This window comes from Arachis stenosperma, chromosome 3, assembly GCF_014773155.1.
Source record: "Arachis stenosperma cultivar V10309 chromosome 3, arast.V10309.gnm1.PFL2, whole genome shotgun sequence".
NCBI classification, from domain to species: Eukaryota; Viridiplantae; Streptophyta; class Magnoliopsida; order Fabales; family Fabaceae; genus Arachis; species Arachis stenosperma.
The window spans coordinates 162226261-162367512 of NC_080379.1; the positions used below are offsets into that span (position 1 = coordinate 162226261).

General features: G+C 32.8%; 16 protein-coding genes and 2 non-coding genes across 26 annotated transcripts in view; 5 read left to right on the top strand and 13 right to left on the bottom strand.

Moving 5' to 3' along the window:
- Positions 1–13031: 13031 nt before the first annotated feature.
- On the bottom strand, positions 13032–15634 carry LOC130968031 (protein PLASTID REDOX INSENSITIVE 2, chloroplastic-like). 2 transcript variants are annotated; one of them, XM_057893111.1, is made up of 4 exons: positions 15296–15634; positions 15095–15199; positions 13475–13685; positions 13032–13376 (listed from the first exon to the last, which is right to left on the bottom strand). In XM_057893111.1, exons 1-3 carry the CDS (start codon positions 15548–15550, stop codon positions 13491–13493), a joined length of 555 nt encoding a protein of 184 aa, XP_057749094.1. In that variant the 5' UTR covers positions 15551–15634; the 3' UTR covers positions 13032–13376; positions 13475–13490. The 2 variants fall into 2 exon arrangements, with proteins under 2 accessions (XP_057749094.1, XP_057749093.1); XM_057893110.1 differs by having other exon boundaries at positions 13032–13685.
- Positions 13166–13239, top strand: TRNAN-GUU (transfer RNA asparagine (anticodon GUU)). Its single transcript has one exon. It is a non-coding gene; the product is annotated as a tRNA-Asn (tRNA).
- Positions 15635–17956: 2322 nt separating the features above from the next.
- Positions 17957–20245, bottom strand: LOC130967988 (uncharacterized protein At4g14342). Of its 2 annotated transcripts, XM_057893061.1 has the most exons (4): positions 20067–20245; positions 19731–19816; positions 19525–19648; positions 17957–18510 (listed from the first exon to the last, which is right to left on the bottom strand). In XM_057893061.1, exons 1-4 carry the CDS (start codon positions 20070–20072, stop codon positions 18463–18465), a joined length of 264 nt encoding a protein of 87 aa, XP_057749044.1. In that variant the 5' UTR covers positions 20073–20245; the 3' UTR covers positions 17957–18462. The 2 variants fall into 2 exon arrangements, with proteins under 2 accessions (XP_057749044.1, XP_057749045.1); XM_057893062.1 differs by lacking the exon at positions 20067–20245 and having other exon boundaries at positions 19731–19822.
- Positions 20246–20791: 546 nt separating this feature from the next.
- Positions 20792–25955, bottom strand: LOC130970173 (probable inactive purple acid phosphatase 1). The gene is made up of 13 exons (XM_057896166.1): positions 25747–25955; positions 25491–25667; positions 25224–25315; positions 25048–25117; positions 24815–24937; positions 24288–24380; positions 23945–24074; positions 23633–23714; positions 22963–23095; positions 22443–22648; positions 22229–22354; positions 21506–21815; positions 20792–21301 (listed from the first exon to the last, which is right to left on the bottom strand). The coding sequence occupies exons 2-13, from the start codon at positions 25665–25667 to the stop codon at positions 20996–20998; spliced, it is 1848 nt and encodes a 615-aa protein (XP_057752149.1). The 5' UTR covers positions 25747–25955; the 3' UTR covers positions 20792–20995.
- A 1717-nt stretch (positions 25956–27672) lies between these two features.
- LOC130970810 (LEAF RUST 10 DISEASE-RESISTANCE LOCUS RECEPTOR-LIKE PROTEIN KINASE-like 1.5) lies at positions 27673–29196 on the bottom strand. The gene is made up of 3 exons (XM_057897005.1): positions 28383–29196; positions 28131–28187; positions 27673–27848 (listed from the first exon to the last, which is right to left on the bottom strand). Exons 1-3 carry the CDS (start codon positions 29185–29187, stop codon positions 27805–27807), a joined length of 906 nt encoding a protein of 301 aa, XP_057752988.1. The 5' UTR covers positions 29188–29196; the 3' UTR covers positions 27673–27804.
- A 2811-nt stretch (positions 29197–32007) lies between these two features.
- LOC130970839 (DEAD-box ATP-dependent RNA helicase 22) lies at positions 32008–36952 on the top strand. 2 transcript variants are annotated; one of them, XM_057897036.1, is made up of 8 exons: positions 32008–32379; positions 33004–33294; positions 33635–33748; positions 33848–34308; positions 34645–34972; positions 35791–35943; positions 36183–36234; positions 36380–36952. In XM_057897036.1, exons 1-8 carry the CDS (start codon positions 32074–32076, stop codon positions 36430–36432), a joined length of 1758 nt encoding a protein of 585 aa, XP_057753019.1. In that variant the 5' UTR covers positions 32008–32073; the 3' UTR covers positions 36433–36952. The 2 variants fall into 2 exon arrangements, with proteins under 2 accessions (XP_057753019.1, XP_057753020.1); XM_057897037.1 differs by having other exon boundaries at positions 32009–32379; positions 33848–34281; positions 36380–36950.
- Positions 36953–37054: 102 nt separating this feature from the next.
- TRNAR-ACG (transfer RNA arginine (anticodon ACG)) lies at positions 37055–37127 on the bottom strand. The gene has a single exon. It is a non-coding gene; the product is annotated as a tRNA-Arg (tRNA).
- A 1551-nt stretch (positions 37128–38678) lies between these two features.
- On the bottom strand, positions 38679–39752 carry LOC130970745 (gibberellin-regulated protein 2-like). The gene is made up of 4 exons (XM_057896919.1): positions 39560–39752; positions 39371–39431; positions 39207–39242; positions 38679–39046 (listed from the first exon to the last, which is right to left on the bottom strand). The coding sequence occupies exons 1-4, from the start codon at positions 39635–39637 to the stop codon at positions 38862–38864; spliced, it is 360 nt and encodes a 119-aa protein (XP_057752902.1). The 5' UTR covers positions 39638–39752; the 3' UTR covers positions 38679–38861.
- A 2904-nt stretch (positions 39753–42656) lies between these two features.
- Positions 42657–45450, bottom strand: LOC130969256 (IAA-amino acid hydrolase ILR1-like 4). Its single transcript, XM_057894904.1, has 5 exons — positions 44985–45450; positions 44227–44352; positions 43860–44156; positions 43391–43519; positions 42657–43323 (listed from the first exon to the last, which is right to left on the bottom strand). The coding sequence occupies exons 1-5, from the start codon at positions 45378–45380 to the stop codon at positions 42946–42948; spliced, it is 1326 nt and encodes a 441-aa protein (XP_057750887.1). The 5' UTR covers positions 45381–45450; the 3' UTR covers positions 42657–42945.
- A 12210-nt stretch (positions 45451–57660) lies between these two features.
- On the bottom strand, positions 57661–58821 carry LOC130970134 (zinc finger protein 5-like). Its single transcript, XM_057896130.1, has one exon. The coding sequence runs from the start codon at positions 58630–58632 to the stop codon at positions 57964–57966; it is 669 nt and encodes a 222-aa protein (XP_057752113.1). The 5' UTR covers positions 58633–58821; the 3' UTR covers positions 57661–57963.
- Positions 58822–60696: 1875 nt separating this feature from the next.
- On the bottom strand, positions 60697–66835 carry LOC130965236 (uncharacterized). The gene is made up of 7 exons (XM_057889972.1): positions 66274–66835; positions 65758–65903; positions 65417–65454; positions 64756–65321; positions 63596–63685; positions 63065–63127; positions 60697–62713 (listed from the first exon to the last, which is right to left on the bottom strand). Exons 1-7 carry the CDS (start codon positions 66325–66327, stop codon positions 62657–62659), a joined length of 1014 nt encoding a protein of 337 aa, XP_057745955.1. The 5' UTR covers positions 66328–66835; the 3' UTR covers positions 60697–62656.
- Positions 66836–67431: 596 nt separating this feature from the next.
- Positions 67432–72330, bottom strand: LOC130965313 (uncharacterized). Of its 2 annotated transcripts, XM_057890073.1 has the most exons (8): positions 71761–72330; positions 71399–71484; positions 71139–71275; positions 70682–71047; positions 70350–70592; positions 68786–68878; positions 68044–68244; positions 67432–67944 (listed from the first exon to the last, which is right to left on the bottom strand). In XM_057890073.1, the coding sequence occupies exons 1-8, from the start codon at positions 71871–71873 to the stop codon at positions 67732–67734; spliced, it is 1452 nt and encodes a 483-aa protein (XP_057746056.1). In that variant the 5' UTR covers positions 71874–72330; the 3' UTR covers positions 67432–67731. The 2 variants fall into 2 exon arrangements, with proteins under 2 accessions (XP_057746056.1, XP_057746055.1); XM_057890072.1 differs by lacking the exon at positions 71399–71484 and having other exon boundaries at positions 67438–67944; positions 71139–71279.
- A 23569-nt stretch (positions 72331–95899) lies between these two features.
- Positions 95900–97277, top strand: LOC130969143 (two-component response regulator ARR5). Its single transcript, XM_057894747.1, has 5 exons — positions 95900–96154; positions 96241–96326; positions 96435–96515; positions 96616–96686; positions 96785–97277. Exons 1-5 carry the CDS (start codon positions 96022–96024, stop codon positions 97041–97043), a joined length of 630 nt encoding a protein of 209 aa, XP_057750730.1. The 5' UTR covers positions 95900–96021; the 3' UTR covers positions 97044–97277.
- Positions 97278–102905: 5628 nt separating this feature from the next.
- LOC130969640 (uncharacterized) lies at positions 102906–105161 on the top strand. Of its 3 annotated transcripts, none has more exons than XM_057895469.1 (8): positions 102906–103090; positions 103198–103372; positions 103502–103549; positions 103630–103676; positions 104399–104462; positions 104548–104591; positions 104788–104845; positions 104939–105161. In XM_057895469.1, exons 2-8 carry the CDS (start codon positions 103298–103300, stop codon positions 104987–104989), a joined length of 387 nt encoding a protein of 128 aa, XP_057751452.1. In that variant the 5' UTR covers positions 102906–103090; positions 103198–103297; the 3' UTR covers positions 104990–105161. The 3 variants fall into 3 exon arrangements, with proteins under 3 accessions (XP_057751452.1, XP_057751451.1, XP_057751450.1); XM_057895468.1 differs by having other exon boundaries at positions 102937–103090; positions 103187–103372; XM_057895467.1 differs by having other exon boundaries at positions 102950–103090; positions 103170–103372.
- Positions 105162–110210: 5049 nt separating this feature from the next.
- On the top strand, positions 110211–112883 carry LOC130969363 (formin-like protein 4). Its single transcript, XM_057895040.1, has 2 exons — positions 110211–111307; positions 111389–112883. Exons 1-2 carry the CDS (start codon positions 110376–110378, stop codon positions 112548–112550), a joined length of 2094 nt encoding a protein of 697 aa, XP_057751023.1. The 5' UTR covers positions 110211–110375; the 3' UTR covers positions 112551–112883.
- Positions 112884–113316: 433 nt separating this feature from the next.
- LOC130969419 (protein WVD2-like 7) lies at positions 113317–118676 on the bottom strand. Of its 2 annotated transcripts, XM_057895126.1 has the most exons (11): positions 118524–118615; positions 118225–118279; positions 118042–118138; positions 117772–117824; positions 116887–117555; positions 116275–116802; positions 116107–116171; positions 115323–115419; positions 115139–115210; positions 114784–114870; positions 113317–113880 (listed from the first exon to the last, which is right to left on the bottom strand). In XM_057895126.1, the coding sequence occupies exons 5-11, from the start codon at positions 117553–117555 to the stop codon at positions 113851–113853; spliced, it is 1548 nt and encodes a 515-aa protein (XP_057751109.1). In that variant the 5' UTR covers positions 117772–117824; positions 118042–118138; positions 118225–118279; positions 118524–118615; the 3' UTR covers positions 113317–113850. The 2 variants fall into 2 exon arrangements, with proteins under 2 accessions (XP_057751109.1, XP_057751110.1); XM_057895127.1 differs by lacking the exon at positions 118225–118279 and having other exon boundaries at positions 118524–118676.
- Positions 118677–132228: 13552 nt separating this feature from the next.
- Positions 132229–136566, bottom strand: LOC130969079 (pyruvate dehydrogenase E1 component subunit alpha, mitochondrial-like). Its single transcript, XM_057894658.1, has 8 exons — positions 135655–136566; positions 135474–135553; positions 134602–134679; positions 133836–133931; positions 133646–133717; positions 133015–133068; positions 132816–132881; positions 132229–132640 (listed from the first exon to the last, which is right to left on the bottom strand). Exons 1-8 carry the CDS (start codon positions 136343–136345, stop codon positions 132596–132598), a joined length of 1182 nt encoding a protein of 393 aa, XP_057750641.1. The 5' UTR covers positions 136346–136566; the 3' UTR covers positions 132229–132595.
- A 2887-nt stretch (positions 136567–139453) lies between these two features.
- LOC130967762 (paired amphipathic helix protein Sin3-like 4) overlaps positions 139454–141252 on the bottom strand; it is a 9313-nt gene continuing 7514 nt past the window's right edge. For both annotated transcript variants that reach the window (XM_057892765.1, XM_057892764.1), the window contains exons 21-26: positions 141044–141182; positions 140806–140958; positions 140518–140681; positions 140323–140428; positions 140035–140214; positions 139454–139935 (exon numbers count right to left, since the gene is read on the bottom strand). In XM_057892765.1, coding sequence (XP_057748748.1) covers positions 140059–140214; positions 140323–140428; positions 140518–140681; positions 140806–140958; positions 141044–141182 — 718 coding nt within the window. In that variant the 3' untranslated portion in view covers positions 139454–139935; positions 140035–140058. The remainder of the gene's footprint in view (positions 139936–140034; positions 140215–140322; positions 140429–140517; positions 140682–140805; positions 140959–141043; positions 141183–141252) is intronic.

The window sequence follows — 141252 nt, forward strand, 5'->3', positions numbered from 1 at the left end:
CTATCCGACATTCTAAGTTCCTAGAGAAGCCAATCATTCATAAACTTCAAAGGAAAAAGTGAGATGCCAAAACTGTTCAGAAGCAAAAAGCTACAAGTCCCGCTCATGTAATTAAATTAATATTCATTGATATTTTGGACTTTATAGTATATTCTCTTCTTTTTATCCTATTTGATTTTCAGTTGCTTGGGGACAAGCAACAATTTAAGTTTGGTGTTGTGATGAGCGGATAATTTATACGCTTTTTGGCATTGTTTTTATATAGTTTTTAGTAAGTTTAAGCTACTTTTAGGGATGTTTTCATTAGTTTTTATGTTAAATTCACATTTCTGGACTTTACTATGAGTTTGTGTGTTTTTCTGTGATTTCAGGTAAATTCTGACTGAAATTGAGGGATTTGAGCAAAACTCTGAAAAAGGCTGACAAAAGGACTGCTGATGCTGTTGGATTCTGACCTCCCTGCACTCGAAATGGATTTTCTGGAGCTACAGAACTCCAAATGGCGCGCTCTCAACGGCGTTGGAAAGTAGACATCCAGGGCTTTCCAGCAATATATAATAGTCCATGCTTTATTCGAAGAATGACGACGTAACTTGGCGTTAAACGCCAAGTTCATGCTGCTGTCTGGAGTAAAACGCCAGAAAAACGTCATGATTCGGAGTTAAACGCCCAAAACACGTCATAACCTGAAGTTTGACGCCAAGAAATGCCTCTACACGTGGATTGATCAAGCTCAGCCCAAGCACACACCAAGTGGGCCCCGAAAGTGGATTTATGCATCAATTACTTACTCATGTAAACCCTAGTAGCTAGTCTAGTATATATAGGACGCTTATCTATTGTATTAGACATCTTTGGTCTCAGTTTTGTTTTATTCTTCATCTTAGGAGATCATTGATCACGTTTTAGGGGGCTGGCCATTCGGCCATGCCTGAACCCTTTGCTTATGTATTTTCAACGGTGGAGTTTCTGCACACCATAGATTAAGGGTGTGGAGCTCTGCTGTACCTCAAAGATTAATGAAGTTCTATTTTCTTTTATTCAAATCTCTCTTATTCTTATTCCAAGATATTCATTCGTACCCAAGAACATGATGAATGTGATGAGTTAGATAACCCTCATTATCATTCTCACTTATGAACGCGCGTGATTGACAACCACTTTCGTTCTACATGCAAAGAAGCTTGAATGTGTATCTCTTAGATTCCCCAACAGAATCTTCGTGGTATAAGCTAGATGGATGGCGGCATTTATGAGGATCCGGAAAGTCCAACCTTGTCTGTGGTGTTCCGAGTAGGATCCTGGGAATCCGGAAAGTCTACCTTGTCTGTGGTGTCCGAGTAGGATTCCGGTAATGAATGACTGTGACGTGCTTCAAACCTGTAACCTGCTGGGCGTAGTGACAACGCAAAAGAATCAATGGATTCTATTCCAGTAGGGGAGGGAACCAACCGGTGATTGGCCGTACTGTGACAGAGTGCGTGAGCATTAGCTTTCACTGCGAGGATGGGATGTAGCCATCAGCCATGGGTGATGCCTCCAGACTGGTTAGCTGTGCGAGTGACAGCCGCATAGGATATTTCCCCGAGAGGATGAAAGTAGCCACAGTTGATGGTGAACCCCTATACAAAGCTTGCCATGGAAAGGATTAAGAAGGATTGAGCAGAAGGAATAGGAGAGCAGGCGTCCGAGAGCTCTACAGCACCTCCATTCCGCTTATCTGAAATTCCTACCAATGAATCTACATAAGTATTTCTATCCCTTTTATTATTCCCTTTTATTTACAATCCAATAATCACAATTACCCTTTAATCTCCCTAACTGAGATTTGCAAGGTGACCATAGCTTGCTTCATACCAACAATCTCTGTGGATTCGACCCTTACTCACGTAAGGTATTACTTGGACGACCCAGTACACTTGCTGGTTAGTTGAACGGAGTTGTGAATTTAACTAAGAGACACAATAGTTTTTGTGTACATACCAAAGAGCCAATATTATTGATCACAATTTCGTCCACCACCTAGGGTGTACAGAGATGAGTAAATGACATAAAAATCTACTTCCGGACCCACTTGGTGTGTGCTTGGGCTGAGCAATGAAGCATTTTCGTGTAGAGACTCTTCTTGGAGTTAAACGCCAGCTTTTATGCCAGTTTGGGCGTTTAACTCCCATTTGGGTGCCAGTTCCAGCGTTTAACGCTGGGATTCCTGAGGGTGACTTTGAACGCCGGTTTGGGCCATCAAATCTTGGGCAAAGTATGGACTATCATATATTGCTGGAAAGCCCAGGATGTCTACTTTCCAACGCCGTTGAGAGCGCGCCAATTGGGCTTCTGTAGCTCCAGAAAATTCACTTCGAGTGCAGGGAGGTCAGAATCCAACAGCATCTGCAGTCCTTTTTAGTCTCTGAATCAGATTTTTGCTCAGGTCCCTCAATTTCAGCCAGAAAATTCCTGAAATTACAGAAAAACACACAAACTCATAGTAAAGTCCAGAAAAGTGAATTTTAGCTAAAAACTAATAAAAATATACTAAGAACTCAACTAAAACTACTAAAAACATACTAAAAATAATGCCAAAAAGGGTACAAATTATCCGCTCATCACAACACCAAACTTAAATTGTTGCTTGTCCCCAAGCAACTGAAAATCAAATAAGATAAAAAGAAGAGAATATACTATAGACTCCAAATTATCAATGAAACTTAGCTCCAAATTAGATAAGCGGGACTAGTAGCTTTTTGCCTCCAAACAGTTTTGGCATCTCACTTTATCCTTTGAAATTCAGAATGATTGGCTTCTTTAGGAACTCAGAATCCAGATAGTGTTATTGATTCTCCTAGTTAAGTATGATGACACTTGAACACAGCTACTTATTGAGTCTTGGCCGTGGCCCAAAGCACTCTGCCTTCCAGTATTACCACCGGATACATACATGCCACAGACACATAATTGGGTGAACCTTTTCAGATTGTGACTTAGCTTTGCTAGAGTCCCCAATTAGAGGTGTCCAGGGTTCTTAAGCACACTCTTTTTGCCTTGGATCACAACTTTATTTCCTTCTTTTTCTTTCTTTTTCTTTTTCTCCTTTTTTTTTCGTTTTTCTCCTTCTTTTTTTTTTGTATTCACTGCTTTTTCTTGCTTCAAGAATCATTTTTATGATTTTTCAGATCCTCAGTAACATGTCTCCTTTTTCATCATTCTTTCAAGAGCCAACAATTTTAACATTCATGAACAACAAATTCAAAAGACATATGCACTGTTTAAGCATACATTCAGAAAACAAAAAGTATTGTCACCACATCAAACTAATTAAGCTAGTTTTAAAGATGAATTCGAAATCCTGTACTTCTTGTTCTTTTGTGATAAAAACAGTTTTCATTTAAGAAAGGTGATGGATTCATAGGACATTCATAACTTTAAGGCATAGACACTAAGACACTAATGATCATAAGACACAATCATGGATAAATATAAAGCATAATTTTCGAAAAACATAAAAATAAAGAACAAGGAGATTAAAGAACGGGTCCACCTTAGTAATGGCGGCTTGTTCTTCCTCTTGAAGATCTTATGGAGTGCTTGAGCTCCTCAATGTATCTTCCTTGTCTTTGTTGCTCATCTCTCATGATTCTTTGATCTTCTCTAATTTCATGGAGGAGGATGGAATGTTCTTGGTGCTCCACCCTTAGTTGTCCCATGTTGGAACTCAATTCTCCTAGGGAGGTGTTGATTTGCTCCCAATAGTCTTGTGGAGGAAAGTGCATCCCTTGAGGCATCTCAGGGATCTCATGATGAGAGGGGTCTCTTGTTTGCTCCATCCTTTTCTTAGTGATGGGCTTGAGGTCATGCCTTCTCAGTTGAACCGGCTTCCCTCTTGAGTTTCTCTTCCATTGGGCGCCCTCTTTACAAATGTCTGTGAGGATTTGGTCCAACCTTTGATCAAAGTTGACCCTTCTAGTGTAAGGATGTTCATCTCCTTGCATCATGGGCAAATTGAACGCCAACCTCACATTCTCCGGACTAAAATCCAAGTATTTCCCCCGAACCATAGTAAGATAATTCTTTGGATTTGGGTTCACACTTTGGTCATGGTTCTTGGTGATCCATGCATTGGCATAGAACTCTTGAACCATCAAGATTCCGACTTGTTGAATGGGGTTGGTAAGGACTTTCCAACCTCTTCTTCGGATCTCATGTCGGATCTCCGGATATTCACCCTTTTTGAGTGAAAAAGGGACCTCGGGGATCACCTTCTTCAAGGCCACAACTCCATAGAAGTGGTCTTGATGCACCCTTGAGATGAATCTCTCCATCTCCCATGACTCGGAGGTGGAAGCTTTTGCCTTCCCTTTCCTCTTTCTAGAGGTTTCTCCGGCCTTGGATGCCATAAATGGTTATGGAAAAACGAAAAAGCAACGCTTTTACCACACCAAACTTAAAATGTTTGCTCGTCCTCGAGCAAAAGAAGAAAGAAAAGAGTAGAAGAAGAAGAAATGAGGAGAAAGGGAATGGCTTTGTATTCGGCCAAGGGGAGAGAGATGGTGTTTAAGGTGTGTGAAAATGAAGGAGTGAAGGAGGGTTTATATAGGAGAGAGGGAGAGGGATGTTCGGCCATTTGAGGGTGGGTTTGGGTGGGAAAGTGGTTTGAATTTGAATGGTGGGGTAGGTGGGGTTTTATGAAGGATGGATGTGAGTGGTGAAGAGAAAGAAGGGATTTGATAGGTGAGGGGTTTTTGGGGAAGAGGTGTTGAGGTGATTGGTGAAGAAGAGAGAGAGAGTGGTAGGGTATGTGGGGATCCTGTGGGGTCCACAGATCCTGAGGTGTCAAGGAAAAGTCATCCCTGCACCAAATGGCATGCAAAATCACGTTTTGTGCCTTTTCTGGCGTTAAACGCCGGGCTGGTGCCCATTCCTGGCGTTTAACGCCAGGTTCTTGCCCTTTTCTGGCGTTTAACGCCAGTCTGGTGCCCCTTTCTGGCGTTAAACACCCAGAATGGTGCCAGACTGGGCGTTAAACGCCCAACAGCTAACCTCACTGGCGTTTAAACGCCAGTAGGTGCGTCCTCCAGGGTGTGCTGTTTTTCTTCCTGTTTTTCATTCTGTTTTTGCTTTTTTCATTAATTTTGTGACTTCTTATGATCATCAACCTACAAAAGACATAAAATAACAAAAGAAAATAGTTAATTATAAAACATTGGGTTGCCTCCCAACAAGCGCTTCTTTAATGTCATTAGCTTGACAGAGGACTCTCATGGAGCCTCACAGATACTTAGAGCCATGTTGGGACCTCCCAACACCAAACTTAGAGTTTGAATGTGGGGGTTCAACACCAAACTTAGAGTTTGGTTGTGGCCTCCCAACACCAAACTTAGAGTTTGACTGTAGGGGCTCTGTTTGGCTCTGCTTTGAAAGAAGCTCTTCATGCTTCTTCTCCATGGTGATAGAGGGATATCCTTGGGCTTTAAACACCAAGGATTCTTCATTCACTTGAATGATCAACTCTCCTCTATCAACATCAATCACAGCCTTTGCTGTGGCTAGGAAGGGTCTACCAAGGATGATGGATTCATCCATGCACTTCCCAGTCTCTAGGACTATGAAATCAGTAGGTATGTAATGGTCTTCAACTTTAACCAGAACATCCTCTACAAGTCCATAGGCTTGTTTTCTTGAGTTGTCTGCCATCTCTAGTGAGATTTTTGCAGCTTGCACCTCAAAGATCCCTAGCTTCTCCATTACAGAGAGGGGCATGAGGTTTACACTTGACCCTAAGTCACACAAGGCCTTCTTGAAGGTCATGGTGCCTATAGTACAAGGTATTGAAAGCTTCCCAGGATCCTGCCTCTTTTGAGGCAGTTTCTGCTTAGACAAGTCATCCAGTTCTTTGGTGAGCAAAGGAGGTTCATTCTCCCAAGTCTCATTTCCAAATAACTTGTCATTTAGCTTCATGATTGCTCCAAGGTATTTAGCAACTTGCTCTTCAGTGACATACTCATCCTCTTCAGAGGAAGAATACTCATCAGAGCTCATGAATGGCAGAAGTAATTCCAATGGAACCTCTATGGTCTCATTTTGAGCCTCAGATTCCCATGGTTCCTCATTGGGGAACTCATTGGAGGCCAGTGGACGTCCAGTGAGGCCTTCCTCAATGGCGTTCACTGCCTCTTCTTCCTCCCAGAATTCGGCCATGTTAATGGCTTTGCACTCTCCTTTTGGATTTTCTTCAGTATTGCTTGGGAGAGTACTAGGAGGGAGTTCAGTGATTTTCTTGCTCAGCTGACCCACTTGTCCTTCCAAGTTTCTAATGGAGGACCTTGTTTCAGTCATGAAACTTTGAGTGGTTTTGATTAGATCAGAGACCACGGTTTCTAAGTCAGAGGTATTCTGCTTAGAACTCTCTGTCTGTTGCTGAGAAGATGATGGAAAAGGCTTGCTATTGCTAAACCTATTTCTTCCAACATTATTGTTGTTGAAACCTTGTTGAGGTCTCTGTTGATCCTTCCATGAGAAATTTGGGTGATTTCTCCATGAAGAATTATAGGTGTTTCCATAGGGTTCTCCTAGGTAATTCACCTCTTCCATTGAAGGGTTCTCAGGATCATAGGCTTCTTCCTCAGATGAAGCTTCCTTAGTACTGCTTGGTGCATTTTGCATTCCAGACAGGCTTTGAGAAATCAAATTGACTTGTTGAGTCAATATCTTGTTCTGAGCCAGAATGGCATTTAGAGCATCAATCTCAAGAACTCCTTTCTTCTGATTAGTCCCATTGTTCACAGGATTCCTTTCAGAAGTGTACATGAATTGGTTATTTGCAACCATTTCAATCAGCTCTTGAGCTTCTGTAGGCGTCTTCTTCAAATGAAGAGATCCTCCAGCAGAGCTATCCAAAGACATCTTGGATAGTTCAGAGAGACCATCATAGAAAATACCTATGATGCTCCATTCAGAAAGCATGTCAGATGGACATTTTCTGATCAATTGTTTGTATCTTTCCCAAGTTTCATAGAGGGATTCTCCATCCTTTTGTCTGAAGGTTTGGACTTCCACTCTAAGCTTACTCAATTTTTGAGGTGGAAAGAACTTTGCCAAGAAGGCATTGACTAGCTTTTCCCAAGAGTCCAGACTTTCTTTAGGTTGAGAGTCCAACCATGTTCTAGCTCTGTCTCTTACAGCAAAAGGGAATAGCATAAGTCTGTAGACCTCAGGGTCAACCCCATTAGTCTTGACAGTGTCACAGATTTGCAAGAATTCAGCTAAAAACTGATGGGGATCTTCCAATGGAAGTCCATGAAACTTGCAATTCTGTTGCATTAGAGAAACTAATTGAGGCTTAAGCTCAAAGTTGTTTGCTCCAATGGCAGGGATAGAGATGCTTCTCCCATAGAAGTCGGGAGTAGGTGCAGTAAAGTCACCAAGCACCTTCCTTGCATTGTTGGCATTGTTGTTTTTGGCTGCCATGTGTTCTTCTTCTTTGAAGAATTCGGTCAGGTCTTTTGAAGAGGGTTGTGCTTTGGCTTCTCTTAGCTTTCTCTTCAAGGTCCTTTCAGGTTCAGGATCAGGCTCAACAAGAATGCTTTTGTCTTTGCTCCTGCTCATAAGAAAGAGAAGGGAACAAGAAAATGTGGAATCCTCTATGTCACAGTATAGAGATTCCTTGAAGTGTCAGAGGAAAAGAAGAGTAGAAGACAGAAGTGGAAAATTCGAACTTATCAAAGGAGATGGAGTTCGAATTTTGCATTAAGGAATAGTGTTAGTCCATAAATAGAAGGATGTGAGGAGAAGGGAAGTAATTTTCGAAAATTAAGTGAAAGATTTTGAAAATATTTTTGAAAAACATTACTTAATTTTCGAAAATGACAGTGGGAGAGAAATAAAATGATTTTTGAAAAAGATTTTGAAATTAGAAATCAAAAAGATTTGATTGAAAACTATTTTGAAAAAGATGTGGTTAAGAAGATATGATTGGTTTTAAAAAAAATGTGATTGAGAAAATATGATTTGAAAACAATTTTAAAAAGATTTGATTTTAGAAATTAATAACTTGGCTATAAAGAAAAGATATGATTCAAACATTAAACATTTCTCAACAGAAAAGGCAACATACTTGAGATGTTGAATCAAATCATTAATTGATAGCAAGTATCTTTAAAAATGGAAAGAAATTGATTTTGAAAAAGATTTGATTGAAAAATTGATTAGAAAAAGATTTGATTTTGAAAAGATTCTGAAAACTTAAAAAAAATTTGAATTGAAAACAAAATCTTCCCCCTTGTGCCATCCTGGCGTTAAACGCCCAGAATGGTGCACATTCTGGCGTTTAACGCCCAAAACTATACCCTTTTGGGCGTTAAACGCCCAACCAGGCACCCTGGCTGGCGTTTAAACGCCAGTCTGTCCTTCTTCACTGGGCGTTTTGAACGCCCAGCTTTTTTTCTGTGCAATTCCTCTGCTGTATGTTCTGAATCTTCAATTCTCTGTATTATTGACTTGAAAAGACACAAATTAAAAATATTTTTGGATTTTTTTAATAATAAAGAATAATCAAAATGCAACTAAAATCAAATAACAATGCATGCAAGACACCAAACTTAGTAGTTTGTATACTACTGACACTAATGAGAATGCATATGAGACACACAAAACACTTCAAGTCAATAGAATTCAAAGATCAGAGCACGGAAATCATCAAGAACATCTTGAAGATCACTAAGACACATGAATGAATGCATGCAATTGACACCAAACTTAAGATGAGACACTAGACTCAAACAAGAAATTTTTGGGTTTTATGATTTTTTTGATTTTTTTGTGTTTTTCGAAAATTAAGTGGAAAAAGGTATCAAAATTCTTAATGAGAATTCCAGGAATCAGTGCAATGCTAGTCTAAGACTCCGGTCCAGGAATTACACATGGCTTCACAACCAGCCAAGCTTTCAAAGAAAGCTTCGGTCCAAAACACTAGACATGGCCAAAGGCCAGCCAAGCCTTAGCAGATCACTGCTCCAAAAGCAAGATTGATAAAAATCAACAAGCTCTTGTGATGATAAGTTGAAACCTCGGTCCAATGAGATTAGACATGGCTTCTCAGCCAGCCAGACTTCAACAAATCATCATGAAACTCTAGAATTCATCTTCAAGAATTTCGAAAAAAAAATACCTAATCTAAGCAACAAGATGAACCGTCAGTTGTCCAAACTGAACAATCCCCGGCAACGGCGCCAAAAACTTGGTGCTGTTGCCGGATTTTGGCACTGATGTTACCGGACAAAGAGCTTGCTCAAAACTTGAACAATCCCCGGCAACGGCGCCAAAAACTTGGTGCGCGAAATTGTGAACAATACTTTTTTACAACTCTCATAATCCCCGGTCATGAACTCCAAAAACTTGGTAGCTCAATTCCATGGCATTACACAACTTCGCACAACTAACCAGCAAGTGCACTGGGTCGTCCAAGTAATAAACCTTACGCGAGTAAGGGTCGATCCCACGGAGATTGTTAGTATGAAGCAAGCTATGGTCATCTTGTAAATCTTAGTCAGGCAGACTCAAATGGATATGGTGATGAACGAAAATAACATAAAAGATAAAGATAGAGATACTTATGTAATTCATTAGTAGGAACTTCAGATAAGCGCATGAAGATGCCTTCCCTTCCGTCTCTCTGCTTTCCTACTGTCTTCATCCAATCCTTCTTATTCCTTTCCATGGCAAGCTTGTGTAGGGTTTCACCGTTGTCAATGGCTACCTCCCATCCTCTCAGTGAAAACGATTGCAAATGCTCTGTCACAGCACGCGGAATTCAGCTGTCGGTTCTCGGTCAGGCCGGAATAGAATCCATCGATTCTTTTGCGTCTGTCACTAACGCCCCGCCTGCTAGGAGTTTGAAGCACGTCACAGTCATTCAATCATTGAATCCTACTCAGAATACCACAGACAAGGTTAGACCTTCCGGATTCTCTTGAATGCTGCCATCAGTTCTCGCCTATACCACGAAGACTCTGATCTCACGGAATGGTTGGCTCGTTTGTCAGGCGAGCACTCGGTTGTCAGGCGATCAACCATGCATCGTGCAATCAGGAATCCAAGAGATATTCACTAGAGCCTTGGTTGCTTGTAGAACAAAAGTGGTTGTCAGTCACCTTGTTCATAAGTGAGAATGATGATGAGTGTCACGGATCATCACATTCATCAAGTTGAAGAACAAGTGATATCTTAGAACAAGAACAAGCGGAATTGAATGGAAGAACAATAGTAATTGCATTAATACTCGAGGTACAGCAGAGCTCCACACCTTAATCTATGGTGTGTAGAAACTCCACCGTTGAAAATACATAAGCATAAGGTCTAGGCATGGCCGAATGGCCAGCCTCCCAATGATCTAAGATAGCATAAAACACAAAGATAGCTACCCAGGTATCTCAATACAATAGTAAAAGGTCCTACTTATAGAAAACTAGTAGCCTAGGGTGTACAGAGATGAGTAAATGACATAAAAATCCACTTCCGGACCCACTTGGTGTGTGCTTGGGCTGAGCAATGAAGCATTTTCGTGTAGAGACTCTTCTTGGAGTTAAACGCCAGCTTTTATGCCAGTTTGGGCGTTTAACTCCCATTTGGGTGCCAGTTCCAGCGTTTAACGTTGGGATTCCTGAGGGTGACTTTGAACGCCGGTTTGGGCCATCAAATCTTGGGCAAAGTATGGACTATCATATATTGCTGGAAAGCCCAGGATGTCTACTTTCCAACGCCGTTGAGAGCGCGCCAATTGGGCTTCTGTAGCTCCAAAAAATCCACTTCGAGTGCAGGGAGGTCAGAATCCAACAGCATCTGCAGTCCTTTTTAGTCTCTGAATCAGATTTTTGCTCAGGTCCCTCAATTTCAGCCAGAAAATACCTGAAATCACAAAAAAACACACAAACTCATAGTAAAGTCCAGAAAAGTGAATTTTAGCTAAAAACTAATAAAAATATACTAAGAACTCAACTAAAACTACTAAAAACATACTAAAAATAATGCCAAAAAGGGTACAAATTATCCGCTCATCACTGCGCCTGGACAAAGGTCGGAGACCCTTGGAGAAACTTCTTAGTATCCAAATATGGGGCCCTCCCCCACACTTCTCGGAGGAACCCCGCAATGGCAGCCTCTACTTCATCCAGGTCATCCAGACCATATTTCTCACAAGGGGAGGCCTCCAGCCAATATAAGGGAAAGCGAAGAGAAGAGTTATCATCCAGAAAAAAGGGGTGGTGACCCTCTACAGCTTGCACTTTGAAAAAATAATTTTTGAAGTCATGGAAGGATTCGTCAAAAAGGGTGAAAATCCTCCGACCTTGTATGGCTCGGAAGGACACCCATTGCTGTTTGTTGTTTAGCCCACTAAAGGGCTTAGTCATGTGGAAAAGAAAAAAGAAAATCCTCAAAGAAGTTGGGAAGTCCAAAGCTTGACTAATAAATTGATAAATTTTCAGAAAACCCCAAAAGTTGGGGTGAAGTTGGGTAGGGGCAACTCGACAGTGGTGCAAAACAGACATTTCAAAATCCGAAAAAGGAAGAAAGACACCCAGACGGGTGATCATACATTCATACATAAAGAAGAAATGAGAAGACGCCTCATTGGCCCTCCCAAAGCAAACCCGGTCTTCTGGACCCGGGACTACCAACTCATACTTCGGCTCGTCATCCTCAGAAACACAAATCCTGTGGTGAGTACGAAGATGAGTAATAAACTCCGTATCAACCAAAGGTTCCTCTCCTAGGACTGTGACATCAACCCATTGAGAAAGAGCCTCTACAGAAGACATTTTCTAAAAACACGACGAAAACCTACAAAGGAAAAAGGAAAAAGAATCAAAAACGAGAGTCCCTAAGGGGATACGACAGCCTACAACGTCACTTCTCCCTCTCCAAAGAAAATAAAAGCATGCAATCACAAAGCATGTCATAAAAGTAAAACGCTAACCTTTATCCGAAACCGAAGGTTGAAAGAAGCAGAGGTCTCCGAATGCAAGAATGAAGCACGAACAAAGCAAGAAGAAATTTGAAAAATTGCAGAAACGAAAAAATGAAAGAGAGGGAAAGTATTTATAAACATACTAAGGGGTATAATGGTAAAAGCGGGGCAGTCATTAATGAGAATGCACCGTTACCAAAGTCTACGCACATCCCTAACGGACACGACGCTTGATTAGACGTAACCGTCAGAACCGAAGAGACACGGAAAGTCACGTCGGTTTCAGAAAATCACGTCGGTCCTCCAACAAGTCGACTACGATCCCGAGTAAAATACTCGAACCCAAGTCCTATAAAGATCTTGGGCTCAAGTAGGGGCACTGTTCCTACCCTGGCCCAATAATAAAGGCCCAGGTCCAAATAAAAGGCCTAATCCAGAGGATTGAGCCTTACTAAACACCAACCTTCACACTTAGAAGTCGGTGTCAAACCCGACTTACTCCCAAAAAGTCGGGACAGAGAATAGTTGGCAGATAAGCACTCATTCAAATGAGTAACTGCCCCTAAAATCTCTCTAACTACTTTAATCAAGCCATATCTTAACCTCCCTAAGATAATGGGACGGTTAACACCCTAAAAATATGGCACTACTCCAACGGTGGTTATTGGCTCACCACTACAAATACACTGACACCCCTCAGGTATCTCTAAGCCCAATACTCTCTAGACCTGCTCACACCCTTGCTAACTTAGGCATCGGAGTGTCTTTGCAGGTACCACCCCCCATTCACTCACGAGCACAAGTCGGAAGGAGGCTCCAACGTGCAAACTAGCTCGGAAGCCACCATCCACGGACGATTGGGCCAACCAAAGCCATCCATCTTATTAATCTCCGGTTACCCATCGTAACAACTTTGTTAATTAAAAAAATCTAAATACATAATTAATTAATAATAACAATTTTTAATATGAATATAAAAAATATTTGATATCCGAATAATATTATTATTGTTAAATTAATAACGGATCCCAATTCTCAAGCTAAAATGGGTTTTACGAACTTTGTTTTGGGCGGGCAAAGTAATCTTGAAACACTTCTATTTCCATGGTGGCGTAGTAGTACAGTTGATCAAAGTATATCTATCTCTATGGGAATAACTCTGCCTGATCTAGAATTTAAAAAATAAAAAATATTATTTTTGCATATATAGCTGGAGTAGCTCAGTTGGTTAGAGCGTGTGGCTGTTAACCACAAGGTCGAAGGTTCAAGCCCTTCTTCTAGCGATATTTTTTTTCCTGGTCAAAAGTAATATATTTCCTAATAGATATATCAAAAGCTTCATGCCCTCTTGCATAGAATTTCCCTACAATCATTCCACAAATACTATCTGCTGTCTTGTTTTTTGAGGTCCATCTTGAGTCTGGGAGAAAAATAAAATATCAAAACTGCTTATTTAGCTCCTACAACATAAGCATCTCAAACTCAGTTGTTAGAGAACTAAGTAATTGATTAACATACATGAAGAGGTACCCTCTTAGTTGCTATCACCGCCATTCCATTCCCTCCAGTCTTTGTCAACATTACTTTGGGCCCATTTTACAGCGGCACGTGCAGCTTGTGGTCCACCCGGCAGCCCCCGTTCGCTTACGGCATCAGCCATGTCAATGAATGGAACGACCAAGAGAGTCCCCGGACCTCCATACTCAGAATGTAAGAACGTGCTAAAAATCTGTTCAACTCAATCATTCAATGTGTTATTGCATAAGTCACAGCTTTCATTTACTATATCATATATCACTAATTAACTCGAGCACAAGAATAAAAGCACTGATACACAATGAAGATCCACAAGAATGAACTACCTTAACGAATCAAACACTTATCAGATTCATGTCATGCCAATGAACATAAAGAGTGCATCAAGTTAGCATTTGCAATGTTGTGTGACAATCAAATATGAAAGGCATTCAAGTTATTATCAACACTTCCTAATTCCAAGGACAAATAACATGGAAAATGGAAACATTTGACATAAAAACGGATAAAACTTCATCTGCTCCTTCATCTGTTCCTTTTTCCTGGTAGTTAAAATATCCTCGTGTAGTCAACTTTTAGGGGCTCGATTGTCCTAAAAGTATAGCCCTCTCATCACTCATCAGTGAAGAAAAGAAAAAAACAGAAATGCCACAAAGTAAACTACTAAACATTGATTTATCTAACCAGGCATTCCAAATCACTTCTAAATTCATTAGTTCCTTACGACCTCAGTACACATGTCAACCTGAATATATACCTCTCATCACTCATCACTCACCAGTGGAAAAATAACATTCAGAAATTCCACAGACTAAATAAACATAAAAAAGACTCCAACATAAGCATTAAAAAATTGACTTCAAAATTCAACATGTTCCCTTAGACCTTACTTCACATGCAGAGGTCACAGCACTCATCAATGAATGAAGGGGGGTAAGAAGGAAGAAAAAAAGAAAAAGGAAACCAGAAATGCCACAAAGCAGGGTCACAAGTTTGGCATGCTGAAAAATCAGAGTGATATGCTATACTCAATTAAAGTGAAAACTCAGGTGCAGTCGACTTCACGTGATGTTGATAGCTGAGAGTCGCTAGATGAAAATTTAGTCAAATTAATCAAATCATCTAACGACTCTCAGTTATCAACTTCACCTGAAGTCGACTGCACCTGAGTTTCCACCATCAATTAATCATTAACCTTATGAAACAGATCATGTGAACATACCGGGGCCGACTCATACCTCATGTCTCACACCCCATATGTAGTTATTTACACAAAACAGAACCCTTAATCTTATTCCTATTCCCTAAGGCTGTTTATGGTAGCCGAGACAAGACACATACAAATTTCCGTCTCTGGATTTTTGTCCTGCCCAGCTGCCAAACACTGCCTATCTTCACCATAGTCAAGGATAGGAGAACCTTCAAAAATGGGATCTTTCACAATACTAATACTAAGCTATTGCAACATGGACCATATACACAAACAGAACTCGGCACTTAACACAAACAAAAGAGCAAAATATCCATCAATAAAAATCTTGTGAGGAACCATGTTAGCTAGAGAAAAGTAAAATGGGGGGGGCATGAAGGAGGAAAATATACCTCGGTGCATACTCCCACAACTTCTTCAACCGATTCTCCATACGTGTCTTTCTTTGAAGGCTTTGAAAGCTTCTGCAGAAGGTGATTTCTGAACTTCTCTGTCTCCTGAAACAAACACAAACCAAAACAGGTACAAAAGAAGTGAATTTACCATTAAAATAAACTGAGCGAGCCCAAAAGAGTGGAAGGGAAAAAGCTCACGGCATCTGCAAATTCTGGAATAGGGTCGGGGAATTTGTACTCAGAAAAGCGGGTGGTGAGCCTATTAGGGGATGAACGTGGTAAAGTTGCGAACTTTTCGTTTGCAGAAGGAAACGAGAAACGTTGGTTGCTTCTGGGTGTGGTGCCACTTGTGAAGAAGCATAACGAACGCAACGATGGGAACGAAGAAGAAGAAGAAAAAGAAGGAGGAGGAGGGAAGAAAGGTGCAAGACACGTAGCAGTAGTGAAAGCCATGGTCTAAATTCTAAAGAACAAAGCTTTATCTCTGGTTTCTTTTTCCTAAGCTCAAATGTCTTGAGACTCGACTCACTGTTTTTCTCACAGATTCTTTTTATCTTTGGGAAAATTAGTGTGAAGGACCGTTAAGAAATTTTAATTATCAAAAGGGATCAATCATATTAAAATTATTAAAAAAATTAAATAGATATATTTTATTAAAGAAGAATTAACAAATAAGATTTAAAAAGATAAAATTATTCTATGATTTTTTTCATCATGTTCTTTGTTTTTTAATTTCTCCTCTTTTAACATTTTCATTAGGTCAATTTTATGGTGTCTTTTGTTTGGTGTCTAACTTTTGCCTAAATTACATTTTATAGTAATTTTAAAATATTTAAAAGTTTTTAACTTTTATACTTTTAAATTTAAAATTAATTATTTTACCTATTTTAGTCGTTAGACAATACTTTTTAGGCAGTATAACAAACACTTTTTCATTATTCCGGAATTTTTTCTTTCTCTTTTTTTGGTATATTTTCGTTTTTATTAACTTCATCTTTTTGTGCACAGATATTTTTGTTATACTTAGGTAGTTTTGTTCTGTTTTTATTATTGTTGGGACTCTTCTAATAAGTTCTTTTTCGTTTCTGAATTCTCCATAAATCTATTTTTTAGGTGTATTATGTAATTTTTGCCAAAATTATTAACTTTTTTTTGTTATAGAATTTAATAGATTTTGTGCTTTATTATTTGTTTAAATTGAATGAAAATATCTATGTTTACTTATTTGTCTATGATAAATAAAAAAAAGTATCATCAAAGATCTATATATACTGCATTGTAATTTTATTTTGCTATTGTAAAAAATAAGTAATTTGCTGTTACAAATTGAAATAGACACTCAACTAGAAACCAAAGCAGAATTCAGCTAATGTTTTGAAAGGTCTCTTATGTCCTTTGTTATGTTAAGGAAATTTAAAATTTTTAATCTCATATTCTGTATTTTGTTGTGTTTTGTTTTTTTTTTTTTTTGTATTGATAATCTTTATCCAAATTAAAAAACAGTCATGAAATTTGTATAATTTTATACTTTGTCTGATATCTATAATAGATTATAATTTGATAATTTTGTTTTCAAAATTCAAAAAATAAAAAATTTTTTAACATAAGAAAATACCCAAACAATCAATTATCATATAGTATATGCTTCTATTATTAGCCTAATTATTTTATTTTGAGTTTAATAGAATCTTATTCAGCTCATATCATCAAACGAGACTTCACTCTTATCTTAATAAAATCCTATTCAACTCATCATCAAACGAGTCTTTATTCTTATCTATTAATTGTTTCATTTTCATCTTATTTATGTATCTAGAACTTAGTTGTTATACTAACAAATTAAGAAATTTTTGGATAATATTGGAGATAATAAATATTCTAAGTCAAAATTTAAGCTCAACAATTTGTAAAACATACTAACTATGAGCAAAAACATACTAACTACACAACTAACTCAGATTTAAAGAAAATTTCTTGGTCTTAAATATGAATAAATTGGTGATCATGATTAGAAGTTAACTGCCTAGTGAAAAATACTAGTAAGCATTGACAATAGATAGAGTTTTCTTTAACTTTAGTGAAATTCTAAACTTGAATTGCTGCATGTATTTTATTAATAATGTTATATTTAATTTTCTTTTCAAATTGTGTAAACTTGTACACATTGTCAAGATATGCCAATGTCAATGTCAGTGTCATACTGAAGCTTTTTAGGTAGCTGAATCTGTGCAAGATAATACCAAGCCAAAAAATGATGATATTAAAATTAAAAATTTGAACTAAGGCTTGCTCAACTTCAACCTCAACGTTACTCGAAAAAATTCAGTGCACTAACATCATCTACTTGTATAGAAGTATAAGAAATAATAATATAAAAGCATTAGAGTTGTCTATCTTTAGCTAATGCATAAATATGCAAAAAATATGTATAAAATATTTGTCATTTATTTTGCTAGCTACTCCATGATAATATGCAAAAATACAATAATTTTTAATCCAAATTGAGAATTAAAAAATTTTTATTTAAAAATAAATTGACAATTAGGTCTTTAAAAATTTCAATTTCGATTAATTAGTTTGTAAAGAAAAAAAAATACTAATTTTGTTCTCCACGATAACAAACAGTTAACGGTAATGTTTATATATACCGTTAACTATTGTAATGCGTCTATTATTAAAAAATCGTCATATAGATAATAACTTTTGAAGTAAAACTTCACCTGTTTTTGTAAAATTTGTAATAAATAAAAAAAAGTTAATAAATATTAGATGAAAACTAAAAAGATAATAAATACTTTCCTATCCAAAACTACCTTGTTTCTATGTTCATATGGCAGCAATAAAACACACACCAGTATAGATAACAAAATACATAAGAAACCCTATTTCATTTTGTACTATCTATTGGTAAAAGGACATACACGTTCACCATTTATTATTATAAATGACCTAATTAATTTTTTTTATAGAACTAATTAATCTAAAATCGAAATCTTTGGGAATCTAAACTCATATTTAAATTAAAAAAAGTGCCTATTGCACTTTGCCTTCTAGATTCTACTATTCTCCTATGTCTTATAAGTATTCCTTTTCTTTTCTCATGCCAAACGCATACACAAGCTCATACAATTTATAAAGACCATCCTTTAAGCCAAACAAAAAAAAAAAAGCTAAACTCAACCTCTCAAGAGCCAATATTAGCTTGCATTTAACTAAATCTTAAGGATCTACAAGAAAGAGGAAGATGATTCAGTAACCTCTAACAACAACCATACGTTTTCAATCAGAATAACAGTACAATGATTTATCAAAGGCTACAAACTTTGTGATTAGCCCTTTCCCCTTTGTACCCCAGACGGAAATTCTCAATCTTCTTCTCTTTCCGGAGGGAGACCACAGGGTAGAAGCATTTTCTGCACACAAAGTGAATTCATCAATAAAACGAGCAAGAACTTCTACATCTACAATATGTAGCACACATGAAAAATTCGCACACCCAGCTCTCATACTATATAGTAACAATAAGCATAAAATATGCCTAATTAAACATACACTAAAATAATAAATATGCAATTGAAATTCCAAGTGCCAACTTTCCCAAATTGCTTGGCACAGCCTTTTGGAGGCATACAGTGTGTGATTCAAGATCCTAACTTTATATATATTCTTACGATCTAACTTTTTAAGAAATGAAAACTAGATGTATTCCATCTCATCCCCCATCTAGATGTCCATTCTCACCTCACAACTCAATCATTTCAACTTCTTCTAACATCAAGTTTACGATATAGTTCTACATATCAAGAAGATTACCAAAGAGAGAAGAAACTAGTAGCTTCACAATAAACACCTATGAACTGTAGATTTGAGAAACCAATTTCCAAGTTCTAACCAATATGAAATAAAAACAAAATATAAAGCAAGTAACACAAACATATAATCCTTAGAAGTCATAACTAGAGACCTATTGTTAAACAATGGCCACGACCATGTGCAGCACAAATGGAAGAACCTAGAGTGCGAAAAGTGTCGCTTGTCGGGAGCGGGGCTAATACTCCCATGAAAAAGCAAGAATAGATAATATTTTACCAAAATAAGAATTAAGTAGTATGATATTCTTCATATCCATCAGAACAAAATGTATATAGCAGTAACAACTATAACTTCTCATCAGCCCTATTCAAAACCTGTCTGGCCACGACATATCTGACTAAAACAACACTCATGCATACATCAAGAAATAAGAACTTGATCATCAAACAGGACAATAGATTTAACAAGCCAAATTGCAGATACAGGAACACAAGCATACTATAATCTACAATCTATATATCAAAAGGAATGGCAAAATAATAATAATTGAATCTTGCAATTAATAAGGTGACTGAAATAGAAAAAATAAAAAGAAAAAGATCTCAAAGTATAACCTGCATAAAGGTGTAGCGTTCTCTTCCAATGGATTCATTTTCAGCAATAGCAAAGTATGCAAGCAAAGGGTAGTGCCCAATATATGAAGCATAGCTATCACGCTGAATATTCACCGCCCACTCACTGCACATTCGAACAATAAATAAATAAATAAATAAATACCAAAAAAAAAGAGACTTTTTCCCCCTGAACAAAGAAATCTCACAATCTGTTCAAATCGGCATGCCCAGTTCCAACATATTTAGCTTGGAGATGCTCAAGTTGGGAATTGATGTTAAACCTATCACTTGCCTGCATAAAATCCCCCAAAAATTGAAAAAGGAATCATCGAACGTAGACTTCAGAAATTAATTTCGAAATGAAATTTACAAGAACTTGATTCTAATTTATTTACATAGAGCTTGAAAATAAGGGGAGAAAAAACAAATCTTTGCATTTGTTTGAGAGCATGAACTTAAGAAGAGAACAAAAGCATCGAAAGCTGAAGAGAAAAATTAGGGTTTTGAAGAAATTAGGAAGATGTGAGATTGAAGGTTCGTACCTGCATATTCCTTCTTCAGAAATTAGGAGCTACCTGTGTGTGTGAGAGAACAGAGATAGAGAGAGAAGTTGAGTTGCACTTGCACTCAAAGCTTTGAACTTGAAACTTGAAAGCTCTGGGGAAAATTAAAAAACGCGGTGTTTTACTTTTATCTATATATTATTGTTTCAGAAATATCATATTCCTCAGTTAATATTAAAAAATATAATTAAATCTTAAATTTTAGAAACATATTTTTTATTTCTAAAAATTTTAATTTTTACAAAATATTGATGTAACATTCTCAAATTATTATGAAACAAAAGCTCCTAGTCATAGGGCAAGGTCTCGATCACGGCTCTCATATTTTTCAACTTCTTTAATTTCTTCTTAAAAAACATTATTTTCGAAATTTTACAACAATTATAATTTGAATGTTGAGATTATAAGATTAAGCTTAACGTGGGTGTCCATCAGGATCAAAATATGCATATTAAGGTGGCACAATGTTATATTTCATTATACCATAATGATATGAACTCATAAACTTGATTGAAAAAACCATGTGAATGACATGAAAATTTGTTCGACAAAAAATACTAGATGTCCATAAGAATTTATTATTTTTGGCCAGTAATTAATTATTAATATTTAAAAATATAGACTAAAATATGTTGTTAAATTACTAGACTAAATAAATTTGATCAATAGCTAAAAATTATGATAAAAAACAATAAATTCTAATAACTGTATAATATTTCTCTTTGTTAGACACTAGAACAGCAACATTAGAGATATATACCACTTATATATATGCTCTACGTTGTTTACATAATTACAGTTCATATCAAGATGGGGTAACATCAACATGAGAATTTTATTGAACACTATTGAAGTGGAAAAAAGAAAGAAAGCAAATAAACATCTTTCTTTGGATTTAGATATTTAGATCAAGATGCCAGTGTTGTAGGTGAACAACCATCAACATTACAAGCCAAGATATCTCTATAATCCCTTGATATCTTAAAAGAATCGTAAACTTGGCCATCACTGCTCTTCTTGTACTCAAACAACAGGTTTGAATGGTCAAATGCTGTGAGTTTCACAAATCCGAAGTCATGGTCTTTGAAGATGCTCCATTTCGTGTTAATGGGAGCAAACTCAGCAAGGGATGCTCCTCCTCCTCCAACTACTACATGTATTGTCCCATTCAAGTTGCCTATGTAATTGTTTTTCTCTTTGTTGGTGCAGATATTCTGAAGCAAGAGTTAAATAAAAAAAATATATCGCCTTAATTTTTGAGTGAATAGAAAGTTGAACAAATTTCATTTTAAAAGTCTTTTTGTATCTGTTTTGAGATAGAAAGTTACCAAACATGCCTCAAAGGACAAGGTGAATCCTTGCGAATCAGAACTAATTGAACAAAGTGACATTACGAATCTATGAAATTAATGGAATACCTGGTATATTGGGCATGTTCTTTCATAGTTATGGACATGGCCATAGAAGGCTATATCAACCTTATACTTTTGCCATAGAACTTGAAGGTCTTCCCTCCCCATTGGTTCTTCAAACGAGCCTTCGGCTGCATAGAACCCGGCAGAAGAATAACCAAGTACCCTATGTGCAAGAAATATCAGCCATGGCTGTTTCTGTCTGTCAACAGTGGATAGGCACTTCTCAATGAACTCATATTGCTCTGTCCCTTTTCTCCAATCAAGTTCTGTGTGAGCTATGCAAAATCTGAACATGCCGTAGTCTATGGAGTACCTGGCAAAGAAATGCAATCTTCAAGGAGCTGGCATAATTTTTTATGTCTATGAACAATTCTGATTCAGATACTTGACTTGGAGAAGGATAATTAAGTTTTATTTGACGCAATACATGGCTATGGTAATTTGATATTTTAACTAAAGTTGCTACACACCTATATCTAAAAAACAGTTAGGAGTGAATCAACAACCTACCACAATCATCCTGAGTATGATATATGAAAAAGTTGAGACAAAGTAATGATCTGGCATCCTAGAAATCGTCCTAAACATTCTCTGAAATACTAAATGAAGTAAATTGTAGATACTGTTCATGTCTTGAAATCTTAAAAGACATTAAATTCTTCATTCATTTAGTAAGTAGGAGGATCTCTAAAGAAGATTCATCATTTCTTTTTCGGATATATTTACCAGAATTTTTCACGGTTCTCAGCGGGTACATAAAACATGCTCTGAGCAAGCACACCGCATTCACCACCTGAATCCATGCTCCCATAAAACGATCCAGATCCCGGCCAGTCGCGCTCATGGTTTCCACTAAAGGAACAAAGTAGAAGAAACTAAGATCAATGAGAAGTGTAGAAGATAAAGGATGCAACCTACTCACGATAATGACAAACCTTACCTTGCCGTCATATAAGGTACAGCTGAGGCAATTGGCTCAATCTGTGCAGTAAACTGGTCCCATTGTGAAAGGTATCCATTAGCATAGCATAGATCACCAATGTGGAAGACAATATCTATGTCCTTTAAGTCTTGAATAATTTGCTTAGTAGTGTTGAGTGAGCCAGGTTGGAAATTGTTGTACTCATTGGAGCCATCAGCTTCAGCCTGCTTGTGGTGTAATCAAATTAGAAGTTTATGTAATAATAATACAAATATCAAGCAAGACTGATGATATCTTTTCTTGCTGTATTATATTGACAGTGCCAATTATTCTTACTTTCACTACTCTGACAAAATCAGCCAAAGAAGTGTAAATCATCCCTATATAATTGTTTTCTTTGGATGAAATAGTGGAGAGAGAAGTGGTACAAGAGATAATATCAATCCGAATCTTAACGCAAATATGTAATATACATTTGTTCATAACTTCATATTTTATTTTCAGAACATGGTTAGAAACTAGAATTAAAGAAAATTACCTTGCCCATATCACCAAATATGACTACACGTTGCACGGAGTTTTGGCCAGGAAAAGGCGGTGACTTAAACTGATATTGTTCACTCCAAATTATTGTACCATTAAACAATTTATGCCCAAGCTTGTATATGTACCTGCAAGTGTGGATCATTCATACTAAATTTTTGCTAATAATAATAATAATAATGCTTTAGTATAGTGCAAAAGTACTAAGTATAGAGCACAAGCAACCTGCTGCAATGGATGAATGGACAAGATCATAATAAAGATATTACAGACACACTAAAGAGAATATTTATGGAGGATAACTTGATAGACTAACATAGGCAAAGGCCAACCAAGAGAATTCTATCATTAAGTATCAAAATCATAATGGTCTTTCTGATAATTTTTGTTCACAGAAAACAGTAGAGTTATTTATACATATAGCTAAACCCACCTAGTAGGAAAATAATTTTTTGTTGTATTATGTATAGCATCAATTTTAAAGAAATACTATCATATCCAATCCCATCATGTAATCCTATTTCTCCTGTAACTTAAAACTTATTCCCATAAAAGAAACATTTGATTAGCTTGGTTTTGTTTAGTCAACAACTGAAACACTGCAAGTCAATAAGATCAATTCTCATTCAAGCAATTTCATTACGCTCATACAAGACATGACATACACTTTGTTAGGCCACAACTCCTTCAGAAAGCCGGTGTGTATGAACCCAGGGTCACGCCATCCAACAGTCCTTGCAGGTGCACCTATATGTATAGATGAAAAACAATCATTTTGCTTTAAATTTTATCAATCATTTTATGTTAACAATCATTAGTAATTTCTAAACATTCTTTTAAAATGGGAAATATTATAATACTTATTGCAGTGAACCATGTTATTGATGATGAACACAGTTTTGTCGACCAAAATACCCATTTTCTAACTCTCTAGTGTCAAAATACAGGTAAAAATCACAACCAAAAGATTTGCATACCGCACATGGTATTGCGGTCAAAAGTCAGTGTCCCGGCAGGAGATTGGATGAGTTTCCCTCCTTTTGGTCCCCATTCAACAAAAGCCTCAGCTTCATTAATCCCATATCCACTAGTCCATGTTACTGTCATCTGTGTAAAGAATGTGTTAAAACTTCAAAACATAAGTAAGCTTTTGACAATCTAAGATATTTTGAATGTCACACACATAGATTGGCCCATTTGCTGATATATTTATTCAAAAGAGACGTTTCAAGTTGCAATAAGATATTCCATAAGAATAGTATCACAAGTTGGAAAAAGAAGATGACTTTTGAGATTTAATATGAAGGAGTTTAAACTTACTTTATCCCATGTTTTCCCTTGTGCTAATCGTGGATATACTGGAGCATTTGGATTGCTGAATGATACTTTGTTCGATACTGTAACAAGCTTTGGCTGTTCCAAAAGGAAAGGAAGAAATATAAAGTTCAGAACAAGATCTTCAGGCATAGAATTTATACATACAATTGCTTGAAATAAGTAAAAGTATAGTGACAAATATAAACCGCATGAAATAAAATCAAATTAACCAAGAACTATAGAAATATAAACATGGAATACATGGAGAAAAACTACATTCTTGGCTTGTTTCTCAATAGAATTTGCAGTAGAACTCAACATGGTGTATGTAAGCTTGTTTCAAATAAGAACTAATTCAAAGATATCCAACTCTAGAGTTAACTCATAAACACTTGCAAGTTTACAATTTGAGTTTCATGATTCAAGTTTACTTAGGCTCCACAAGTTTAGGCAAACTTTCGAGTTTGATAAAATTGACTAATCTTATTAAAACAAATAAACAAAAAATATAGTAGAGTTTAGGAGAATACATTTGTCAAGCCACCTGTGAAAAGAGCAAATGAGAAATCTGATCTTTGATTAATCAACTGAAGCTTCAAGTAACCTTTTCCTGATTTCTTATAATTGGGACTGGAGAAATTTGCATACTGATACTGGAAAAATAAAAAATAAAATAAAATAAAAAAGGAAAGAAAAAAAGTTATTGTTAAACATCTTTTAAGTCTTCTTTAGGCTAAAAAATGGATAAGGTTTCTGTGCAAACCTTGATAGGTGCAGAAGAACAGAACAATGGAGGACTGGTAAATTGATTTTCTGCAGGGCAGGTAGAAGCACTGGAAATTGTGCAAGAAAAGAGAATTCCAGTTAATGTAACTAAGCTCTTGAATCATGTAAGATATGATTATGTATGTTGCTAGATACCATGATGTACAAACCTACCTGAAATTTGCCGGAGAAAATACTCCAATCCAGTCATCCATTGTTGGTTTTGGATTATAGTACTGCAGTGTAACCCATTCTGTATTTTGTCCCTAAAAAAAAAAAAAAAAAAGTAGACTTCATCAATTTCTTGCACCAAACCTTGTATTTCATCACAAGCAAGATAAAAAGGCAGATACTGACTCAGCTAGAACTTTAAGCAAACATAAGATATGCATTGAAAAAATATAATTTTCGAATAGGTTGTGGATTCAAAGGGTATTATACCTTCAAGCCAAGGACACTAGGGTTGGCTTTGACATAAGCATTTTGATCAAGCTCAGATATTATATTATGAATGGCAACTTTAGAGAGTGGTTGATGCTCATCTGACACTACTACTTGTTGAAAGGTTGCAAGAATCAGCAGACACATAAACACCATTCTAGGCTCCTCCATCATCATCTGAAAAGAGCAACTACAGTAAATATAACTGAGAATTCCAAAAGCAAGAAAGGGGAAAAAAAAAAGGATCAAACTTTACCTACTAAAATTCAAGCCTCAAATTGATAACAACACTATAGTGAGTCAACAACCAATCCTCATTTTTTCTCTTATAAGGAGCAGAATCAAGCTGGAATTTAAGTTGAATAAAATGGGTATGAGATATAGAATGCAAAAAGCAACCTTTGGAGAAGGAATGACAGCTAAGTTTTCTTATCACTTCATTCACATATAATTGAGTATAAGTCATCCTTGTGTTTTCACACAATATATACATTTTGATTTAGGAATATCTGAAAAGAAGATTCTCTTCATTTGATTTCAATATGAAAGCCAATTCTATGACTATTATTTTTCTTCATTGACTTCACTTCATGAATCAAGATATTAAAAATATTTTCTTATAGATTTCTTTTAAATAAATAATTTAAATATTTTATTTATAGATATAGGTAATTTGTAGCATATTTATCAATTTTTATTTTTTTATTTATCTCGTTTATAGTGTAAACGAATTAAAATTGTTTATATCTCATTTACACTATAAACAAGATAAAACACGATTTTATTTGACATTACCTCGTTTGCAAACGAGATATATGAAATTTGAAAAAATACACCTATTTCATTTACAATGTAAGATAATATATATAAAAAATAAAAATTAATAAATATGTTATAAATTACTTATATCTGTAAATAAAATATTTAAATTATTTATTTAAAAAAAATCCTTTTTTTTCCTACTTGATTTAATATTTAGAGAACGTTTAAGAATATTTTTACAATACTTTATATAAATCATAAATATGGTGGTTACCATCGACATTTGGCAGGCTACATTTGCTTAGATCCGAACTTTGAGCTGCAAGTCCATGATTTTTTTTTTTAAATAAAAACAAAGAATATATAGTATTTTACTTGTTCATTCTTGACCCCAATAAAAAAATCTACTTCTTGGAGTTTACATCGAAATTAAAACTTAAAATGGATACTACCTAGGAAGGTTGTTTAGTAGGAATAGACAAGTTACTAACAATTTGGCAATGGATGGATTTGAATTGTTACTAAAAACATGTCTTTTATATCTTATTTTTAGTGTCTTATTTTGTTCTATTTTTAAAATCAAAACGCAGTCTTAATAACAATGTGTGATAATCGTAGTCGAGTATATGAAGTTTAATTTAGTCTTACCCCATGAATCTAAAGAGCATGTTGCTGTTGTCACCTTAGAATGCAAATATCAAACTGCTGTAAAGTGAATCCCATATGTAATCCTACGTCAAAATCATCATTATATTTGACATTTATCAAAGGGACAGAACACTTTAGTACTATATTATTTCAATTTTTCAACACATTCAAGTTCTTAACAAGCTAGGATATTTCAAGTTTGGGGTAGGGGACACAACTCACAGCTAAGATCCAAGGTAAAAAAGAAAAGGATTTTTTTTTTCAGGCTTTCACATTATATGTTGATAATCATTTTATTATCTTTAACTTTTAGTGTGCACTAATATTTTAATATTCAAATTATTTCTTTTATCATTAATTGTGTATTTATTTGATGAATTTGGATCTTCTAAATTTTGAACTTTTATTTTAGAAAGTAAAGTGTGATCTCCCATTTTTGATGGTTTCTCTCTCATATTTATTCTTAGTCCTACCTATAAAATAAATAGTAAAAAATTACACTTTATTCTTAAAAGTAAAATTCAAAATTTAAAAGATTCAAATCCTTATTTAATTGAGCTAGCCACTATATTGAGTATATTCCATTCTTTATAACTTACTTTATCATTCTCTTATGGTATAAAAAACAAATTTTTATATTCCCTCACTATTTCCTCACTTGTTATCAATTATTTTTAATACAAAAAAATAAAAAAATAAACAAAATGAAGCACAAATTAAAATATTCTATTCAATCCAACATCTATGAATTAAAAACAGATGCTTGCTTGCCATTTCAATTTGATATAAATTACATATATTTGGCCCTATCTGTGCTTTAGAGTCAAATAAACAAAATGAAGCACTAATTAAAATGGTAAGACATGTTTCTTCTTCATTCCTTAGCCCTTTATTTGTTTTGTCACTATCTGCATTGGAGGAGTAAAAACATCCAAGACATTACAAGTCCTGCAGAAACATCATCCAGCCACACCAATTAATAACTTACTTCAGTGAACACAAGATAATTAAGAAGAGTGAATATTCCCATACATCTATACTTATATGGTGTATGCAAATTATTCCATATACATTCTGCAGACAAGTGTAAACTAACTTGAATGAGTATGAGTTACAACAAGAGAGAACAATTCTGATGTTATAGGGAAAAAAATAGAATAAAAGAGAGCTGAAGAAAGAGAAACAAAATAGTTGATACTTCATAGGAAGACAAGTAATATCAATCTTTACCTCCAATAGTCAACATGGTTTGAATTTTCAGTCCCATTGTCCCACTTAAAGCATTTCCTATTCAAATGAAATAATTAAATATCAAGCAAACAAGGATTGTAAAGAAATTGCACACATGGAGTAGTACAAATAGTGAAGAACTACTACTATTTTTTGTTAGTTTTTGATACATTAAAAAAAAATTATGTATCTAGATACATTGATTAAACATTAAAGTAACTCTCAAAACTACTTGCAATGAAGAGTACTAACCTTGTCCAAAACAATTGGTGGTGGTGTTAACACCATTGTTGCAAACACAAGAGAATGATTCATCCAAACTAGCAAACCCACAAAAGCCTCCACTTGCTTCACAATCTTTACAGGCATCACTATAATTATAAGAATCATTATAATTCAATGATACCCCAAACTTCCACTTCATGGGGTCCCCTTCATCTCCAAACTCATAAACAGAAGCATAAGAAGAGCATTGAAGCTTTGGAAGGTCCAAACTGTATCCCAACCCAATTCCAGTAGGGTAGTCATATACACAACATGTTGATATTGGTGCATTCTGTGGCAGCCCAATCCCTGTCACTCCTCTGCATGAATACATCCCTCTACAAACCCGGGAGCCGGATCCTGTGTCGCAGAAGTCTTCCCTCGAATCGAACATGGGAGAGGTGGTGGAGCAGCCAAGGAGGACAAAGATGTTCTCCTTGGCCAATGTGAATGGTGTGTCATCACCTAAGGTAAAGCTACCAGAGTTTTGCATCTCAGTGCAATTTGACATCAAAGGGTCTATGATTATAACTGTGCTGCTTGCATAGTCTATTGAGGAAACTGTGTAGGCATTATTATTGCTGCTGGTGGTTCTTGTTGATGAGTAGTATTCAAGAGTTCCAAGGTTGCATTTCATGTGCTTAGAGAATGCAGGGTGGCCACAACCATAGGCAGTGCCAAAAGGGTATCTTATTGGCATTGTGCCACATGTGGTTTGGCATGTTGGTGTTGCAGAAGAGCCCTTCTGAACCAACAATATATGAATGCTGAATAGGAGAAGAACTGATGACATTATTGAAGTGTTTTTGCAGAGTATATTTATTATGGCTTCTCTCTTCTTTGGTCATTCATATATATGATGTTAATTGAGGATATTCTTTTCCTTTTTGGTGGAATTGTTATTATTACTTTCAAACAACTATTTTCTTTTTCTTCCTAAAAAGAAGAGACCTGTTATTATTAGACAGCAAATCAGCAATATTATTAGTATAGTGCATTGTTTTTTTACTAAGGAAGTAGGATTTAGGAGTGAGCATATAGACTTTAGTTTTAGACTTTTAGGCTCAAAGAAAGAAAGAAAGAAAGGATGCTATTGATTCATGTGCATCTGTAAAATCTGTGTGTACTGCGACCCGTGTTGAATATCCACAACAAAATGCTTGGCCTACCATGTGAAAAATAAAAAATTGTTGACTTTGTATAACTCAATGGAAGGTGTTTTAGCAAAGACTAAAACTTTGTTGTAACTCCCAAATTGAAATAACATCTCAATCTCTATTATATTTGCTTTATTGATAGAACATGTCATAAAAAGTGGAGGAACCGAGGAAGTATTTTAAAATTGAGAGTATATGTACATTTTGGTCCTCAATAAATTTTGGATCGAGAGTATATACCCATTTTGGTCCTCAACAAATTTCGGACCAGACACTTTAGTTCTCAACTAAAATTAATTACTCGATTGGTCCCTAATAATTAATTCCGTCAGTCACTTAAGTCCTTGGCTCAATCAACTCTAACTGAAGATAAAATGGTCATTGACAGCTCTAACAGGAGACAAAATAATCCCTAACAACTCTAACAAGGGACAAAATGATCCCTTACCCCATTATTCGAAAACGACGTTATTCTTCCCCAATTTCTATCATATCTCGCATAACCCTAACATTTATACTCTCCTTCTTTACCTTCACAGTCTTCTTTTCCATCTTTTCCTTCCTTCTCTTTAGCTCCAATATTAAGCCATGGTGTAATTGCCACACGTGTCGCACCTACCTCAACATGTCATAGACCACACTCTTCCTAAATCTCTATGACTAGTATATCCACCTCCTCTGCACTTCACCCACTAGAAGCATCTACTTCAACGTTTTCGATAACATCACCTCTAACCCCGATAACGTCCACGACATTTTCAAGACTAAGTTCCACAACTACCCCAAGGGCACGCCTTTCTCCACTCTTCGGCAAGCAATATAGATTGTTGGATATTAGGACATCATGAGAAGATTATCCTTCGACATCATATGCAAATTCTCATTTGAAATAGATACTGAGTGCTTCATTCCTTCTTTTCCAGAGTCCAAGTTGGTAGACAGTTTCAACCTCGCATCCAAGCTATCAGTACAACGAGCAATATCGCCGTTGCCGCTCATATGAAAACTAAAGCGATTACTGAACATTGGGTCGGAGAAGAAGCTGAAGGAAGTGATTGGAGTGGTGGACAATGTGATCATGGAGATGATAGGGCAGAGGAGAAGGGAGATGGCAACAACGATGACGGCTCTTAACAAATCAGATTTGCTGTCTAGATTCATGGGATCCATCGAAGACGACAAGTGGTTGAGAGATATAGTCATTAGTTTCTTGAGTATGAATTGGTTGAGAACAAGTTGAGAATCTTTTCTCTTGTGAACATTGAAGTTGTAGAGTGTGCATTGTGTAGCTTGAAGTTACCGTGTTAGACTGTTAGTGTTATGCAAGATATGATAGAAATTGAGAGAGAACAATGTCATTTTCGAACAAAGGAGATCAGGGACTATTTTGTTCCATGTTAGAGTTGTCACCGTTAGAGTTAATGGAATAGAGGGCCTAAGGCTGCATTTGTTTACATAGACAGGACACTGAGACACAAAATCATGTTTGATAGAGGGGACATGGACCAGAGACATTGAATTAGTGTATTTTGTGTCCATCCTGACAGAAAGGACACATGCACATTAACAAGGGACACGACTTATTTTTCATTTTTTTTCTCATTATTTTTGTTAATTTTTTATAATTATATTTTTTATTATTATATTTTTCATCTCAAATTTTTTGAATGAAAAAAATGAAAATAAATTAGATTTTTATAATTTGTTCTAGTTTATCACCAAATAGAATACAAGAAGACAAAATTTTGTGTCTCTATCCATCAGTGTCGTGTCCTGTCCTATTTTCAGTGTCTTGTCCTGTCATGTTCTAAAAAAACAAACACAGCCTAAGTGACTGATGGAGTTAATTGTTAGGGACCAATCGAGTAATTAATTTTAGTTGGGGACTAAAGTGTCTGATCTAAAATTCTTTAAAGACCAAAATGATTATATACTCTAAAATTGATCATTTTTCTCTTATCAAATTTAAAATAAAATCAATTTTTTTAAGAAAATAAGTATATCAGAACAAGAATTGTGTTCAAATTCATTGATTAACTAATCTATCAAAATATTCAAAATTATAATTATTATGAACGAGACTTAATTTAGGAGCATAGATTAATTTAATTTTTAAGTGTATTGACTATTGTCAAATATATTACTGTTATATTATTTTTATGGTTAAATTAGTGAAATTAATGAGTATTAGTATGCTTATTAATTTATCTTTTTATAAATTAAATAGGTAAATATATATTTAGAGTGAAAGTTTTCATAGAGTGATCTAGATGAAGGAATACAAAAAAAATTCACTTATATAATAAATAAGAATTAAAAAAAATATAGGTGGGATAATAGTCTAATAGATGTAATTTTTAACAGAAATTATTTTCAACCGTTAGATTAAACTTCAATGCGAATCAACGGTAAGAAAGACATGACCATAATAACGAAACCATGAAGACGAGAAGCTATGCCTATGAAATTGGAAGTGCAGCGAAACAAAGCTTCCATTTTGCAGCGAGCAAGAGAGAACCACAATGATTCTAGCACGTTCCGCTTTGAATTTGATGCTCCATCTCCACAATCCTCAAACTCCCTTCCAATTCTTCAACCACCGTGCTTCCACTTTTCTTCTCCGCACCACCACCACTTCTCTCCTCAAAGCTCGCTTCTTTTCTTCAACCCCTGTAGCAGCAACAGCAGCGTCATCATCTGCGCAAAGTTCAGAGTGTAGAGACACTTTCTTTGCTGAGGATAACGTTTCGTGGAGCTCACTTGGTCTCTCTGATACCCTTTCTCGTGCTCTCTCTAACATTGGCCTCAGTAGACCCTCTCTCGTTCAGGTCCCTTTTCTAGTTTTAACACTTATCACGATGCCCCTTTTTCGAATTATGGTGCCCTATGTGATTTTCTAGGAGATTGAATGAACCATTATATATATATATATTAAAAGAAGTTTTTTTTTTTTTTTTGTTGTTCTTGTCCTTAAGGTGTTTGTGAAAATGCTAATGACATAAAACGAAATCCAAACTCAGTTGCAATGTCAATATTCTGTCTTCGGCGTGGCAGCAGAGTGAAGAGTAGTGTGTAATTGTGTAGTGCAAGAAAAGAGAGAGAGCATAAATTGAAACTCCTTCTGATATTAGTCATATTACTAATCAGTTTTATGTCTAATAATACAATATAAGGTTTGCTTTATGAAGAGTAATGAGGAAAGACACATAACAGATGCTGTCATTAGTAACAGAAAATAACAGAATGAAAAGTGAAAACCAATAATGAAACTATGCCAAATAACCTATATCTACACCTACTCTCTTCATGCTGTCTTAAACCAAACTGTGAATTAGGATGCTGCCTGTATTGCAAGCTGATAACTAGTTTTACGGCTTCAATTTAGTTTTATCTGCATTACATGCTATTGCTTATGATGTGTGCTTTGTTGATAAATAATTCTGTGGGTTCAGGCTTCTTCAATACCATCTGTGTTTTCTGGAAAGGATGTGATTATTGCAGCAGAGACCGGCAGTGGTAAAACATACAGTTATCTAGTTCCTCTATTTGATAAGCTAAGGGACACCCATGAACATTCTCAACACAATGTATCTGATCAAGAAGTTCCTCTGCGCCAAAAGAATGTTTTCCTCGTTCTTTGTCCAAATGTACAGCTTTGCGAGCAGGTAGTCAGGATGGCTAATAGTCTATGTGGAGACAATGGTGAACCAATTGTTAGCGTGGCAGCAATTTGTGGCAGACAGGTAGTGATGCATTAGCTTGTTAATTTTAAATATATTGTATTTCAGGTTGTAGTTGCTTTAGGGTTTTAGGTCAAGCTGTATTAATGACTTGAGTTTTAAATCTTCAGTTTTAATGACTTGAGTGTTGACATTGTACACAATAAGACACTATGCGTTGTCTGTGATCTATCTAGCTGATCCTACTTGGTGGAACATGGTTTGATTGTATTTCAGGTTATAAATTTATGAAGTTGGTTATATGGAATTTGTGTTCTGATACAGTACATGCTTGGTTGTTTCTATACACACGTTTTAATAGTCTGATTTATTATACGGAGAAATTTTTCTCTTTTTGATGCAGGGATGGCCAATTCGTGAGCCTGATATAATTGTGACAACACCTGCTGCCCTTCTGAATTATGTAGACACTGATAGAAGCCGCCGCATGGAATTTATGCGTGGTGTTAAATATGTGGTATCTTTCTTGTTTTATGATTTTATATACCTATTCTGTTCTAGTAAACTATGAGTTGAATTTAATTATAACTGTATGTTTTCTATTTCTAACTGGCAGGTCTTCGATGAAGCTGATATGCTTCTTTGTGGGAGCTTCCAGAATAAAGTGATCCGCCTGCTAAACTTGCTTCGCTTTGATGAAAAGCTCTTGTCCCGTGCAAAAGAATCAACAGGAGATTTACCAGAGAAACCAGAATCTTCCTTGTCAGCAGATGATGCTTTGGAAGATGAAGAGGAACATCCTCCCGAGGCCATGTCAGAAGAGGATGATGATACTCCTGAGGATATTGTTGATACTAATAATGAAGCTAAATCTGTTAAACAAAAAGACTGGAGGAGGGTCAGGAAAACTTATAAGCGCAGTAAACAGTATATTTTTGTTGCAGCTACACTTCCTGTTAATGGAAAGAAAACAGCTGGAGCAATGTTGAAACATATGTTTCCTGATGCTACGTGGGTTAGCGGAAACTATCTTCATTGTCACAATCCAAGGTGCTTCAATTTCCCCTCAAATTTCTGGTGATTACATTTTTTTTGCCCCCTCTTTGTTACTCAGCTGAAATAATGTCATGTACATCAAAGTACTCAGGATAGTAAAGTTTGTTAACTAACACCATTATAGTTAGCATTTAAGATAAGATGATCAAGTCATCACTTTTCTTCTTTGGAAAAGAAAATTTTGGCTTCACAATCAAGGCACAAAGTATTATAATGTCATGCTTTCTCTGTTGAGAATCATATGATGTATATTTAGTGATATTTTGGAATATCTAAGCTGTCATGGCCTGCTGATAAATATTGTTCCTGTTTTTGCATTTCTATTTAGATTCGTTATTGTGGCTTTTCAAATTTTAGGTTGGAGCAAAGATGGGTTGAAGTTACGGTCGAGTCGCAGGTTGATCAACTCATAAAGGCTGTGCGTCATCCCTTCAAGCCAACAGATCTGGATAATGCTGGTGGCATCCAGAGAACAATGGTGTTTGCCAACACTGTTGAGGCTGTTGAAGCTGTGGCAAAGATATTGCTCCGATGTGGGATTGAGTGTTTACGCTATCATAAGAATTGCACATTGGAGGAGCGAGCGCAGGCCTTGGTTGAATTTGAAGAGAAAGGTGGTGTTCTTGTATGTACCGATGCAGCTGCTCGTGGTGTGGATATTCCTAATGTATTACATGTTATTCAGGTGCCTTTTTCTTTTACTATAGTTTAAAGTTTCATGTTCAGTTATTTTCTAATTTGTGGATTGCCAGAAAACTATGTATGTTCTAGCCTTAGGTTTCAATTCAAAATAAGGAGAATTCGAGATCAGTTCCAGTAGGATGACCAAATGGAAGCATTGAAGTATATGCACAAAATCAATATAACGCGTATAATATTAACATGATGGAAATAAATCTTTCCATCCAAGCAACCTCACAACCTTTTTCATGAAGACAACTCGTTAGTTGCTTCATGAAACACCAATCGATATCCTTTCCTTTCATAGTCCATATTTTGAGATTAGATTATGCATGACAAACAAGGTGCAAGGAAAATTGCATTTTGAATTCATGGTTTTTATGCAATGGTTTTGTTCAATGCAAGTGGTAAGTTTGTAATGAAAAGGAGCATTTTTGTGATGGAATAGAGTGAAGTATGTCAAAGAAGTGAATAAAGGTAAGTAACCACTGTAGATGTGAACAGAGTTAATAGATCTATTTTGTGCTTGAGGCCAAACTCCTTTAGGAACCCCGAAAAATAATAGTGCTATAACAGTAATAATACAGAAGATTGAGTGAAATGGTAATTTACTTGAGCTTTTAAGACCTTGAGTGAGAAGGGACTGATACAATATGGTAATGAAGAAATCATTCAAGTCAAGCTATTAAAAAAATTTAAAAACCAATATCAAATGTTCACAAATGCTTTTATTGTCTTTTTCTGTTTTAATGTTAATTTTTCGTTGGTGTTATGATTTATTGTATGTTGGTGTTCACTGTTGCTGTTGTGCATTCATTTCAGGCAGATTTTGCTACTTCTGCCGTGGACTTTCTGCACAGGGTTGGTCGTACAGCTAGAGCTGGTCAATTCGGACTCGTTACTAGCATGTATACTGAATCCAACAAGGAGCTTGTTCGTGCCGTTCGTCGAGCTGGAGAACTTGCTCAACCTGTGGTAAATTTTGAAACCATAATCCTTGGCAAGCGCACATAGATGTGATTTATTTTTAGAAAAACATAATAATTTTCTAATGCTAAATTTGGATCTTCAATTACTTCTACAGTTAATGCTGGTCATGTATGACAATAAAAACCAATGATGGACTATAAATAATTCAGTGTATAAGTTCGAATTGCACATGACATTTGATGGATTCCAAAAATTTGCAGTAATAGCTCTCAATTTTACTGCAGGAGGCGGCATTTAGCAGGAAAAGAAGCTTCCGTAACAAACTCAAAAAGAGCGGTAAAAGTTTATTTATCTCCAGAAAGCTTTTATAGAAATGCATTTGAATCATGGATCAGCTACTATGCAAGCTTCTTAGAGAGATTCAAATTGCTAATGGGGTGTGTCTAACTTGACCAAATTGTCATTTTTGTATTTGTAGCAGGTGCTAGCAAAGTCAGAGATTCAGAAACTATTAAAGAGAGTGTCGTAGCATGATAATAATGCAAAGGCCATGTGATACTCAATATCTAAAACAGCAAGCACCAATGAAGTTCCTTTAAAGTTTAATGTGTCATATGGCTGCATGCCTCAAGAGTAAATGCCACACATGCATGCAGCACCTATTGAAGAATCCCTACCAGCTTCTTGGGAATTACAAAGTTAACCTTGAACTCCCATCCAACGAGTTTAATCAATGCAAGACTTTATTGGGATCCATATTGTGGTCAACTGGTCATTCATAATGAGGAAAGAAAAGTGTCTATTGATCAATTCTAGTTTTGTGGAATGACCAAATATTTCCGCCATTTTTGTTGTGTTTACTGTTTAGCAAGTAGTGGGAAGCAGTCTTTCATGTATTGCTATACTTTCCTTAATAATGTAAATCATGAAGCGTTTGTTTTTGTTAATCACTGATTGTAACTCATATAGTATTGTGGATACAAATAAGGTGGCAATTGAAGGAAAACACTGGTGTAAAAAGTAAAAATTATACTAGAAAGCAGCAAAAGCAGCAGAATTTTGCGGCTTTTGATTGTTTAATTAGTTTTTTCAGGTGATGCATAATCCAATTCAGAATTTCAGATTTTTGTTTAGAAAAATAGTAAAAAAAGAAGAACGACTCCACTGGGGATCGAACCCAGAATCTCTGGTTCCGTAGACCAGCGCCTTATCCATTGGGCCATGGAGTCTTATACCGTTTTGATGTTGATTTCTTGCAAAGTTTCAAATATAACCTATTTAAATTTTGCCAAAACAAGGCGTATTTTTTTCTTTCCAAAGTGAAGAGTGAAATTCTAATATGAGATCTTTATACGAGAATGAAAAGACTGTTATTTAAGTTATAAATAGATGGCAAAATAAGGCGTACTTTTTTATTATTAAATTTAACATATGTATTATTTAATATATTAAATGTTCAGTTAATCTTAATCAATGGGATAATAAAAATTAATATTTAAGGTGAAATTCGTTAAGTAGTGAAAAGAATTATATACATAAAAATTTCTCACCATAATTAATATTTTTCTCACTCAGACTGTACTATTTATTATTTTTGACATGGCTTAACTATTTTTATAAATAGTTAAGTTTCATCTATTTTTATTTAAAAAGAAATGTATATTTGCTCCTAATTAACAGTTCTTTTAAACTGATAAAATTATAATAAATAAACTAAAAAAATAGACAATCAACAATTTTATAGTTATGCTAATTCTCATGTCCACAAAGTCCTTAGAAAAAACACGCTTTATTTATGTGTAAAGTATTATTTTTTTTAACGTTTGTGATAAATTTTAAAATTGTATGTTCTTTAATATTTAAATTGTCCTATTTAAGTCATTAATATTCTAAAATCATTTAAATATTATTCTATTATTAGTAATCTACTAATAGAATTAACAGTATAATAGAATAAAATATAAATTATACATATAGAATAAAATATAAATTATACATTTTTATTTTAACATTCCAAAACCTTTTAATATTTAATTTAATTAAATTTTATTTTTAACTTTAAAATAAATTTATATTATATCTTTAATAATATTAATTTTTTATAATAAATATATATTTTATTATTTTTTAATTACATCTAAATAAATTATTTTAATAATATTATTTTTTAATTATTTTTTAATTATATTATTTTTATTCTAAAAAAATTTATTTTTAATTAAAAATAAATTTAAAAATTAATTAAATAATCATCTATCTATCATAAAAATATAAAAAAATAAAAATAAATTTTATTTTAAAATTAAAAATAACATTTAATCAAATTAAATATTAAAAAAACCTTACGTATTAAAAATAAAAAAATATATTTTATATTTTATTTTATATATACAAAAATTTTTTCTCTTTTTCAAAAATTTATCTACTATTTATTTTACAAACACAAATAAAAATTTTAAATTTAAAATATAATTTATTTTATTAAAATCATTTTTATTTTATTTAATTAAATAATTCTTTTACGAATAATATATTATTTTTATCTTTTACACTTTTGTTCTATTTAAATTTTAACGTTTTAAATTCATTTCAATCTTATCCAATTCTATCGTTAATTTATTAACGAATCACTAATAACAGAATAATATTAAAACAACTTTAAAATATTATAAATTTAAATATAACGACTAGAAAATACTTTAAAACTTACTCTATACCTTAGAAATAAAATCCATACTTCTTTATTTATTTATTAAACCATTTATACCAGCAATCCAGCACTATCATTATGCATTACAGATAGCATAACATACATAGATATGATAAAACACAGTAGATAGATAATTACAATTTATCAAATACCAAGTCCAGAGGGAAAATAGATATATATAGATATAAAAATATTATAATAAGAATAGTAAGAGAAGAGGGTTGGACAGCTTGGCATGCACACTTTGTAGATTCTAGGGGCACTTGGGTTTGTTGCCATGAGTAACCATGTCAGTGTAACACCTTCCACACACTTCTCTGTTGCCATAAGTCCCTGGTGGAACACACTTGCACCTTGAACAGCATGTTCCACATGCTCTTATGCATATCTTCTTCCTTGAGTGTGCACTGCACCTAGCCTCACACTTTGCTCCACAATCTTCATTTTCATTCATTATTCATTCACCACCAACAATAATCATAACTATTTTATTTAAATCACAATAATATTCTATATGATTCGTTTATCCGATTAATAAGTTGGTCTATATTGCTTAAATTAAACATAGCTAATATGTATAGAAGAATATATATCATACCCACAAATGGTAAAAGCTTTCTAGTAGGTCCTTTCTCTACCTGAAAAATTAAATCATTATTTATTAGAACACAGATTAACAATTAATTAAGTACTTTATTGGTTAGAAGTTAGAGCTTATTAGAACACAAATTAAATATGGGATGGATGACATGATATATAAACCTACCTCAGAGCCAGTGACATGGTTATGGATCTTGGCTTCAGGATCAGCAGCACATGACACCTGATGCATACAAATTAAAATAAATAAATAAATAAATAAATAAATGGCAACTTAAAGATTATTTATTTGGATTCCTCATCTCATCAATGTTTTAGAGTACTACTTGATTAAACTACTATACTCTTTACCTTTGCCATGCAGAAGAGCAACATCACAAGCATGATAGCAAGAAGAAATTGTAGAGAAGCTATCATTTTCTTTTCCATTATTATAGATTCTATACAACTTGAAATGTGTCTAGCAGCTAGCTACTACTAATATAGTTTTTATAGTGCTAGCTAGTTCTCAAAGTTGTAATTACAATCACACCCTTTCTTTCTTGTTATTGTGTAAAAATTTGTATTATTACTAAGAATCAACTAATGAGTGTCTTAAAAATATTAGACAACAAAAATTTAAAAAATTAATTAAATTTTAGAGATACCCTTAATTAGAAAATTGATTTATGTGGATGAGTATTATTTAAAGCAGGCAGAAAATGACAGATGGAATTATGAAGGCATTAAATAAACATGCATGTAAATTATTAGTTGCACACACACAAAGACATATGTACCTGAAAATAAAATAAATTTAATGTTATATATGTACTAATAATAATATCAATATGTATGTCCATATATAAGCTACAAAAAAGTCCTCCGCATGCTTTGAAAGGGCCAAGAATACCGATTCAGGTATTTGTATTTATTCAACTTAGAAACATTTTGTCACCAACTTAGCGGCGGAGTTTGGAATAAAATTTTGGGGGGTCAAATAGAAGATAATTGTTAAAATATTTTTGATATGGATCCCATTTAAAATAAGTTCGTCTAATATTATTTCTCTGATTTGGATGATATTGTCAAATTTGAAGTTGTTTTTTAAGACCTCATTCCAAAGAATTAAGGTCAAACTCATCAGATGCAACTCTTTGAACTTTTGAAGATTGTATCTCACTTTTTTTGTGATTCATTAAAGTAGAAGAACTATCTATAGATATTGATATTGTAAAAATTATATATTCTCCTTGAATATTAGCCTTCCTCTTAAAAAATGCATTAATTTTTTGATTTTTCATTATTATTTTATATAAAAATTTAAATATATACCCTGTAAAATATGTAAAAAAGAAGTTAAAAGGATAAATATTAAAATTTATAATATTTATTGAATTTTTTTATCAATTTATACAAATACAATAATATCAATACTTATTGAGTATTCTAATATTTTTTATCATATAAAAAATTAAATTAAATAAACAGTAAAATATAAAATAATAGTAAATTACGTAAATAAAAAAATTTAATTTTTTATATTTGAACTCAAAGGTAGAGGGAGTGTTGCTTATTGAATAGAGAGCTGCGAAATGCGAATACACTAAGTTCAGTCCAAATCCAACATATTTTGAATGTTTAAAACTAAAAACTATTGTGCAATCAAAGCAAGAGATGAAGATTAAACTTTAGCATTTTAAGTCATAGTAAAATATTTGAGCCAACTACACTATTTTTTATTTTTTAAAAAAATATTACTAATATTTTTAACAAAAATTTGAGGGGACCATGATCCTCTTGTCTTAACTAAACTCCGCCCCTACACCAATCACTTATTCTAAAAATCTATATTGATAATAAAAAAATTTAAATACTTATATTTTTAATATTTATTGAAACAAAAATTTATTTTAAATTTATTTATTTTTTACATAATTTTTTTTATTCTTTATTTTATATTATTTTTTTACTTTTAAAATTTATTAAAAATTAAACTCTAATGCTATATTATAAAATTATATATTTTAAAAATTTAAATTAATAAAAAATAATATAAATAATTATATTTCTAATATATCTCTTCGTTCACCGAACCACCGATGGGTCCATATATACCTCAAATTTAGGCATACCACGATTTATTCCATGAATGAAAATATTAAAAAATTCAACAATATTACTGTTAGGATTTAGGACCACTAACCGACCTCACATACAAACATACATACATACATACATCTATATCATCAATTTCAATATCCGACCGTACTGTAGATATCTCTTTCCTTGATTATTTCATCTGCCATGCATCCATTCTTATCATCATATCATTTCAATATCACATGTCTGCTTCTCATTAGTCATTAACATATTTTAACACAATTTTCTCAATCAAATGAGACATATATAATATCTTCATATGACGCAGGTAGCTAGAATATCGATTTTAAGAAATTTTTATGTTACGATTTAGAATAAGGTTATTTAATTTTAAAATTATTTATTAAATTAGATGATTTTGCGATTTAAATAAAAATATAATTTCATGTTTTGTATTTTTAATTTGTTTTATTAATTTTACATAAAATTCTGATTTTTACTATAACTTGACCAGATATATAAATAGAAGCACAAATATAATTAACTCGATTTCCACTACCCACCATCAAGACTTTTTATTTTTTTATTGTTTTGGCTAAGCAATCTAACACATCACATTGTCACTAACACATATATTAATTAACTAGATTATTATTAACACACATTTTTTATTATTATGAAAAAAGTAAGATCCATTTCATATAAATCACACATGCAGCATGGTCAATTCATGATAAAAAATATGTTAATTTAATGTAGGATATAAAAATAAAAAAATTATTCAAAGATTAGGAAAATTTATTTTTTTAATTATTATTTTTAGTTATTAATTTAATTTTTAGTATAATAATTTAATAATATATTTTTAAATTTTAACTCACACTTTTAAATATTAATGACTAATTAATAGTCAAAAAAATAAATTTTACTCGTCTTCTAATATTTCTCAACACACACACAGATATATATATATATACCCAACAAGTGAGAAAAAAGATTTATATGAAAGCAAATGTTTCGTTGTAAATATTGTTAATAACTAGTGTAAAAATAACAAAGACAATCAGAATTTTACTTTTGGCTATTGAATTGTGTACAACAATTTAATTCTAAAATCACCAAATTGGCCAATACAAAAAACTTTACCAGCTCATTTCTATTTTCAATGTAGAAACTGAACAAATCAATTATAATTATAAGTCAACTTCAACGTTTTAATTTTATGCCTAGACTCTTTTTGGATTAAGTAAAAGTATGCTGACAGTACACAACTTTCCCATAACTTTATGTGGTCAATATTGCTGCTTTGAGATGCTGAACTAAATCATCTTAATTTTAATCTATTATACATGGAATACATATATAATTCTTTATAACTGATACTCCTTTAAAACTTTGAAGAACAAAAAAGAAAATAATAATAACTATCACCTCTTGTCCTTAATAAATACAAAACATCTGATAGAGTAATCTGATTTTATCCATTTCTTTCATAAGCAAATTTACATGAAAGTAATCATATAATTCATTGATAAATGGACTGAATTTTACTAAAATACTATACAAATAGAAGAGCAACTGAAAAAGGTTAGCCTTAAACTCTTTCTGTTTTGAGCAAAAGTAGTCCTCCCCTGCCACTGTAAGAATGAATGGAATCAAATGTAAGAATTTGTTGAATAAGAATGGAAGGAGAGAGCAAATGCTGCATGCAATGCAGCACCAATCGGAAGCGCGTCTTCGTCGACGACATAGTAAGGACTATGAGCAGGGTGAATGGATCCAGTCTCATCATTTCTCATTCCAACCAGAACGAAAGCTCCAGGTACCTTCTCCAAGTAAAACGCGAAATCTTCACTTCCGGTGAACACCGGTGCTACTTCTGTGTTCTCCTTTCCTACAATCATGCCTGAAACTTCCCTAACCACTTCATATATTCTCTCGTCGTTTCTCGTCGGAGGGATTGTTGGATGCTCATCGCCGTTGAAAATAACCTCCGCGCTGCACCTGTGTACTTCTGCCTGCGCTATGATTACCTGAACAGGGCTAATTTTGTAAATTAACCATGCAGCAAATTCGCGAGTACAAGAATGTGGCAGTTACCTCTTCTATCCTTTTCTTTAGCCAATAGAAACTCTTTCTGCTGAATGCTCTGTAAGTGCCTCCAATGGTGGCTGAATCGGGGATTATGTCCAGGGAAGATCCTGCATTCACCATGGCCACGGAAAGCACCTGCCATAACAATAATTTTTATTAAACTACTATTCAACCTTAACCCATGACAACAATAAAGAAATCTCACAGTCCACAAATTCATCCCAACAGAATACATAAATTGAAATTCAATTACAATTTTAGTTTTTATCATCTTATTTTATCTTTCCTTTATCTTATTTTTAGTTATTCTTATCTTATTTTTATTTGTTTTTATCTTTCATAATTTATAATACAATTCAATCAATTAACAATTAATAAAATTTCTTCGTCTTTTTTTCCTATTTTTTTACAATTTTATCAATTTTTTCAAATCAAAGAAAGAATGGTTTGAATAATTGAGTGTTTGAAGATTTACCTGAGAATCTAAAGGATCTGTCTCCCTTGAAACGATGTTTTGCAAGCTAATCACTGATGTTGAAGCAGCCAAAACAGGATCGAGGCAAGCTCCGCCTTTTCCATTTATGTTAGCTTTGAAGCTTCCACAACCGGCCAAGAACTCTCCCGGCCGCGACGCCACAACTCCTAAGGGATACTCCGGCACCAGGTGCAGGCCAAAAACAGCTGCCACATCTTCCAGCACCTTTTCGGCGATAATGTCCCTTGCTCCTGTGCCTCTTTCCTCAGCTGGTTGGAATATTAGGATCACAGTGGCCTGCATATGTTTTACAAAGTCAATAACACATTTTCTAATGTTTATCGTTTTCAAGTTCTACTTTCATTACCAGCAATTTGTCCTTCATTTCTTGCAATATTTTTGCAGCTCCAAGGAGCATAGCTACATGTGCATCGTGCGCGCAAGCATGCATTTTGCCATCAACTTTGCTCTTATGCTCCCAATCAACCAGTTCCTGTTGGCAGCCACCCATTTAATATACCTTTCACTTTACCCATTTAAAACTAAACTTACCATGCTTAAACAATAAAATTAAAATCTGAGGTAAGAAATCTGAACAAAAAAGAGTAAAATGGAACATAGTATGAGAATAGTGATAGACCTTTTTTAGGTTGCACACAAAATCCCCAACTCACACTTATTTAAGTGGACTAGTGAGGTGGCCACTCCACTGATTCAAATTGGTTTGAGAATAGTGACTAATTGAATTGAAGACTTGTACAAAGCATAGAAAAGAAAGTTCAAAATTGATGTCAATGTGACCCTTTTCAGTTAATATAGCAAATTGAAATCTCTGGTAGAGCCGTGGAGATCTCAAATTGGAATTGTGGGAAGGAAAAAGAAATTTCAAAAATGGAGAACAAGTGCGCGTGACTTCAATGATTTTATCCCTACTCTTCCCCTTCTCTGAAAACAATTCTAATTAAAACTTCATGACACCAACAAATATCTTCCAAAGAATGTAGTTCTCAAATTCTAACACCTTCTACTACTGTACTCTCCTAAGTTGCATTTACATCAACAAAGGCCATAACTTGGAGTAAAAGAGAGAATTTGAAGCAATAATAATAGTTAAAAGCAGGGAACCTGAATAGGCAAAGCATCCATGTCAGCTCGGAGAGCAACAAAAGGAGGATCCCCAGAACCAATCTTTGCAACAACACCAGTGTTAGCCACAGGCCACTGGTAAGAGACACCAAGTTGATCAAGCTCATGTCTTATGAGAGCACTTGTGTTGAACTCTTCATATGCAACCTCAGGGTGTTCATGTATTTCCCTCCTTATTCTCTTCATCCACTTAAACATGCTTGCCCTGTTTGCAAGCTCTACAATCTCATCTTGCAGTGATGATGATGATGCTGATGATGAATAATAATAAGAATTAGAAGAGGTTTGGTTCGAACACAAACATTCATTGGAGAAGCATGTGGGAACAAGGAAGAAGAAGAAAAAGAAGAGCAGAACGTGTCTTGGAGAGTCCATGTGTGGCCAAGTAGAATTGTAGATATGAAAATTTGTTAAAAAACGATAGATGTATTTGTATGTATGCTATGCTTGAAAAATCATGCTTCTAATAGTAAATTGGATTTCATGAAACACCTCTTTTTTTGTACTCTTCCTATTTTCGTCAAGGATTCCAGTTTTTTTGCCTCACAATTTTCACATTCGGTTACTGTAGAAAGACAATAATTCAAAAATTATTTTATTTGATTTAATGTTCATAATTTTATAACGGAAACTCAGGTACAGTCGACTTTACGTGAAGTTGATAGTTAAGAGCCGTTAAACGAAAATTTAGTTAAATTAATTAAATCATTTAACAGCTCTCAGTTATCAACTTTACATGAAGTTGACTGCACCTGAGTTTTCACCTAATTTTGTATATAATATTTATAATTACATATTTATTGTACATCTAATAATATTATTTAATTAGTTCATCAGTATTTACTAATTAATGAATACAAATAAGATAAATAATAATTATTAAAAATATAGAATAAGATAATTTTGAGTTTTTTAAATTAATTTTCTATTATATCTCGAATATTTTTTTTTACATTAAAGTTAAATTTAAAACAATTAATGGAATTAATTAGGAACTAAGGTAGATGACCAAATGAGGCATTAACTAGTTAAAGTAGTAGTGAATAAATTGAACTGAGTAATTGGAGATATTTTAAATGTATTAAAAGTTGAAGACAAGTAATGTTTTGTGTAAAGAATAACTAACCAAATTAACCGTAAGTGTATCATTTGGAAAATTTATAATCTAAAATAGAACGTGTGTGATCAGTGTCTGACATGTGCATTTCCAACAATGAAAAATATATATTAAATTAGTGAAGTTCTTGTAGAGGGTTACATATATCGATGGCTTCTGCGATTTTATTCTAATTTTGTGGGTCTCAAATCAAATATTCAAAGGTGATTATATTCTTCCAAAAAGAAAAAAAGATTTCCTCCAAAATAAGAGATGCGAAATAAATCGAAAAGGACAGAACACCTATCAAAATGGCATCTTATTCAAACTCAATTGTTTATTATTATTATAAGGAAATGCAAATTAAGCATGCATTTCAATCACACCAAAAGCAAGTGAAACCTAAGCGCCAACCCTTTATCTTAAAGTAACTTATTATAGCATTTTCTTATTAACTACTTTTTATTTGTTAACAACAATATTAGCAACTTTCTCTGTACTGTACAAAAAAAAAGGGAACTTTCTAATACTGTAATGCATGCATGCATGCATTCCATGCCAGAAGTGTTTTTTTTTTTAAGTTAGGATTCCATGCCAGAATTTATTATTATAATAATAATAATGTAATTTACTTGCATATCTAAATATATATAAAAAATTTATAGTTTAGGATGTATGGGATAGGAAAATGATAATGTTATTCTATTTTATTAAAATCAACATTTTTCTATAAATTTATACAAGTATATGAAAAATATAATTATTAAAAATGGAAATGGAATTATTATTTTCCATTTTTATACAATATGTTATCTGGATGATATCTTCTTTGCTTCAATTAATTGACGCTGACCTCTACCTCCATATTGACATTTCATGTCACCGCTTACTCCTCTGATCAATTATTCATATTTAGTAAATGTCGGTCTCTATATCTCATTGGATTGGATGCCTTCTTTTATATATAATAATAATAATAATAATAATAATAATATGTTCTTACTTATATATAGTGACTTTTAGTCGTTTACAACTCACCTAAATTTTCGTCTTATTCTTATATAAAACTAAGAAAAGTTACTGCACTTTAATTCATTGGTATAATAAGCATGTGATGTAAATTTGAGTTATTAACATTAATATATTTGGTGCAAAGGTTTGCGAGTTTGGCGTATTTTTCTATAACCATAATGTTAAAAAAAAAAGTCAAAAATTTTTTTATTTAATATTAATTAATTAATAAATAATAAATAATTTTTTACTATTTTTATTAATTTTTTTATTATTAAATATTTCTATTTTTATAAGACTAAATAGTGTTATTTTATTGGCTTAATTTGTGTTTTTTTTTTTGTTGAACTTTAAAACTTCTTTTTAGTGGTCGATTATCTCAATTAAGTATCAAAAGCTGCATTTGGTTCTGAAAAATAATAAGACAAGACAAGATATTGATGGAGAATAAGATACAAAGAATAAAGATATAAAAATTAATGTCTTTGTATTTTATTTGATAATAAACTAAAATAAATTATGAAAATTTAATTTATTATATTTTTTCATTCAAAAAATTTAAAAATATATATAATAATAAAAAATATAATTATGAAAAATTAAGAAAATACTGAAAAAAATAATAAGTTATATTTTTTGTTAGTATTTTTATGTGCTTCTTGTTATAATAGACACAAAATATACTAATTCAATACTTTTGCACACAATATTTCTATTCATGTCGCATTTATTAAATACAATTTTGTATCTTAATTAATGTTCTTATTTCAGTGTCCCATGCCAATAAACAAACACAGTAAAAAAACACAAATTTATTAACTGTGTATCTTCAATAATCAACCTAACTAATTAGGTCATTATAAAAAAAATCAATAACAAAAAAATTTCTCCCTAATTTTTTTATAAAATATAATCTCTTATTATATATTTTTTAAGCGAAATCAAAAAATATATGAAAAAATATTAAATAATAAAAAATAATACTTTACAAAAAAATTGAGACCATCCATCTTCCCCTAACGCCGTAACTGATCCTACATTATTGTAAGGGTGCCGTCTCTAATAAATAAACAAGGTACTTTTTTTGTGTGGGTCTATCAAGCATTGTTCTTCTCCAGCCAATGGCGGAGCTTAGTTCAGACAAGGGTGGCCACGGCCCCCCAAACTTTTATTAAAAAAATTAATAATATTTTTTCAAAAAATAAAAAATAGTTTAATTAGCTCAAATATTTTATTATGACTTAAAATACCAAAGTTCAATCTTCATCTCTTACTTTTATTGTACAATAGTTTTTAGTTTTAAACATTCAAAACATATCGAATTTAGACTGAACTGAGTGTATTCACATTTCGCAACTCTCTATTCAATAAGCAACACTCCCTCTACCTTTGAGTTCAAATATAAACAATTAGATATTTTTTATTTATGTAATTTAATATTATTTTATATTTTACTGTTTATTTAATTTAATTTTTTTATATGATAAAAAATATTAGAATATTCAATAAGTATTGATATTATTATATTTGTATAAATTGATAAAAAAATTCAATAAATATTATAAATTTTAATATTTGTCCTTCTAATTTTTTTTTTACATATTTTACCGGATATATATTCAAATTTTTATATAAAATAATCATAAAAAATCAAAGAGTTGATGATGCATTTTTTAAGAGGAAGGCTAATATTTAAGAAGGAAAACATATAACTTTTACAATATCAACATCTGTAGATAGTTCTTCTACTTTAATGAATCACGAAAAAAGTAAGATACAACCTTCAAAAGTTTAAAGAGTTGTATCTGATGAGTTTGACCTTAATTCTTTGGAACAATGCCCTGAAAATGACTTCAAATTTGGCAATATTACCCAAATCAGAGAGATGAAGTTAGACAAATTTATCTTAAATGGGTCCATATAAAAAATATTTTGACAGTTATCTTCTATCTGATCCCCCCAAAATTTCGTTTCAAGCTCCGCCAAACATAGTCACACATTTTAATTTAAATAACATTCTTTCAAGTAGGTTACAAAATAAATACAGTAGTTAGGAGGTTATTCTGGTCAAACTTTTAGTCAACAATTACTTGTTATTTATAATTTTTCAATTTCGGAATCACTCGTCAATCAATGTACAGTAATATTCACGTTTCATTATTTATTTCTTCCGAGGAACCTTTTTTGCACCATTAGTTTTTTCTTTATGACGCGTAACAATTTCCATCTTTAATTTGTAATGACATTATAACTTTCAAATTTGGAATAAATCTAAAGAAAATAAGTACCTAGCCTAGCTGTAATAATCACGTGTAATTGTACAGAAAAATATAAATATCCACGTTTTAGAAAAAAAGCACAAATTTCATGCCGTTAATTAATTATGATAAGGAAGAACATATATTCACATAAACGATTCAATTACTGATGACTATATACTATGTATTAATAAAGTTAAACTTTTTTAGGGGTAGCACTTTGACTATTCCAATTAAATTCGTTGATGATAAAAAAAGAGGTGTCAATGTCATGAAATAAATGGAGTTTGCTGTATGTGTGGGTCTTTTATATGAACATGACTAAGCTTATTATTCAATGAGTGTTCCATTGGCCAAACTCTAAACCCATATGTTTATGTCTAATTATTAATAACCCAACTATACACAGCAAAAAATAAAAGAAGCACGTGCAACTTTTATTAATTATTTATATATACTATGTACCTATACTACTTATATTAGATTTGTTTAGCTGCCTAGTTTGAAATTTGACTCAAGCACACCTATTGTCCATCACAACTTCACTCGTCAAGATTATTTCAAGTAATTAAACCAACGCTGATTATTTTTGTATCAATTATTTTTTTTATATATTTTGCTAAAAATAGTTAGTCCCATCAATTATAAAAGAGTGGACTCAATGTATCACTTTACGTTTTGATAAATTGAGTTGAATAATGTACAAACTATATATTTTTTTAGAATATATTAAAAATAGTATATATATTAATATAATATTTAAGTATATTTTATATTGATTTTATATTTATTTAGTTTGATATTATATTAATTCCGTTATTATGATTATATTTTATTTTTTATAAATAAACACTCTTCATTATACATTTTATGACAATAGCATTTGATATTTATGTTAAAGATATTATTATCAATTTTAATAAGGCATCAGAGTTATGATTTTATTTTAAATTTTCAGTTTTTTTTTTTGGTTGCTTTAAACTCTTTTATGGGAGAATTTTTTGCTTTTTGTCCTAATTTTTAATTCTAACGTAAAAAGAGTCATGATAGAAGATTAGACGTCTATATAAAATGCAAATGAAAATGAAATCACAGAAATGAGTCTTGAGAACTGTAGGTCTTCCATGAATGAATTATTTTTCCACAAATTCGTATTGAGTTTTGATACTTTTTGACCAATATTGTCGTTACACGTGGCACCCTAATAAGATGGGCCGATAGGGTGATCCATATAGTGAAGATTTTTATTTGAAATAGGATTCGTGAACTGGTGCAGATAAAGCATTAGTAGTATATCTGACGATGGGTATTTTGGGGTGGGGATTCTCTCTGTGTTTAGAAAATTATCTCTTGTCTCCGCTTTATTTCTGTTATGGATTTCTATTTTGAGATAGATATCACGGATATGGATATTTATAGATATTAAATTTAAAAAAAAAATAATGGGGTAAGTACGATTTTGGTTCCTAAAGTTTAGTGTCAGAATTGAAATCGTCCCTCTTGTAATTTTGGATTTAGAATCGTTGTTAACGTTTTTTTTCGTATTAAAATCGTCCTTTTTTATTTTTTTTTGGACAAAAATTCTCTCACCACTACCAACACAGTTACCTCCTCTACCACCACCACCACCACCACCAACACCACCGCCACAACCTCCACAACACCACCACCAGCACCACGACCACCACCAACACCACCACCAACGCCGCCACCATTCCCCTCCCCCCTTTCTCCTTCCCCCTCCCCCTCCCCCTCCCCGCCTCTCCTTCCACCCACCCCCACCCCCACCCCCACCCCGACGTCCCCTCCCCCTCCCCGCCTCCCCTTCCCCCACCCCCAAACAGAAACAGAAATAAAAACAGAGAAACAGAAATTTAAGTAACAAATTAACAAATTCAAGTACAAAGCCAAATCAGAAATTCAAAGCACAAAGAAGAGATCTGGTTCGAAGAAATTCAAATCAACAGAGGAGCATGCATGAACGGCAGCGGTGAGCTCTGGTTCGAGGAGATCCGAGACAGGGAAGAAGAGAAGGACGGGAGAGGGTCGCGGTTGATCTAGACAGGAGAGAGGCAGCGGCGGGATGGCGAGACTGCGGTGGCGGGACGGTGGCTTCCCCTCCCTTCCCGTCCCCTCCCCCTTCGTATACCCTTTTTTTCCCCACCCCCGCCAACGCGTTTTTACGCGTTTTTTTTTTATTTTATAAATTTTATTATTAAAATAGGAATATGGGTAGTTTAGGAATAAAACAAAAAATTTTATTGAAAACGACGATTTTAATATGAAAAAAAATGTTAAAGACGATTTTATATCGAAAATTAGATGAGGGACGATTTCAATTCTGGCTGAAAACTTTAGGGACCAAAACCATACTTAATTCAATTAAAATATATTAAAGTAAATTTAATTTATTAAACATATTTAATATTACTAAATCCAATTCAACATTATTTAACTAAATATCTAACATATAAACTAAAATAAAACAAAATCAAAAAATTTTTTAATATAGCGACATAAGAAATCTTTGTCACGATTATAATTCAGTGATAATATTTTTTTTTCTGTAATGATATAAATTTAAATAATTAATTAGTATATATTTAGATATTATACACATTATTTTTAATTTAATTTGTTTTTAAATAAAATTAAAAAAAAGTTAAATATATATTTAAATAATTTCACTTTAACAGAATTTAACGAATTTTTATAAGAGTGGCACCTCAATTTTCGCTCCCATTTCTGTTTATTCGTAGTGACAGATCTTCTGTCCTTGTAAAAATTTAATGGATCTCCAATTTTTTTTTCTGTCGCGAGTAATTTTTACAAATACCCGCAGTTCGGATTTTTTTGTCATTCATAAGTATATCTAACTTGGTCCTAATTTGTAGTGTGTTGGCTTTTCTTATTGTTGTTATTCCTTTTCTCTACTAATCTTTTCAAATAATTGAAAGGACATAATTGGTCCAGCAATGGGCATAGACTATATACAGTATATCACTATATATAACTAATTTGGATTGGTCGAGTTGTTAACTCACTCGTCCACTTAAACAAGTGTTAGAAGTTTAAATTATGTCTTGTGCATACAGTAATCTATTGGCCAATGACAAACTCTTAAATAAAGTTTAAATTTACGACGAATTAATCCTTAACCTGTTGGGTTGGGAAATACGGTGAAAAACCTAAGAAAAAAAAACTATATATATAGAAGGATCATTCAATTGAATTTTAAAAACGTGGACAATAATGCTACAGGACCTAACGCATAAGGCCAAATATATACATACAAATCCCAAATCATTATCCTGTCAAAGATTTTTGGGCTCCACTTTATGTGCATAAATGCTTCATCTTTTGTTGTCCACCACTCCACCCTGCCATTCATTATTAGTATCATTACCTATCACATGGATTATTTGTTATTTTCTCCGATTCTCATCCAGAAAAAAATGTAATCTACACAAGTATATGAACTACCAGATTATCACAATGCAAACTTTTTTTTGAAATATTTCACCGAAATAAAATGAATAGTGTCTAAAATTATATAAATATATTAAATAGAAATAAATTATATGTATATCTATAATACTTTTACGAGTAATTCGATTTAACTCTTTATACATAAATCAAATTATGACAATCCGATTTAGCATGTTATTAGAAAATTAAAATAGACTAGCTAGTTCAATTTACTAGAGAGGTGACACGAAAATGTTTGATTCACACTAAATTGAAATAGGTGAGTTTGATTTATAGGGTTTTATAACTCTAAGGGTAAATTGAATTAGTTTGATTCGAATTACTTAGATACCTAACTTAAATTAATTTGAAATTGCTTAATTCGATTTAGTTATGAGAATATCCTATAAATACAACCAAAATATTTGTTTTTGATCAGAGTAGTATTCACAATGATTAGTGATAATAGTTTCTTAATTCTTGTACACTACAAAAAGACAATTAAAAAAAATGTGAAAGGAATAAAATTTATTGATAAGATCGAATGAGTGTCTTTATCAAACTGTCCACAAATTTTGTTCAGCTATAAAATACCATAGTATAGAAACTGGGAGTCCATGGCTTCAAACGGGTGGAAAAATTATTTTATTGGATTCTGATTTCTATTGTGCGAGATGGTGTGAAGTACGATTCTTTTGTAATAGTGAGCGATGAAAATTTGCAAGTTTTGTTTCACTATCGTCGTCAATTTTTTAAGGTGAGAACTCATGAATTGTTGGCCAAGCTTAAAGATGTATTCGCTAGTTCAGGAGGATTGCATTAAAACCTTCAATATAAAACAATGCCAGAAGCCTCTAGTTCAATGCCTGTTGTAGCCTCTACATCAGTCAATGTAATTGCACCTGAAGCCATGTTGGTGGCATCTCCATCTTTCGCAGTTGATATAAACTCTGTAAATGATAGAAAATTGGTGATAATCGTTCTTTTGGTGAGTTTGTGATTGCAATAGCTAGTTCTCCTGAGATGATATCAGCTTCAACGGGGGATGGAGAACCATATCCCATGGAAGATATATTGTAAGATGTTGATGTGGAACCCACCATGATAGATGAGGATAACAATAGTGATTTAGGGAGGAGTATTTCAGTTGGTCAGGTGGACCATCGAGTTCTGAAACTCAGTGATATTCGCCACATTTTTCGACTTTAAACCCTAAACCCATGACATAGTAGGGTTTTTTAGACATAGAATCCAAATTTGAAAGCAGAAATGCACATGATAGATCAACTCCAATTGATTTCCAAGTTAGTCAACAGTTTCAGGATAAAAAAGAAGTTGTTTTAAGTGTCAAGACTTATATCATTTGTTGTAGGGTTGAGTATAGAGTGTTGGAGTCAAATCATATCAAGTACTATAAAAAGTGTACAAAATTTGAAAAAATTTGCAGTTGATTATTCAGATCACTCTTCGCTAGTGAAAAGATATTTGGGAGGTCAAAAGGTATAATTGACCTCATACATGTCTATCCACAGAAATTTATAGTGACCACAGAAAACTTGATTATCATGTCATATGTGCATTCATCTTTTTTATAGTCAAAGCTGATGTGAGTGTGTCAATTAAGGTACTACATAATACAATAGAGACAAATTATAGTATTAGACTGAGTTATAAAAAAATTTGGTTAGCTAAGTAAAAGACACTTGTACAGATTTATGAAAATTATAAAGAGTCATACAATGAATTGCCAAGATAGTTCTAAGTGTTGCAGTTTTAGGTGTGCACTTGCGTTATAGGAGGTGTTTGTCCTTTATCTCTAAGGGCTACATCTTCCAGAATTCCAATTGCCTTAGGATTACTGAGGAAGAATTTGGGTGACAAGAATCTTTATCCATACTGATAACACCACTCCAAGAACTCCTTTTATGAGCCTGGATTCAGGATGATATCAAATTGGAGTAAATGCTGAACTTTGTTGGCCTAATGAAGGTGCCAAGACTAACTAGTATTAGAAAATCAACGATCACTGCCTCTACCATTTTTTGATATCAAGAAATCTATATTAAGTGCTACACGAAGTCGATGTTATACTCCCTTAATATGTGGTAGCACTCTATTCACCTAATACCACTCTATCACAATATAGTATATCAATGCAGTTATCGTTTTTACAATATTGTATGTCGTAGATCTAGTATATCATGATGAACTCTCTACACAACCTCGACTGCGTCAAACACCACAATTCTAAAAGTAGAAAAATGCCAAGAGATCCATGACTGAAGTAGCTACAATGGACTAGCCAATTTAACGACGTTCTTGTTGGCAACACAACACGACACATGCATCGATATATCCATAAAGTCATTCAGCCTAGCTACATAAGGCAGTCACCGAATGTAAAGACGTATCTTAGACTTGTTACCAAACAACTGAATTGATAAAGTATGTCCTCGCATATTTTCTCAAGAACTCCTCGTCTACATTTGAAGGAGGCTCACTGAATGTCTCTTGGAACCACGTGCACTTCACAGTGAACTTGTCAATGTAGTTCATAGGAAGTAGCACACCGAGCAGCTCCTCGAAGCCTGTTAGGCACTCACTCACATAGTCACCATCAATTGAAAGGTTTAACTGGTATATCACATCCTGTAACATAATAATACACTCTCTAAAAAACATATAAAACATATGTGTCTTAGACACTATCTCTCCACAAAATTGCTAACTTGTAGTTCATCCAGGCTAAACCAATGGTTGTTGAGTCTCGTAAGATGATATAATTTGACAGTCTGCAAATATGGTATGATTCGGTCGTCCAAAAGCATACCATGTTGTCTTCTCATATTGTTAATACATCAGGTCAGCTACATAACAGTAAAAAATGACTAAAATTCATAATAAACTTTTCATATTCAACACATAACTATACTAAAAATCGTATGAAGTAAATTTGAACCCTTATATAAAAAAATCAACATTAAATCGAATTAAATTGTTTCAATTTATATAGAAAAACATTTTTGGTGAATCAAATAAGAATGATTCAATTTATCCTTAAAATATATTATATTATAATTTAAAAGTGGCTCATTTGATTTACTAAGGACCTAAATTTGCCATATTTTTTTTAATAAATCGAGTTATCCTATTTTAATTTACTAGTTCTCATGCTAAATCGAATTGATGTGATTCAATTTTCCATGTAAATGTATAAATCGAGTTACACTAATTCAATTTATATAGATATATTTAGAATAAACATATAATCTATTTTTGATGAATGAGTTTTTGCATTTATAGTATTTTTATTAGGGGTGTCAAAAATTTTCAGGAGGCGGGGATCTCCGTGGAGACCGCCCCGAATGGGCCCCGATGGTGGGAAATTTTTCCCATGGGAATGGGGAGGGGAGCGAAATTCTCCCGAGACAGGCGCGGGGACCCAAGCGGAGATCCTCGCCCCATCCCCGATAATTCTCCGAATGTTTGAAATTTCTTAAATAACCTTATTTTATTTCTAGCATAGGGGTTTTTTAGTAATTTCACTAATTAAAAAATTCTAACCCTATTATTCGGTCTTCCCTACTCACTGTGTTGTTTGTTGCGCCATCTACTCTCTATTTCCAGTCCCAACTCTCTTCCATCTCCACTTTGTTCAAACTCCAAAACTCCCACAGCACCATACGATGTTCTCTCCCACAGTTCCAACTCTCTCCAGTTTTCACTTGATGTTAAATACTATATCTTATTGTTTTTTTTTAGAATGAAAATTGTATTTTAAGATTTTATTTTAGGGACTATAATTTACTATGTTGTATTTGTGGACTTATAATCTTGGATAAGATATGTTTATGTGTTTGTAATAGTATTTTCTAGTTTATTTTTTATTTTTTTGATATTTTTTACTATAATTTTTATATGAATGTTAAACATAAGAGAATGAAAAATAGAGTCCCACAAAAAATACGGAAAATGCAGAAAATGAAGATGGGGACAATTATTCTCCCACAACGAAAATCAGGACAGAAATAGAGATTAATTCTAGGGACGGGGACAGAAAGCAGGGAGGCATCCCTGCCCCGCCCCATTGACATCCCAATTTTTATATTCATTAAGGAAGGATATTGGTTCTTTGAGTAGACTCAATTAACCATGTATATGTATAGCCTCTATAAACATTGAAGAGTTCATTAGCTGGCAATTCGACTTGGACCTAATTAATCAGCATCTAAATTAACTCTCTTGTCTCTAATCAAAAGCAGAAGAAACCAATATCCGCCAACATTCTAAAAATAACAATCTTCTCCATCTCGGTAAATACTCTCTTCGACAATAAAATGCACACTTTATCCTCCTAACCTTAAATTAACCTAGGTGATTTTTCTTCCCAGTTACACAATAATTGTTAATCACTCTCTACCAAAAGTTAATAATAAAATAATAATAACTACCCCCCCCCCCCCCCCCCCCCATTTTCTTTCTAGTTTTGAGCCCAAATAATAACTTGATGACCACAAGTCTAAGTTGACCTCATGCGATGACAACAATGAGAAATGACTCAATAATCTTGTTCCTAAGCAAAACAATCATAACATTTATATAATGGATCAACTTTTTGTAAAGTGAAAAAATTAATAAAAAAAAAGTTTAATTATTCTTAAATCAAACTAATAAACTCTCACCCAATAAAAATTACAAATTTAATAATAATTATTTTTTTATATATTTATTATTTCATCCTCTCCTTATTTTAGAGGATTTTTTTTATTTACAATCTCGACAAATTACTACAAAACATGTTCCAGACTCCCAGTTACTCAGAATTGTATGCGTTATACATATATGGTCACAGATCAATAGATCATAATATTCAACAATTGGTTTCTGAATGGATCATACTAACTAAAATGAATAACTGAAATTCCTTAGCTTTTGACTAATTTTCTATTATTTCTCAAACGTTTTTTATTATACATACATATTTGGTTACCGATCAAAATATTCAATACTGGTTTTTGAATGGATCATACCAACTACAATGAATAAGTGGATATTCCTAGATTAAAAAAAAAAAAACAACAAATTAGTTTATCTACATAATATTCTTAACAAGACAAAAGTAAATCTATGTTCTCCATACAAAAGTTCTTGTATTTGACTCCAAGCTGAGGCCTAGCTGAAGATCCAAACCTTTGACATGTCCCTGATGATGATTCGAACTAGCATGGGAGAAATTGAACATACAATAATTTTCTTGTTGATCATGAGAATTAGGAACATGCCACTTTGAAACATGAATAAGACTATCATCATCTTGATCATTATTATTAAAGCTAATCTGAGATTCAGAATTATTACTAATAAAGGAAGAAGGATTATATAACCAATTATCAATAATATTATTGATATTGGAGCTTGCTTGCTGTAGAAGGTAGTGGTTGATTGTGGTCGCGTTAGTTTTTTGAAGCTGCAACTTCTTCTTCTTCATTCTCTCTTTTTTGTGTGCATTTTGGTGTCCTCCTAATGCTTGCGAATTTGCGAATTCCTTGTAACAATATTGACACTCTAATTTTTTATTATTATTATTTTTCTCATCATGATCTCCCTCTAACAATAATGAAGCTGAATTTGAAGAATTCACACTTTCATCTTCCATTACTACTTCTGAATGATCCTTTGGGTTTATTAGTTCAAACCCAAATAACTTGAGCCTCTTGTGTTTTGATGAATGCCCATTATTGTTTTCAACACCATCATCCCATGTTGAAGCATCATACACATTATTCTTTTCCATATTATCTCTCTCTTTCTCTCTTTGTTGGTGAGGGAATAATGAAGTATGTAAGAGGAGGTTGTTATTTTTGGAAGGTGAATTGCAAGGATTTGTTTTTGGATTTCTCCTCCTTTTATAATAAGCTTGTAAACAAATACTGTTGCTTCTATTTGAGAAAACAATTGAGTGATGTTTTTATTTTAATATTTGAAAGTGGGTGTTAATTGAAGACTAATAAAGTATATAATATAAAATTATATTAAAATATCAAGATAGTAAAGAAAGGCGTTGATATATAATGACTTGTGATAATATAAATGTTTAAGAAATTATTTTCTTTTTTTAATATAATGCATGCAAAGCACGCACAAGGCAAACCCAAAAGGCTACTAATAATGGAATATTTAATAATTTAAAGAATAAAAATATCATTAAAATTAATTATTATATATTTATGCATAACTATATATAATTTATTTTATTTTATTTTTAATATATATATTTTATATTTTAATGTATATTTTATTTTAATAATTAATTTTAATGATTGATTTCAACGATAACCTAATATAATTGTTTAAAGAAAAGTCAAGTAAAAAAATGCCGTCTTTCATGCAATGTTTGTAATAAAATATGTGTTATTTTGTGGCGGTTACAACTTAAACTTTTCAAATATAGAAGACTTGGTATGACACAGTACCACTTGGATTTTCTCCTTTATTAAAATATCAGATATATTCATGCCTAAGGCACGTTTATTATTGTTTATGAGGAATGCAACCAAGCATCTAGATGGAAAGGGGGCTGCTATTCTTAATATTATATAAGATAATTTATCAACCATCAACCGTAATTAATTAAAAGTTTAAAACCATACCAAGATTATTTTATCTCTGACCACCAGCCACCAATAATTTAATATTTTAATGGCTTCATATGTATTGTTCTCTACCTAAGATTGTCACATTAATTATTAGATAAATATGATCTCTTTCATAGAAACATCTTTTTGTAATACAAAATGCAGCTTCTTTGTAATTATATTATCCCTCTATGCATTATACATGTACCAAAAAGAAGGGGAAAATAAACTATTTTCTTTTTTCTTCTCTGGAAGTGGCAAAATGTAAATTCTTAGTCTTCCTTTATATTGACCATATTTTAAAAAATATTTGTTATTTATAAATATAAATTGGATAATAATATTATGTTTTTATCTAAATATCACATTTTATAAATATAACACTTCTTAAATAATATAAATATATATTAGCACTTTTTTTTTGAATCACGTGTATATACAGTACACACACTATAAGTTCAATATAACTTCAAAGAGTATTTTTCTAACACAAAAATCAAAGAATAGGTGATAAAGAGAAGTGGGAAATGATATGATGTAAGCATATATACTAATACAGGTTTTGCATAGGATATTTATTCTTTTCATATCTTCTTAAAGAACGCAATACCTCCATCTTTTATACTTATAATTAAAGCAAATTATTTAAGGTGATTAAAGTCATCAACTAACATTATACTACCAATAATCTGAATTTTGTGTTGGACGTTTGTCCTAGTTATTGGACCCCATCTTTTCTGCTTTTATGACAATTATTTCAGAAAACAATTATAAAGGTGGTTTTATTCCGCTATCTCTACTTAATATTTATATCTTTTGTTGGTGGACTTCTTCCACCAAATAAGCCTCTCATGTTGATGAAGCCCCTCTACTTTTTCTTAATTAATTAATTAATTTGAAGTTTATTCAAATATATTCTCTTTTTGTGCTATAGGGATGAAATTTTCCAAGTTGGCTTGCTGTTATGAAGCATTTTAAATTAGTGCGAATAAAATGATGCTATAAGGTAGGAGAGACTAATTGGGTGAATTGGCTGGTTTCAATTGTTTAGTAGTTAATTATTTTCATCTTACTTTATTGATAGTCAATAATTAATGGAGTGATTTTCCCACTCCTAAAATTGATGTCACTCTTCTTTTGTAAATTTTTAAAATTATTTTTCATTTTTATAATTTTATTTTTTATAAATTTTTCTATTGAAGATAATTTGAAAGTGACTTATAATAAAATGAGTGAAATGACAATCATTATTTTATATATACGTTAGTTTGAGAGCACCGGAATATGGAACCTCTACCACCAAGTCTTGTGGACAAATCCAAAATGGGTCACTGATATTTAATTAACCTAATAGAATGCCAAAACTGACTAAGAAAAAACTAAACAAAATACATTATAGTATATGTGAAAATGACGTTATATATTATATACCCAAAAAAAATGATATCTAAACAACTATTTTATTTTTTTACATAGAAAAATAAGTAGTTGATCATATTGAAATAGTTGGCAATTCATGTAAGTAACTTTCAAAAAAGGTTGTAATGGTTTTTTTTTCCCTAAAGAAAAAAGCCTTGCATAATGGTTGTCTAGCAACCATATTGGTTATCCAAGTCTTATTATATAATATAAGATCCGTAGAAAAATCATGTTCTTTCAGTGAAGGAACATATTGATTTGAAATGTCCATTTATACCAACTTATGCATGTTCAAAGGCACATGGGGATTGAAAAAAAATAATGAGGTAAGTAAGATAAGTATATTGGCATTAACAGGTTCGTAATTTAGGTGTCTACGTAACTACTAGCTACAGTTCAGGTTCAAAGTGTTTGGACCTAATATGCTATTAGATGACATCAGAAATTACTGTGAAAAGAAAGTAATGGAGCTTTTAAAATTGGCCTTGTAAATGGTAGGCAACGATTTTTACTTCCTTCCAACCCTTTGAAAATTATGATTTTACCAAAAATTACTTTGAAGAAGCAACAAGAAAACAAAATGTATCATTGTCACAATTGTTTGAGTCCCAATTAAGCTTTGGAATGAGGCTAACTTGGTTTGCAAGCCTGAAAATAATAATAATATCCAACACCTCATTTAAAAATAAATAAATAAATCAATGAAGCTTAGCAACCTTTACCTTCTCCATGACCTTTGAGGACATAATTTTTTATTAAGAATTAAATGTGGCTATGCAAATAAGATAAGTGCGAGAATTTGAGATTAAAAAAAATTGAAAAGATGTCAATTTCTTTCCTCCAATTGAAATGCAAAAGTACAGCATAAGGGAGCAAAAAATGTAAAGAAAACGCCAGAGTTTAAGGGCTCCAACACAAGACAAATTATATAAAGCACCAAGCAACTAGCACAATTATGTATGACAAATGCAGCTGAATGGAAACCACATGATGGACAACCAAAAGCTTAACCCTTTTTTAGGTGAAACATCACTTTTTCTTTGATGGATGCCATTTGATCAATAGAGTGAACTAAAGTACCAATGTTTGATCTGACTTAGCTAAGCACAAGTTTAATGTTTATCCAGGTCTCATAAAGATGAGGAATAAAGATAGAAACAGAAAGCTAGCCTTTTACTCTTTTAGTCCAATCTGAAGTATTTTTACTAAGGAAAGTTACACTTGGAATTCCTGATAAAGATTCATCAATGTGAAGAGTCCCCCAATTAGGTGGGAAATTGAGATTGTTGGTTAGTCCAAGATATTGTTCTGTAACCATAACGATTCTAAGCAAAACCCTTCAATAGAAAGCATAACCACATCTAAAAGAGATCAAATAATAGATGTGCACTAGAGAAGCGTGTAAAGGAAGGGTAGCATCAATGTCAAGGACTCGTTTAAGGAAAATTTCTACTGTGTATCCAGTATAAAATTAATTATTCAACTTGACATTTCATCCAACAATAAGCAAAAGAACAATTGTTAGGATAGGATAGATTATAGATCAACATACCTGAAAGAAGAAAAAAAAATCTAAATCTTTGGTCAATACTTGTTCTTGAGTGCAAACCTGTCACCGATACATGGGACATTCTCAACCCTCATTGGAGAAGGCATATGTATACAGTTGTACATATTCTCAAATGTATGTGTAATTGTGTATCATTATCACCGGAGAAAACTGGTGATCCAATATCCATCAGCTTCTGCATCATGCATTATAGATCATTGTTGACGTCTGACACGAGGCAACAGAGCAAGAAGAATCTTTTTTCTTGGGCCCTGCAACTCAAAGAGCATTCGTAAGACAAATAAACTTGCAGATGCACACAGAACAAGAGAATTTAAATTTCCAATATATAGTTGTTTTGGAGTAGCCTGTAACAAGCTACTATGAATTAACTTTATATCATAATAAGCAAGAACAGGTGAACAACAACAAACAATGTCATGCAGAATACATAGCTAAGAAATTTACTCACAATTCCAGTAACTGAACTCATGCCAAAGTATCGTTGATAGACATAACAGTGCTACATTAATCCATACATATTACGTGAGGTTTAATTTAAATTCCAAGCTCAATTGTAACAGGACCTGAACATGGCAATAAATGAAAAGAAAGATAATTACCATTGGAATTCCAAGCTCTTTGAGGTCATTTTCCCTCATCTGCTTCAATGCAGTCATATCAACCTGCATAAAATATCAGTGTGCAATATTAGCTCCAAGATAGAACTTAATCCAGGGTAATGCAGGGAAATACAAAGTATTCAGTCCTGTCATTAGTATATTTCGAAAGGAGGAAGTATACAAGACGGTGCTCAACTAATATACAGGAACAAACTTATGACATAATAATGTATATTACTTTTCATTGATTCCATGTCATGAAAAGTTAATATAATCAGAAGCAAAATGGGAAAGAACCATGTCAAGAGGCAAGAGACTGCATAAAAATATAAATTCTATAGCAAAGGATTAAACAGTCAAAAGATCCTCTGATATCTAGTCTTCTCCAATCATTTTTCAGGGTTACCACTTTCGCAACCATAGCATAATTCCAACATTTCATCCGACATGTTACAACTAAAAACAGAAATTTATTTTGAAAAACAAGATACCAGGATAATTCATCATGTAAATAATAAATAAATCACATACTTCCTCAGCCTTGAAGAGAATTGCATATTTTGCGAGCCCCAGTGCATTTAACAGGCCATCAACAGTTTGGTAGGATTGCTGTTCATTGCCCTATATCATAACCAGTTACAGCAATTTCAGTACAAGGTTTATAATTGTTCCATTCATAGAATTTGACACAAGCAAAAATGCATCTGCTTTTGCTTAGTACTGAAACTCCAAAAGTGCAAAAGTTCAGACAATCTTCCAACTGACAATAATTATAAAAGCTTATATAAAATTTCAGCATTCAACTTCAAGCCCAGAGACCATTCTAATTCATATGTAATATTGACCCATTTGTTTGATAGGAAAGATCACAGGAAAACATAAAAATCAAGTGTATCAATAATGCTTTCTATCAGAAGAAAAGAAAGAAAATCAATATTGACATTAACTTTTGACAGGATGCTTGCATTTCTAGCTTCATGCATAGAATAAGATCATTTATGGGTATTCAAGCTTTCAGAAGATCACAAATTGGTATAATATCAACCAAATCCTTACCCCATTAAACAAGGACCAGAAAATTTCCTGATAAACTAAGGGCTAACAACAAGGAAATCCACAATTTTAGGTCATTAAACAGTCATGGATGATAGTAGGTTCTGACACAGATTTATTACAACATACTATACTGAGACAGCTAATGAGCTCAAATTCCAATTCTATAATTCTAGCAACAGCGAGACCAGAACTTTACCCTTAAATTGAAACCAGGATTAACAGAGAGGTGCTTGTCTTTTATCCAAAAAGAGGGTACTTGTATCAAAATACACAGCAAGGTGCAGAAGTAACAGTTCCAACCCATTATATCATAAATTAGTAATTGATTTGAATCACCAAGATGTAATAATTTGCTGTGATACTGTTGTTACAAAATGTAAGGCAATAGTTAGAACATCTTTCTATATAAGGCCCCACATCACAGGCATTTCCATTTTCCAGTCAGTACTCAGAGCAACACCCAAAATGTCATCAAGTTACTAAAAAAACGAAGCATATGCAACAGCCACAAGGCACAAGAAAATCAAAAAACACAATCAAGAATTCATGATATCTAGCAGATGGTCATGACACACGCTTCCAAGCAAAATAAAGGAAACGGTGAAGTATTAAGCATAAAGGAAAATGAAATTCACCACATATGGAGTCCTTTGAGCAATGCTGCTTGATGGAGGAATTTGGCCAAGAAAAGATGCCGCAGGCTTAGCCGTTACTGAAGGCAATGTGGACATTGTGGAGCATGCCATCATAGTGGAAGGTGCAGCACTTGGAGGCCTTGTAGCCCTTGTAGACTCGAGAACATTCCTAGTTACACGTGGAACTTGCCTGACACCATCCATTGTCTGGTTTGATGGCCTCCTCTGCAACTCTTCTGCATTTCTTCGAGGTGAAATTGCATGGGATGTGCTAGGAAACCCATCAGGTGATCTTTGTCTTGAAAGATTATGATCTAATGACCAAGGAGAGTAGGAGCATCTCATGGATTCCATCTGTGTTAAATCATTAGAACTTCTAGCCAAATGTGTTTGCCTGGGCATGCTTGACTCACTTGGCTCAGGCATGAGCCGGCTGGAATTAACACCTGTTGACAGAGGGTGAGCCTTCAACAGTTTTTCACGGAGGTCTATGTTCCTTTTAGACTGTCTAGACGCACTTTTTCGCATGAGCTTTAATCGAAGATCATCTTTGCCAATTCGCCTATCTAAGTAAATTGACAACAGCATGGTTATAAATTTCAAATTAATCAATGGAGGAATATTAGAAGGAAAAGAATTCATTGCTGAGGGACTTTACTACCATGTAGCCCATTTGACATGCCTATATGGCCTCGATGTCTGCATCAAAATAATAGAATCATCAACAGAAGCAATTGCTATTTAAAATTGAACCTTATACAGACTTGGAGAAGTAGGTAGGCTAGTCTGAGTCTAACACAAATCATTAGAGTCTCGAAGTGAAAACCTATTACTTTTTTTCCTGATTTAAACTGCCTACGCATATATTATTCATGGTGAATTTACAGAACAATCAAAGAATACGGTAGTGAAGTAATACATTCTTTATTCTCCTCACTATGCGGAGTGCCCACATCCGATATCATACTAGCGCTCCTGATACCAGGCGAATAGCAAACATACCTTTTATTGCTGCTGAGTTCATTCCCATACCACGAGGAACTGTCAGCATTATTTCCGAGCCTGTCTCTTGCAGATCTCTTCGTCCCAGCAGAGGCATATGAACCTGAGAAAGAAGCATCAGTTGCTGATACATCCCTCTTCACAACCTAAATTCAAATGCAAAATAGATAGGCTCATTAGTATAAATGAAGTTATGCCGAACATAAAATAAAATGTGAAAAATAAGAGTGAGAACATGAACATTTTCTCCTCTAATAATCATAAACACAGAATTTTAAAATTAAAAATCATCGATAATATCATAGAAGGTGTGTCACTTTCGATAGAATCAAATCAAAATTAGAAGCATCGTTCAATTGAGTAAGTAGAAAGGAGCCAATTCAAAGAAAAAACAGGGGGAAAATGAAAAGATAAAGAAAGTTCAGCTAAAAGCAAAGTAGCACAAAGTACTCAAATCAGTTCATTTTACACAAATCAAAGACTTAGAAGTTGTTCCAAAGTTTTTGACACGATTACCTGACCGCTACGCCCAAGAGTAATGGTAACCCGGCCCCTGGAAGTATCAGACATAGCGAAAACCACCGAACCCTAACTTCACAAAACGAATTCAAGTGAAAAATCTTTCTCCGGTTACGAATACCCGCCAATTCGGACGCGAAGCACGAAAACAATAATGGAGCGAGCGAGAAAAGCAAGCAGATACGTCCCTGATCCCGTTGAAGTTGAAGGTTGAAAACCTTTCAAGGCTCTGTTCGGAACCGAAACGCGTGTGGAGAGAGAGAGCGAGAGAGAGAGAGAGAGAGAGAGAGAGAGAGAGAAGGAGAGAGAGGGAGAGTGGGGGAATCAGTTGTGGCGGAACTAGGTGTGTTCTGATGTTGAAACAGTAGCCGTTGGGGTTCGGAGCTGGGAGGAGGTCTGTTGTGGTGGTGGATAATAGAGACTGGAGAGTAATCGGACGGCGTTGTCGGGAAACTGAGGCCACCGCCTTGTCGACCGAACGTCGCTCGGAACGCCGTTGAAAGTGTAGCGACTAGCGGGATGCGGTTCTCGAGAGTATAGAGTTCAAAAGGTATGGCGTTTCGGGAGTAGAGAAGCCCAATTAGGACCAAACAAATGTACTTCAATGGGCCTTTTATTGCCCAAAAGACGGAGCTTTACATTCTTTTCAAGTTAGGATATTTGTTTGTCCAAAACAAGTGTGGATATTCAAAATTCATTTTGAGTATGACGTTTAGTAATAAACTTTTAAATAGAATTCAGATATGCGATAAATTAATTGATCTGTTGAATTGAGAATACCACAGATATCAAAAAAAAAAAAGCAATAAAAGGTATGTTTAGTTAAAACACTAAATCACAAAACCCTTATTCTATTGTCTAGTTAAATCTTATATTTGAATGAATATTAAATATTAAATGTGCAAATAATTATTTTAACTATCATTAGACAAAATTTAATTAGATATTAGTGTAATAGTAAAATATTTAAAGGAAAAATGCATGGAAAATTTTTCATATTATCAATACGTATTTTAAGGATTTAATTTTCTTGCAGTGCGAAAAAAAAATTATTAGGTTAAAACAAAACATATTTAGTGTAATGCTTTAGTGGGGGTTGTTTCCAGTATAAAACCATATCAGCACAATCAATACCAACTTAAAATATTTATTTACAACCTGTGAACATACCATACCTATTAATCTACAATTTTATTTATGTTCTGGTTTCAACATAACTAACATGTAATAATAATCAATATAAGATTATTAAAAGATAACATATTCTTTAATCTCATAATCGCGATCATGATCCTGAGTTCAGATTCTGAATGCAATAAAGTCAAAACTTTATAAATTTTGTTCCCCGTTCCGTGGATTAATATAGACAGTTGTAGAATGGGGAAGTATCAGATGCCATGACTTGAAAGCAAATAGGCAACTCAATATGAAGATTGATAACTGATAGAGAAATATCTAACATCGAGAAGGCCTATCATAAGTTGGAGGAAGAGAAGGACAGTTCTCATTCATGTTGGCATATGGCTCTAAGGTGTTGTAGCCCGGCAGCTCCATCCTGTATTCCCCGAGAATCTGGCAGAACGGAAGCCGGTCGTTCTCATTGTTGCACCAACTCGGCAGGCGTGTTTGGTTGTCCTCAAAAATTTTGAGCATGTATGCATCCCGAATCTGCAAATGTGACAATGAAGAATCATAAGAAAAACTGAATTATGCCGACTCATGGTGAGGGTCCATTCAAACAAGTCATTGAGACAAGGTGTGGCTTACAGTGAACTCGGTTACTTGAATGGAGCTAGAGACAGGACCGAAAATTCCAGCTGCTTTATACATTGAAAGAATGAAGGCAACACATGTTGTTGATTTTCCATCACTATATACCCATTCATCTTGCTCTGGTGTGGTCAGTAATTGATCAAAAGGTATCCCCCGCTTCTCGGTCTCTACTATAATATCATGCAAATCCAAACCCTACAAGCATACAAAAGTCAGAGGTTTCATGAACTTTCAAAGAAGTAGTAGCAGCCTACATATCGTTGAGTAAAATATGCCACCAGATATCATGTGATCTAAAAACAAAAGTACTTGCAATATTAGGTAGAATTTTATTTGCCCGTGAAGGGATGCCCAAACTTGTAAGAAATTATATTATATAATTTATAGTTTATACAAATGACATATCCTATCCGACCACTGATGTGAAGCAAAAAAAAGCCAAATACAAAAAGGGTTAAGAAACTTGAAAAGATTTCAGCAACAAAAAATGTATTTGGGTATCAAACCAATTTGAGCTTTCATGAAGATTACAATACCCTAGAAAGATTATGTATCCCATATTAAATAAAATAACATGCTAAATTAAAAAGCATGTAAATTTTCTTCTTGAATGTTTTACTATTACTAACAAGAAACAGAAACAAACTTGAAGGTCAATGCAAAACTTAAATATGAAAGTGTAGTTTCTCTTCTTGTTTTGACTGAGAATCAATTAAAAAAATTAAATAATACATACCTCAGTTCCTAGCCGCTTATTCAATGCTTCATTCCACATATTTGCAGAATAAGCTGGTTGCAATCTAGTCCACATAGACATGACAGAAATTACCTGCAAAAAGAACATGTTTACAATAAGATTATCATAGCAATAGAAGTCTAAAATAAATCTTAACAAAAAATAAATTATAAGTTTATGTGTTTTTGCTCGAGATCCACATGGATGAATGAAGGGTAGAGATTAGTTGCTTCATCAGCTGCTAGCCTCACACACTAAGGGCTTGTTTGGGTGAGATTCTAAGAAAAGATCTTTTTTCGAGTTATCTTTTTTTAAAAGATCTTATAGAGAAGTAAAAGTAATTTTATGTTTGGATATCTCATGTAAAAAAGTCTTTTTATCTATCAATTATGTTTGGGTATAACAATATAAAAGTACTTTTTTGTTTATTTATTACATGAAAAACATCTTTTTTTTAAGGAAAAAAGATCTTTTAAAAAAAGATGTAAATTACAGCTTCTCAAAAAAGATCTTTTTTTGATTTTACTAGTGCTTTTACTTTTACTACTAGAAATTTGCCAAACACGTTAAAAAATAAAAAAAGATCTTTTTTCATTGAAAAAAGATCTTTTTTTAACAAAATAATGGCGCCCAAACATGCACTAATAATGAGAAGAACAAACTTTTTCTTGTAACATGGAAAGGAAAACATGCATGTAACACTAATGAATAAATGCAACACCAACATAATTCTCGATGCAGTGTTGATACATAGTCCTTCATTCCCATTGTCATCTTTTTGGGTATCAAATAATAAGTTACTTTGCATGAGATACAATTTCAAAGAAATTTTAACTAGGGTAAAGTATATTTTTATCCTTGAAACAAAATAAAACTTAGGGGTATTTTTAAAACTTTTGACAAACTTCAAGAATTAAACATATACTTTACCCTAGTTAAAATTTCTTTGAAATTGTATCTCTTGCAAACTAACTTATTATTTGATACCAAAAGTTTTATTTCTTCCCTAGACTTAACTACTTAGTGGCGTTTGTTTCAAGGTTTAGAAATATATTTTAAGGAATTATATTCTTGGGACTATTATACCCAAGTATTAATTAAAAAAAAAAAACTTAGCTATTTAGTACTACAAATAATTGGGAATTGTTTTAAAATTCCCAATAATAAATTAAGATACATTTGTTTTATTATACATATTCATAGAATCGATTCTTAATTATTAAAATAACCCCAATATCACTAAAAGGATGAGCTTATTATTGTCATTCGCTTGACATGGGAATACCAAATACCCACCTTTTTGAATGGGAATAAAATTTTATATTTTAGATAAAATTATTCCCACGAATTAGATTTTGAAACTTCAAATAAACATGGGACTAATATGTTTCCATGGACAATTCCCAGAAATAAATTGAAACTCTTTGAAACAAACGCCTACTTAAGGTTCAACTTTACTTTTCACAATCATAGGAGCTTAATTGTTTCATAAATTTTTACCCCCAATGCCTTGTTCAATTGCATACTTATGACGTATGAATAACAAATAAGGAAAGGTTAATACCAAGTGAGCATCAAGAGGAGGAGGATAGTTTTCAGCTACAGTGTCGATCCAACTAAATATCATATTATGATAGCCGTATGGCTGGCCAGACATGCTCCGAGCATACTCCCATGCAGCAGTGGAGTTAAATTTTGCACGCATTTCTGGATGCAAGGGGAGCAGGGCAATCTGTGGATTGGAATTATCTTTGAGAGCCAATTCCCACCATTCATCCCATGGAATTACCACTATTATTTCTTCACCCTAAAACAAAGAAAGATTGTGCTAATATTAATTACAATAGAATGGAGGTAAGTTACCACCCCTTGTATGTGTACTATCTCTGTGCGTACCTTCTCATTCTCGTGCCCTGATTCACCAACCCACAATTTGCCCATTTCATCCTTCAAACAAACTGCCGTATGACCAGCAAACGAACCAGTTACCCATTTTTCCAGAGTCTCAAAACCTCCCCACCTACCACGAATTTTTGACACGGCTAAGAAGTCTCCCGAATGAACATCTGCAGGATCAATAGTTGCACGCCAAGGCTGACTACGTTCCTCAAATGTAGCTCCCATGTGTTTCTTCAGGAAATCTAAGTTTGCCTTCTGACCCCACACAGAGTTTGAGAAGAGCGGCACAACATCGATTAGAGAAAGCAGGGTTCCCAGCATCCCTGATGGCATGAGAAACACAGAAACCCCATGCTGCTTTACCTGTTCAATTCAGTAAGAATATTCCAATGTTAAAATTAGGATGCAACATGCCACAATAAGATTAAAGGAAAATAGAGCCAAAAATTACTACATATTCCAATTCGGCAGGCTCTTCCCATGAATCAAACTTCAAGGTGTGCTCTCTTGAAGAGAAGTAGTAGTCCCATGTAATCCTGTAGGGAGTTGCAAAAACATAAAGATCCATGCAGGTCCAGCTATGTGCGGCATCTGTCTACACATAGAACAAAACTACTTTTCACCAAAACTGAAAAGGAAACTTACAGGCCAAGCCATATTAGTAAACAAAAGAAAGCAGAAAGTGGAAATTTCCAATCAAACAATTCAACCTACAAGCTTGCATCCAAAAATCTACTGACATTGCCCTACCAGTTGCACCAAGCATCAGCAAATAGTAGATAAACATGCTCACAGTCACACTGAAATTGAAATAACACAAGCTATGCAGTTACAACAACAATAACAAGAACTCTTCACAAAGTGACATGATTCCAACTACTATCCAAATGTATTATATTTCAGTGAGTTAGACAAAAAATAATTAAAACATCATGGAAAATTTGACAGTCTATTAAAAAAAATTGAAAATACTAAGTTTGTCATCTTTCTAAGACAAAATTAAAAAAAAATGAATACACAAACATGGCATAATGGAAAACGATAACCGAACTGTTTTGTAGAACAAGAGAGGGAACCTTGAGATGGAGAACGCCACCACCCAAACCAGGTTGATCGAAGTCAGAAGCGGTGACCTGAAGCTTGGCGGTGTTATCATAGAAGCAAGCACCTTTCCACTGAATGCTGCCATTGGAGGGAGTGACGGAGCCCACAAAATACGGCAACAAATCGACGGCGCTGTGGAACGTGTTTAGAACTGGCCACGATATGCCACGTGGCAGAACGGGAAGCACGTCGTTCACTCTAAACGGCATCTTCAGCGCATTCCCCAAACCCAAACCACCAATCCCTAACCCTATTATCCATATCGCAAGAAAACACACAACGCGATCAAACACAAACATTGCAGCTCCGATCAATAGAGCAAGGGATATTTTGGGAATTTCGGGTTTTGTGCTGAGTAATTCAGATTTCAGAGCGGATTATTGACCAGATTCTATTATTGATTCATTGTGGATGGGGGGGTTTGGGAATTCGGAATCGGAATCGGAATTTTTGCTGGGAGTTGGTTTTGGGAACTGTTGCTGGGACACGTGGCTAGCAGGGGATGATGGGAGTCGCTGACGGTTGAAACTTGCGACCTAGTATTGTTGACTTTTTATGAAAGCCAGTATTGTCACTCACCTTTCCTTTTTTATTGCTACGGATAATGGGCCAAATTGCGATCCACGAGGCCCAAATATTGTGACCAAAATGAGGTCCAAAATTGATAGGGTACTTTCCTTCTTTCTTCCCTATCATGACTATCAAACAAAAAAAGAAACCATGAATACAAAAAAAAAAGACACTTGGACGCTCAAAAATAATTTTAATTTTTTTAAACCTAAAATTTTGATTTACTTTTTCAAATTTAAATTCTCTTTATCATTTTATTATTGTGATTTTGAAATTTTAATCATTTAAATAAAAAATTAAAAACTCTAGCATTATATATTGATGTTGACATAGTGATAAAGAAAAGAATATCGACACATCATAGGGGGAGAAAAGAGATAATGATTAACGACTAGTAATTTCTTAATTAATCAAAAATTAAGAAGCTAACAATAAGCATATTCTTGACCATGAGTTTCCTTTCCTCTCAACTAATTTTATGTCTTTTAGCGAAAAAGTGTTTGGCCCTTTTTTTTCCTCTTCAATATAAAAGAGAAAAAATAAATCGTATCTATGATAATGTCATGACATTTTTTTCTTCCTGGTCAAGAATCCTATCAGAACTTTAAACAGTACAGTGCATTACTTTAATAACACTTTTATTTTATTAAAAGGCCATTGATTGGGGTCCATTTTTATGTTCATAATCCTAAACACTAACAGTATACCATATATAATATTATAGCATATCTTTGAATTCTACCACGAGAATCCGATATCTCTTTCCATTGTTTGATTTGAAAAGATGAAGGATGCTCCCAACTTTTTGTTGTTTTCTCATCCAATTTCACATACCCATGAACATGCTTTGATTACACATGTTCGGTAAAGTGAGATCCAAAGTTCCAATGATATTGATATAGTACAACCAAATGGAAAAGATTACGCAAATCACAATCAAATTTTTGCACAAGAAGATGCCAAATCTTGGGGGAAAGCAAATAAAATACCTACTATTCGGTGGATATCCCTCTAATTAATTTTTTATATATAATATATTTATTTTAAATCGTCCACAAAATGGCACCTCTTAATTGTTATTATATAGCTTAATTGTCCTTGATTCTATTGACTATTTGAGCCTATAATTATTAATTGGATAAAATCCAGAAAGTTAGTTTAGTTGGTTGAGCATAATATTCATGCGTTACAAATATAAAAATCTATGCAAATGAGCTTAATACACGTATGTATAGCATATCTATTAGCCACTTAACTTAAACCCTAGCCAAACCACAGCCTCATGCATCCAAGCAAAGTTTTAATTCACCAAAGAAAACTAAAATATCTACAAATAATACTAGTAGTTATGATTCTTAAGTATATAATAGAAGGTGAGATTTTGGTTGACTAATTAGGAGAGTCGACTAACTAATTATAAATTAAGTTTCGATGGCTCTACCTTGACGTTATTAGTATCATATGCTTTTGGTTTTGCTTAAAGGAAAAGGTCAAACCAATTATTTTGAATATTTTAGTATAATGCTAAATAATTAATTTTTTAGTTAACATCAGCCAATTTTTTTAAAATTATTTTATTTATTTTAAAATTAAATTTTAAATTATAAACTTAAACACTCAAAATAGAATAGAAGGTGGCAGTGTTGTTGTTTGATGCACTGAGCCACTGATTAAGGTCTTGATGTCATGAATAGGCTCAAATTGTTGAAATTGCCTTTCTTGTTGGAGCATCATTGCAAAAGCTTGGTCAATTGTTGAAATAGGCTTCGTAAGCATTTAAGTAATTGTTGGGGATTCGAATTTCACTTTATGCATTGGTCAATAATAAATCCTTAAATGGAGTTTCGATCCGCAACGAATTAACGTATTACCGTGGACAACAAAAAAAAAACTTCGTCAGCATCACTTATGAGCGTACATTTAAGTATATTTCATTCAACTCTTTCTAAAATCTAACGGTGCTTAAGCCATATACACATTTACTTTTTCAATTTTGTAAAATATGTTGTGACTGTGAGTTCTTTTTGTTTGATTGAAGATAATTTATCATCTAACTCTGCAATCTTGAACAAGTCTCCTTGACAGTAGCGATTGACACTTCAAGTCTTACCATAATTTGATACAATGTTGTGTCATATCACGCTTTGTGCAATTTTTTGGAATCAATGTCAAATTAATCCAATAAATTACATATATAATTGTTGCACCTGTTCTATGCCTTATAAAGTGGATCACTGAAATCAGGTTTCGAGATCTATCCATCAACGAATTCAACTTTATATTTGGAATTTAGAGCTCTTCACATGGCCTTCTCCCAATTGTGATAGTTGTTTGAGATCAAAATCATAGAAATCAATGGGACTCATCGGATCTGTAAGAAGATTAGAGTTGTTTCTGGCTAATTGAGCTTGCATATGGTTGATCTAGCTTACCAAATTTGCCAATGTTTGCATATCAATGGTTGTGTTTAAGAGATCTTGGTTTGATCCTTCTATGTTCATTCAGTAATAAATAAATGAATCTTTAAAAGATGTAGATTCATATCTTTTTCTCTCTAACTCGTTGATTAGAGCCGCTACCTTCACTGAAATGTAGAATTTGTGAGATAACATGTTCTCATTAAATTTTGTAGTACGAATTTAAAAGGAGACAAAATGAACATAAGAAAAGAAAAGAGGAATTGTGAGAGAAACCAAAAATAGGAGGAGATGAATTTTTTTATGTTGAAACTCTTGACATTGGTACCAAAATCATTCCTGATCTAGCAAAAATTTAGAAATCTCTAAATTTGATTCAATCTTAATCAATCGTTTTTTTAGTGGTTGTTTGAATCTTTCAACCTTGCTTTTACACTCATTGCACCATATGAAATGGTGTTTCGAGCTAGTTGAAAAGCAAGGGAATGATTAAAAAATAAGGAGAGAAAAATTTGAAACATTGCTCATAGTTTCTTGATGAGTGAGAGATTTCATTTAAAAATGAGGTTGATTAAGTAACTAAAACTATAGTATAAAGTCCTTTATATACATTACAATGTGTTATAAGTTATTTTAGGGTTTATTTGTGTTGAATTTAGTGGATTTTATCAATTTATCTCACATTTATTCAATGAAATAGTATGATTTTGTAAATTTCTCTTAAATTGCACTTAAGATTAAAAACATATTTTTTAGGCCCTTAAATTGCAAAATTTAATTTCTTTTAATTCCATTCGATGTGTTTGTTAAGTGATTTTAGACTTAAAAGGCAAATATTGGATTGAAGAAATAAAGAATGGAAAAGTCTAGAGGGCCAGCAAATTTATTAAATTATGGCCAGTACGTAACCAGCAAAGAAAAGTGAACCATTAGATGAAATCTCACACCAATCTCACACCATTAAAATCATCATTGATGGCCATTTGATGGTTACAAATCACAAAAGTTAATGGCACCCTAACACTCCTCATAAAAAAAAGTATGTAAAAATGAAAAATTCATAAAAAAATAAAGTTTTGGAAATCTGCCAACTACGCGTACGCATGACCTTTCAAAAATCTAACGGTGCTTAAGCCATATACATTTAAGTATATTTCATTCAACCCTTTCAAAAATCTAACGGTGCTTAAGCCATATACACACTTACTTTTTCAATTTTGTAAAATATATTGTGACTTTGAGTTCTCCTTGTTTGATTGGAGATAATTCATCATCTAACTCTGCAATCTTGAACAAGTCTCTTTGACAATAGCGATCGACACTTCAAGTCTTACTATAATTTCATACAATGTTGTGTCATATCATGCTTTGTGCAATTTTTGGAATCAATTCAAATTAATCCAAGAAATTACATATATAATTGTTGCACATGTTCTATGCCTTATAAAGTGGATCACTGAAATCAGGTTTCGAGATCTATCCATCAACGAATTCAATCTTATATTTAGACTTTAGATTTCTTCGCATGGCCTTCTCCCAATTGTGATAGTTGTTTGAGATCAAAATCCTAGAAATCAACGGGACGCATCGGATCTGTAAGAATATTAGAGTTGTTTCTGGTTAATTGAGCTTGCATATGGTTGATCTAGCTTACCAAATTCGCCAATGTTTGCATATCAATGGTTGTGTTTAGGAGATCTTGATTTGATCCTTCCATGTTCACTCAATAACGAATCAATGAATCTTTAAAAAACATAGATTCATATCTTTTTCTCTCTAACTCGTTGATTAGAGCCACTACCTTCACTGAAATGTAGCATTTGTGAGGTGACATGCTCTAATAAGAAACTAAACTGGAGGAAGGATTTGTGTATTATTAAGTGTAATCAAGTTGTTTGAAATGATACAATATAAAAGGGTATCTATAGGTGCGAAGAGAATCGTAATAATAAAGACGTAATATTCTATAATAAATATTCAGATATACTAAATAATTCTAATTGATCCTAATTGATTCTAATTATACTCTAACACCCCCTCAAACTCAAATGACAACTTGAGTTTGAAACATATTTAAAACAACATAATAAAAAATGCATAAACTAATAGAACGCATGCAGACGAAACTGCCGGAAGAAAGCGCAGACGGAACTGCCACTGTCGGAAAAGGAAGCGCAAATGGAACTGCCGCAGGTGCAAACAGAACTGCCGGAGAGAAACGCAGATGGAACTGCCACTGTCTGAAGGAATCACAGATGAAACTGCCGCTGTATGAAGGAAGCGCAGATGAAAGAGCCGTTGTCTGAAGAAAGCGCAGATGGAACTACCACTGTTTGAAAGAAGCGCAAATGGAACGGTCGTTGTCTGAAGGAAGTGCATATGAAACTGCCGGAAAGAAGCGCAAATAAAACTGTTGGAAGGGAACACAAACGAAACTGTCGAACGGGAAAGCAGACGGAACTGCCAGACGAGAAAGCAAATGGAACTGCCGAACGGAAACGCAGACGAAACTACCGCAAGAGTGGCCGGAAAACTGCTGAAAAGATGATGAACTGCCGAAAAAAATATTGACAAAAGAGAAGGAAAAAATGGCACAGAAGAAAAATATGGTGATTTCACCAGAAGAAAAACAACATATCCTCTTCAAGGAGGATACCATGGCTCTGATACCATGTTAGAAATAAGAAACTAAACTGGAGAAAGAACTTGTGTATTATTGAGTGTAATCAAGTTGTTTGAAATAATACAATATAAAAGGATATCTATAGGTGCTAAGAGAATCGTAATAATAAAAAACGTAATATTCTATAATAAATATTCAGATATACTAAATAATTTTAATTGATCATAATTATATTCTAACACTCTTATCAAATTCTGTAGTATGAGTTTAAGAGGAGACAGAATGAAGATGAGAAAAGAAAAGAATTGTAAGAGGAATAAGAAGTAGGAGGAAATGAATTTCTTGATGTTAAAGCTTTTGACATTGATGCCAAAATCATTCCTGATCCAGCAAAAATTTAGAAATCTCTAAATTTGATTCAATCTTAATCAATCTTTTTTCTTAGTGGCTGTTTGAATCTTTCAACCTTGATTTTACACTCATTGCACCATATGAAATGGTGTTTTGAGCTAGTTGAAAAACAAGAGAATGATTAAAGAATGAGGAGAGAAAAATTTGAAACCTTGCTCATAGTTTCTTGAGTGAGAGATTTTATTTAAAAATGAGGTTGATTAAGTACCTAAAACTATAGTATAAAGTCCCTTTATATACATTACAATGTGTTATAAGTTACTGCTAACCTACACTACTTGAGCTTAACTAACTTAACACCTCAGCTAACAAACTAACTAATTATAACTTGATGGAAGTCTATATATAAAAAATGGTTAGACAGTTAGTTGGAGTCACTAAGCATCAAGTCACATATATTTTATATGAATGGTTGATTTAATGACTATTTTTTAAATAAATATGGTATGGTTGAAAATTTTTTTATTTCGAATCTTGCTAAAGTACGTTCTAAAATTTTTTTTAATGGAGTAATGTTAAGTAATTAATTTTTTTCAGTTAACATTAGCCAATTTTTTTTAAAAAAAATTTATTTATCTTAAAATTTAAATTTTAAATTATGAACTTTTAACATTAAATTTTAAATTAAAATCTAAACCCCAAAAATTAGTTCTCTCTATTTTTTTATTTTAGCTTATTTTAGTAAAAAGATTTTAATATTTTCAATATATTAAATATATAAAAAGTATAAAAATATATTATTATATTATTAAAATACAAGATGGTTAAATTATATTTCCACCTTTTTTCTTAATGTTTGGACTTCGAATTCGCATGTTTTTAACATGAAAAAGTATAGGTGAACAACGTATATAGTAAATAATACAAATAATAGAATAAAAAAGAAAAGAAAAATTAATTTTAAAATTCAAATTTTGAATTAATTAAATTAAATCATGATTTTAAATTTTTTTTATTTACATTATTACTTGTTTTTAATTTACCGGACAACCATGATTTAGAAGGTAACTTGCGCAATGACAGAAGCAACAAAATTCTGCGGCACAGACCAAAAGACTATCCCTCACCATGACAAAACTCTGGAACGCCGATGTCCCCTTTCCCCGCAGCCCGTGCAGATGTAGCGCAACCACACCCGTCCGTTTCTGTCACCTTTCCGTACTGCCTCCGTCTCTCCCATTCATGTGTATAGGAGCGTCGCCACTGCAGTTGTTTTCTTACTGTTTTCGCTCCCCTCTTCCCTGGCAGTGTTGCTATGATGTCGCGCCACCCTCTTGTGGAGTTGTTGCGGTGTCGCTGCCGACTGTTGTCGCGCGAGTGATGCCATCGCACGCATTTTCCAATGCACCACTACGGCTGTCTCGTGATGTCCCATTGCCGTCCTCTATTCGCCGACGTGGTTCTCCTCCTCCTCCTCTTCTTCTTCTCCTTTTCGGATGTGGATGTTCATTTTATTAAGTATGTGGATGTTTATTTTTATTCTAAAGTAGATGTTCATTTAATTTAGATTAGATTTAAGTAGATACAATGAAATTTGTTGAAAGTTCATTTTACTGGGTACATGGATAGTTATCAATTAAACCCTTAGCCATTAACTAACCTTTTGAAGCAGCGACCAGTGATGACACTAAGAAGCTCGGCGGTGAGCTTGGTGTTCGGTGAGGAAGAGAGTGACGCTAGTGGGGGGGACGGTTAGCGAAGCAGCAATGGCGTCCACGAGCTCGACGGCAACGATGATGTTCGGCTGGGGAGAGAACGACGCCTGTGCGAGTGCTAGTTACGGAAGCAGCGACGATCATATCCGATGAGGAGAGAGCAACGCCAGTGGGGGCTGGTTGGGGAGCAATGACGCTGATAGAGTTTCTAGAGGAGGTAGCAGCAGTGGTGAATGGTTAAAATTTAAAAAGGTAAAGTAAAAAGTTTTTTGTTACTTGATTTGGGTGATTTTTTTTATCTTCGATGGACTAAAAAATCATTCTACTGTTCACGTTATTCAAATTTTTCGTTATCTATCTAACAAAACCCTTTTAACATGGCAAAACCATATTAGGAGACAGAGACTAGCTAGGATTTGGTTTAATTATTAATTTAGTTTGTTTTGGTCCACTCTGTTTTAAGAAGGGCGCACAGCCGCACACTGCCCACCATAGTGATTTAATTTTTGTATATGAGATGAGTAAACAAGTAAGCATGTATATGACACACAATCCATCATATTATAGACTTGTAGCAACAATAATCCATATAATTAAGGATTTTCATGATCTGCTCCTATGTGGTTGGAACTTGGAATTGGAAAGCACTAGTTTGGTTTGACAATTGAATTCTTTATTATTTGGTTTAGTACTACATACAATTTTTTTTTTTAAACTATCCATTTGGGCATTTTGATCCCCCATTATCTCTCCTAGCATTTGTATATAAGGAAAATATTTATATTTTAATAGGAACTTGAAATGCATAGTATATCTTTTTTAATAAGTAATTAATTAAGTATAGGTACTATATCTTTTCACCATTATTAGTTTAATTTTATATTACATTTTTAAATTTGTCATGAGGCCAACAATAGAAAATCAACAATGATAGATGTGATGACTATACGCAAATCCAATTTCATGTGTATCAATGTTGTTATATAATAAATTAAACTATATGTACATATGCTTTAAGAGTGAACTAAAAAATTTCTTCAAAACATAATCAAACTTATATATAGTTCCCCTTTAAATATATTTTAGCCCGAATATATATACCAAGATCTTTTAAAAAAATGTAAATGTTAAGGTTTTTATATAAATAAGAAAAAAGGGTTTCTTGGTTATTATGTACATACAATTTCTTCATAAGCTATATATTACAGGTTATAACAATTTAGGAACAAAATAAACACCACTAATCATTCATAAATCATAACTGCTGCAGCGCCTAATCTAACAATTGTTGTTTTTTTTTTAATTACTATTTTTAAAGTTCCACTTTAAACAATAATCTACATTCGTGTTTCACAAACTATTATATATTATGTGTTAAATAAATATGATATCCATATATAAAGCATAGAGAACTCCACTTCTGGAAAATGATGATCATTGAGAGGTGACAAAATTACAAACACCACATGGAGTAGTGTTGGCCTATGCTGCATCGAAATAGACATAAGAGGGTGTTTGTTTCTATCAACTTGGTGATCATATAATGGATAATATAGATCATCTTTGCCGCAATATCTTTGTTTTTTAATGACAATGGCTATTTAAATTAAAAAAAAACTATGATAATAAATGCATAATAGAATTCGATATGAAAGAAGTGGGTGCAGATTGGCTTTATTTATTGGTCCACACAATTTTACCCGATATGTTCGTAACATTTAGCAAATCAAATGTTAGGAGTGGTGGTGATGCATGGTGATATAATAACTTCAATTTGACTTCGCCTAATTAAATATGACACAAACCAATTAAAACCAGTTCAATTTTTATATAGTAAAGATTTGGGTTAGATTCTTGCATGACCGCATCAAATCAGTCCTTTTACATTTTTTTTTTGGAATAACAAATACTCTTATACTTAAAAAAACGATATGATAGGATAATATTGCTTCTGAATGGCATTATTTTAAGTATTGAAGATTCCAAATCACTATTCTCTATAACAAAATCTTTCAATATACATGTATAATAGGATAAGATTGAAAATAAGGTATCAAGTATATTCTTGGAATTTCTGCTTCAGAGTAATCGTGAAAAAGTTTCTCTCTAAATTTCTTTTTTTTCTTATCAAAATCCAAAGGATTTAGATTTATTCTCGTAGCAGTAGATTGATTTTTGAAATATGTTATCTTTATACTTATTCTTATTGATTGCACTATAAAAAAAGTAGTACGGTTATTCTTTAAGAATGTAGTGAAGTACTGAAAATTACCTAAGAATATCATTGGTGATCGAGATTCACACTTCACAGAATGGCTATAGACAGAGTTATTCAAACTTCTCAAATCGGAATTTCATTTTTCGACAAACTTCCATCTTCAAACTGATGGATAGACAGAAATAGTGAATGTCTTACCTAAGTGTTACTTGAGACATTTTATAAGCGCTAATAAGAGAATTGGACAAAACTCCTTGATATTGCTCAATTCTCATATAATATGCAAATGAGTGAGTCCACATAGAAGAGTTTATTCGAGATTGTGACCGGACAACAACCGCTTACACTACACTCTCTTTCTTCCTCTTACTCAGGGAAGAGCCCTGGAGCTTATCATATGATTAAGTCATGGAAAGAATAAGCAAATGTTACTCATTCTTACCTCGACAAAGCTACAATGAAGATGAAAAAATAGGCAGATAAGAAGAAAAGGCATGCAAGCTATTAAGTGGAAGACAAGGTAATGATTAAACTTCTTCACAGCAATTCAAAGCCTTTCGCAAGGTTCATAAGGACTTAATCCGCAAATACAAATGGCCATTTAAGGTCATTGGGCGTGTTGGAGAGGTTGCTTACAAAGTACAACTCCCTCCCTCTATGAAGATCCATCAGGTCTTTCATGTGAGTATATTTAAACTATATCATGAAAAGTAAATTACAATCTGTAAAACATGAAGAAGATTGACTCTTCAACAACATCTATGCTATATGATAAACTAGATCTGCATGACTCTGATTCAGTTCTTCATTTTTGGCGGAATGCTTCTTTAAAAGAAAATACTGTCCAAGTAGATGAACTTCTTCAAGGAGCACCTCTCAGAACATACACCACAAGAACACTGGTTATCTCTCCTTGGCTTCAAACTGAAGTGATTTTCCTATTTATATGATTTCAGTTTTTCACATCATAGGCTTGCTTCACACAGTTGACTTCTTCTTCTCACAAAAATAGAGCAACAGCTACGCAGAAGAGAGAGATGGGACTGTAACAGAAATTTTAGATTTCATGCATTCATACATTCCATCTTCTCTTTCATCCTTTTTCCAATATCTTCAAGGATCTGAACCATTTATTTTTGCTTTGGCTCAAAGTTCCTTTCTTGACCGTTGATCCACAGCAGAACTCCATAACATCCATTTTCTTCATTTTACCATAAATGGGTATGAGAAGAAAGGAAGCTTCAACAAGTTACTTTGGGGTACCAATAATGGAAAGATCTTTCTGATTTGTCTAAGATCTGATTTTGCCCTAGCTTCTGATTTTTTCTTCTTTCTTCTTTGTAGCTAACCCCTTTTTTTAGGATGTCAGCCATGGCATGGCCATCTCTAATATAGCTTAGCTTGCTTTGATTAGGGTGATTAGACATTAGCTTTTTGTGATGTACCTTTCTCCTCTTTCGTTCTGATGCTGACCGAAGCAAGTAGAGAGAGGAAAGTCTTCAATCTTGGATGAGAAGCTTGATGGAGTCAACTTGGACTTGGGTTAGATATGTTTTCATTCAGCCCAACTGATTCTATTGCTTAACAACCTTGGGTTTTTAGTACTTTATAGCCCACTTTGTTTCTGATTTGATTTTTCTTCCTATTGGGCTACTGCAATATTCTTTCTTTGGCCTGCAACACTTTATTAAGCACAATTAAAAACTAATTCAGTGTTTAACCCACTAAAAATAATGTTTATTATCATTAAATTAATTTAGTTAATTTTTTAACTCAACAACCTCCCCCTTGATGACAAACATAATTCTAACATAAATCAAAAGGGATTGAATTTGAATAAGGTTAAGAAACTTCCCTTTGAATGATGTCACTTGCTTTTGTGTTGCTCCCCTAGATTTGTGCTCTTCTCTTCTTTCGTATTTACATTATTCTTATAGAGAACACAATGAAGTACAACACACAATTTTTCTTGACTAAGGGATTGTACACAAACAGCAACTAAAAAATTCAGCCTAATACTGAACATCTCATGTCAACACTTTACCAAGTATCCATTTCAAAAACTGTTCATGCTTTAACCAAAACAGAGCATCAAGACTAATAAGGGCATAATAGCAACAAATCATGTAAAGTAGCCATAGTTCACAGCAGCAACAAAATTAGCAAAATGCAGTAGCAAAATTAGCAAAATTTATATGCTACTAAATTCAATTCATGCATACAACTACTCCCCCTTTTGTCATCAAGGATGGAAGAGTTAATGTAAGGTTCAAATCTGCAACTTGAAATGAACTAAAATCCTGCAACAAAAGGTTCAGAGGCGTTCCTTTGATGATACGAGATTAACTTGATCTGCCCCCCTTTATGTATGCTTATCACTTAACCTGAGGACACAGACAATAATGCCAACACAACAATCCAATGTATATACATGCTTATCTAGAATTCTATGGTTGCACAAAAGTCTAATAATTCATACAAGCACATATTGCAAACTACGGCAGCATGTAAGCAACAATTCACCAGCACAACATAAAGTTCACATGACTTAAAGTCATCCAAGTTCAGTTCACAAACAAATCAGCCAAGTTCAGTTCACAAATAAGTCAAACAGATTTCAGTTCATAAACACAAGTCAATTAACAAACACAAGACTAATCAAAACTAATATCCAATAATCTCAGTAAGTCTTATGTCTTATCAAGCCTTATATATGTATTTTTCTCCCCTTTTGTCATTAAGGTGGAAAAAATAAAACAAAACAAAACCTGCAAAATAGTGTGTTAGAGGCATGTTAAAGCTAAATGTTGCGTTTTGAAATACTGAGAAAAATTTGGGAGAGAAATAAAGATCATATTTCAACCAGCAACACCATAGATATATAACAAAACTCACAATGTGCAAAGACCAATTCTTGGTAAAAACTCATTAGGACCAAAAAGAGAGTTTGATATCACTTGAAAGTTTTAGAAAACAAAAAGAGACCACATGTGTAATAAGATTCAAGCATGGTCCATGTCCATTTTTACACTACAAAATCCAGATCTCTCATTTCTTATTTAACAAATGTCTTTTTGACTTGCAAAATAGAATTCTCAAACTAGACATTAGCACAATTAAAATAGAAGTTGCAGTTTTTCAAAAATTGAAATGATGATAATGAGAAATGAAAAAAAAAATGTGCACAATACATGAATAGGTTTACAATTGCAGCAAGTTAAGAGTGTTGTTGGAAAAAGAAAGTTCAGAATCCTATTCCAAGAAAGTTCAGAGCCCAGAAGATAAAATTCAGAATGATGGTTCTTCTTCTGCCCAGAATTGTCTCATCCGAACCTATGAAACAAAAACTTCAACAAACACATCAGCAATCTTCAAACAATGAATCATGACTTAAAATTTCTAGACTAGTCCCAAGCATGCAAAATTTGTCCTCAGCTAGTGGTTTAGTGAAAATATCAGCTAATTGCTTCTCTTATTTAACAAATTGAATGCTAATATCTCCCTTTTGAACATGTTCTCTTATTGAGTGAAATCTCACTTCAATATGCTTAGTTCTAGAGTGAAAAACTGAATTTTTAGAAATATTAATGGAACTCATATTATCACACAATAAGAGAATATTTTCAGCATTTAATTTGTAATCAGCAAGCTGTGTTTTTAACCACATAAGCTGAGAACAACAAGAAGAAGAAGCTATATACTCAGCCTCTGCGGTGGATAAAGCCACTGTTGGCTGCTTCTTACTTGACCAAACATTCAAGGACTTTCCAAGGAAGAAACATAAGCCTGATGTGCTCCTTCTATCAACTCTATCACCGGCAAAATCTATATCATAATAACCAACTGCAGAAAAATCATCAATCTTAAGATACTAAAGACCAAAATTGGATGTGCCATGGACATATCTAATGATCCTCTTAACTGCAGAAAGATGGGACTCTTTTGGTTTAGATTGGAATCTTGAACACATTCCAACACTTTGCACAATATCGGGTCTAAAGGAAGTTGAGTACATAAGAGAACCAATCATTCCTCTATACCTAGTCTCATCTACATCTTTCTCAGTTTCTCCCTTATCTAATTTTGAGTTAGGGTGCATGGGAGTTCCCATGGGTTTGGCATTTTTCATACCAAATTTCTTAACTAGTTCCTTGGCATACTTCTCTTGATGAATGAAAATACCATTTTCAGTTTGTTTAATTTGTAGCCCAAGAAAAAATTTAAGTTCACCCATTATACTCATGTCAAATTCACTTGTCATGAATTTTCCAAATTTAGTACAAAAGGATTCGTTGATTGATCCAAAAATAATGTCATCAACATATATTTGGACTAGAATGAAAGAATCATTAGAATTTTTTATAAAGAGAGTAGTGTCTATAGTGCCTCTTTGAAAACCAATTTTCAAAAGAAAAGTGTTAAGTCTCTCATACCAAACTCTAAGAGCTTGTCTCAAACCATAGAGAGCTTTTGATAATTTGAAAATATGGTTGGAAAATTCTTTATTTTCAAAACCTGGTGGCTGCTCCACATACACTTCCTTATCTATCACACCATTTAAAAATGCACATTTCACATCTATTTGATATAATTTAAAACCACAAAAGGCAGCATAGTCTAAGAGAAGTCTTATGGCTTCCATTCGGGCAACAGGGGCAAAGGATTCATCAAAGTCTATTCCTTCTTCTTGGTCATATCCTTGTGCCACTAGCCTTGCTTTGTTTCTTACAATGCTACCATCCTTTTCTAGCTTGTTCTGAAATATCCACTTGGTGCCGGTTACTTTCTTTCCAATTGGCCTTGGAACCAATGTCCACACTTGGTTCTTCTCAAATTCAAGAAGCTCATCCTCCATTGCCTTTACCCAAGAAAGGTCATCAAAGGCTTCCTTAATATTTTGAGGCTCCATTTGAGAGAGAATGGCAATGTTTGTTCCTTCAATTGCCTTTCTAGTTGAAGACCGAGTTTTAACCCCATGAAAGACGTCCCCAATAACAAATTCCTTAGGATAATTCTTCAAGAATCTCCATTCTCGAGATCTGGTGGACTTGGAGATAGATTCAGTCACCAAGGGATTCAGAGAGCTGCCGGTTTCAGGATTTCCTTCAGATTCATGAGACAAAATGGAATTGTCTCTTGATTGATTTTCAGCAGCTGCAGCTTCTGGTTCAGCTTGTCAAGAATTTTCATTTTCATGATTTTGTGCAGTCTTATCGTCCTTTTGAGCTTGATTCTCTGCATCACAATCTTCCAAAATACTTTGAACCAAGTTAGTATCACAAAATGTAACATGTATGGACTCCTCAATAATCCTAGCATCTTGATGATAAACTCTATATGCTTTACTACTTGTGGAATATCCTACAAATAAGCACTCATACGCCTTTGGATCAAATTTTCCTAAATTATCTTTGTTATTAAGAACAAAACATTTGCATCCAAAGATGTGCATGTAATCCAAGTTTGGTGGGTAACCTTTCCAAAGTTCATAAGGAGTTTTCTTCAAAAATTTCCTTATGATAGTTCTATTCAAAATGTGGCAAGCTGTGTTAATCGCTTCAACCCAAAGGAATTTTGGAACATTGCTCCAACAAAGCATAGCTCTTGTTATTTTTTGAATACTTCTATTTCTTCTTTCCACAACACCATTTTGTTGTGGTGTTCTTGGACAAGAGAAGTTGTGAGATATTCCAAATTCCTCACAAAAGGATTAAAATAAATTATTTTCAAATTCGGTTCCATGATCACTTCTTATAGAAGAGATCTTTAAATTCTTTTCATTTTGAATTTTCTTGCAAAAGATTTCAAAGGCCGAAAAAGATTCATTTTTGTGTGCAAGAAATAAAACCCAACCAAATATAGAATAGTCATCCACAATCACTAAACCATAATATTTACCACCTAGGCTTTGAGTTCTTGTTGGACCAAATAAATCAATGTGTAGCAACTCAAGTGGCCTTTTAGTAGAGATGTCTTCCTTTGATTTAAATGAAATTTTTGTTTGTTTTCCCATTTGGCAAGCATCACAATTGATGTCTTTGTCAAACCTTATCAAAGGAAGACCTCTTACTAACATTTTCTTTACAGGTTTGTTTATTTGAAACATACTTGCATGGCCCAATCTCTTGTGCCATAGCCACTTTTCAGATTCTTTAGAATGAAAGCAAGCTACATTTTGATCATTTAGTTCATCAAAGGTAAGTCCATACACATTATTAAAACGCTTGGCAATAAAAAGCACTTCATTAGTCTTTTCATTTATAACACAGCATTCAAGTCTTTTGAAAGTCACTAAATATCCTAAATCACATAGCTGACTTATACTCAAAAGATTGTGCTTCAATCCACATACCAAAAATACATCATCAATGAAAATAGAGTGTTCATTACCTACTTTTCCAACAGCAATTATTTTACCTTTACCATCATCTCCAAAGGTTACAAAACCTCCATCATACTTGTTTAGTTTAATGAAGTAAGTTGACCTTCCAGTCATGTGCCTTGAGCATCGACTATCCAAGTACCACATATCCTTTTTGTTCTTGGATGCTAGGAAAATCTGCATTAAGAACTTCAAGTAATCTTAGGTATCCAATTAATTTGGATCTTTTGAAGTTAATCCATCTTAGTTGCCCAAGTGCATTGAAATCACACACAACATTGTAAATTTGGTTTCCTACAATTCTTTTTTCAATGAAGCATTGTGAATATGAGTGACCAAATTTTTTGTAATTAGTACAATGATTTCCAGATGCATGTTTCTAAAATTGAGATGAGCTACCATGCTGGAAATGATTAAAGGGCTGAAATTTTTTTATTTTTAGAAGAGGTGCATTTCTTTTGATAAACTAATTTTGGTTATAATTGTTCCTCTTTATATAAACATTTTCACTAGCTTTTTTGAAAACTTTTGGACTCTTCGAATATGAAGTTTTGTTGTAAAAAAGTGGTTTCTTGAAAGCAACCTCATTTTTCGAATTGAACCTCAAACCTGGTCTATTTGAAGTAGGTTCAGTTCTTGGTGAAAGCTTAGTTTCACTTGTGTAAACTTCATCAAATTTCTACTCAAATGTGGAAACATGTCCAATACCAGATTTGTTGAATGTGGATTTAGTATTTGATGAAGAAGCCACAAATTTCATAGAGAAATCATTAAAAACTGCACTTTCCTTGGTTATATAACCTAAACCAGATTTTTCAAACAATGGTCTTTGACTTGCAAGTAATTTGTCCAAGTTACCAGAACTTTAAGCAAATTTTGCTAAGTCACCATTCAGCCTTTTAATCATATCATTTAATCTTTTATTTTCAGCAATTAACTCTTGAGAAGGATCCACAATGTGCTTTCCTTTTAATTTTTTAAGTTTAAATTTTAGAAATCTATTTTCTTCAATAATGTCCAAAGCACATTCAGTTTCCTTCACTTTTTCTTTTAAAAAATCATTTTCAGCTTTTAACACATCTTTTTCAGATCTGCACTCATTGTACTTATCTAACAGTTTTGAGGTGTTTAAAGTGAGATCATCAATAATGGCATGTAAATCATCTATAGACAAGTCATAGTAATTTACCTCATCAAGATTATTGTTTCCAGCCATGAAGCAATCTTTATCTTCACCTTCAGAATCTTCTTCTTCATTAGAGTCGTTCTCAAGATCCTCCCAAGCTGCCATGAGCACTCTTTTCCTTTCTTTCTTTACTTTGTCATCCTTCTTGAACTTTGGACAGTTTAGCTTGAAATGTCCAGCCTCCTTGCAATGATGACACATCACCTTGCTCAAGTCCATCTTGTGTTCCTTTGAGCTTGAACCCTTGTACTTGACCTTGTTCTTCATCATCCTTCTAAATCTCCCAACAAAAAATATAAGCTCATCATCTGAAATACCATCACTAGACTCACTTTCTTTTGGTTCTATTTTTAACTTGAGGTCTATTCCTTTTTCTTTGAGTCTGGGTTTGAGTGTGTGGTTTCATAGGCAAGGAGTTTTCCTCTTAGTTCATCATAGGTTATAGGGCTTAGGTTATTGCTCTCGACTAGGACAGTGGCAGTGGTTTTCCATTCTTTTGTGAGGCTTCTAAGGAGTTTTCTCACTAGGGTTTTTTATGAGTAGTTTGTACCCATAGCATCAAGGTTGTTGATTATGATTGAGAATCTCTCAAACACTTCATCAATGCTTTCTCCATCCTTCATATTAAACATCTCGTACTCTTTTCGCAGTATATCAATCCTCGTTTCTTTGACCTGTTTAGTGCCTTCATGTGTAATCTGGAGTTTTTTCCAGATTTCTTTGGCTGTCTTGCATCTAGACACCTTTCGGTACTCTTCAAAGTTGATAGCACAGTGAAGAAGGTTGATTGCTTTAGCATTCAGCTCCATCTTCTTCTTATCGTCTTCATTCCATTCAGCTTCTTCTTTTGGAGTCACCACTCCATCAGCACTTATTTTTGTTAGGATCTTGAGACCGCTCACAACAATCTTCCATATGTTGTAGTCAATGGATTGGATGAAGATCCTCATCCTCTCTTTCCAGTAGGCATAGTTCTTTCCATTGAAGAAAAGAGGCTGGTTGTTTGACTGGCCTTCAGTGAGGGTGTAGAAAACTGTGGTTGTGCCCAAGTTGTTCGCCATTGGATCTTTGCTCCAAGCTGTTAAGATTGATTCTTGAGACCTTAGCTCTGATACTAATTGAAGGTTGTAGAAGGCTTAGAGAAGGGAGGGTTGAATCTATGGCCTTCTTCTATGTTACTGAACTTAACCCTTTAAAACAAACTTTCAATCTAAAACTGTTTGAACTCAGCAGCAGAAACTTTATGAGACAATTAATTTTTGTCTCATGAATATCAGAAAATAGGACAGAGCAAGGAAGAGAAAAGCTAACATCATCATGTATCCTGGTTCGGTTGCCTTGTGCTATGCAACCTACGTCCAGTCTCCACCACAACAGTGGTGGAATTTCTACTATATTTAAAGTATTACATACACCAATTTCATAGGATTGACACAATCCTTTCACACTCAAGTTCTAACCTAACTTAACATTGGTTATGCTAATACCTAACTCTTCACTCTTAGTGCTAACCCAACTAAGAAAGGGATACCTCACAGGTACTAGATACAAGACACAGACTTACCTAAAGAAATCTAAAATAACTCTAGGCTTTTCTCTCAAGTGTTTCACTCAACCTCTTTTCACTCATTGGCTTTTACTTGAGCTCTCTCAATATGCCTTTTCACTCAAAAAATTACAGAAAGATAAATATTGAAAAGTAAATTACAATCTGTAAAACATGAAGGAGATTGACTCTTCAACAGCCTCTATGCTATATGATAAACCAGATCTGCATGTCTTTGATTCAGCTCTTCATTTTTGGCAGAATACTTCTTTGAAAAAAAGCACTATCCAAGTAGATGAATTTCTTCAGGGAGCACCTTTCAGAACATACACCACAAGAACACTGGTTATCTCTCTTTGGCTTCAAACTGAAGTGATTTTCCTATTTGTATGATTTCAATTTTTCACAACACAGGCTTGCTTCACACAGTTGACTTCTTCTTCTCACAAAAACAGAGCAACACTACGCAGAAGAGAGAGATGGGACTGTAGCAGAAATTTCAGATTTCATGCATTCACACCTTCCATCTTCTCTTTCATCCTTTTTCCAATATCTTCAAGTATCTGAACCATTTATTTTTGCTTTGCCTCAAAAATTTTTTCTTGACCGTTGATCCACAGCAGAACTCCATAACATCTATTTTTTTTATTTTACCAGAAATGGGTATGAGGGAAAAGGAAGCTTCAGCAAGTTACTTTGGGGTACTAATAATGGAAAGATCTTTTTGATTTGTCTAAGATCTAATTTTGCCCTAGCTTCTGATTTTTTCTTCTTTCTTCTTTGTAGCTAACCCCCTTTTTTTTAGGATGTGAGTCATGGCATGGCCATCTCTGACATAGCTTAGCTTGCTTTGATTAGGGTGATTAGACATTAGCTTTTTGTGATTTACCTTTCTCTCTCTTTCTTTTCTGATGAAAGAACAAGAAGAGCAAAGCTCTCTCTTTCTCTTTCGGTCTGATGCTGATCGAAGCAAGTAGAGAGAAGAAAATCTTCAATCTTGGATGAGAAGCTTGATGGAGTCAACTTGGACTTGGGTTAGATATGTTTTCATTCAGCCCAACTAATTTTATTGCTTAACAACCTTGGGCTTTTAGTGCTTTATAGCCCACTTTGTTTTTGATTTGATTTTTCTTCCTATTAGGCTGCTGCAATATTCTTTCTTTGTCCTGCAATACTTTATTAAGCACAATTAAAAATTAATTGAGTGTTTAACCCACTAAAAATAATATTTGTCATCATCAAATTAATTTAGTTAAATTTTTAACTCAACAAATCTTATTAATTAATTTTATAATAAAATTAATATTTATATACTAAAATATAAATAACATATAAAAATTAGCAAAATATATTTTTAATTAAAACTAACAAAATATAAATTTTAAAGAGTACTAAGAATAATAAAAAAAATTAATATTTACCTTAGTAGTGATTGAAGTAATAAAAAAAATTTTATGATATTTTTTATATAGTATATTTTTAATACTTTGAGTACTTTTTTTAATATGTTATTATTATTATTATTATTATTATTATTATTATTATTATTTATAATTAATTTTTTATTTAATTTACTTTATCTAATAGGATCAATAAATCATATTATAAAAAGATAATAAAAATAATATAAAAAGATTCACAATTATAAAAGTGTATAATGTCAAACAAATAAATAATAAATAATAAAAATAATAAATAATAGAAAAAAATAGTTCATGTAAATAAAATTTTTATAAATAATACAATAATATGCATAAAGGATAAAATTAGTAAAAGATAAATAAAAATTGAGTATTAATAGTTAAAAGTCCGTTAGTAAAACGTAGAAGTTTAAAATTATTCCTTCTTGTAAACGTCATTTTGAATACAAAATCATTTCTACGTTCATGAATAAATAATTTGCCAAACTAAAAATTAAAATTTTTAAAAAATTTAAATGCATTTTTTCTCTTCCAACATGTTTGTTAAATACATTGTTTGTCTTGACTCAAAAGATTAAGAAAGTTTGAATGTTAACACAATAGCGTTAGAATACGTCAAAGATCATGACAATGGCGTAAATTTAAAAACTAATATTGTGACTAATTATATAATTGGACAAAACAAGCACAATGCCAAATCTTTCTTTGAAAAATAAATAATAATACATTTTAAAATCCCCATGAAATCTTGTCACATATAGCTGGTTAGAATATCATTTTACATTCACATAAGCATTTATATTATCATCTTATTAGTTTTTTTTTTCTATCAAAAAATGAAACTACCACCTCATAATTGGTATTTTTTTTAAGTTTTACAAGTACACCTTTAATTTGCTATTTTGATTTTTCTGTTTATCTATATTGGCCATATTTTTTGAATATATTTTTAGTAGTCTACGTTTTAGAAACTAATTCTAACACTCCAAAAGATTATAGATTTGAGATTAAATTAATTAATTGTAGTTTTAAAATAATACAACTTACGTTACTAATAAAATTTATTATTTTTATTAATATTTAATTAATTTTAAACTTTAAATACTATATTTTAAACACTAATAAAATAAAAATAGATGTTAGTAGTTCAAAAATATTAGCTAATAATAATAAAAAAATATTGGTCATTTAATATTTTTTTAAATATAATCCGTTGAGTTTAATTTTAATTCATTAATAATGTAAAATATTTTATATAATAATTTAATTATATTCGATCTTTTAAATAATTATTTATTTAATCAATATAAAAATTTATTATTTTTATTAATATAACACTCCATAATTTTATAAACTTGTAAAACTGTTTTAAATCTTTATATATATATATATATATATATATATATATATATATATATATATATATATATATATATATATATGGGGCACTCTACTATATACTATATAGATTAAAGTGGTATAGAAAAAAAATAAAATTTTTTTATAGTTATTTTTTATTATTTTATTGTTATTCAAAATGTGAGCTTTACTTTTTTTAATCTCTCTATTATCTCATAAAAAAAAGATCTGTAAACCTATATTTTTATGGTATAATTCACTTTTATATATATGTGTGTGTAAAGAAGAACAAAATTGCATGTAAAGGCAATACGTGCATGATATCCCCACTAGGCCTGGCAGCATGGACCCTATCCGCGGGTACCCAACCCGATCCAACCCGGTCGGGTAGGGTTGCCAACCCGATCTGCTGCGGGTAGGGTTGGACACGGAGCGGGTTGAGTCTCAACCCTACCCGCACCCCCCATAATATGTGTTATATATGTTTAAAAATGTTATATATGGGAGTTGAACCAAGGACCTTAAGCATGTGCAAAAGGTTCTTAGCCACTGAACCAAGGATACTTGTATTATTTATAAGATATTTGTGTCATTATAATATTTTTTTTGTCAACCCGCGGGTAGGGTCGGATACCCGCGAGTTGAGCACAGGTAGGGTTAGGGTTGGGTATTTCTCAACCCGCGGGTAGGATAGGATTAAGTGTTAGTCAAAAACTCAACTCGCGGGTAAGGTTAGGGTTGGGTTCAAACCCTACCCTACCCTACCCATTGCCACCCCTAATCCCCACCAAGAAGATTAGAGTAGATACTTGCTCTCTTCTGATCCTATGCTTCAAACTCAAATCTTTCTTGTTTCCTCCCTCTTTGGCTTCTCTTCTTTTTTCACCAAACAAGTAAATATGAAATATCACCGAAAAAATCGGTTTTTTTGGACCGTCTTTCGACTTCTCTAATTTGACGATGCGGTTTTATTTTTCTCTCACTTTGATATAAAGTCAACTCTAACTACTAATTATTAGACTGTTTTTCGATCGATCTTTTCAATTTGACAACACGGTTCGATTCTTTTCTCACTTTAATATCAGCAGGTCAATTTCAACTACAAATCACTGCAAACCACGTTATCATATCACAAATTTTGAGAATTAGCATAATTTTGTCAATCACTCACAATATTTTATTTTGTAATAAAAAAATAAAAGAATTTAAATATTACTCTTTGAGATGCGAAGATGTCACTCATCCAAATAGATTTCAGCATCTCCTCGCCATCACTAAAAATTATTAAAAGTAAATAATAAATAACACAGTAGTCAACAGGTCAACAATAATAATATATTATATACTAATATATAATTTTTTTGGGAAAAAAGTAAAAGAGAGAGTCAGCCACATTTTTATTTTTAATATTAGATTAATAATGATATTTTTTATTTGTAAATTATTGTGATATTTTTTTAAGATGTGAGATAATTTAATTTAAGAAATATAAATTAAACCGTTCCATTTTTATACTCGAACTCTCTGATTCGTCTTTAAAATTTGATTTGCGTACTCTAAATTTTTTAAATATAAATCGAATGATTCAATTTGTATACTCTAAATTTTTTAAAATTTTTAAACACAAATTAAAAGGTTCAAATTATGTACCTCTCATGATTTTAAAAAATACAAAAAATTATAATATTAAAGTATATCATCTATCTCAAAAAAATTACAATTTACATAAGTTTAAGTAAGAGACCAAAAAAAGATTTGATTTTGCAAAAAAAAAATTATATTACAAAAAGAGGAGAAAACAAAATAAAAAAAAAGAAAATGACATTTTTTTAGATATCTAAATAAATTTTATATTTTTATTTTATAAAAATATATTTTTTATGAGACTAAAATAATACGTTTTTTAATTCATTTATCCAAAATATTTTTTTTAATGATTATAATTACTTAATTGATTTAAAAAATAATAATAGAAAATATTTTAACCTATTACAAAATATTTAATTTAACATTTTTATATTTTGATGATTAATGATAAAATATTAAAAATAGATAAAAATTATTGCATTAATAATAAATATATTTAATTATTTATATTATTTAAATTAACTAAGTAATTATTATTTTATATATATAGCTAAAATGATTATTAAATGCTCTTTTATTTGGTTAAAAATAAAAAAAAATATTTTATACTAAAAATATCATTTATTAGACCAGAAGAATATTTTTTTTTCTATAAAAAATAAAAAAATGGTGCGATACGATACGAGAAGATATGGTGATGGATAGAAAGAACATAACATGTTATTAAATACTTTACATTATACACTAAATTAAGGGGTATTTATAAGTTTTTGGGCATTCACGTTACGTTCAGGATTCCCTTTCTCCATTTTCTTTCTTTCTTTTTTTCCCTCTCTCTTCTCCTCCTCTGCTTCTGTTATGGATTGTGACGGCGTCGTTTCAGGGGTGAGAATGGGAGAGGCTTCCGAAGAGGTTCACGTGTTGGCCGTTGATGACAGCCTCGTCGATCGCAAGGTCATTGAGCGCTTGCTCAAAATCCTAGCTTGTAAAGGTTAGTTAGTTAGTTAGTTTTCTTTCTTTCTTTCTTTCTTTCTTTCCCTCTCTTTATTCATGAACTGTTGAATTTGAAATTTGCAGTGACTGCTGTGGATAGTGGACTGAGAGCACTGGAGTATCTTGGACTTGATCAACACAAAATTCCCTCTCAATCTAACGGTTTTGTTGTATGCATCGTTCTGACTTCTCAACAATAACACAATTTTCTCGAGTTTCATTTTCCCGGAAAATTCCAACTCGTCATTAAGGTTAATTAATCTCTGATATATATATAGGAGGGTTTGAAGGTGGATCTAATTATCACGGACTACTGCATGCCCGGGATGACCGGTTACGACCTCCTCAAGAAAATCAAGGTTAGAGCAAAAATTTCTACGTTTTTGTTTCCTAATTTCAGTTAAACAATGAAGAGTGACGAGTGATTAAGTGTTAATCAACTTGGTTGGATCGGAGTAGGAATCTTCCACGTTCAGAGAAATTCCAGTTGTGATTATGTCCTCTGAAAATATCTTGCCGCGCATAGACAGGTACAGTTTCATTTTTAAATTTTCTTTTTCTTTTTTTTTTAATGTAATTATATATGAAGAGTTTACTGAGAAAAATTTGGGGGGAAAATAAATTGAAGGTGTTTGGAGGAAGGTGCAGAGGATTTCATAGTAAAGCCGGTGAAGTTATCTGACGTGAAGCGTTTGAAGGATTACGGCGTTGGTGGTAGGATCAACAAGAGGAAGCTACCAGATACTACTGAACCTGATCTCTCTTCATCACCACCGTCGGATTCCTCATCGCTACTTTCATCATCACCCTCTATTTCTCCATCTCCGCCGCCCATCATTGATTCCCCAATCAGACGGCTCAAAATGACCACCGCTACCCATGATTGACTTACGTGTCATCTGCGTTTTAATATCCCTCTATCTTGTGGCATCACCTTATCAGCCCCCCTTTTTTTTTCAGATTTGATTTTTTTTTAATTACTGTTTTGGGGGTTGAAAGTTTAAACTCGAAACAGCAATTAGTATCCCGTTATTTGTTTTAACGGTTTTTGTTGCACTTACTTTACCTGTTTCTAATTTACTCTTGCTAATTTAATTTTGTTTGTTTATATGAATACGATGGTGGGTTTAACTCATTAATTAAAAGTTACTTGAGAAATGATTAACCGTTTTTGTTTGGTTTCTTTAGGGAAAAAAGGTAAGTAAAGAATAAAGCAAAAGATTAGGGTCTTTCGTAAGGTTTGACTTACATGAAGGGGTAATCAAAGTGAAGTTGGAATAAAGAAAGGAATAAATAATGTGGGTTGGAAGAGGTGAAGGAGATGGAAAGAAAGTGAAGCAATGAGATTTGGATTTAATTTTGGAAAATGATGTGAAACAGATGGAATATAAGTTTGAAAGATCTTGTCTCCTATAAAGAATGATAAGGGTGTGGGAATGTGAATTGGAACAGTGTGAAGTGTCACCCAAATGAAGATGGATAGGAAGGAGTAGTGGGGTCACGGAACCTCTTTTATTTGCCTTGCTGTCTCTTATGTAATTCTCCACAAGTCCACAGTATAGAAAGAACCACAAAAAAAAAAAAAAAAACCTGTCTAGTTGAAAACAAATTTGAACAAAAAATTACCAGATTAGACATTTAATTAAAAATCTAGAAAACTATAAATATTAACAGAATAATTAAATTCAAATTAAACTATTTAAATGAGGGTAGTTCTAAAATCTAAGAAAGACGAAATGGTGTTTAGCATTTAAGGAGCATTAATAGGTTAACCAAAATAGAAAATACTTGGAAGTTAAAATTTTTAGTAAAAAAAAAAAAATAAATACTTAGCTAGTGTTAGTTTAAATATAAAAAAATATTGATTATATAAAAATAAAAAATAGTGATAAAGTTAAAAAAAGAAAAAGTGTTTTGCTTTTCATTTCATAGTTTTGGATGAATAAAAAAAATTGAATAAAACTTATTTTAAAATAATACATATATTTCAAAAATTATTTTTATGCCTCCCAAAGAGTTACCAAACAAACCCTTATTACTAGCCCAATTTCAAGTGTTGAAGAATAATTCCCCATTTGGCCAAAGAGACAAAAGACGAATAGGCATGGTTCTTTACTTATTACTATCTTTCTTCATTTCTTTCCTATCTTCTTTTTTTTTCCTCAATTGCTCAGCTTTTCTTTGGCCTCACTTTGAGAAGCATGGACCAGAATCTATCATCTTTTATGGTTAAAACCGCAATGACATTATCACATGAAACATACGAGGGGAAGCAAAAAAAAGGACGTTACTCAAGTAAAATGTGTCACACACATGGACAGGTGTTTGTGTAACCATTGGTTCAATTATATTTTTCAGTTTCCTCTCTCCAATCTAGTACCTCCTTGCATTAGATTGTGTAAATTTTTTTTTTTTTTTTGTGTTGTATAGCACTACAACTAGAAGCAAGTAACAATGATAGTCAAGATTCCTATAATTACTCAAAGTGTACTCATTACCCTGTTGAAACCTGATGACTAGGATCTTCTACAATGAAACAACTAGAACTAAAATGGTTATGGTTTTATGTATGTCAGTAAGTCTTTTCTTCTTCGGTAGATTCATTAGTTGCTTTCAATCTAGTTATGCAAGTTTAAAAATAGGAGGATGCTTTCCTAAACATGCATAAAACATCTTTTTGTAAAAATGCATGCTTATATGTTGTATTGTTATTAGACGTATTAATGAGTCGGTTATTTTTTGAATTTCTTAACAAATTAGAATAAAATCAATTTTTTTATAATAATAACAATAAATCCAATTTTTTTAAGGATCTAATTGTATTTTTAAATTTTAAGAATTTAAATGTCTGCAAAACAAAAAGTTAGAGATATATTTGTCTTTTTATAAAAAGAATTTAAAGATATTTGATAAAGATTGTATAATTTGATCGGATCAAACCAGATCTAATAATTATAATGCAGATAATTAAATTTATTATTGTTGCTATAATAAACCAATTTTGTTCAAGTTTATTAAAAAATAAATTATTGGGAAAGTATGAGGAGTCAATGGAATATTTGTACAATGTATACAATGGAGGTTTATGGAGTATTAGAGATATAACCATTAGTGTTACCTTTTTCCATCAGCTGAAACTTTTGGGATGAGTTGTATCATGATATGGTATTAGAAATATAACCATTAGTGTTACTCGGATGGTTATTCTAGATAGTATGGGAGATGTTCATTTTGTAACTCAATAACCCATTGTACACATTGTACAAATAGTCCATTATCTCTCTAACAGTTAATCAGTTTAATAAAGATGTCCAATAATAACCTCACACATATAAACATTTTTAAAGAAAAGACATTTTTAGTGTCTTTTTATGGTCCCCTAAAAATAATATATATCATAAGTAACTCTTTATAGACAAAATGAGTCAAGTGAAATAGTAAATCTCTTCTATTAATTTAATATCAAACTATTCAGTTGTATGTGGTGTGTCTATATCTTGTGATCCATAAATTACTACACATACAAATTGATATCATATCTATGTATGTACCAATTAAAATTAAGCCATATCAAGTTTAGAAAATAATAACAATCATATACACTTGATCCTATGCTTTAAAGAGTAGTAAAATAACCATAGTAGTAAATTGAAATTTGAAGGGACACGCACTAAATTAAATAGTGGGAAGAGCATAGAACTAGGTTGTCAAACTCTACATGGGGTTATGTGGGTTGGGCCTATTGATTTAGAAATGACGTATTTGGAGGGCCTTATTGGGGCCCATTAAACCCAAATTTAGCGAACCTTTCTAACGCCCATTATTGTTTTATATGCTGGCTGGTCCCATAATCCAGTGCACTTTCAATTGTCTTATTGGTGGTATTGTTTTTATTTGAATTATGTTGCTCATGGTTGGCAAAATTATGATACGTATATATGTTTTGTCAAAACTATTATGATACGTGAAATCTGAATTATTTGTTTGATTCTTCCACTACAACACTTTCTGGGCCATTAAATGTGGTGTTGTTATCATTGCGAAACCAAGGTTTTTTTTTTTAATTTTATTTGTCGTTTTCATTTATAGAAACATTTCTTGTTACCTAATGGGGCTAAGTTTAAATTTATGATAAGAACGGCCGAACGGGAATGATTAATATCATTATGATTTAGTTTGTCTAATCGAAGATGTTAAATTTCATCATAATCATTCTGTAATCTGCATGGCCAGCTACTATTTATCCTTCAGAGTTCAGAGGCATCTAATCAAATAAACATATAAATTAAGGAAAAAGTTGAGCCATTTTTTTTTAAATTCATTCAAGGTGTAACTCATCAAATTTAATCAATAATCACGGGACGTAATTTCATAAGAATACGTGCTTCACACGAAGAGTTTATTAGTTTATATTTTTAGATATTAAAATATTTTATTTAATTTTACATATTTTTATTTTATTTATTTAATTAGTAAATTAAGTCTTATGTTAATAAATTTAGAATTTTCATTTTAATTTAATATTAGGCGTATAAATATTTTATAAATTATTCTAATTTTGAAACAAAAATTAGAAGGTGAAAAATTATTTTTGAGTTTTACGATGAAATTATGATATAAATAAATAAAATTGAGTTTTGTTTTTTGTTGTATAAAAAAAATAAATAAAAGATTGAGTAATTTTTTTTATTCAATTTTCAAATTATAGTTAAACAAGTTAAGTTAAGTGACTATTTTTTTTATTATATCCAGAAATTAAAAAAAAAGAATGTTTTTTTTAATATTTAATTTCAACTATTTATTTTATTTTTAATTTTAATTTTTTTTATTCAATTTCAATAGTTGCTTTGATTTGTACGTTATCCTAAGTTTTGTTCCATATCAGCATCTAACGCTACACGATAATGATAGTTTTAAAGATTGTGTTTTATAGTTTTTTTTTTTTAATTAATTTACTAGTCCAAAAACTCTAGAAGTTCTCGTTGTATGTAACTATGCATGAAAATCAGGGTAAATCACTCAAATAAATTAAAGTATTATAAATATTACTTATATCATCTAAAATAAAAATATAGTTATTGATCTATTGGATTAGAGAATATTGTCAGTAATAAAAAAAATTAGAGTTCATCAAATTACAAATTTCAATAATAAATATAGTAAAACAATTCAAGCTGCTTCGATTTATACTACATTCAATAATAAATTTAAAAAATAATAATTATAAATATTTTATATAAATTATTGAAAATCTTATTATAAATTATAAATAATTATTTATAATTTTGTTAATCTATTAACATCCTTTAAAAAATACTAAGAGTTAACCCTTTTTTAAATTTAGTTATTATGTGTTCTAACTTCTAAAAATATTAAAATACATACTAAGATTATTATTAATAAAAATTTTAAACTATTAAAAATTTAACTTTATAATTTTATCAAAAAATACTTTTTTAATTAAAAATTTTAAATTGATCAAATTTATCTTATTTAATATTTATTAATTATAACAATAATTAATAAATTTAAACTATTTTAACTAATTTTCTTTGTCTTTCAAATATTATTGTTATAAAATAAAAGGTACATTATAAAATAATTACATAATGTATACACAAAAATTATATAAATTATATGTATGTTATTTATGAAAAATACGTAGCTAAGATTAGTTAATAATTAATTACTTATATTTTATTTACTAAAAAGATAAAATATATTTTGATTAAATTAGTTAATAAATAATTATTTATAATTTATAATAAAATTTTTTAATAATTTATAAAAAATATTTATAATTATTATTATTTTTTAATTTATTATTAAACGTACTATTTAACAAATTATTATGGATATTATTAAATGTATTTTTTATTATACTCTTTTTATATTTATACGTTTATATTATAATAAATTGAATTAATATACATCTATTTATATATTTTAGTAAATACATAGTAAATCAAATTACATTATACTAATTTATTAACAGTTTATCTGAAAAGCAGTCTCAACCGATTTATATAGAAATATTAATGAAAATATAAACATAACGTTTTTTACTTTGGGTGATGCAGGTTAGAGGTGCATATGATCTGGTTTGGTCCGAAAGTTCGGTCCGGTCCAAATACTTTAGGGATTAATTTGGTGTGATTTCATCGGGTGTAGGGTCGGATAAAAGTCTCAAAAATGAACTCCGATTATTATTTTGGATCGGGTCCGGACCATAGCTCGGGTCATCCGAAGTCGGTCCGGTGGCCCAGTCACCATATACAATTAATATTTTGTGTTATTAGTGATGGATCATGACTATTCTTATGTGAAATTTAAGTATTATAAATCTTAATATTTTGTGTTATTAGTCATTATAAGACTATAAGTTAATGTTGCATGTTTAGAATGCATAAGACTTTAGACTAATGCATAATATTGTGTTATTTGTATTGATTTAAATATTTGGTGTTATCAGACAATATTAGTATTGATTGTGGTTATACTTTAGTATTGATTGTGGTTATGCTTTAATTTTAAAAATGAATTTTACTATGTTAAATAATAGTTGAAGTCTTACAAATTTAGATATTTTTATATGCTAGCTTATAAGAATGTATCAACGTAATATAATGTTAACGGCTCGATTTTTATCCAATTTTTACCCGATATAATTATGGGATTGAGTTCGAATCTAATAAATAGATCCAATATATCTTTCAAATCGAATATGGGTCACATCAAATCCGGTTTCACCGGACCATGTGCACCCTAATGCAGGTAATACTTGTAATAGGTTGGTTTATTGGAGTGATTTATCCTCTCCCTCCCCCTTGCCAGTCACCGCTCTCATTCTCTTTGCCACGCCTCCTCCCCCTCCGTTGGTGCCGCCACTCTGCGCCTCTGCATCTTGCTAACTCCGTCCATCTGCACCGTGCAGGTAGGCCCTTTCCATTACCTGTGTTTGTATGCTTAGGATTTAGTACTTTATTGTTTGTGTGTGATAATGGTCATGTTAGGGTTGACTGTGTTAAAGGGTTAAAGCAGTGGCTAAATGACTCAATCCATTGGGCAAGTTGATGAAAAGGCAGAATTTCGATGAAAATCAAGTAGTGCCATATCAAAATCAGAACCTTCACTTCTGCCAATGAGTTCAAACCCCAGCACTTTGCCTTTCCCACAGTTTCCTGTACGCCACAATCATTTTTCTGTTGTAATCAAGGTATACATGCCTGTGGAAAAGCTTGATATTTGTTTGATACAAAAAATAATTTTTTATTAAAAACGGGGTGGATGCAATTATCTCTACTTGCTTTCTATATAACTGAGCTTGTTTATTTGTGCTTGCCAGGGAAACAAAACACAGATTATTGTTATAAGTTATGAAGATCATTTTCAGGTAGGTGGACTTTGCTCATTTGCCTCTTCTGCGTATACGTTTTCATGGCTGCAGTCTTAACCTTTTGACCCACTTATCAGGTTATAGCAACTCAAATAGGAACCATGGGGACAATACTGCATGCTAGGTACCTATACCATTGGTTTTGTTTACATTTTGCTTGATAAATGAAGTATATTTTAGTAAATTTGTAAGTAATTAAGCCATGCCATTGTGTTCCTTGGATAAATTCATGGTACATGTTTGGTTGTAAACTGTGAAGTTCTCATTACTTTTTCCCCTATTTCTTTCGCTACTGTCTCCTTCTGTGGGTTTATGGAAATTCACTACACCACCCTTGAAGTTAAGGTTTAGCTGTTTGTGCATAATGTATTGTTATGGAATTCCACTGCAGATACTGGTATTCTATAATTAGATACAAGAAAGGTGATCTATTTTTTTTGGCGAAAAGTAATGACTGTGTAGGATATGATAGGTGATTCTTTCAATGAAGTTTGTCTATAATTAGAGACTGAGATTTTTTATACTAACAGAGTTTGCCGAAGATGGTGTCTTTAAGGTCAATTTGGTTGGGATGACCTAGATAATACTCTGCATAATGAATGACTTAATTACATTAAATTGGTTTTAAGTTTCAATATACTTTATTAAAAGTTAAAGATGTACATGCCATTTTTCTTTTTGGGGAAATTGAAACTTTCAAATTAAATAGCTACACACAGAAAAATTGTTGTGAGAACTACGACTTTAGAAAATTTCATTTTCTATTTTGCCTACTTGAATTAGGATTGTCTTACACTCTTGAAAAAGAGTAATGCTTTGCATTATCACATGTTTTTCCAATGCCAGGAAGGAAGGTGTGTCGATTAATCCAACGTTCAATGTTTCTGTTATATTTGGCAAACGGGATGAGGTAGGCTTTCCTGTCGCAATTATTGTTCACCTTGATGTTCTAAATGATGGTTGTGCTTATATTTTTCTAACTTCATTTGCTGCAGCCAATGTTGGCTGCGTGTGCCCGTCAACTGATTGAGAAGATAAGGTAACTACTCTTCCTTGTTAGGAGAAACTTAGTTGAAATTGCACAACTTCTGTTGTGTTTAAAGTTATTGTAATTTCAGCCAACAAAACGTTCAACGTTCAGAATACAAAGATCCATGAAAAGAGGTGCTTTTAAGACATACTTGTGCTTGTGCAACTTAGCTAAATTATATTGACATATACCCTATGATTTGTAGTCTCTCTGGCTCCTCTAAGCCACTGGTGCTCTCGCTTGGTCTTAAAGACCATTCTAAGGTACATATACTGGTATATGCTTTTCTCTACTAAAGGTCCATTGAAAAAGAAAAGAAAGAAATAATGAGCAATGCTAATTTCAATGTCATGCAGGAAACACTGAAAGGCATAATTTCAGCTGTGATCGACAATGGCCTGTGGTGACAAATTGCTCATGAAATGCCAAATTTATGAATTTGTTTTTGTTTTTTGTTGCTATTTTTTTTGTAAGTTAGCTACAAATGTGTTGAATATGGGTAAGCTGGATTGAAGTATATGATCATTTGATATGTTTTGCAAATTTGGACTAATTATACATGAAATGAGTGAAAGTGGTTACTGGATTTCATAGTGATGGTCTCATCATAAACTTTTCGTTTTTTAAGTGGTATTGGATGAAAATAAGCAAAGAAAATTGAGATTTTATGCAAAAAAAAAAAGCAAATTAAATAGGTAAAACATGAAATTGTAACGAGTTTTAATAATAAAATTAATTGATTTATTTAAAATCATAATAATATCAGAAGACTTTAAGAATTAAATTGAAATTTTAACCAATAAAATAGATTCTTTCCCATTTTTAATCCAACTAATGAAATTTATTAAAATTGAGTAAATAAAAAGTACAATCAATAATAAATTAAAAAAATAGTAATTTGATTTTTAATAAGATATTTTAATAATTTATAGGAAATATTTGTAATTATTATTTTTTAATTTATTATCGAATGTACCTCTAACAAATCATTATAGATATTATTAAATATACTCTTTATTGTACTTTTTATATACGTTTGTACTATAATAAATTGAATTAATATACATCTATTTATATATTTTGGTGAATACATAAGTAAATTCTAAATTGTGTTGATTTATTAATGGTTCATGTGCATGTAAATCGAAATAGTCTTACTGAATTTACTTGGTTAATAATAGCATAGAGTAAATCCAATTGTACTTATTCGATTTATCAGGGTCTAAGCATTTAACTTTGAATGATATAGATAATATTTACAATGTTTTGATTTATTGGAGTGATTTATCCTAAAAGCTAGCCTAGTTAAATTGGAATAATTTACTTTTACATCTTAAATTCAAAGTGGGAATATTTGGATTTTGAAGTATTAATGGAGTTAACACAACAACAAATAAAAAAAAAAGGCCGGCAGGAGTCTTTCATTTTCAAACTTATTTAAAAAGAAAATAGATTAAGAAAAAGAGTAGTGATTGAGACACTTAATTATCCTTTACATTTATTATTATTATTATGCAGGTAAGCACAAAAAAACTGTAGGTATCCAAAACCGGAGGGAGATCAAAATTGAAAAGCTCTAAGGTGGTTAATATAGTACATATAGAAAAAAGAAAACTTATTATTATATTAAACACATTAAAATCATTCAGTATTTTTTCTTTCTTAAAAAATTTCCTTAATCTACCAAAAAATATACAAAATCCTTAAAGAAAAGACGAAGTCTATACTCCTTTGAAAATTTGTACATAATGTTTCATAATATTCAATTCCGCCCAAACAAACCCAGCATCAATTTTTTAAGTTATGATAATGTTTTATAATAATAATATTGTGAAGACTTTTCAGCATCCTCAAAGCTGTGGCATCGTCCATTGAGACAGTTTGTTAAGGTTTTTGGTTTTTCTCGTTTCTCCATTGTGGATCACCAACTTTTTTACATTCTTCTCACATTGGTCTATTTCACAACTTTGAATTTGTATTTACCTGTCGAAATAAATGAATACATTAATTTGTCGTCCGTGTAAAACTCTCATACCCTTTATATATATATATATATAATTAATTTCCACTTTTACCTTTTCATTTTACGTTGCTGGAAATAGTCATAGGAGGTTTCTTGTTTTGTACATAAATAATAGTCAAATTGAAATTGTATGCATGTTGCTAGAAAGTTTATGATAGAGTGGTTAATGTCTAGCAACATAAACTTTCTAGCATAAATAATAGTCAAAATACCTTTTCATTTTACCCCGGGGTATTTTGGTCAATGTCTCATAGTTACACCTATACACTTTCAAAGTTGCAACGAAGACATATGCAAGTTAATGAAGTTATTACAATATATAAGAGTAAATAGTAAAATTAGTTTTTCAAAAGATTATTTATGTTTCAAATTAGTCATCAAAATTTTTTTTAATCAAATTTATTTTTAAAGATTTTAAATAAGTTATTTTAGTTCTTTTGTTATTTTTATTATTAATGATGACAAAAATTATTAATAGAACACGCTAAGTGATATCACAACATATACTTAGTAGTCTTAATGTTGGTTAATATGATAAGTTTATGATAATTTGAGAGATTTTAATATTTCAAATTCTTTTCTCAATTAGGTTTTGCTTTGATCTAATTTTATAAATTTATCATGCTAATAGATAATTAAGATTCTTATGTATGTTGTAGTATCACTTAACAAACTGTATTAATAAATTTTGATGTCGTCAAAAAAAAAAATGACAGAAGGATTAACATGAGTAATTTAAAATTTTTAAAAAATGAATTTAATTAAAAAAAATTTTTGGAGACTATTTAAAAAAAATGAATAATATTTTTGAGACGAATTTGACTATTTATTTGTATAATTAATGTTAAACTTTATAATATAATGATACTGTAAGAAAAAAGAAAGAAAAAAAAACAAATAATAACAATATCGTCACATGCATGCATCTCTTGATGAGATTATACTTGTGTTCTAATACATCAGCAAAGACAATAGTATCTTAATTAAGGTCATGCATGTAATATTATATATAATATTTTTTAATTGTCTTATATGTTTATATATAGAAGAGGTAATTTATACTGTATATATAATGAAAATATATATGTCTATATATATAATAAGATATGAAAGAGAGTTGGTGTTGCATAATTTTTTTGTTAAATATTCATGTATAATCTACGCAAAATTATTTGATTTATGTAAAAAATTGAACACATGACCTTGTGATTTTAATATAATATATTTAATATTTTAGCTCATTTTTAAATTTTATTATTATTACTCATATTTAATGTATAAAAAAATGAATTAATATAATTATATACATAATATCACCATTTATGGAAGGAGACAGTACCAAATATCATATATTTGACTCTCTATGAATTTAAATCATTTTAATTTTGGTTGATTTAAGATTTTCACACATTAATATTGGTCCTTATTTTTTCACTGGTAAGTACTTAAAAAATGCATTAATTTAAATTTCATTATAAATTCCATGTATAATTTTTTTCTCTCTTATAAATTATTTTTGACTAACATTGAATTATAAGTAGCTAGGGACAAAAGGTTTAATACCAGAAAAAGGCCAAAAAATATAATTTATAGGAATAAAATTAAAATGAAATAAATTATATTTATAGGAATTTAAAAATATAGTTAAATATATAAGATTTAGCTATTTTGTATCCTTAGGATACAGTGATACACTTCAAGAAAATAATAATAGAAATTGTTTAAAATTTTAATATCTTTAATATATAAAAAATGTGAAAATTTTTATTTTTAAAATTTTTTTAACAAAATTTTTTTTATGATATTTTAAAAATATACTCTTAGATAATATGTTACGAATTAAGATCCAAATATATAATCTATCTAGCCAATAATTATGATAAGACAACTGACTAGTGACTACTTAACATTTTGACTTTAAACGTTTCTGGTGAAGTATGCATGGCCCTTCGATTTATTAAAGAAACACAAAGGTTGTTATTACTATTCCAAGCAATAATATATTAATATGTATATTTAATCTTTAATTCGGAGAAAATTTAAACCAATATACACAATAATACTTAATAATATGCACCGTTGTTAGTTAGGTTATATATAATTTGATCTCAAAAGGTGACCTAGAGTGCTAAGTGACAAACCGAAACCAAGCTTGGATTAAAAGGGTTTGATTAAGGTGAAAACTCAAATGAAGTCAACTTTACGTAAAATTAATAATTGAGAATTAATTAGATGAAAATTTAGTTAAATTAGTTAAATTATTTAACGGCTTTCAACTATTAATTTTACATAAAGTTTGATTCGATAATAAACGATAAATCAAAACCCAGAAAATTTTTTTATAGTTATATTTAATGGAAGTATTTTTGTGGATGTGTTTAATAAAAATATCTTTTTTATAGCTGTGTTTAATAAAAATGTCTTTATAAATATATTTTTTAAATGTGTCTTTTTATATATGTGCTTAAAATATAATAATTAATTATTATTAGTAATAAATTGACAGATAATATATTAATATCCTATTCTTTTCCAACCATATATGAATATGAATTAATTAAGGGAGCAATTAATAACCACAATTACATTTTTTCAACTACTTCACCATATATGTTAATTTGGCCAGCATTGCCCTAAATATTAAAAAGTCAATTTGGTGAGCCACTTTACTCAACAATCAACGTTGGCCCCCATCAAGATTCAGGAACACAAAAGTCACAGCTCACAACTAATTTCTTAACCCTCTCAAAAAAGGTTCTTTAATGGAGTTGGTTCCCATTTCCCCTCTTATTTTATACCTTCACAAATCACAATGCATAGTTTAAGGGGGGTTGTTAGTTTATAATAGCTGCACACAACAAACTTAGTCCCAATTGGGAGCACTGTACAAAAAGTTAATGGCATAAAAGAATTTAATGTGTATGTATTACAAGTGGAAAACAATTTTGTAAACCAACAATGTAATGAGCACCAAAGTATTTGTTATCACCAAGTTGAGAGGAATGGAGCTTACTTGTTTGGGAGGGTCGTCCATTTTGTTTTTGGAGTATTTGATAGATTAATCATTGAATTTTCGACCCGATGAATATTTTGATGAAAAAAAAGGTATCTGTTATTAAATTAATTGTTATATATTTATGTATAAATATGTATGTATAAATATGTATGTTATTTTATATAATTTTAGTGTGTGTTTTGTATTTTAATATATATTATATATAAATATTAATGTTTTATGTAAACTTATATATAAATATTTAAAAATTTATTATATTAAATATATATTAAAATATAAAATATATATTAAAGTGACAAAAATTGAAATGTTTAAGATATTCCTTGGAATCATGATTATGATAAATATGTATGAAAGTGGGAGTTTCATAATATGTGACATAATGTGAAGTTTGACTAAGTAAAGCACAAGTCACTTTCCACCTAGCTGCATTTGCATGTCAAATTATGACTCAAACCAACACCAACTCTCTGTTCATATTAAAATTACCAAATCAACCCTGAAACAGAAACTGCATGGATAATATAATGAATGAATGAATGAATGACTCAAACTCTTGAAATTAGATATATCATGTTGGCACCATGAATTGCATGGAAACAATAGAAAACTAACCGCTTCAAAATCTTTTGAAACTGTCAGCAAACAAAACCAATAACATAAGACAAAGATCTTGCAGTTACCAAATGAAAATCATTAGATTTGTTTTTAGTCACAAACAAAACTTCATTATTTCCTCTTCTATGCTCTCTTCATGGCTTTGAATTTCATGCTTCTTCAACCAAGGATTCTTCTTCTACTGACCCTTCTTGTGTTTTCTGTTTGTTTTTTATTACCAAAATGCCATTCTCAAACCACTTCACCTCAAAACATTGAAACTTTCTATCCTAATGAAACTTCAGCTCCACCACCCGCGGCAGCGCAGAGGCCTGAGGCTCCGAAAGAGCCTCAAACCTCACTGCAGCCGCCGGTGGCTGCGCCTAGAAGAAGTAGTAATTCATCATCAAGTGGTAAGGTGGCTAAAGCTGTAGCTGCAACTGCTGCAACCACCATAGTTGTTTGTGGTTTTCTCTTCTTTTTAGTCCACATGTGCTTAAAGGCAAGAAAGAGAGAGGAGGTAACAACCAATAACAATGCTCCGGCGGTGGCGCCTCAAGGGAACGCGTTCGAGAAAATCGAAGGGAATGTGAAGGGACTAATTGTTGATGAGGATGGTTTGGATGTGATTTATTGGAGAAAGCTTGAAGGGAAAAGATCCAAGAAGGATCTTCATAAGGAGATTCTTAGAAACAAAGAAGAAGAAAAAGAAGAAGAAAATGTCAAGAAATCTAAATCCATTCAAGAAACCCCTCTTCTCAGAGGAAAATCTTCAACCTCACACATGAACATAGTTCCAGAAGTGGATGAGCCATATCAGATGACAAGAATTCCCTCTCAAAATCAATCATTCATCCCTCCTCCTCCTCCTCCTCCAATTCCAGCAAGAAAATCATCATCAAAGAAAACACCACCTACTCCTACTGAAATGGTAGTTACTTCCACCAGCAAGAGGATGAACTCTTTGGGAAAAGGTTCAGTGGAATCAGGCACTGAGAATGTGAAGCTGAAGCCTTTGCATTGGGATAAGGTGAATACTAATGCTGATCACTCCATGGTTTGGGACAATGTTGATCGCGGTTCATTCAGGTAATAATCCAGATTCCAGATACATTTTCTTGATTCCTCTGGTTTAGACTTTTGTACTCATCATTCCATGTAATGCTTCAGGGTTGATCAAGATCTTATGGTGGCTCTCTTCGGCTATGTTGCAGCAAACCGGAGATCTCCTAAGGGACAGAATCCGAGCAACGATAAGGCGGCAGGGTCGACAAGAATTTTCCTTCTAGACTCAAGAAAATCACAGAACATTGCTATTGTTGTGAAATCTCTGGCAATCTCGCGAGACGAAATCATTGATGCAATGATTGATGGTAGAGGGCTTAATGCAGATAGCCTTGAGAAGCTTGTTAGAATTGCTCCAACACAAGAGGAGCAATCTCTTATCATAGAATACAAAGGAGACCCTGCAATTCTTGCTTCAGCTGAATCATTCCTCTTTCACATCCTTAAATCCGTTCCTTCGGCCTTTAAGCGCTTGAATGCCATGCTGTTCAGGTTGAACTACAGTTCTGAGATTCTAGAAATCAAGGAGTCTCTGCAGGTTCTTGAACTGGGGTGTAAAGAGCTTAGGAGCCAGAGAATCTTTGTGAAGCTTCTAGAAGCAGTGCTTAAGGCCGGAAATCGCATGAATGCAGGGACTGCCAGAGGTAATGCTCAAGCTTTCGATTTGGCTTCTCTGAGGAAACTCTCTGATGTCAAAAGCACAGATGGAAAAACCACATTGCTTCATTTTGTGGTGGAAGAAGTAGTCCGGTCCGAAGGCAAGCGCATTGCTCTTAACAGCTTCGAAATCAATGAGAAGAATGCAGGTTCAGATGAACAAAGAGAAAGGGAATATATAACATTAGGATTACCAATTGTAGGAGGGATTAGTTCTGAGTTTTCTAATGTCAAGAAAGCAGCAGTTATAGACTACAACACATTAGTTGCTTCAATCTCTGCCGTCTCCATGCGAATCATCGAAATTCAAGAACTAGTTTCTCAATGTGGGAATGAGGAAGGAGGCTATTTTGCCAAAGAGATGGATAATTTTGTTCAGAACTCTAAGGAGGAATTGAAATTTGTGAGGGAGGAGCAAGCAAGGGTAATGCAGGCTATCAAGAGAACAAGAGAATACTATCAAGGAGGAGCTTCAAGAGAGAGTGCAGAACAAAGTCTTCAATTGTTTGTGATTGTGAAGGATTTCATGGGGATGGTTGATCAAGCTTGCATCGAGATTGCGCGAAATATGCAGAAGAGGAAGACACACAAGGCAGCTTCTTATGGCTAGTTCATGATCCTACCAAATTGGTCTAACTGATTCAAAATATGCTGCTGAGTGCTGAGGAGGCTAAAAACAGTTCTGAATGATTGGAGTTTTGTTGTTTCATTCAAAATTCTTTAATGGCAGCACACAAATTATGATGGCATCATAAGAGAGATTTGGGTAAAATGCTTGCTATTCAATGCTACACTGAAACCATGTTTATGGGGTTGGTACCATTTTTTTCCAGTGTTAAATGTCAATTATGAAGAGTTAGTTATTATTGCCATTGAGCAATTTAATTTCTTGGTGTATATATCATTAACTACTCATTATTGGATTCTTTTGTAAAATATTATAAGGAATGGTTTTTTTTTATAATGTCTCTTAATTAATAATAAGATGAACAACTGACTTGACACAACTCAGAAGAAGAGAATGAGTCTATTGCAGAAACCTTAGAACTTAAAATATATATAGTTGACGTAAACAGCCACAGGAAATTATGTCATTCAATAATTATTTTAGTTATTTAATCTTGTTAGGCAAGAGAAGAATGAATCAAGATTATTAGAACATTTGACATAACTATACTCCCTAACCCAAAAAACTAATTGCGTGAGAGATCAATATTCATAAAATGAAACTCCCAACAGATAATGATTTCTAACCAAGTTTTATTTATTTATTTAATTTTTTTAGTTGGCAATAGGTGGCATTCACTTCCCTGTGACAACAAAACATGCACTTAAGTACATGCAAGTTGCAAAGATTATTACACAACTACATGACAAAATTACAAATCCAAGCAGCAGAGATTTTCTTTAACCATAAATTAAGAATTTACCTAATACTTAGGTGGTTTTTTACAGTAGGTTTGACCCTACAACCAATCACACTCTTAACAGGGAAAATATCTAGTATTTGATTAATAGGGTTCATATCAACTTTGCTTATGGTTTAATAGAATGGATGGAGAAGAATTATGCAACTAATCATAAGAAATATTATATTTTCTTAAATTACAGACACTATATCATACAATATTATTTTATCATATACTGCCTAAGAAGGGTGTAAAACAAACTTTATTATCCATAATTTGATGCTTCACTCCTTCATCCTACTAAACATTGTTCTCTTCATAAGCTCCTACAATTGCATACTAAACTAGATAATAACTCCTCCAATTTTTGCACACTAAACTAAAATCTTACAGATTAAGTTGCAATAAACATTTCTTCTGAATATGGATCTAATTAACCTCCCCTTTTGATGTATTTAATTTCTTCTTTTTCTCCTTTTTCTTTCTGACCCTTTTAAGGTGCTACCGCACTTTCTCGATCTTTACATTCCCCTGCATAAAAGTAGACAAGATAAATTTAACAGTTATGCACAGAAATTTTAAGGAGGAGTTGAATTGATGTAATAGTGCATAAATTAATGAGAATATAGCTCCTATGTCAAAGCTTTTCATCCTTTCCTATGTTTTATTTTTTCCATAATTTTTGCTTGTGGGTATTTTGGTCCATTTGTGCATAATGGTATAGCACTGTATTGATGTTTTTGGAGATCTCTGATTATTTTTAGCACAATTAGATTTAGAAAAACCACTCAAAAAATTCCACATATAAGAATAAAAAATATTAGGGTAAAATTATACTAACATCCCATGGAGTGTAATATGGGCTAAACTTGAGGGTGTTTAGCATAAGTTACCCTATATATGCATCAAAGTTTATGTAAAGGAACATAATAAAGTAATGAAAACCACCTTAGAATGGAACACAATATTAAGTTTCAAAGATTATGTATAAGAAAATTAAACTAGAAGCTTAATTCAATGCTCCTTAGATTTTGCATTTGCAATTAGTGGTGAATAATGGATCAACCAGCACATAATTCACACAAATAATGTAATCCTCAAAATGATGCATGAATATGGACTACATGAAATTTCATCATAATATCTTGGGCTTAATTGTATAGGCAAAATAAGACAGCGAGGTCCCACCGGTGCTCCCTAACTAGCCATTAGCCAACGAACGATCACCAGATGACAGTTAATAAGTTGTGTGGTACATAAGTTTTGACTAACTTCAATTAAAAATCAAGTTTAATTATTAAGAACAAAGGCAAAATTGGTGGATAAATGACAAGAAACTTGTTTCTTTCATATGTAAGAAAGTTGGCCATAATTAATTTTCACCCTGCTTGTTGATGTGGCGACTGGCAAGGATAGAAATGTAAAAGTGCGTACCTTTTCTTGATAACTTTTTGAAACCTTTTGACCCCGGTGAAAAGCTGGCTGGGGTGTGGCTGTGAAATTATGTTTTACCTTTTCCTCCTGTGTTTATAAAGGAAGACAGCTTTTAAGACATGCAATATAAGCTAAACATATAAATAGACGACAATAGCAATAACCAGCTCTTAACTTAGGATCATATCTATTATCTATTATATATAATACAGTAAAATCTAGCTACTGGATTCAATTTATATACACACATTTAACAATTAAACACATAAATAATTATCTCTAATGCAATATAAATATTTGCAGAAGAATTTAATGATGATGGCATGTGCAGGGAAGTAGTAAAGACTGAGAGTACCTTCGATTTCAATTGAAGACGAGTTCGTTCTACCTCTTTTGCATTTGGTTTTTCCTCTATTTTTCTCGGAGACTAATTAAGAACAAAAGACGAAGGAGCATTTCGGTCAGTACGAATGATGTGTAGTTTCAAATCTAACCAGATTTCTGTATTCTGGAAACATGCATCAAGAGTCAGTCCATACCTCTTTTCCCTTCTCAGCTTTGATGTCGCTCTTTAGGCCGAAGGAAGTTCGGACAGCATTTCCACTTCTTTTATCCATATTTTGAACCTTTGTGTCCCTATTTAACAATAAACTCAAGCAGGTCAGCAGATAGGAAACCAAACTAATATTTTCCATGAAAATAATTCATGGTATATTGGTATATATTTCACTAAGAAAGAAATGAACAAGGGACAGTAGTGGACAATCTTGCTGAATGTGCATTGATGATGTCAATCAAGTTCCTTATATATAGAAAAACATTCCCTCCCTCGCCTACTTTCAATGATTCCCCGGCTATTGCTTTGATTTTCCTTATTCTCACATTCCATTTCCAAAAGGGGAACTTGTAAACATGGCAAGCTTATATCTTTGTTTTTGTGTAACAAAAAAGAAACTCCATAAGCAATTAGATGCAGTTAAGGTGATGGGGTGAAATAAAAGTTGATAATCATTAGCAGGAAGTTCCAACTTAACGCAAAACAAAGACGGTTTTTACAGCACTATCATATGGCTCCATTCCAACTTTCTTAAGTTACCTTTATTCACTAAAACAAACAAAAAGGATGAATTACTTTACATGAATAATTGCTTAAGTTACCTCTATTCACTAAATGAACTCCTCCTTTAGTGGTTATAAATGTAGTTCCCTAATCCGGTACTTATGGCTATTCTACTCTTATCATTTTAACAAGTAAAAGATGCTCATGAACTAGTAACATAATAAACATAGCCAAACACTAAGAATGCCGATTCAAAAACTTACTTTCCATTTTCTTTCCGCAAAGCTAGGGATGTTGGAGCCTTTTGCTCTGTCCCCATAGAAGAAATCTGCCCGAGAAATAATAGGAAAACATTTTCAGTTCTCTACATGGAAACATGATAACTTATAAACAATATACAGTTATCCTTAATAATGTCTTTTCTAAAATACCTGTTTTTTCACCAAAAATTTGTCCTCGCCAAAAGATTTTGACTGGCTGAAACTATTCTGGAAAGTCTTAAATGCCCGTTTGACTATGTCCTTGTCTCCCATTTTCTCCATTATCAAAGATTTCCTCATTGTGCTATTAGGAACTGGAGCTGGAGTTGGATCAGGTTTGCTTGGACCCAAACTGAGGGACATGTGCAAAGATTTGTTAGGAACTCTTTTTGGTTCCCCAGGGGAAGTAGCTTTTTTCCCAGAGAAAGATGGTGAGTTTCCCCTTTTAGCTGAAGTAGCGGATGCTGGTGTTTTTGTAGGAGTTGAAGCACGCTTTGGAGTTGAACTTCTTGGTGTTGAAATTTGCGATGGAGTCGATGAAGGCCTTGAACTTCTTGGTGTTGAAATTTGGGATGGAGTTGATGTGGGTCTTGAACCTCTTGGTGTGGAGATTTGGGATGCTTTAGATGAAACCGGTGCGGATTTCTGCTTCAACTTTGCAGCACTGCTTTCCTTGTTCACAGGCTTAACCGGTCCAAACTAGATGGCGAAAAACAGGAAAGCTGGGTAACCAAATAAGCAAAAATAATAAAGAATTTGATGGATACATGAATTAAAACATACCTTTTCAGATACTTTAGGATAATCTAATTTCACATCTTTTGCTTCAACTTCTGAAGCCTCTTCGGTCTCATAGTCCACATTGTGTGAAATTTCCTTCACATTTTCGGCTTCGATGCTAGAATTTCCTTCTTGCTCCACACTGACCACTTCTTCAGGCTTATCTTTCTGGAAACTATCTGATTTACCTTCCATTTCTTGGTTCTTTCCTTCAATTGATGGACTCTGATGATCTCTTGAAACCACAACATCATCCTCCGAATGATCAAGTTCGGTCCTAATTTCTCCACAAACTAAACTAGATTCTTGCTTGACCTCATGAATGGAACCTTGGGTGTTGTTGGACACATCAAAACCAGCATCATCCCCACAAGTATCACAACTTAGATCTTCGCCATTCCGATGTGGCGATCCGAAAGGATCCTTCTCCAGTTGCCTCCCTTGGGCCAACAATTCGGCTTTCCGGGCCGCAATGTTCTTGTAATGAGCTTCAAAGTAAGCCTTCTTCTGGGCAACCGATCCGGGAGTTGCACACTTCTCAACTTCTTCCAAGTACTTGTTTGGTGAGAATGCAGACCATCTCTCCCAAGACAAGGAATCATTATCAAATCTACCAAAAGAAACAGAAACTTGCAAAGCATGATTCGCCGCCGCCGACGCTGTCTCTCCCATCTACTTACAAAAAGAGAGAAAACCAGAACAAATCAAGAAAAGGCTGAGCAATAATTACAAGCAGCCAAAAGTCCAACACAAGGACAACTCACTATAACACCAAATCAAAGGAACAGCAAGGGTTTTAGCAAATCAATCAATACCAATAATTGAAAAAGAAAGAATCCATCTTTAATAAATCTTGATTTAAAAGGACAAAAGGGGTTTACAGCTTACCTTAATCTTCAACTATGGCTGCATCCACAACAAATTATCCCTAGTGCATGTTCCTGCAATGGGGGGAAACAAATCATTTGGGGATCTCAATGGAAAGAACATGATAGAATGAAAAATTAACAAGAATAAAATAAAGATATGCTCACAATGGGACAAAAAGAAGACTAGAAAAACAAAGATGAAGCAAATGATGAGTAAAGGAACATGTGCATATGAGAGAGAGAGAGAGAGAGAGTGAGAGTGAAGAGAGGCACTGATTCTCATTCTCACCCTTTCAACTTCCAGTTTTTTTCTTTTTTATTCTGCTTCTTCACCTTTCACTTAACAGCATCATTTGTCTTATTGTTGTTGTACTTTGAGGAAGCTCCTAAAATCATAAAAAGCCAATGTTATTATTATTATTATTATTATTATTGTTCCTGAAAAGTTCAGGAGTTCTAGATCAACCCCCACCTGTATTATCACACTTCCAAACAACAATTAACTTTCCTTAATGAAAATTAACTACCTGCAGCAGTTAGAGATAGACATAGACATAGACTTCTAAATATAATAGTAGAAGATCATAAAGCCAAAGGAGTTACATAATTGAGATTCAAAAGAACACAAAAAGAAACAAACTTTATGGGGGAAAAAAAAGTTTAATGGGGTAAATGAGATTAGCTGGCACAAATTGAAACAAACAAGGGAAGGGGTTCACAACCAATGTCATCAATCATTTCCTCTCTCCTTTAATAATTATTTTACTTTACCTAATACCTATAGAGAGTAGAGTAGAGTGTACTAGTTTAGGGTGGTAAGTTCCAAAGCATGTGTCCCAAGTGAAGAGGGTCCTCAAGACGGTGGTGGTGGTGGGTGTTCATGAGATTGGATCAAAACCATAAGGAGGCCCACATGAACAAAAGTTGAACAGTGACAAAGGGTGTGTGTGTGTGCGTGAAAGAGACATGTGATGGGTCTATATGCATTAATTAATTAACAACCTCTCAAGATAAAGAAGATATTCTTCTATTGCCATCAATTTTTTATTTTTTATTTCAGCCTCAAATTTTTATGGGAGGATAACCTATAGTAATCTACCAAATTTTTAAAAAATAATTATTTAAATATTAAATCATTTTAGATATTTTTATCAAATATTTTTATGTGAACAATGTGTTAAATTTTTTATTCTATTATTTTTTTTTGAATATAAGTAAAATTTGAACACCATATTTTCTTTTATATTATAGTAAATAAGTGTGAGGTATTATTGAGTATTTTTAGTTTGGATAAAATTCTTAAATTCAATCACCTAAGAAAAAAATGTTGAAAAGAACGTTTCAATGATTTGATAAAATTAATCATTTTTATTGGTGCTAGACAGCTAAAGAAAATAAAAGGAGAAAATGATTTTATTTCTCAAAATTTCTTATTAGTAAATAAGATAGAAAAAATCAATTAGCTTTCAAATTTTAAACATTGAAAATATTATTACCTTATAAAAAATGTTAGGTAATTAATATTTTTTTGTATTTAATTTACATTTGAAGTCATTTTAGTTAACTCCTCGTTTTATTTCACTAAAAAATTAAAAATATTGGTCTCGTGTGGATCCCTCCCAACATCATTGGTTCAACTAACATAGTAACATGGACCTAGTAACATTACAATATTACATGGGACACACACAGACACATTTGAGTTGACCATGCAGAAATTGAACCGTGTCTCATTTTACTTCAAACTGCGGTTGTGCCAGTGCATAAATGGGCCCAAAGCCCAGCATGGTGATGAAGTTTGCTATGGTAGACTTGACTTATGGTTTCAACCTCAGGTCTAAAAAAATGATTTCAACCTTAAGTCTTTATCAATTATCAATTCATCATACACAACCAAAATGATGTCCTAATCATTTTAGAACATGCATTATTGCATACATAAACATTTTCCCTTGGGTTGCTTTGTTTACTTGGCATCCAATGCTCTTAAGCTACTCAATTAACAACTAACACCCCTTTCACATGTTAAAGCTAAATAAACATCGCCATCCACCACCTGCTCTATCTCTAGAAGAATTGCAACTCACTGCTTACCTCAAATGGTATCTAAAATGAGAACCCATTTTAGGTGTATGAACCTTTATTATTCTTATTCTTCATCGAGTCTATACCAAATATTATCAATCTTTTATGTGCTTGTATGTCTCAAAATTTGATTTTTCTAGACATTATTTATGTCAATATAATTAGATTCTGCTAATTAACTTCTACATAACAACATTTAATTAGATATCATCTAAAAGAATTATACAATGACATTACATAACAATTAAAGTCTATTACTATTCGTCTGTTACTATAAGTATGTTACAAAAATACGCACGTAAGTATATTCATTTTATTTCATATCCATATAGTTTTAGAAGTGAACATGGATTGAATAAGATCCGCATATCTGTGATATTTATCTGTCTTTGATCTGTAATTTGCAGATATAATTTGATCCGCACTCTAATAAAATCAGATTGCGGATGCTATATTTATATCCGCAGATTCGCAACTAATAATAATAAATAATATATATACTTAACTTTCTCCTCTTTCGCCAGAGCCTCGCTCTCACCCTCTCTCCCACACTCCTTCTTCTTAGACGACCCATCACCACGTCAATGCTCTGCGCCGCCACGCTAGGGACTTCTCATCACTCTCCCTTTGCATTTGTCCGATTTTTCTGTGTGTTACTGGCTTTGTCACTCCTCTTCCTAGTGTGCTACTTCACCTTTGTTCCTCTTTGCCTCGTCCATCTTTGCCTTGTTACCTCTGTTCTCACCGCTCGCCTCCTCGCATCCTCGCCACATTGCTGGCCTCTTCGCCTTCTCCCCTCGCTGCAAGCTTCCTCGCCTCCTCGCTTACTCGTTGTTGTTCTGCTTGTGGTCGTTATTTTGCATCACTTCTAGTTCTGTTGAGTTCTGTCTAATATCTAATGTTGATAATTTTTTCTGAATATATTTTGTGTTCTGGGAATTTCTTCAGTTATGCATCTCTTGTATTAATTTTATTTTAAAAATATTTAGATATTATTAGAAAATCTTGTTTCTTCTCTAATGTGTGGTTTAAATTTGGTACTACTATCTGGTATCAAAATTCTAGTTATTCTCTATTGTACTAATAATTCAGATTCTTACTCTACTTTTTGTTTGGACTTGATAGTTTTTCTTTTCAATTTTGGCTTATTGATATAGTATGGTATTTATTTTCAAAATTTTAAATATATCTTTTAAAATATATTTAAAATCCAAGCGTACTCGTAAAAGAGAAGTTCAGATTCAGTGGATGTTTTGTAACTATATCCCGACAGACCTATAATAATCTCAACACAGAGATTGTCAGTAGGACTCTCAACAAAACATCTCATAAATCCGATGCTATTTTTCTTTCCAACACTAGAAAATCCCATGAATCTGATCAGTTTTATTTTTGATAGGTAGGATCCTCAAATAAAAGCCAAGCCTAAAACATACGTGAAACTAAGACGCAAAGATAAGCATATTAAAGAATCAAGTTTTCAAAGAGGGAGAGAAATTTAACAATCTTCCATGAAACTGTTGAGGACACTCTGGAAGAGAAAATGTTGGTGGATTGATGGTGTTCATTGTTAAAAGGTGGAGAATTTTTATGGAGGTTCTTTATTAGGACGAGAGAGATAATCAACTATTATGTTGTGGTTTTCCTTGACATGCTTAACTGTGAATTTATAGCAAGAAAACCAATCTTTCCATCTCAAGAGTTGTGAATCTGGAAGTGTCTTTCCTTTGGCATCCAATATTGATGGAAATGATGTATTGTCTATTTCCACGATAAAGTGGTAAAGAACTCAGATGAAAATTGAATTTCTCTATCCTTATTTTGACTGCAAGAATCTCTTTGTATGTGGCATGGTAATGCTTTTCTGATTCTTTGAATTGTCCACTGCCATGTGCACAGTAGTGTCTTATTCCATCGATCTCTTCAAGTAGAACAGCTCCCCAGTAATTATCGCTAGCATCAATTTGCAGAATGTGTTGTCCTTTGCTAGGGATTTTTAATGGAGGGGGTTTGAGCTACCTCTTTTAAGTGCTTGACAGCTGCTGTTTGTTTAGGATCTTAAGGTGGAGTTTTTTTTAGCATCCTTGATAGCTGATTTGTGTGCCTAGTCACATCTGAAATAAAGCCACAGATATAGTTCACAATGCCCAAGAACTGTTGGAAAATCAGGAAAATTTAACAGTTCTTCTGAAATGTGATCTTCTTGTTGGAAAAATCCGTCTCGAAAAGGTCATTTTCTTGAATTTGAGCCTGTCTAATGTAACTTTTTTTTGCAAATAACATAATTCCATATTTCTCAATAATAGTAGCAAATTGGGCCAAGAGAGTTTGATGAGTTGGACTATCTTTTGAGAACAGAAGAATACCATCTATATAGATTAGGGCTAAATGGAGAATGGACTCAAAGATTTTGATCATGATTCTTTGGAACAATGATGGAGCTACCTTCAATCCAAATGGTATGACAATCCATTGGTATTGTGCATCAGGTATACAAAATTCTGTTTTATATCTATCTTCAGGATGAATACCAAGCTGCCAAAATCCAGCTTTAAGATCAAACTTGCTAAAGACCTTGGCATCGCTGAGGTGAGAGGTGATAGAATTGATTCTAGGTAGTGGGAATTTTTCATCTTGTAAGAACATGTTTAAGGGTTTATAATCAACGAGTAATCTCTTTTTTCCTCGAACTTGTTCTGATCTTTTCTCAGTATAGAAGGCTTGGCACACCCAATTGGATATTGTGGGTTTAATCAATCCTTTGTTCAGCAACGCATCATATTCTTCCTTCGATAATTTTAAATCTTCAGGATTCATTCCTGAATGAGTTGTATTGTGGGATTGATATCTTCATTCTTCTTGAAAGGTATTCGAATGTAAAATTCTTGTTTCTTCAACAGGGAAAGAGGGTGGACAAACTTGTCATGGCTATCACAAGAGCCCTTTCCTTTCTCAACCAAGCCAACAAATCCCACTGAAGTGAAAATCCTGGCTCGACAATGTCTGTTTTACTAGTTACACAGACTCCTCCTTGTTACACAGATAACAACCAACCCTCGATATTTTGATATCGATTTTTCCTACTGCATCATCCCCATCATCAAGGGACCAATTCCAGAAGAAATATTATGGTTCATATGGGCACTCTCTGCTCAATATGACTGTGCCATAGTTGTTTTCACTCTTACCATGTATCACCTGCTTTGTGATAAGCAATTATCGAGGCCACTCCTTGAACAACTTCTGACCATGTTTGCCCCTATCCCAACATAACGAGGAAAAATTTACAATGCACTGGAGACCTGTGGGTTGAACAATGTGATTTTTCCTTTTTTGGTAAAATTTTTTGGCAAGATGATAGTTTGTTTTGAAGATACTATCTTGGAATTTTCTAGTATTGGAAAGGAAAAGAGCATCGGATTTCTGAGATGTTTTGTTGAGAGTCCCACTGACGACTTTTGTGTTGAGATTATTATAGGTCTGTCGGGATATAGTTACAAAACATCCACTGAATCTGATCTTCTCTTTTATGAGTACGCTTGGATTTACCTCTGTGATATCAGTGCCTAAAGTCTTATGCGAAGAAAAAGCACATTAAAGATGATAGGAAGTAAGAGAGACCTTAAACAAATGTCTAGTTTTGAACCTAATCAGTCTGTTTTCCATAATACAGCCCTTACCATCAAAAGATTACCCTCAACACTTAAGAAAATCTTGTCCAATAAAATTGAGAATCTCGTAGAAATTACCCATGTTCCAAAAGATTCAAAGATACATATGACCCAACAATCACTTATAAACCCATACACCTTTTACCACAGACAAAAACGTTCATCCATAACCAATATCCATCATCTCATCACCAGAAATCCTACACCCCATGTCAAAGAAATTATCCAGACCTCACATTTACAATAATGTGGCTTTCAAGCTACAGCTGTTGAACAGTATGTCACGATTGAGATCCCACAAGAACTTATTCGTGATTACCTGCAACAAGGATACACTCATTTACATCTGGGAGCAATAAAGTTAATTCTGACCTTACATGACAGGAAACGCTTACCTGTGACAGCAAAGATTGCACTCTTAGATACCACATTTAAATAATACTAACACGCTCTCATTGGAGCACTTTTCACCACCTTAACAAATGGAAGTGTGATCCTCACAATCTCTCCGAATTTTACAATAAGACTCACTGATCCAACACTTGCTCAAAGGATCAAGATACAAGTCTAACTGATTGGAGTAACACAAGACGCTAGTGCTGAGTAGGCTACACTCCAGCATCAAATCTGTATAGAGTCCAAGATCATGCCTTAGACCTAAACCTCCTAAATTCCACAGAAGATGCTCTCTTAATGTTCATTGATAAAAATCATGGGCCAGCCATAGTAAACATTCCAAGAATGATTACTACGGAGGAACTTTCCTCTATAGTACCTTTGGAATAGATCACTAATTATGAAAGAGCTTTTCCACATGTTCCTGATGTGCATACAACAATGCCTCTGATCATCAGCCGAGCACCAGATGAAACGATTAGAACGGTCTTCCAAAAGCCAGGAACAGAAGGACAATCATCTTTTTCCAGACAGTCATCATTCAGGAGAATTTGTACTATTTCTCCTCTTACCATCCAACACACAAGTGGTTAGGATGATCCCCCAATCCATTACTTCCTAGAAGAAAAACCTGTTTATGCCTCACACACTAATAGCCATTTTATGTGGGACGTTGATCCAAGTATGTGTGATTTTGACTGTGACTGTGACTCATGGGGCGACTCTGAGGAAGAAGGCTACTTGAAAAAGAAGTCAAGAAAAAAGAAAAAGAAGCAGAGTTGTATTGTTTCACTAAGATTTTACCCACCAGATGAACCTGATGAAACACCTAGACTCAATCTAAAGAAGAAATCCCAAAAAATCTTCAAAAATCATCGTCTGAGTAGTCCCATTACTCTACAGTGTGTGGCTACTATCCGACCTTATGACCAAGAGTTTCCTCCTCTTCAGGTTACCATTGATGACCAGCGAATCACACAAAGACCATATGTGACCCCTAAGGGAGTAACTCCACAGGGATACCAGTCAACTACGCCACAAGAAGAGGTCCTAAACTGGCAAACTGAAAATGCCGTTAGCTAAAATAAAGTTCTGTTAAGAATTGACCATACCTTAGAAACACTTGTTGACAAAACTGACAAGTTGTCTACACAAGTGTATTCTTTGCAAGCCTATGTCAATGAATTGAAAGAACGCCTAACTAGGCAAGCTCAACAACTTGATCAAGACCTCAAGACGTACATCCAGACTCAGTACTTTAGTCCTGAGTTTCACAAAAAATATCAAGAGTTGACGCGCATAAAAGCACAGCTTAAGCAAATTGAGGAAGATAGGGCGAGACAATCCAAACCACAAGCCTTAGCCATAGACCCACTATTCATGTATCCACCACCATATCCCACATATTCTCCCATCTTTACCCCTACAACAACCTTCTCCTGATATGCCTGATTATGATAGTATCTTCAAAATAAACTATCATCTTGCCTAAAGATTTCACCAAAAAAGGGAAAATCACATTGTTCAACCCACATATCTCCAATAAAAAAGATCTCATGAACCAAGACCAAGATCACCATGGCCAGCAGCAGTTTTCTTTAGAGGGGAAGCTTCTGGAGAAAAACCCAGCAAGACCTATGCTAAAGAAAAAGAAATTAAAGAAGGATCGCCAACTCCTGGTAGGACCATAGGTATGCTAAGTACACACACAGCAATGGATGATACATTCGATTTATCAGATTCTTTTGATGATTCAACTAAGGAGGATCATATGGTAGATAAGTCTGCTATTGCAATGGTCAACTCTGTCCTTGAAGAACAAGACAGAGAAGAGGTTTCAAAGGTAGAAGAAGAAAAAAATTATCCACCGCCATAACCTCAACAATCAGACCCAACCCAGATAAAAGCAGGTAATCACTATTTTACTTTTGACAACCTTCCTCTACACAAATATAGATAAAGGTTAAATGATTTTGGTGCATGGATTGATGCTATAATGGTAGCTCCAAACACAACTATCCAGCAAGTTCTCTCTGAATTCGTCACCAGAATGATAGGCAATCTTAGAGAATGGATCAACATCTTTAGTTAGTATGAATGCCTGCAACTCATTAATGGAAGTGCTGCCCAGTTCTTAGGAATATTACACAAAGAATTTTTAGGAGATATTACTATCATCCAAAAAAGAAATTCTCAAGAATACTTTGATATGAGATGCTGCTCTCTCAATAGAAAGGATTTGGAAGCTCACTACAAGAAGATGGCAGCTAAGTACTATCCTCTTAAAGGACAGAGTAATCCACTTCTTAAACAAGTATTTATTGCCTTGCTTCCAAAAGAACTCCAACCGGAGATTCAGAGAATGATGTTTACCCTCCGAAAGGAAATTCCTACAACAATTCTTGGAAAAATTTACCAGCTGGCTTTAACAGCTCTTGACAAGCTTTGTGAACAGCAACAGATGATCAAGCGACTAACAAAAAATTCTCAAAAGCTGAAAAGAGCCTGTAACAAATCCTATCTGAAGATCAAGTGCAAGGATACTGATTCTTGTGACTGCCAAAAAAAAAAAAAGACACCACTTCAGGAGGACTCAACGACCAACTTCTAGCAAAAATCACTTTGGAAGTAGAAGAAACGCTGGAAGGAAAAAACGTTATTTCAGAAGAAAGAACTTCAAAGATAAAAAAATCCAACAAATATTTCCTTTGTGGCCAGACTAGGCATTTTGCAAAAACTTGTCCAAAAAAGAAAAACAAAAGAGAAATAAAAATGCTTCAATCTCTACAAGATGCCATCTCTTTACAAGATGATGAAGATCTTAAATCTATTCTTGAAGAGCAATCAGAAAAGGATGAAGACACTCAATATGTCTTGCATATCTCTAACTCTGAAAGAGAATGGACTGAAGAATATGATGATACCTACAGGCTAATCCAAAGCATAACAGCTTTAATGCCTTAACAATGGATAACAAATCAGAAAGAGTTGGGATATCTAGGAAGTCTAGGATTCAGGCATATTGATGGTTTTCTTCGGCCTCGCTTCAATCTTAAAATGAAGGCATCAAAATATGATGTGCCCATAAAAACTATTGCCTTATTAGACACAAGATCCTGCACCACGGTTGTTAGACCTAACTTGCTTCCTCTAGAAGCATGGATCCCCTTCAACAAAAAATTCATTGCATCAAACAAAGAAATCTTCACAATTGATCTCATTTCTAAAGAAAATGTTGGATTTTGGATATTCTCAGGAGCAACAACATGATGAAGAGTCTTAGAAAGCTATCTTTCTGAACAAGATGTACTTTTCGGGTTCGATGCTTATTACCGGACACGAGAAATTTTCACATGGCTCAATGGATTAAAGTACAAGAAGAACTTCTTACCATTCGCCACCACTACTGGTGTTTTTGAAATCAGCAAAGTCCCTTCAGAGTATGAAAATGTTCAAAAAAAATTGCTGAAAACTTAATGTGACAGTCATGAAAAGTTCATCCACCTTCTTCCCCTGTGGAAGAATCAAGAATTTTACATCCGACTACATTTCAAGAAGAATGAAGATATCAATCCCACAAAGACAACTCATTCAAGAATGAATTCTGAAGATTTAAAATTAGCCAAGGAAGAATGTGCTGCGTTGCTGAACCAAGGAGTGATTGAACCCACAACATCCAATTGGGCGTGCTAAGTCTTCTATATTGAGAAAAGATCATAACAAGTCCGAGGCAAAAAGAGATTAGTCATTGATTATGAACCCTTAAACACGTTCTTACAAGATGACAAATTCCCACTACCTAGAATCAATGCTATCACCTCTCGCCTCAGTGATGCCAAGGTCTTTAGCAAGTTTGATCTTAAAGCTGGATTTTGGCAGCTTGGTATTCATGCTGAAGATAGATATAAAACAGATTTTTGTATACCTGATGCACAATATTAATGGACTATCATGCCATTTGGATTGAAGGTAGCTCCATCATTGTTCCAAAAATACATGATCAAAATCTTTGAGTCTATTCTCCATTCAGCCCTAATCTATATAAGATGCAACATCAACATAGTAGGGTACTCAAAGATGTGACCCACAGATGAAAAAATCTGTCTCAACAATCTTGCCAAACATTTTGCTTTTTGTAACCCTGATATCTATACGCTCTCAGGGATTATTGAAGGACTTTCTCTTTGCCAAGAAGATAATGGTTCTAGTTCCTCGAGAACGACCAGAACAATACAAGAAGAGTTAAGGCAATTCTAGACTGGTTTTCTTATTGGATCCATCTCTTTTCCAACCCAATCACTCGCTCAAGACTCAAACCCATGGGATAATCCACCACTTTCTCAGAGTGCTTAGAATTATGAGGAAGAAGCAGATACAAGAGTTTATCCACTTTTATCTAACCCAATACACATGGACGTAGAAATTGATGATGACACTGACGTTAGGATTTTTGCTAGTAAAGAATTTTATAAAAATATAGTAGCCTTGTAAGCATAGATTCTAAACCAATATAAAATCCCTTCGTACAAACATTTGGTTGTCACAAGTAACAAACCCCTTTTAAATTGATAACCGAGTATTTAAACCTCGGGTCGTCTTCTCAAGGAATTGAAGGGAGGTATGTTCTTATTATTGGTTATGCAAAGGTATATTTTGGGGTTTTAAAAAGGGTTGAACAAGTAATTTAATTGACAAGAAAAATAAATAAATGACTATAAAATAAACTCTTGGCAAGATATGAGAAATTGGAAGTCCTATCCTAGTTATCCTTATCAGGTGTGATAAGAATTGGGTTTTAACCCCACTTAGTTAACCTTTACTAAAGCAAAGGAAAGTCAAGTGGACTAATTAGTTTGATCCTCAAGTCCTAGTCAATCCCTATGGGAAGACTAGCTTTAGAGCGATCTAGATCAATTAGAATCTGCCAATTTCAACCACTGCTGAGTTTGACAACTCAAGAGTTACCAATTAATCAACCAAAGCCAAAAGGGAATAAAATCTACTTGAATGAAAATAATTTGGATAGAGCCCAAGCATCAATAACATAAATTAGAGAAAACAATCATAAGTCTGAAATACCTCAAATAATATTAATTAAGAAAATCATAACATGAATGTCATTAAGCCAAATTGGCAACATCTATAATTAAAAATAAGAGAAGTCAAAATAAAGGAATATTAAACCTGGAGCTCAGAAGAATTGTAAGTTGAAATAATAATAAATTCTAAATTCTTTAAGAGGAATCCTAAGCCTAAATCCTAAATCCTAAGAGAGAGGAGAGAACCTCTCTCTCTAAAAACTACATCTAAAACCTAAAATTGTGAGTTATGAATGAATGATTCATTTTGCTCCACTCCCAGCCTCTAATATGTGTTTTCTGGGCCGAGAACTGGGTCAAAAACAGCCCAGAAATCACTCCCAACGCTTTCTGGTCCGTACAGGTCGCGACAAAGTGACGCGGAGGCGTCATCCACGCGTTTGCGTGGAATGAGATTCGCAGATGCTACGCATCCGCGTGGAGCGCGCATTCGCGTCGCCTATCTGTATGGCCACTATGGCAAATTATATATCAAATCAAAGCCCCGGACGTTAGCTTTCCAACGCAACTGAAACCGCGTCATTTGGACCTCTGTAGCTCAAGTTATGATCATTTTAGTGCGAGAGAGTCAGGTTGACAGCTTTGCAGTTCCTTCAACTTCTTGTATTTCTTCCACTTTTGCATGCTTCCTTTCCATCCTCTGAGCCATTCCTGCCCTGTAATCTCTGAAATCACTTAACACACATATCAAGGCATCTAATGGTAATAAGAGAGGATTAATATTAGCAAATATAAGGCCAAAGAAGTATGTTTTCAATCATAGCACAAAATCAGGAAGGAGAATGTAAAACCATGCAAATCATATGAATAAGTGGGCAAGGACTTGATAAAAACCACTCAATTGTACACAAGATAAACCATGAAATAGGGGTTTATTAGACACTGAAGAACCAACTGAAGTGCCGTTAACTACTTATGAACGACTTGATGATTACTATTTTCATCAAGAAAATGTGACCATATTTACTCCACATATTGAAAATATAGATGATATTTCGGAGCATGAGCCCATCACTAAATTTAGAGCATAGGCCCATTACTAAAGTTCTGGCCTGTAGTCAACAAATAATTATGAGTGCTTAAGTAATGAAGTTGTTATCCTTATCCTCCGCGTGTCTAGATCCTAGTAGTTTGTTTAAAGTTGTTTGTCCTTATGTAATGATGTGGCAGGAGATAAGATTCCTTCTTATCTACCACATGTCCTATTTTCATAAGTTGTGCAGATTTTCAACTTATCTACAGGCTTCTATATATAAAAGTCTCCATCCTTGTAAGAACTCAGAGTTTCAAAATAAAAACTATTGTGAGATATTCATCCTGAATACTTGTTAAATTTCTCTCCCTCTCTAAAAACCTGATTCTTTAATATGTTTATCTTTGCGTCTTAGTTTTACGTATGCTCTAGGCTTGCCTCTTATTTGAGGATATGAATTTGCGGATCAAATCGGATCCGATTTAAAAAAAAAACACAAATATGATATCAAGTTTGGATTGGATCAAATTTTCGGATATATCTGGTTTGGTTATCAAGTTGGGCTTTGCATGTCACAATGACACCCTTCCCAGCACGGCTAGTAGGCCCAAAATATAATAGGCCTAAAACTGGCCTTCAACTTCACTAGTCCTCTTTCCTGAATAGAAGGAACGGTGAGAACTGAGAAGTCATTGTGCTTGGTGCATTGTAGCTTTTGCAGTGAACCCAACAAACGAGATCCACTTGCGCTTATAGCCTAATAGCATCACTTGCCATATCTCCAAGCAACTTCCCATTCTTAGCTAATACTAATACTAATTACTAATAATAATAAATTAATAATAAGTGGCAGCTAAGAAGGGGACATAATTAGTGAAAACTAGTACTAAAGCAAAAAACAAGAATGATTATGCTTGGTAGTGACGGAGCAAGGAGGTGATTCAATTATGGTTACAAAATAGTGAAAATACCAAGATGGTTTAGTACTTCATTATTACTGCCTTGCGCAATTACGTTACTCTACTTGGGACTCATTATTAGTAAGAATAAGAATTTGCCCAGTGGCCGTTACATTATTTGTTTAATTAAAGTGATGATGTGGTTCATGCATTCAGCTGGCATGAATAAGTCCCTGATAGTAACACCTCTAAAGGCGTAGACTAAAGCTGAAAAGGACTACTAAATAGTATTTATAAAATAATAAAATGTAGAATGTCAACAGCTGCTCCTCCCGAATTTTAATTTGGCTTCACTTGATCAATCCATGCAAATTCACCTTCTTTGAACAACTTTGGTATTATAAAGTACGATATAATTTGTTAAAATTCGAGTAGTCTTTTGAAAGAAAGCACAAGATTGGATTGGGTATTTATTTTTTATTTTTTTTTCTTATTTGCTATTGGTTTTTTTATTACTTAATTTCTATGAGATATGAATATTTTACTGAGTTATCGTGTCTACGTGACGGACACATTTTAAACATTACACTCATCTAACACTTGCCTAGTTTATATCTAATCTGTATGACTTTTATTTATATAATATTTAATAAACAAATCAGATAAGTTTTTATATTTTATTCATTTGATTTTAATATATTATAATTTTATTTTGTCAAAATTTATCAAATCAAATCAATCAATTTAAACCAGAAAACCTCCTACCCCATGCAACATCACACAATGCTTACCAACTACAACTGAATAAAGTTTAGGAAGGTTATCAGGTGTACCAGGAACACCGGTATTCCAGTTGTTTTAATCGTTGATCTGAATTATAAAAATTATATATAATATATATTAATTAAAATCAACGGTTAAAACAACTGGAACACCGATGTTCTGAGGAACACCTGATAATTTTCCTAAAGTTTAATCATCTAATAAAAGGAAAAATATATTTCTAACCAAGCTATACAGTTGATTTCTGTTTTTATTTTTTCCCTCAATTGAAAGTAAGGAAGCACCGAAGCATTAGCATAAAATACATAAATTCTAAGGTAAAACACACTAATAAATCATTTCAACATCAAAATTACGCTAATGTCCTATTTTGATTTTCATTACAAACATATCCTCTTGAATGATTCTAGATGACCAATATTTCTCCTTACTAATCAACAACTCATTTTTCTCCCATTTTTCGGCTAAAAATACCATCACCTAACATTCACCCTAAAGGCATATGCGTCAATAGTTCATAACGGAAACCACAAGCATGAATGTATGTTTGAAAATAATCGAAACAAACAATTCTGAAAACCCAAAAAATGGTTTCAATTGCAAAACAATCTAGTAAAACGGGAAAAAAGTAATGGCGAAATCTTGCCACCAATTGTGGATGTAAGATTCATGTAAGTTGTGAACAATGAACTCCCAAAATTTGCAGGGCACCTAGTTGCATGCATGCATTATAAGGGTAGGTATCAGCTCCTCCAAAATTATAAGACAAAATGAATTGATTTCCACCGTCATTGCTACCCAAGAATCAATTTCATATACAATTAGGAAAAACTAAACCAATAGGCAGAGAAACAATCCTCTGCGGTAGATTTTTTTTATTCGCTGCAATTTTGATCAGCACGGAACCAAGGAAACAAAATATTGAAACAAAGATTCTTTAGGGCAGAGTAGCTCTAAGTTCTTTCCTATCAGCACCATATGCCTGCAGTTCAGAATATTGCCAACCATAAGATTTGAGTCAAGCACACCATGTACCAAGTAACGTTGGTGGTGAGTATTAATTGCATGAATATAACAGGATCTGAATCTCTTTTTCATGTATTTTAAATTTTTAATAACTAGAACAAGGAGTCAGGACTAGATGAAATCATCATTACCTCAACACCAAAACCTTTAACGTACACATTAGTAAATAGTTCAGATGGATCTGGCATATCACTCTCCTGGAAATCATAAATGAACACAAGAAATTCTAAGATTTTAAACCATATTACAAACAGCCGCAACAGGAGATGCAAATACATGCGATACCAAAAATATTATGAGAAGAATCAATAATTAAGCTATGATTTTAACCTTTGCTTTTGAAATGGCGTTGTCAACTTCTTTTCTGACCTCCTTCTCGATGTCCTAAAAGAAGAAAACATATAATATCGTCATCAATAAATTCTGATGTTTCAACAAAATAATATATATCTAAACAATAGAGGAATAAGCAAGATTGATAGAATCCATGGACAGAAAAAGTGTGGAACTTATATATATATATATATATATATATATATATATATATATATAGTACAAAGTCTTTGCCATAGTCAAAATAGGTGACTTTCATGCAATGCATTGAAAAAAATAATGATTGGTAGTCTTTTCAGTCGAACGATAACTACATAATAGAATTCCAGTAATGCACATAGTAACTTATGAGGTCAGGAGTCAAAGACGACGACACTAAATAAGTATTATAAGCAAGACAAAATAGATAACTCACGAGAAGGACAACCCAAGTCATATAAACTAAGACATTGAGTTTTTCATATCTAGATGCGCATAATATCCATTCAGAACTTGAAAGTATTTTTAACTATTAAAGAAGAGACGAAATGAAACACCAAGAAAAAATTGGTCCCAGACAAACTTAAATCTAAATTTCATAATTATATGATCAACCATGAAGGCATGAATCAAATGTTCATTCACTCACCTTTAGCTCTGTCTCAGTAGAAATCTCATGAGACAGCAACAACTTTCTTATTCTCTCAATTGGATCACGCTCCTGTAATCAAATTATCAAGGAAAAAAAATTAACAAACTCGTCAATATTAATTATTTTGTTTAAGATACACTGTATTGATGTGATTTGTTAGGATATTTGACGCTAGTGACTGGCATACCTGTCTAACACCACTAATCTCATCACGTGTACGGTATGTGCTACCAGGGTCAGACATGGAGTGACCATGATACCTGTATGTGTCCATTTCAAGAATCTGGATAGAATAACCAAATAGAGAAATCAACCAAAATCTTATGGAGAATAAACTTTGACAAGTCTAGCCAAACTAAATATAGTCCAGTCAGTTTTAAGATTTATCTATTTAGATAAAATAAATAAATCCTTTCTTAGGCAACCAATGTAACTGTGCGATAGGTTAGAGAAAAACAAAAGTCATGCTATCGGACTCGGACAGCCTTTATCTAGTAGGATAACCATTTTTTTTCTGAATGTACGGCAATTTCCTTCACAAAGTACATTTTAAAAAATAGACAAAGATCAAAGTCACTCTGCAAAAGATATGCTCAGTTTATGGTTAAGTCAGATACTAGACAATAGCAAATCATGATCTCTTTCCAGTTGCCCATAGATATAAAGGATGTTATAATATCTACGTAATTCTAAGGACCTAATCTAGTTTGATGAGTAATCAAGTTTTGTTGGCTGATTCCGCGGTCCCATCAGCTCTGAAATTCTCTATCAAGTATTTGCACATGAATGAATATCTAGAGAACATTCTTGTGGCCGTGAACTAATCTGACGATAACTGGATTATCACAGTTGATCCATCCTATTCCTAACATGACCTAGAAACTTATATATAAATATAGCATCAATTGTTAAATACTAAATGGCGCATAAATAATAGCATGTAAATTACTCACAATTGGTCCATTCTTTAAAGCATGCTCCTTTGCAAATTTGCATGCTTGTTTCACAGCAAAAGCATCCATGCCATCTACCTGTACAAAGTTTATTTCAGAAACACTGTAGAGGAAAACAACAATGTATATGTCCAGCCAAAAAGGAGCATCAAACATAGCAACCATTGTTCTAGTATACTCCAAAGACATGCATCCACACAAGAACAACAAAATCTTCTAGTATACCATGTTAGTGTCAGTCCCTCACAATCTCGTTCAAGATTCTTATTTTGAAATGAAATTCAATAAAAGCAGCAGTGGACCATAAAGAGTATCACTGATTTGTAAAACTTAAGCTTTCTGCCTATACGATCAAAGACTGTAACTTACACATCCATGGCAAACTCAATTAAGCAAAAAGCATACAAGCAAAACCTACGACGTAGTACATCATTAGGGTTTCAGAAACACTTTGCCTGAATAGGCTAAATCCTTTCAGAGCAGATAACACAAGAAGGGGGGAAAACCTTCTGTAAACTTTCTGACTGTGTTCATCCAACCACAAGTTACACAAAGGTATTAGTACGTAAAGCATTTATCTAACTTTCCTTCCTTCGTAATCAAAACAGGACTGGTTCCACAACAATCCTTTCCAAGTATGCTAATGTTGCATACATCATCACAATGAAAGAGCTTGTCTGTTTTACCTTTGGAGAGATGACGAAAATACTTCTAGTAGAAATAACAACATACACAATTATCTTTTCATGGTGAACAAAATGTAAACCACACATTACACAGGCACATAGCAATAATTTCAAATGCATAATAAGTAACAAAACTTTAAAATAGACAACACTGCAGTAACACTAATCAGGAGTTCTTAATCTCACCTTCAATCCGGGAACATAATCCCCACGCTTGTAATAAGCAGGACTCTTTGCAGCTCTCCACTCAGCAGTTCCCATTCCATCTGTCACATCACGCAGGAAACAAAAACAGAAACCAAGTCCTAATTATGTTCTTGATATTCTAATTTTCGAAATGTAGCGGCATAAGCAATACAAAACTCACAATGGTTATTCTCGCAGACCAAAATTGCAGGCAAATCCCAAAGCGCAGCAATGTTAAGAGCCTCAAACAACTGTCCCTGATTAGCAGCACCATCACCATACATAGCAAAAGTCACATTCTCATCCTTCGAGTACTTCTGTGCGAACGCCAATCCGCAACCGAGCGGAACCTGAGCTCCGACGATGCCGTGGCCGCCGTAGAATCCGCCTTCCTTGCGGTAAAAGTGCATGGATCCGCCCTTGCCGTTGGACATTCCGGCGCGGCGTCCCATGAGCTCGGCGAAAACCTCGACTAGGTTTCCACCGCGGCTGAGGAAGGTGCAGTGGTCGCGGTACGCGGTGATGATGCAATCCTTCCTGGTGATGGCGGCCTCCATTCCGACGGCGACAGCCTCCTGACCGTCGTAAAGGTGGCAGAAGCCGCGGATGAGCTTAGCCTTGTAGAGGCTGTCGGCGGCGATCTCCATTCGGCGCATGAGGGCCATGTCGCGGAAGAAAGAGCGGAGCTCGGCGGCGGAGGTGGTGACGGAGCGCGACGGAGGTTCGCAGTTGTGAGCGGTGAAGGGGATTGAGGTCTCGACGGTGATGGAATCATTGGAGGAAGAGATCGAACGGCTGAGAATCGATGGGGCGCAGGAGAAGAAAGGTGAGATCGGTTTCAGGAGATTGGATCCGGAACGCGAGAGAGCCATTTGGATCTGTTAAGAAAATGAATAATATTCAAGATTATAAAAATAAAAGAAATATAATATTTTTTTGTTTTCGTTCTGTGTTGTTGATTCTGTTTGTGTTGGTGTTAGGAAGAATGAGAATGAAGGAAGAAAAGTGGTTGGTGCTGCAGCTGCGTGGTTTTGTTGATGTTAGGTGAAACTGTGAAAGAGTTGAGGGAGTGCAAGCTACACGAATGGAAGAGTGAATGTGGAATGGGCCAATGGTGTTTTAGGGAATTTTAATTTTTCCTTTTTTTTTTAATTTTTACTTTGATATTGGTCGTAAAGAAGAATAATATATTTATTTTTCTTGACCAATTAAAGGGATCCCTTCTCTGTTCTCTCTCCTTTCTCCTTTCGCCGCCGCCTTTAAAGTTTAAACACATTCGCATTAGCGTACCTTTTTCACGGGTAAAATGGTAAGAGACTCGAAATCTCAACACAAGTTATGCCTCTTTCAAATAACAAGTCTGTTCGAACTTCGAAGTTTGAATTTGTGTCCTTAGTTTTAGTTTTGGGTTTAACTTGGAGTAACGTTAGTATTTTTTTTATAAATAATTTATGAAAACTAATTTTTAAAAATATATTTTTTTAAACGTAAAGTATATTTTTTGTCTTTAAAGTTTAACAAAAATTTTAAAAAATATTCTTAAGTTTTATTTTGTTTCAATTTTGTCCAGAAATTATCGATTTGCATCAAATATACCGTGAAGGCTAATTTTTCAAAAAATTTAAGACCAATCTAACAATAATGCATGAAAACTATGCTTGATTTGCTTTTGTTGAAAATTGTTCTTATGAAATTGTTATTGAATTGGTCTTAAATTTTTTGAAAAATTAGTAATTTTTGGGACAAAATTAAAACAAAATAAAACTTAGGAGTATTTTTAAAATTTTTGTCAAACTTCAAGGATAAAAAATATACTTTACCCTTTTTTAAAAGTATAGAATTTAGTTGTTTGATAAATTAAACTACAAATGATTTTTTATAAACACAAGTAAGAATAATCATATTTGATAAAATAGTTTTAAAATTTAAAATAATCTTAATACACATAAATAGAGAAAAAAATTATTGTGAATAAAATTTAGCATCAATAATTAATTAAAGAGAAATCTAAAAATTTATTAATATATGAAATTATGTTAAGAATTTTAATTTTAATACACACAAATTTTCACTTAAAAAAAACCAACTTTAGTAAACTACTCGTAAAAATAAAAAATTTACTAAATTAAGTTTTAAAATAATCATAAAAGAACAATTATTTAGCATTCATTCGATGAGTAATTAAAAAAAGTTCTCTATTAGTATAATTTTTAAATTAACTTACTTTAATAAATACATTGAAGACTTAAATTTATATTTTTTTTATAAATTTTCTTTAATTAGTAACTTAATATGTTCTTTTAAAGCATACGTTAGTTAAAATCTTAAAGAAAATATATGATAAAAAATTAGTTAATAAAATTTTCAGATTCGAATTCTTTGATGATTAACAAATCTATATAATAATTTTAAAATTTATACATTCATTAATATTATAAAAAAAAGCTTTGCTCTACTATGAAGAATTTCTTATTGTATTTTTACATGTTATGCAAACATCTTTTAAACCTTTTTGCGAAATTACACGAGACAAAAGTCATATGACTTTTTTTTTATGCAAAATCATAACTTTTGAGTGATCAATATAAATTTTCATGACATGAAAAAAAATAGTTTATAAGTAATTTAAATTGTGTACATGTACATATAAAACTCATGAAAAAAAAAAGCAAAGTTTCTTTCCTCCTATATAAAATTAATTCATATGGAACAAGGTCAAACCATACATAATAATAGTGGATTTTTTATTTTAATAAATTAAATAAATATAATAATTATCGAAATAAATAATTTAAAAAATTATTACTAAAATTCGTTTTCCTATCAAACGAAATAATTTTACACATATATATAAACGAGATAAGACAAGTGGACGCGACACTCGTTTACAGTGAGATGCGTGTATTTGTAAATATAAAAATATATTTTTTGAAAATAACAAAAAATATTAATAGTATCAATAATCCAAATTTTTAGCATGCAATTAGTACTTAAAAATATTGGTAAAAGAGATTAAAATTGATATGTTTGATTAATTAGTACTGAGTACACAAAAAAATTTAGATTAAATTATGATCCAATTGAATTGATTTAAATTTAAAAAATAAAAAACTTATACACAGCGTTTGTTTTTTATTTTTCAAATTTAAATAAATCCAATTGGATCATAATTTGATCTAAAATTTTATACGCACTCTTTTTGAAAACTAATTGATCAAACATATCTATATTAATCTCTTCTACCAATATTTTTAAGTACTAATTGCATGCTAAAAATTTAAATTATTGATATTATTAATATTATTTATTATTTTTAAAAATATATTTTTATATTTACAAATACATATAAACGAGATAAAACAGAATAACAGATTTCGGTAATAGTTTTTTTAAATTATTTATTTCGTTAATTATTATATTTATTTAATTCATTAAAATAAAAAATCCTAATAATAGTTCTTTTTATAATAGTTTAGGAACTCTCTCTAATTATTGAGCACAAGATCTTGAAATTTAGTTCTTCATGGTTCACGATTGTTCAGATAGAACTAGGACGAGCAACTGATTCAATGACCAGTTTAGATAAACTCGATTTAAACCATGAGATTCAAAATTATAATTCATATTATGACCTTATATTTAATTCTTAAATTTTTTATTCACATCTATATTTTATGCAAATAAAATATAAATACAATAGTGTTCAATTAAAGTCTAAAATAATTAAGTTAATATTAATAGTAAAATTATAAACAATAAAGATAATTCTAACAGCAAAAATATTTACAAAATTAATTATCATAAATTGTTTTAATTTAAACCAAATAATTTATGTAATAAAAGACAACAAAAGAAGCAAAGAATCAATATGAAACTGGCGTCACCCACTCAGGCCCCAAGCCCCCAACTACAGCTGTCAACGTTGTTGTGAGCAAAATAGAATATTTGTCAACAGCACCTTCTTGTTATACAAACACAACTAAACAAAATATTTTTGATGTTATATATATGAAAAAGGAAATATGGGGTTAAGGGGTAAATTAACCTTCTTGTTCATGCACTGCGAATTTGAATGTGGAGGCCAGTTGCAGCCACCAAATACTTCATAAAAACATCAATAACTTCAAACAAGAAAGAAAAAGAAAGGTAGTACTATCTAAAATTTTATTATCAAGATAACAAAAATATGGATGAATGGAAAGAAAATGGCTCCTAGATACATCACAAATTAGAACTCTATATTTACATGATCGTGAATCATCAACCACCAATGTTACAGTATACAACAACTCTCACTGCTTCATTCATCCCTCCCCTTTCTTTCTCTGCAAAATCTTATTTGGTTGCTGTGAGCATTGCAACGAAATTAAATATCACAAAGTATACATCCTTTGCTCTTGGAGGGAGATCTGTCATTTCGGTCCCGTCCGGCGCCTTTGCCGATGATGCACGACCAAAAATGCTTAAAAAGGAAACAAAACAATGAGTGTGAGATGTCTTTGAATGGTTGGCGTGGCGGTTAAGATTTGATATAGCAGCAAAAGGAGTATGATCAAATTACCATATTCAGCTCAAATGGCTACCCTCATGTGATTGTAAACAACTGGTGATACCGTTGAGCTCTGCTTGAACATTTCTCTGAAGGCTTGGCCTTTTCATGGAATGAATTGTTATGATGCAAGGTTCTCCTTCTGCTTCTTGTTCGTATTAAAAAGTCTTCGGTATCTAAAACATATGAAACCTAACATCGCGCAACGTATTCAAGGAGAAGACAAAGAATGGAATTCAGAAAACGTAACTGAAAACGACTTGAAACTCGAAATATATGCATCGCTGACCTACAAACTACCTTAGACGAACTGCAAGCTATCTTGCACTCCAAGCCATTGAAAACGTCGACTCCATCCATGGCCTGGCTGGTAAATTCATCGACAACGGCATATTTGCGTTTATTCCTGAGAAAAATATTAAAACAAATAAATACAAATGTTTACCTAAGCATAGGCATGAAATGGAACCAGCATTATACTGATTAGTGAAATACCTATTCAAGAAAATTCCAGACTTCTTATTTTGGTCAGGGACAACAGCTAGGAAGTCATTGTGCAGATATGCCGAAAATTTTGGGTCAATTGACACAGCAGTCACTTCGGGCTTATCACGCCCGTAGTCCATCAGTTGAATAGACAGACGAGTAGGTGCAGGTGACTGCAGTTGACAATGAAAAGGAACTAAGGTTTAGAACATGCAAAACCTTATATTCAAATATCTCAATCTTAAGTTAAACAATCAAAAGCTGATCCAAGAGGAGCAGAAAGATAAGAACTTTTACACATTCAACTCGATATATATTGTCATCGTGAAGGAGAATGCGAGCATTGTCGTGATAGACTGTATCAAAAAATCTTCCAGGTTTTCTTGATTTCTCATGTGCATATAATTGAAGAAGCTTGTTATCCATCTCATCATCTGCAACAGCTTGAAGCTGTAATGAAAGAAGAAATTCAGAATCCAAAAGAACTGAAATAGCTCAGATAAGATAGAGAAAAGGAGGATTTCATGGCTGTTACATGTTTAACAAGTTTATATATTAGCTTGTCTATTGTGAACAAAACATATGACTGAGTTCCAACAATAGCTCGACAGTCATCCTCAAACTTCGTATTATCAGAAGAACCGTCCAGGAAGTCATAAAGAGAATTCAAGAACCTGTAGCACAAAGCGCACTCTCAGTTTAGCACAAATATGCATCATGCTATTTGTAACAGAATGTAAAGAC

Excerpts from the sequence above, each read along its gene's own strand:
- LOC130970745 (XM_057896919.1), bottom strand. The coding sequence starts at position 39,637 with ATGGAAAAGAAAATGATAGCTTCTCTACAATTTCTTCTTGCTATCATG. Across the intron at positions 39,432-39,559 it reads TGCTCTTCTGCATGGCAAAG|GTGTCATGTGCTGCTGATCC; the intron begins GTAAAGAGTATA and ends TGTATGCATCAG. Across the intron at positions 39,243-39,370 it reads TGTCACTGGCTCTGAGGTAG|AGAAAGGACCTACTAGAAAG; the intron begins GTTTATATATCA and ends TTTTTCAGGTAG.
- LOC130969079 (XM_057894658.1), bottom strand. The coding sequence starts at position 136,345 with ATGGCTCTCTCGCGTTCCGGATCCAATCTCCTGAAACCGATCTCACCT. Across the intron at positions 135,554-135,654 it reads GGTCTGCGAGAATAACCATT|ATGGAATGGGAACTGCTGAG; the intron begins GTGAGTTTTGTA and ends GTGATGTGACAG. Across the intron at positions 133,069-133,645 it reads CTACTGAGACAGAGCTAAAG|GACATCGAGAAGGAGGTCAG; the intron begins GTGAGTGAATGA and ends TTCTTCTTTTAG.
- LOC130969256 (XM_057894904.1), bottom strand. The coding sequence starts at position 45,380 with ATGGACTCTCCAAGACACGTTCTGCTCTTCTTTTTCTTCTTCTTCCTT. Across the intron at positions 44,353-44,984 it reads TGGATGCTTTGCCTATTCAG|GAACTGGTTGATTGGGAGCA; the intron begins GTTCCCTGCTTT and ends GGCTGCCAACAG. Across the intron at positions 44,157-44,226 it reads AAATGAAGGACAAATTGCTG|GCCACTGTGATCCTAATATT; the intron begins GTAATGAAAGTA and ends AAACATATGCAG.
- LOC130965236 (XM_057889972.1), bottom strand. The coding sequence starts at position 66,327 with ATGTCTGATACTTCCAGGGGCCGGGTTACCATTACTCTTGGGCGTAGC. Across the intron at positions 65,904-66,273 it reads CTCTTGGGCGTAGCGGTCAG|GTTGTGAAGAGGGATGTATC; the intron begins GTAATCGTGTCA and ends ATTTGAATTTAG. Across the intron at positions 63,686-64,755 it reads CTCAAAGGACTCCATATGTG|GGCAATGAACAGCAATCCTA; the intron begins GTGAATTTCATT and ends GTTATGATATAG.
- LOC130969143 (XM_057894747.1), top strand. The coding sequence starts at position 96,022 with ATGGATTGTGACGGCGTCGTTTCAGGGGTGAGAATGGGAGAGGCTTCC. Across the intron at positions 96,155-96,240 it reads CAAAATCCTAGCTTGTAAAG|TGACTGCTGTGGATAGTGGA; the intron begins GTTAGTTAGTTA and ends TGAAATTTGCAG. Across the intron at positions 96,327-96,434 it reads CTCAATCTAACGGTTTTGTT|GAGGGTTTGAAGGTGGATCT; the intron begins GTATGCATCGTT and ends ATATATATATAG.
- LOC130965313 (XM_057890072.1), bottom strand. The coding sequence starts at position 72,087 with ATGTTTGTGTTTGATCGCGTTGTGTGTTTTCTTGCGATATGGATAATA. Across the intron at positions 71,280-71,760 it reads GTGGCGTTCTCCATCTCAAG|ACAGATGCCGCACATAGCTG; the intron begins GTTCCCTCTCTT and ends TTCTATGTGTAG. Across the intron at positions 68,245-68,785 it reads ATAAGCGGCTAGGAACTGAG|GGTTTGGATTTGCATGATAT; the intron begins GTATGTATTATT and ends GTATGCTTGTAG.
- LOC130970134 (XM_057896130.1), bottom strand. The coding sequence starts at position 58,632 with ATGGAAAAGAATAATGTGTATGATGCTTCAACATGGGATGATGGTGTT.
- LOC130970839 (XM_057897036.1), top strand. The coding sequence starts at position 32,074 with ATGATTCTAGCACGTTCCGCTTTGAATTTGATGCTCCATCTCCACAAT. Across the intron at positions 33,295-33,634 it reads CAGCAATTTGTGGCAGACAG|GGATGGCCAATTCGTGAGCC; the intron begins GTAGTGATGCAT and ends TTTTTGATGCAG. Across the intron at positions 34,309-34,644 it reads AATTTCCCCTCAAATTTCTG|GTTGGAGCAAAGATGGGTTG; the intron begins GTGATTACATTT and ends TTCAAATTTTAG.
- LOC130970173 (XM_057896166.1), bottom strand. The coding sequence starts at position 25,667 with ATGATGATGGAGGAGCCTAGAATGGTGTTTATGTGTCTGCTGATTCTT. Across the intron at positions 24,938-25,047 it reads GTTCTTCTGCACCTATCAAG|TATCAGTATGCAAATTTCTC; the intron begins GTTTGCACAGAA and ends TTATTTTTCCAG. Across the intron at positions 24,381-24,814 it reads TCACAGGTGGCTTGACAAAT|CCAAAGCTTGTTACAGTATC; the intron begins GTATTCTCCTAA and ends CTTTTGGAACAG.
- LOC130967988 (XM_057893061.1), bottom strand. Across the intron at positions 19,649-19,730 it reads CATGCCGATTTGAACAGATT|TGAGTGGGCGGTGAATATTC; the intron begins GTGAGATTTCTT and ends TCGAATGTGCAG. Across the intron at positions 18,511-19,524 it reads AACGCTACACCTTTATGCAG|AAAATGCTTCTACCCTGTGG; the intron begins GTTATACTTTGA and ends CTTTGTGTGCAG.
- LOC130970810 (XM_057897005.1), bottom strand. The coding sequence starts at position 29,187 with ATGTCATCAGTTCTTCTCCTATTCAGCATTCATATATTGTTGGTTCAG. Across the intron at positions 28,188-28,382 it reads CACCAATTGTTTTGGACAAG|GAAATGCTTTAAGTGGGACA; the intron begins GTTAGTACTCTT and ends TCATTTGAATAG. Across the intron at positions 27,849-28,130 it reads AACCATGTTGACTATTGGAG|GACTTGTAATGTCTTGGATG; the intron begins GTAAAGATTGAT and ends ATGTTTCTGCAG.
- LOC130968031 (XM_057893111.1), bottom strand. The coding sequence starts at position 15,550 with ATGGCTTTCACTACTGCTACGTGTCTTGCACCTTTCTTCCCTCCTCCT. Across the intron at positions 15,200-15,295 it reads TTCCAGAATTTGCAGATGCC|GAGACAGAGAAGTTCAGAAA; the intron begins GTGAGCTTTTTC and ends TGTTTGTTTCAG. Across the intron at positions 13,686-15,094 it reads TTGTGGGAGTATGCACCGAG|ATTTTTAGCACGTTCTTACA; the intron begins GTATATTTTCCT and ends TGAGTTGAACAG.
- LOC130969640 (XM_057895469.1), top strand. The coding sequence starts at position 103,298 with ATGAGTTCAAACCCCAGCACTTTGCCTTTCCCACAGTTTCCTGTACGC. Across the intron at positions 103,373-103,501 it reads ATTTTTCTGTTGTAATCAAG|GGAAACAAAACACAGATTAT; the intron begins GTATACATGCCT and ends TGTGCTTGCCAG. Across the intron at positions 104,846-104,938 it reads GTCTTAAAGACCATTCTAAG|GAAACACTGAAAGGCATAAT; the intron begins GTACATATACTG and ends AATGTCATGCAG.
- LOC130969363 (XM_057895040.1), top strand. The coding sequence starts at position 110,376 with ATGGCTTTGAATTTCATGCTTCTTCAACCAAGGATTCTTCTTCTACTG. Across the intron at positions 111,308-111,388 it reads GTTGATCGCGGTTCATTCAG|GGTTGATCAAGATCTTATGG; the intron begins GTAATAATCCAG and ends GTAATGCTTCAG.
- LOC130969419 (XM_057895127.1), bottom strand. The coding sequence starts at position 117,555 with ATGGGAGAGACAGCGTCGGCGGCGGCGAATCATGCTTTGCAAGTTTCT. Across the intron at positions 116,803-116,886 it reads ATCCTAAAGTATCTGAAAAG|TTTGGACCGGTTAAGCCTGT; the intron begins GTATGTTTTAAT and ends TTCGCCATCTAG. Across the intron at positions 115,420-116,106 it reads TTGCGGAAAGAAAATGGAAA|GGACACAAAGGTTCAAAATA; the intron begins GTAAGTTTTTGA and ends ATTGTTAAATAG.